The sequence below is a fragment of the Tyto alba genome, unplaced genomic scaffold (genome assembly GCF_018691265.1).
Source record: "Tyto alba isolate M040663 unplaced genomic scaffold, T.alba_DEE_v4.0 Super-Scaffold_17, whole genome shotgun sequence".
NCBI classification, from domain to species: Eukaryota; Metazoa; Chordata; class Aves; order Strigiformes; family Tytonidae; genus Tyto; species Tyto alba.
In genome coordinates, this window is record NW_024881279.1 from 2,978,071 (window position 1) to 3,118,183 (window position 140,113).

Sequence of the window (140,113 nt, forward strand, 5' to 3'; positions counted from 1 at the left end):
ACAGCCTCGTTGTCTCTGCATTTAGTTGACTGTTCTTTGTCTCTAAGTCTGATCTTCTAAAAACAGCTTCTGGAAGATTTTGAAAGACTAGGCCTTTTGCTTTGTGTGGCAGCCATGTAATAAGCCACAGCAGTTTTTTAAAACATGCCTTTATTTTAGGTTACCGTGTAGAATGTGGCTTTATGGGAATGCTTCTTGCTGTCTTCATTCCACTATCAGAGTATGTTTACTCCAAGGCTCCTTTCTCAGTAGCACCTCTTTAGTGTTGGAGTTACTTAGGCTAGTGATATGATAAATGAACTGATTTTTAAACACTGTAGTTCAGACCTCTTCTTGCCTCAGGTTTCTCACATGCTGCAGTCTTGGCACAATGATTTGCAGAGTATTTGAGCTCTCAACCAAAGCAAAAATGAAAAGAGCAAAAGGGTTTATGGGGGAGGGAGTGGTTTGGTCACTTTCTCCTTAACATTGTAAATCTCTTCTCAGCTTCAATTGTTAATCCTGGTTTTATGCAAGCACTGAATCCACCAATACAAATTACTTTCCAGATCATTTGCTGTTTATATGTTTATTATGATACAGGAAGGATTAAATGTGGAAAATTCAGCAAAGTGTTACTATTGACTATGTAAGTTCCAGGTTTTTAAAAAAAAAAAAAAGGCAGGGGGGGCAAAAGTTAGGGTTCTGGCAGTAGTGAGCACTAACCTTTTACATAGTGTATGTTTGTTTTGATATAAACAGTAATAAGCAAGCTACAGGCCTAACCAGAAAAACAGGAACAGGTGAAACAGCTGTTGTACAATCCTGTGACCTCAGGTGACACAGAGCTGTCTTCTGGGTGCACGTTGGCTTCAGTGTTCCCATACGGCATACTTTGGTTACTAATTGAAAGCCCGCTTTATGCTTGGATCACATACAATTCTACCCTTCAGACAGGTGGATTTATGTCTTAGTTCACTTGTTTCTTCAGGCACCCAGCTGTGACTGTGTCCAAAATTGTAGATTTGCTTTAAGTAGCATGTTTAAAACCGCCTGGGGTTGTTAGATGGTTGGAATAGAATTAGAAAGGACAGAAAGCCTTGGAGAGGGGTGATAGCACGTGTTACAAAATGCAGCAGTTGTATGATTCCATGCACCAAGAAGATACTAACATTTATGAACTTGTTTTGAGGAGAATGGATGCCTGTCTGCTGGAGAAATTTTGTGCTTTTACAGTGTGTAGTAGACCCAAAGATCTTAGATCCACCAATCTAGAGCATCCGGGCTGTCACATTATCCAATTAGGACATGGTGAAGTAGTGAATTTTACTTGCTCCCATCTCCATCTTCCTTTGGTAACTATCAACAGGCCACATATTGCATCACCTGAAAACATGTATCTGCTTGTTTATTCTCTCACAGATCTGGCTATTGCTATCCTCTAGGAGAAGCAGTATTAAGTGTTATATTCTGATGCTTCTGTAAGTGGGTTTCAGATTATAACCTAAATATTGGAGGTCCATGGACTGCTCCTATGGATTCTGTGAAAGGTGATTAGGAAAAGAAAGTTCAGTCAAAGTTGTCACTCTGGGTATCCTCTGACTGAAATATGTCCATACAAATGGGTCTGCACATCTAATGAAATTGTTTAAACTACTAGTCCCATTTTTTTGTTTTCTTCAACTTAAGAGTAGTTTTTCACAAACAATACGTCTGTGTTTAACCAGCCCTTACGGACTTATCTTCAATAAACAGCCATTGTGTCTGTACACACAGAGATAACAGATTACAGATATATTATAAACACTTCAGTGGTTCATAGCTAAACGCATACATCCAGATTTGTCAGTTGATGTGACTGTGGCTGATGTGATGAAGAAACATTACTATTTATCTAACAGCCTTAACATAGGCATTTCCTGAGTTGTTATATTTAATCAAACACTGATAAGAACTACTTTGATTTTTCTAATGGAAAGAAGGTTCTGCATTATTATGTCTAGCATTTTTGCATGCTGCTTGGTGGGAAGTGGGGTGAATTTAGTACCTTTACACTTTGGAGAAAGATCTATGGGAGAATTTAATTGTATTTATCTTGGAATTCATCTTGCCTGCCTTAGAGACCTTGATCTTGAGAACAGCCCCCTCAATAAGGGCTAAGCATGAAAAAAGAATAAAAATTTCAGAGGGTACAGAAATTCACTTTTCTCTGTTGATAATTCTGTCTTTATCTTGGGTTGTTTCTACCCCTTCTCTTCTGCCTTGAAAACATAAGTGTTCTATAGTGGCAGGTAATTTAGGTTCTTTTTTCCAGGAGTAATCGAAGAGCAATATCCATTGAGTAAAATTCTGGCATTTGTGAAATTATTGGTGAAACTTCCACCGGATTTTACATTGCCAAAATTTCATTCCTTATTACAGCGGTGTCCTAGGAAACCAATCTTAGATAATTTTTCCTGAGGCTTTAGTAGTACAGGACATTGATGCTTCTCCTGCAGCCTTGTTCTTCTAGTTAACCAAGTCAGTAAAGACACTTGTCATTACTATGAACAAGAGCCTTGCTAGCTTTCAAACTTAACCTTCTTCTGCAGTCCTGTTTTGGCTTATTTCATGTACATGGTGTGACTCTGCCATTGCTCAAATGGCCAAAATGTATTCGTGCAGAATTGGAAGAGGCGGGGGGGGTGGGGAGGGCATGGGAATTTGTCTTAGATTGTCAGGCCTGGAAATTTTCAGACCAAATAATTTATTTTTGGATTACAACATGGTATAAAGAGCACTGTGTAATGAATGCTGTCTCTATCAGACCTGCTCTCATCTGTGTATTTGTTTCCCTTCAGATCTAAAAGTGTGACCAGTTCCAGCAGCAGTAGCAGTGACAGTTCGGCTAGTGATTCTTCATCTGACAGTGAAGATTCTTCTACCTCTTCTGATGATGATGATAGCGACAGTGATGAGAGCTCCTCTACTTCCTCATCTTCTCCATCCTCAAGTAGTACTTCCTCTTCTTCAGAGTTTGAATCGGATTCTAGTTCCTCCAGCAGTAGCAGCAGCAGCACAGACAGTAGTTCTGATGATGAGCCACCAAAGAAAAAGAAGAAGAAATAGTGTGGTACAATGTAGAACTGTTGCTTAGTGAATGATAACATTCTTCAAAGATGTTTTGAGCCCATGGTTGCCAAACAGTTTAACTGGTCAACATTTCTACTGCTAAAACTTTCTAAATGTTTTGCATAGTCGTTCATAGGACATGAAAGGTATTAAATGGCACGTGAGACTTAATGAAAGAGTATTTTTGTGGTTTATCCTTTTATGGAAAATTTTACTTTTTTAGTTCAAAAATCTATCATCAGATTTGTTTATATGAGCTAAGGTCCAGTAACCTGGATGTTTACATGCTGGAAAGCAAAAGCTTTTTATTACAGATCATGCTGTGCATCATATGCTACTACTCTGTTTGACAACTACACTTACATTTAGAAAATCCTCTAAACTATCAGAAGCAAGTTTTACACTGCTGGCTGTAGAGCACTGTCATTGTTAAAATTGAATGCACAGTGTTGCACACAGAGAGCCTTCCATCTCACTGTTAACAAATGTATTATATGCTGCTGAGCTTTCTTTCTGATGGCTTTTCCTGATGCTTCCAGGTTGAGTCGTTACTGCAACATAAAATTTAGTGTTCATTTGTTAATGATCAGTATACTACTTGTACTGTACAGAGGCTTTAGTCTTTTCAACTTGCCTGTTTCCTTAGCTCATGTATTTGTAGTACTTTCTGAGACACAGAGTGTCTCTTCCAGCAGTGTCTGTGTAAGAAAGAGGAGCAGTGCACAGTGAAAGAATTATGACTGATGCTGCTTAGGAGTTTCATCTTTGTGCCTTTTTTTGTAAATTAAATGTATCCTAGTGAGAGAAGGGCTTGAGTGGGTGTTTTTCAGAACTCCATTAGCTTTCCGTATGGAATATGGTCAGTGAAACCAGAGAAATAGAGGTAACAAACAAAAATGGGCACTATTTTCAAGGAGATGGTAAAAAGGCTATTTTCACTGGATGCGCAGTAAGAAAAGGAATCGCCTTTAAGTAGAGGTCCCAAAGGAAAGTGTTTCCCTTTTGATATTTTTGCAAAAAACTGTGTAATGCAAGATTACCAATCTGTGTTGTTGGGCACATGGTGACTGGCGTTATAGTCTGCAGTATAATGAGTCCATTATTTTTATGTAATAGTGTGTATGTGTCTGTGAAATCTGGCATGGGAGAAGCAAGTTAGTGCAAAAAAGAAAAAAAACAAACCCAACAAAAGCAAAATCCAAACATACTGCAGAACAAATATTGCTGGTTGCAAATTGAAAGTTATTTGTTCTTTTGGTAGATTGAAGCAGTTGGCATTAGTATTTTTAATTTGTGATGCGGTTTCCTAAATTTCTTATCCTTGGAGTGCCCTTTTTTGGGGAGGGGGCATTACATGTGGAAAAATTCTTAAATATCTTGGTTTAGGTAAAATATAGTAACTAAACTATTTTTTATATTTTTATGGAAAAAGTAGTGTGTAGAATGACTTTTGAATAAACTGTGCTTATTTAAATGTTTGAAAATATGTACGTTGTGTGTTTTAGTCTGTAATCATTGCTGTGTTTTACAGAACACTCTGCAGACTGTAAATAAAATTACCAGAAAATTGTTCCAAGTCTTCTTGAGTGAATGTACCATTTAATGGGCAAAGTTAATAAATTATTAAACAGCAGTTGCTAAGTTCATGCTTACTGCAAATCCAAATGGAAGTGATACTGTGGTAGTTAAGCGTGTGTGGGGAAGTCCTTTGGACTACAGGACTCCCTGTAGCGCAGGGTTTAGGCAGTCTCACCCGTCCAGCAAGCCCTGTGTGATGAGTGGAGCAGGCGTGGTGGGCAGCCTGCTGCTAGTAGCTTCATTGTGTGGGGACCGCGGGAAGAGGGGTGCGGACGTCCCGTGCTATGGGGAATATGGGCTTGAGTTCGGCTGGGACTGAGCTGGGCATGAGGAGGAGGATGACTGTGGCGAGGAATGGGCGGTCGTTCAGAAGGGCGAGGGTGGGGATCAAGGCTCAGCTACCTTTGCCATCCTGTTAAGATTATGTTGTACGTTGGTTTCTTTAATGCTGCTGGTGTTTGTGTGCAGATGGTTTCGTCAGAAGTGTATTGCTTCCCACAAGTATATTGCTTTTCCCCATTAAGTCCTTTCTGCCAAGGAAAGAAATGTCTGTTAGACAACTACGAAGTACCAAAGCTAGTTATTAAAATCAGGGGGTTGGCCTCTTCATATATCTGTTTACGTTTGGTGTCTCCGGTCAGACAAATTGTGTCCATTCACAAAGACAAAAGGAGACGCTTGTGTATGTCAGCTCCTGTCAGCAGGAGCTAGGATAAGGTGATGTAATTACAGATGATGCTAAGGGGACCTTAATTTAATTCCTGGTCTGATCTTGGCTCATGAGTGGAGGTTCAAAGAGATGGTTTGCTGCTTTCCCTGGATATCCAATGTTGTCAAATGCTGATAAAGTCCGAGACCAACCATAAGTCCCCCTATACTCAGATTTTTAAAAAAAAAAAGTTTAATTTTAAATACAATATTTTTGTTTGTTTGCTTGCTTTTTTTTAAAATGCCTTTTCTGTTAAATTTGTCTCTACATATTCTTGTTTTACAGAGTAAAACCCACCAGCCTGTCAAGAGCCTTACCACTTCATCTTTTACTAGATCACATCCGGATTTCTTACTGGATGCTTTGCTTCAAATTTTTTTCAACAGGAAAGGTATTTCTTTAACTACTGTCTTCTAAAGCTCTAGGTTAAGTAGAAAAGATAGGTGTTGTTTTTTTTTTAAATACCCACTAAGTACACATTGTTATATTTACTAGGCAGTTATATGAGACCTGTGTAGCTCTGAACAGCCTCAATTTTAATCCTTCCAATTACAAGTAAAGCTGCCATTGCTAATTGAAGGGAAGCAATTGATGCAGTCTGGTAGAAAAAACAGCCTCAGGAAAAGGCATCACATTTCAAGGAAAAACACTGCAGGAGAGCAAAAGGAGGGAGAGACAACCTGATCTAGTTCAGGTCTTTATTAAATCAAACATCTGTCAGTCAGAAACAGGTTTTGGGGTGCGCTCAATGAAATTGCATTATATAGTCTCCTGTGGATTGATATTTTTTTTTTTTTTAGGGAGGAGTCCCTAATAAAGAGGACTTTTGTTATCAAGTGGATTTGCTTTATGAAGAAATGATTCAACATACTTTAACCCTCATGGGTTTAATTTCCTTTATGACATATTTTTATTCAAGCTCTGCCTTTAACCAGACAGTGAGATATCAACTATGTCTGAGGCAGATCTTCACAGCCTAATTTTGTTAAATTGAGGTATGTGTAAGGGAAGTGGGGGGGGAGGTAATACAAAACATAATAGCAGAATAGAAGTTTGACATTTGAGATTTGGTATATCAAAAATGTCACTGGCAGAACAAACATCATTGAAACTGATAGGAACTGGACATTTTTATTATTTGTTATTTACAGTACAGTGTTGCTTTCTTAAAGAAGCAGCCTGTGTCTTCCCTGCCCATAGAAAGGAGGGAAATTATAGGTGCATTTAATGTTAACATAGGTCAGGGTTCTACCCTAATTTGATCATATTTTGTTGTGGTGTTGGTCATATTTCAACATCACAACAAACTTCAGGTTTAAATGCTAGTCAAAATAGTTATGAACTGTTTCAGATTTAGCTGTAGATTTAAAACTATTACTGTGTCTTTTTACAGCATTTTTATATGAAGGGTCTCTGCAATCATAGTATCAGAGACTATTTTTAAAAGGTTTAGATTCTGGAGTTTGTTACAGTTATGCCAAAAAAAAGAAGGGGGGGGGGATAAGGTGGGGAACGTGTTTGCACTGTTCTGCTGCACTTTACTCACAAATTTCAAACAAATAATGAGGTATTACTTTTAAAAATAATAACCCGAAGTAGAGCTATGTTCCAGTATGCTTCAAAATAAGTTTGTGGAAGAAGTTCTTGTTGAAATCAAAAATATTTATGTAGTATAGTTTTAAGATTTTTAAAAACAGCCTCTTTGGGAGGTTATTTTTAAAGGCAATTTTGGAAATTTTGGTAACACTGCTTTTGTGATGGGGTGGTTGTGGGATCTGAGAAGCAGCATGTGCTTCTGTGAGTTGATCAGAGCTCTGAATGCTGTGCTCCGATCTGCTGGTGTAGGTCAAAAATGGGCACCTCAGTGCTCCGCCGAGATGAAAAACTGAATTATCAAGCAAAGTGGTGAGTCGGACAAGAGATTAAGGGCGGTTGAAGAACAAATCGGCCGTGTACGCCTGCCGCGAGGGGAGGGGGGCTGGTGTTCAGGCTCGAGGCTGCTTTTAAGAGCGGGGAAAGACTCCGAAATAATTGTGCAGAAAAACTGAATTCTGCTTCCACATGTCTGAGCATAGCGTGAACGGGCTGGAGCCTGTCTGGGCGAGGAACACCAGGTGGGGAATTATTGATGATGACTTTGTGCCCTGTCTTAGGTGAATGCGTTTTCCCGTATCAAATAACCCCTTAAAATGTAGTGGAAACGTCGATTAACCAAAAAAAAACCCAAGCAAACGAAAGCACAAGAGGGGGGTTTGTTCTTTCTGGAGTGCGATGTTTTATAGGTAAATCGCTGTTTTTGAGGGACTGGAGTCGGCGGCGCGCGGGGCCCAGGCCGTGATGCCCGCGGGCCGCCGCCAGGGGGCGCCGCGAGCGCGCCCACGTGACGCTGGCCGCCGGGGGGTGGGCGGGGCCTTGGCTCGGCGGGGTCACGTGTTCGCGGAGTGTGTGTGTGTGTGTATGTGCGGGGGGGCCCCCCGGCGGCGGCGGCGGGTCACGTGATCGACGGCGGGGCTGCGGCGGCGCGGGGGCTGCCGGGTAACGCGAGTGCCCGGCTGCGGGAGGAGCCGCGGCCCGGCCGGACGGGCGGAGGGCGGGACGGAGGGACGGAGCCGGGCGAGGGGCCGAGGGCTGCCCAGGCCCCCCCTCGCCGACCTCGCCTCGCCGCCAGCCCGGCCCGGTCCCGCGATGGAGCGCCGGGACCCCTGGGGAGCCGCCGTCGCCTCCCGCCTGTGAGCCGCTCCCCTTCCCCCGGGGCCGGGCCCTGCCCCTGTGCTCCCCGGGCGGTCGGTGACTCGGTCCCTCGGGCCTCTTCGTCCCCGCCCGGTGGCGGCAGCCAGGAAATGGTCCGGGCCTAGCGGAGCGGCGAACGGAGGTGAGACCCGGCCCGGGGGGTGGGAACGCGCCGGGGCCGACCGTGGGGTGAGGGAAGGGAGGGTGGTCCCACTGAGACCCGCACTCCCGCCGGCGGGGGGAAGGGCAGAGTCCCGGTACCGACCAACGGCGGACCCCGCTTTGCTCCTCCCCCTCCCCTCCCCCCCCTGCCCCCCGCTCCCGGTTGAATTCTCGGGGAGCTCTCCCGGGGCCGCCCCGCTTCCGACCGCGGCCTGGCTCTCCGTGCCGGTGTTACCTGCGCGGGCTCTGTCCGTTCCCCCCACCCCCACCGCTCCGCCCCGGGATCCGGCCGGTTGGGCTCGGGATCGCCCCGTTTCATGACGCATCTCTCCCGCTTCAAAACCGCGGGACCGCGGCGTTTCCTCGCGCCCGGAGGAGTTCCCCACCCGGCGCGGCACGGGTGGGTGCCTGGCCCGCCCTGCCCCTCTCCCTGCAGAGCCACGACCTGCGCGGCCCCCATGGAAACAGACATTTGGGGTGACGGTGGGTGCTGGTGGGGCCGATGCGTTCTCTTCTCTTCGCTGGGGGTTTTAATCCTTTTCTAGTAATTGACGTCAGGGCTTTGTTCCTTCCCCTTTGCTCTCTGCGTTTTAGGCCCTGAGCCGCTCTGGGGCTGGAGCGGGCAGGGCTGGGTGCTGCCGTGGTCGTAGGAAATGGCTTCGGGTAGGTGTTGCCTAAGGTCGGGAGAAGGGAGACTCTTGGGGTTATTGACCGGCAATCACATCCTCCCTGTGGGCGACTGGAGAGTCGTTATGTAAAGCATCAGCCCTGGTGAGGATTGTGTGAGACTTTGTAATCAAAGGAGCAGTCACTTCACATTTCTGGAACCTGGGCTGACAAGTGCTTTTTTTTGTTGTTTTTCTTTTTCCAGTGAACAAAACAAAGCAAGAAAGCATTGAGATGTATAATACAGATATTGGTGCTTTCAGTTGATGTGTCTTTCATTCACTTCTTGAAATGAGAAAGTGGTTAACTTCATTTAGAGGGAAAAACAGAGTACTTGTACCAGTATCTCGAATACAGCCTGAAAAGATGATGTTCTAATGAAAAGAGAGTTTAGCAGGTGTGGGCCCCTCTATTTCACAAGCCCGTCTCCTTGGCTTATGACGGTCTTGTTTGATCATTTACTTATGAAGATTCTGATGGTTTTAAATGTTCATGTTTCCACTGATGTCAGCCAGACCTCCCACTTGCTGCTGCGTGAGCTGAACAGGCACTTACTCAGCATCAGTAGTCTTTGAAATTAACTTGTTCTGCTCAAGTCTCTGCTTTTATTTGTCACCTTGTTGCCAGCTCCCTTCTAGCTACTGCACCTCTCCTCGTGGGTATATTTTTAGTTCCTTACATTTCTTTAAAACTTATGAATACTTCTCTTAAGTCGCTGGAACGCAGTGCTTTGCAGCCCAGGGGCGTTATTGCGAAATAGGGTCTAGTCAAGTGCTCTGGAAGGGTGGCTGTAGACCTGATTTGTCATTTCGTTATCTGTTCTAATGAGAGAAGCATTATTAATCTCACAGTGCTACTGTTGTGTCGTCTGCCTCAGCAAGGTGTGATATATACAGTCTTAGTCACGTAGGGACTGTGTACAGGTATTACACTGGAGTTACACAGTGGCCCGTGATGGTAATCGTGCAGTTCTTGTCCATCAGTAATATGAAAGAAAATTTTACCCTTTGGTGTTATTAAGATTTTGTCTTTATTAATGTATCAATGTTAATTTTTATGATTTCCTAACTGCTATACAATGTATTTGCAGCTTTATGCAAGAGTAAACTTTCTTCTGTTGAACAGTTTTAACAATCATGAAAGAAAACAGTACGTTTTAACTCTAGTGTCAAAACTGGTTTCAGGTCCCTAATGTTTCCTTTAAACATCTCTGCACTCCTCATTTTATTACTTTCCCCCTATGTCTCAAACACGGAGAGAGCAAGACTGAGCTCCCGGGGTAGATTTTTGTGCAAGAAGGCACACAGCGACCAAAAAAAATAGTTCATATTTGTGTGTTTTTCACTCTTCCCAGTTACAATGACCTGAACTTGATAAAGCATGATAAATTTCAGTGAAATATTACTTAGATTTCTAGAGTGTCCTTTTAGTAAGCTGGAATGTACAAATGCTTTGACATGGTTATGACCCAACAATTTAATGAGAAGATGCCACATATTTTTATCTGCAAACGCCATACATTTTGCGTTGTTCAGGTTTTGTAGATAAATTATTGCAACAGAAATCTGTCCTGACGTTAGATAGTTGGTAGATAATAAGTTGGCACATACGCGCTAGTTCCTTCTTCCCTTTCTAGCTCACAGCAGCTGGCAAGGATGTTGTGCTGCACTTTGTTTTCCTCCATGGTTGCTCCTGGATGTCGGATGTGACGAAGGACACATACAGCTTTTGTATTACTGAGAGCACAGTTCAGAGCATCTTTTGAAGCAGACAGGGGACTCTGTGATGGTAAAACTGCTGGCCCCAGCCGCTCTGCATTTTCAGTGCTTACGAGAGCTGCCATAACTGTTCATAGCTGCTTCTGATTCCTCCGTTCCTTTCCTTCCTCTTCTTCCTCTTGCTTTGTGAGTTTTTAAATCATTTCTACTCCTACTCTTTGCTCCAGATCAACAGAAATCTACAATGTTGAGGGTAGAAATATTAACCAGTGATACCTGTTTCTGAGGTTGAATCTTGAGAGCTGAGAGCTGAAATGAGCACCTGTGCTATAGGCAGGTTTTGCCCTTGTTGGATGCGTGGAAAGAGTACGAGCATCCTTCAAGAGGCCACTTCTACCAGCAGGAAAGTGTATGTAGAGTTGGGAGGAATTTAGTCCCACAGTGTCGTCTTTGGGGTCTGTCTCTCTGAGGATGTAAGAATAGCCTTGAGATTTTAGTGACTTTGAGGGTACTTTTCTGCTGCAGTAATTGTTCTCAGCCACATAATTTCAGATTGTTACTCACATGTGGTTTGTTCTACAGGCACATTTCCTTTCTATAGTGTTACTGTGGTCTCACAGTTGCCTTCAATAGAGGCTAAGAAATAACTAAACTTGAGTCCACCTGTCTTCCTCCTTATTCGACTTTAGTGTCGCTCTTGGAGTTTGTATCAAGTGATGTTGATTTTGTGTCTGCTAAGGGGTGAGGAAAGAATATCCCCAATTGAGAGATGAAGAGGCTGTAGGATGAAGAGAGTTGTCTGGAAATGAGTCCGGAAAATTTAACAGATTACATTTAGAGCAGGATTCGATGTGTGTAAAATATATTGCTAACTGTGCTAAAATAATCAAGGTCACAGAATTGCAAAACTAAAGATGAAAAGAACCTATCTGGCAATTATTCTTCTCTTGCAGGATTGTTCCTACTCTGCAGTTACTCATGACTAAAAAGATGCTCTCCAGCTTGTGAAATGATAGGGGTTCTGTCACTGCTTAGGAAATACAAGTGCACAGGCTCGCGCTCCTTCCTGTCATAAAGCTTTTCTTGTAAGTTTAGTCAGCCTGAATTTTTAAAGTAGTACTGTGCTCCTACTGTATGTTTTTCTCCGATGGGAATCCAGATTTATTCTCATTTTAGGTACTTGAACTAGATGTACATATTCCTGTTGAATTAAGGTTTCCCATTTCGAATAATTGTATTGGTGCTCTCTGAAATGAAAATCTGATATTGTCTATGACTTTTGTAGAGGTGCCTCGCACAGCACATAGCTGCAGCGTAGCACGGCTTGCTTCCTTGTCTGGGTCTGTGCCAGCTTCGTATGTGCCGTCCAAAATTCCATTTTCCCCGTAGCTGTGATATTGTTTGCCTCATGCACTCATGTCTAATTTGGTGTCTGCCATCTCCCCAGGCTCTCAAATCCTTAGTACTTTCCAAGTTTCTTTCTGCAACTTGTGTTTCAAACCTTTCTTTTCCCTAACGTAGCGATCTATATTTTCTCCTCAAGTGCATTAGCTTGTAGTTCTTAAAGTTTGTCATGTCTCTTGTTTTCACTTGATTCGTTAATTCTTGTTGATGAATATAAAACCTGATTTATTAACTGGCAGTAGCACTGGGTACCAACAGGAAAAAAAGGAAAAAAAATCTCCTTGTGCTTGGTACTGTACAAACATTGAATAAGAGAAGTTTTTGCCCTGAAGTCTTGAACTAATTTTCTTCTGTTAACAGCTCATTAAGAAGTTTTCCTGCACTTTTCTATTGAGCTGTGGTACCCAGTGCCAACAATACTTCACTAGACAGCTCATAGCCCCCTATTATTGATCTCTCCTTTTTACAGTTCATCTTAGTTTTTATTCATGTAATAACATTTATTGATGATTTCCTTGAATGTGTTGCTTTCCATGTTTTATAATTAAACAAATATGGAGTGTACTTTTACAAATACTGTAATCCTGTAATGCTCATGTTTTTCAGGAGAGACTGTTTTATCATTCCAAATCTCTCCCTGTGGATGGGTGTACTCTTCTGCAGCCTCACAGCAGTTTCTTGCTGTTTATTCCCAGTCCTACACTGGGGACATAAAAACTAGACGTAGGAGACAACAGGCCAGAATAATTGTGCGGTTCTCTTCAGTGTTAGCACTGTGATTATTTTCCTGCAGAGGATTGATGTTTCCTCCATTATCTCGAGTTTCCAAGAGTAGTTTTAAGATACTTGTCCTTTGGGCTGGACTCGAAACTTTCCTCAGCTTGTAAATTTAGTAGTTTATTCGTGGAGGGGCAGAAGTGAACCCTGGAAATGCGTGTGGCCCTCCTGAAGCTCTCGGGGGTGACTGCTGGGGTTGCGAAGGGTGTCGGAGAATGTGTCAAACCAGAGTAGATCCCTGAGCTTAGTGCTTTTAAAACCCTGTAACTTTTACTGTATATGGTGTTAAAATGGGGAGGCACCCAGGTTTTAGTATGCTGTAACTTTGTAATCTTCTGGAAGCAGAGGTGAGTATGAGGTATCTTGGATCAGATGTTATTTTATTTACATACGTTTTCCAATTTTAAGGAAAAAATAATAGTATGTTTAATTTTTAGAACTAAACATTGGGAAAGTAGTGTGTTTAGCCAGTGATCAGTTAAAAAGTACTCTTCAGACAGGAAAAATTATTTAAGCTTGTCCTTAGCTTAGATTCTAAGATTTCACCAAGGTAAATTGATACATATTAGATACTTTCTTCAACAGTTTTGGTTCCTGATGAAATTTCCAACTGTTGAACTGTCTCTCTTGCCTACTTTTTCGTTGAAGTGTAGCAGGTACGTGTGACTCTTTACTTCGAGAGTTGAGTCATGATCTGTGATCAGGCAGCGATGTGAGAAATGCAAGTGTGTTTCAAATACAGAAGCCAAATAAATACGAGGAGGACAGAGCAGATGTTTTGTTGCTCTTCCAGCTGTGTATAGTGTGTAGATACCGAGGTAGTAGGCACCTACCCGTAGATAGACACGTACTCATAGATAAATGGGCAACCACCCTGAAGCCATATAAGGCAATGTTAGTGTAACTGGTCCTCCAGCATCAGAAAATCTGGAAACAAGTTGTGATAGCTTTATTTACCCTAGCAGGCAGTTATATTCGATGCATTTTTGCTCTTGTGTTTTAGGGCTGTGTAGAACAGTCAGAAACATAGAATGTGCTTTCCTTATTGACACTGTGATCCTGTTGCAATTGTCTGTTTTTCAATTAATATTTAATATTTCTGTTGCAATTGTCTGGTTTTCAATTAATATTTAATATTCTGTTGGTTTAAGTTATGCTTCAAAATACTAAACTTATACTTCCACGTATGTCACAATCTATGCTAACATTACTATAAAAGCTCAATAACTGATCATAATTGTACACCTTTGTACATTCTCGTTTGTTTTTTCTTGTTTGTTTGTTTCTGTATTTAATTTAATTTCCAAAAGATGTTAAAGAGATTTCAGTGATGGAAGTGCTTAAATGGTTTTAATCAGGCTTTGATGTGCACAAATCATTAAAGCGGGTAGGATGAGGAGATAAAAGTCCAGAATTCTCTTTGTATAGTTTGGCTGTAGAGCAACTGAGGGAGTGTTTTTCCTATATGGGAGGGTAAAATCAAACCAGAAGAAGCCACATCAAAATGGGAATCTAGTTTTTGTGTGATGTTATGTATTTTGTGGGCAGAGGAGTAACTAGAGTTTCTGGAAAAAAAATGAAGAAATGTGCCAATCTCATTTTCCAGAGTTTCATTACTATTAGCATAAGCGTTTCCTTATTTAAAGATAATTAAAAAATTGCTTGGTCGAAGTCCAAATCTGAAAAATTAAGCTATTAAGATGAAAATTTCAGAAAAACTGGATATGGAGAGATGAGTTAAAGGACTTAATGGAAGAACACGTAAATTAATTTTAGCAAGTTGTACTGTGTTTTGGCTTAAACAAGGATACTAACCTAATGTGACTGAAAAAATGCTTGATTTTACAGGAGTGTCTTAATATTGTTTTATTTGTGTAACTTCAAGGGCCTTGAAGCATAATGGTTGGACAAGATAAGATAAAATGGACTGATATTTTCCCCATCTCATGTCTTTTTTTTGATGTGCTGGGTGGTCCTGTATGGAAAAGAGCTTGCTGATAGCTCTGTTGGTGTGTTTTGAGTAGGTTTTTCTATATTTGGGTGGGTGGGGGGGCTGCTGGCAGTGGAGTTTTCTGTTTTTTTGTTTGAGATGTACCATTAAACCTTCCAGTTCACATGTAGTTTGTAGGTCAGTGACTGGTGCTGGTGTGTAGGTACTTCAGGTCACGCTGGCTGTAGGTGGGAAGCATTATGGCCACTCTACCTGCTTGATGGATTGTTTTAAATTGACCAGTGAAGTTTTGGAACCACTGTATTTAATTTTATCCTTGTGATGCCGATAGGATGATATTGAAGCATTGATATGACATGGTGAAGACTACAGTGTAGATAGCCTTTAAAAGATAAAGGGTGAAAAGATTTTTCCTGGAGCAATGATTGCTTCTGCTGAAATGTCTGCACCAATTACATTTAACGAGGAAAAAACACCGGTAAGGGGTTTGTACTGTGACACATTCTTAGCCAATAATTACCAGAAATATGTTGTACTAGGAGGGAGTTTTAGCAAGTAGTCTTCAGCTTAAATTTGATAATTACTAATAACCTCCTAAAAAATGCTTTTTATTTTTTTTCTCTTAATTTTTTCTCTATTTGTTTTTTAAGGAGAATGTTGTGTTCTTTTATGGCCACATGAAGCAAGATCCATGCTGAATTGACATTTAAAGATGTTTTCATGGTGTTCTCCTCACCTACCTACATGGCTCAAATAGCTTGTGTTGATTTTTGGGGGGGGGGGGGGGGGGGGGGCGGTGGGTGTTGGGTTTTTTCCTGATGAATCCAGGTGCCGTGTGCTCTGCTGACGCGGAGCGGCGGCGCAGTGTGCGTGGGGGCACCGGTGGCTGCAGGGGCTTGGTACGCTGCGTGGCACTCCTCCTGCTCCGTCCGCGGCACGTGCAAGCACGCATTTGTTCAGAGGAATGCTAAAATACACTCAGTCATGATTTACTGACAGACTCGAAAAGTAAAGATGGTAAAAAATGGGTGAGGTTTAATCTTTGTTTCTATTTAAGAGTACAAAATTTGGCTGGTATGATGGGATGATTTCTTGCTAGTGGGAGTTTACATTGTATTTATACAATCTATTTTAATCCATTGTAGACCTTTATTTTTTTTTTAGTTATTACATGTAAGTAGGTAGTGAATCATACCTTAAAAAAATTGATCTTAGCTTGTACTTAGTAGAATTCAGTCAATTCAACCAACATCGAAGAGTTGCTGTCCGTGCCAGGTGCCTGAGAAAGGCGACAAAACCATTTAATTGGAGCTGGTTTGTCCACCGTGTCCCTGGAAGCTTTAGCAATGAGAAGCAGTTCTTGTCATATAATTTCTGTAGCACTTGAAAGCAGTTTTATCTGTTAGCAGAGACATTATCAGGTTTAAGCTTTGTAACCAACTGACACACTGACAAGCTCTGTGTGAACTGCACTGGCCTATTGCATTAAGTGTTTCGAAAGTCAACTGAATTTTGACAAGACTTTTGCAAGGTTGCTTGTGCTTTTCTTTAATTTTGAACAAGAAAAAACGTAGGTTTTGTGGGTTTTTTTGTTTGTTTGTTTGGGTTTTTTTTTTTGGTGGTTTATTTTTTTTTTTCCTAGTGGAAAGATCTGCTGAGTCTCCCTGACTTTAAATTATATATCTTGTTATGGTTCTATGTTTTACAGCTTCATGTCTGTCAAGTCTTTTAGCTTATAGCTAAAAATACGTTAGGAACAGCACTTCAGCTTGCACAACGCCTTTACTAGTTATCAAATGCAGAAGTTTAAATAGACCAAAAACTGTTTGCGTACCTTCTGCAGAAGATCCATCATAACTATTAGTGTTCCTAACGATCACAGCTCTGGTGTCACCACGGGGTCCTCGGGGGACGGCGGTGCTGGAGCTCTGTGGGGACGGCCACCGAGGCACCGCTGGGTTCCCTGTGACACGGGAGCGGCGCAAGGCGTCTCCTGTCCGGGTCCTCTTTGGTGGCTCTGTCTCTTTTTGGTGCTTAAATTTGATAGACCTGTCAACAGCATGACTTTTGTTTTAAGGCCACATCCAGAAAAGTGAGAAAAAAATCCGTAAGAACTTTGGGAGGGGAAAAAACAACCCAACTTAACATCATTAGGGGGCAAAAAAGATAATGTCATTTTATTAAGAGGGTTTGTATAGCTAAATTAAGTTCATCAACTGTTTCCTGCCATAATTGCTACTATACTAAATGTATTGTTACTGAGTGGATGCTAAAATCTTCATGTTTTTCTCAATCTGCTTACAGGGATTATGAAATACAGGTGGCATTCAATGGGTAGGATGAAAGGTTAAAACTTTCCAACTTTTTAAACTAGTGTTTGTTTGGAAGCACTGCACATCAAAGCTGCGGCTTCCTGCTGAATTTCAGCTTACCTCTCTAGACAGTTCTGGGCCCTTCCTCTCTCTCCCAGATTTTTTTTTGCTTTGTCTACAAATCTTAAACATTCCTCTTCCCTAGTGGGTTTTTCCAAAGTTTAACTAATACGTGCTCTTGTCATCCTCAGTGTTCTTAAATTTAAAAAGGAAGTTTTAAGTTATCAGAAGGTACCTCAGGTCTCAGAGCTTCCATGTCATTCACTTATTAATGTCGTTTTTAGACAGGTAGCAAATGGTGATAAATTTGGTGAACGTTTTGCATACAAGTTAGGGTTGAAAACTGGAAATCAGAGTTAAAATTCTTATTCTCTCTTTTCTGGTACTCAAAATTGTGGATTTTAAAAAGTCTCTGAATCTTTCCAGTTTTCAAAATGCAAAACAATCCTACAAATACTGTAACTGCTAACAGGGACCATTGGCTCTGTGAGAGCTCCAGCCATCACTTTTGAAAAGATATTTACACGCTGATGTGCATGAACTCCATTGGCTTTTTGATGCTTCCCCTCCACCCCCTTCGGTTGTTCTGGTAACAGTCTCGAAGCATAATTCACTTTGTTGTGCTACACAGCTGTTCTGTAGCATACTTCGAGTGTTTTCCCATGTTTCTGAAGGGATTTAAATAATCAAATTGTGAAACTCCTTAACTGGCTACTCTCCTGACCTGCTCTCCAGCATCCTTCTGCTGTTGTTTTGTCATTCATAACCACATTGCTTGTCAGCTGTTAGAGACAAAGTCCACCTATGACACTGTGATGCAGAAAACATAAGCAGCAATTTAATGAAACTTCTGTGTATTTTGGGGGGAAAGGGGTTGGTGTTGTTTGTTTGGGGTTTTTCTTGTTATTTTGTTTTAAATGGGTTCCTTATTCCTGCTTTCTAATATGGGTAAGACTGTTTTGGAGGCCATGGGGCGTTCAGACTTGCCTGTGTTTTAAAATAACCCTGTCCCCAAAAAACCTATTTTGAACCTGCACAGATTTCCTGAATTCAGTTTAACCAGCTCCATTAAATGGCTGTGGCAGCGTGATGAGGAGAGTGGTGCGGGGCAGGAGCACGACACAGGGTGGGAGATGCTTTGGGTGTCTGCCCTGGACCAGGGACGAGGAACAGCACCCATACTGTACTCTCAAAGTTTAAAGATTGCCCTTTGCTTTAAGTACCAAATAAAGCTGGACACCAATTGTATTAATAGCTCCAAAATATTTTATTACTGATGCTTCTGTTGTGAAGATGCATCAAATAAAAGCTCTCTTTAGAAAATGAGCTGTGCTTGAAAGAGCAAGGGGAAGAGGCAGAGATGCTGTTGATATTTATACAGTGTTGTCATGTGGAAGAGACCTTACTCCTGTGAGCAGTTATGAAAGACCTAAGTAGTTTATACAGTGGCAGAATTTATTATCTCAGACCCTGATACTCATTTTAGTATGTTATGCAGCAGAATGCATGAACCTTGATTATGATAGGAAGTCCAAGATAAATGTCTTGTGACAGTGCAGACAGATGATCTTTCAATGAGGCTGGAGGAAGTGGCAGTTAAACCTGGGTAATGAATGTGATAAACTTCTCAATTTTTCTTTTTTTTTTTTGTAGTTCTGTTAAGATAGAAGGATATGAACGCTGAAATGAATGGGATTTTTCCCTTTTGCCTTTTCTCTCTTTTAGTTTAGATGGCACCTCATTAAAACATTGTCTACTGTTTGAAATCTTATACAGAGCAAATTTATCAGAGGATTTCTGTGAAATGAGTCCTTTCTTAATCCTAATGTTGTAGAGTTCATAACACTCAAATGTAATGATGTCTTTTATGAAAGTAAATTAATGTGAGGAAGTCAGAACTATAATAGCCAGATTAATGTTGGATGTCTGAATAACTATTGCTTAATAAAATTTAAACACCAATTGTCTTGGCTTCAAAGTTTAAACAGAAGAACATGTAGGCACAGGAATTCAGCTATTAAGTTTCTGCCCAATTAAACTGCAGAATATTGTTGGGAAACAGTATTAGAATATGCTTCGGTTAGCCTGTGTGGACATGAAAAGATTGCATGTAAAAATTTTGTGTACCTGATGCTCCATCTTTGCACTGTGCAAATTGTAGAATCTACCAGTGATGGAGAATTGAAAGGATGAAGAGAATATCGTTTGGGTGTGAGATTGAATTGGGCTGAAATTTGGCGAGTTGAGATGTGTGTGAAAAATAAAACTATGTTCCCAGTGGAAGTTCAGTCTGCTCTGTAGTGCTTTTGGTTTTGTTATCTTCTGAACTGTCGGGTGTCAGGGCTCAAGCTTCAGATGATGTTAAAAAGAGTATCATTACCTTGGTTAAGAAAGCCTTGTATCCCTGAAAGTAGTTTGAGTGTTGCAAGATGAAGCGAATAAGAATGGAAAAACTTGGGAAAGCAATGCTGAAATTTGCTTCACTTAATAGCAGAAATTAACTTCCCTCTTCTGTCTCTGTCTTGGTTATTGATAACATATGAGTATGTTGGGGCTCCTCTGTCTTACCTCACTCAGAGTCCTGACTTGGCATTGTGATAGGTGCAGAAAATAACAATTCCAATAGATTATGGCTTTGTTGTATCACAGCCTTCAATCTTAGAGATACTGTTTTTCTTTGAGAGCCAGAGCTGCTGTTGGGTCAGTGCCCTGTGGGATCTGTGCCATCGGCGTGTGTCTTTGCTTTGTGGCAGACACAGGAACAGTTGGTGGAGGAATGAACCTTCCTCTGCTGTTTGCATCCACTGAGAGAGGAGGAGAGAGCAGGGAGTTGTACTGTCGCTTCTTAGGCTTCCCTATTTCTCTACCATTTCTGAAGAGACAGGACAGAAAGCGGAGTCTGATGTTGATGTCCTGTGAGCAGCTCTGCTCTTTACAAAGAAAAAGAGCTGGGAGTTTCGTTTCTGTGTAAGGTTAATGAGCGGGAGGGGGGAACCAGATGTTTTCCTTACTGTGTAATACTTTTGCACAAAAATATGGCATTTTAAAGAACAGGTAGTTTTGGATCTTTTAAGATCCCTTGAGTAAGTCACATCAAACCAGTCTTGCAAATTCTTGCTGGATGTAAACAATTTTAAGCTGTTTTAGTAGTATGTTTTAGAAATGGGACTTAAAGCTTGTTTTTAAATGAGCTGTATTGCAGCTGCTGTAGTTAGAAATTTCCTCCTCAACTTGGCTTCTAAAATCCAATTGCTGGGGCGTGACTTTTGCCTTAGTCAAAATGCAGTCTTTGCTTCTATGTGCTGAATCTCATGTATGATGAATAATACACCCCTTTCTCCCATTTCTGAACTTGTTTAATGAAACATTACACTTACAGAGCCTCTTTAGTTCTAAAGGCTCCCCAAGTCCTTTTTCAGTAGTTAGTGTTGAGTTACAAATGATCACTATAATTCTTTTATCCATCATTGCGGTGGGGTGGCTTCTCAAGTAGAAGATGCTGGCTGGCTGATACGTCGGTAACCTGATACAGTTTTGAGGGATGACAGGGGAATCTGGCAGATAAAACTAAAGAGCAGGATGTAATTACTTGCATCGTCACTTGACTGAGACACTGGAATTAACAACGTGCTCTTACAAAAAGTACTGTGAAATTTTTCTTGACTAACAGTGATGAGGGATTTGTGCTCATTTGTCTGAGAAGCAGCGGCAAGTCCAGGCGTTTAATGCTTTCTTGGGGATTTCTGCGGTGTTTGGGAGCTGAGGAGGAAGGAGAAGTGCCTACAGCAAACAGCTAGATCTGCCCTCCCTGGTAGTTCTCATCAAACATTAACCTGACCTAAGCTAACTTACTTTTTTTTATTTTTAATTCTTTTAAAGCTCTCCTACTCTCACAATATGTACAAAATTGTTCACGTCCTGCTCTTACAGTGCTTTATGATCTCCCTGTTGAATGTGCAGAAGGAATCCCTGACATGAGGGGTAGGATGGAAACATTTATGTTTGTATTATAGAAATGAGAAACATTTATATTAATGGTGAATCCCTGGTTTGTATTTGTATGGTATTAGCAGTACAGTTGTATTTATATCGTATTACCAGTAGCTCAGACCTTCTAATGAAATCTTGGGAAGAGGGGTAGCTCTTTTATAGAGATGGAGCTAAGTAAGAGTTCCTTCTCATCAAAATATCCAACTGAGATTACAGCTCAAGCTTTCTCACGTTCACGTATGCAGTCTTACTGTGTCAGCGTGCCTAACAGCAAGTTGATTGATACTGAGTTATAATTTAAGAATACTGCTGGTATAGCCACCCCGTCTTTGGTGGAGCAGATAGCATTTGCAGTTGGAGCCACCCCAAACTAAATACCCCTCCCTTGGCACGGAATACCTCTGTGGAATTAACCGGAGCTGATGGAAAACAGCAGCCTTGGTGTCAAAAGGTGCAAGGGAGAGAAAGAAAACAGAATACTTTGTCCTTTTGAAAACTTGTTTTTCTCCTGGTTTTTGACATGCACGAGTATTATTTGAATTATCTGTAAACTTCTGTTCTTAGTTTCATTCCTTATTTGAGTGTTATAAAACTCTATGAAGATAACTTTGATGATTGTAGTACTTCTGTATTTACAACACTCATTATCCTTTAAACTTTATCTGGAAGCGCATACTGTTTGTACTTTTTTGTGCTAAACTGTATCATTTTAGTAGGATTTTTTTTTCCTGCATTTTTTTTCCTTTGCCGTAGCATAGGGAGCTGGAAGTTCAGACTGCACATTCACTTTTATGTGATAATTATTAAATAGTTTTTGGTGACACCAGAGCACGTTTCTGTCTTGTGTGTTGGTGGGTTTATGTTAATTTTCTTGCGGGGCAGTTTTTTTTTTTTTCAATTTACCCCTTTTTTAACAGCTCTTATGTGAGTGCATTTGTATGAAAGGCTGACAGAGTAGCATTTTAGGATCTTGTACATGATTTTTAGTGACAGGATTAGTAGCAGTGCCATACTTGATGGACGAGTTGGGAGAAGCATGCCATGCCAACTCCTTAGATGCTCCTTGCTATTCATGGTACAAATAAGAAAAATATTTGAAATGTGACAGGTATCTTTGGGAGGGAGTTGGATGCAACATCAAGGCAGTTTCTAGTATTTTTAAATGCCTTCTGAAAACACAACGTTCCTTATTATGAGCAGGATTTCCAGCTTTTTTTTTTTTTCCCCCCTCCTATTCAAAAGAAAAAAAATTAAAAATTTTGTTTGAGTTGTCTGTGCTTCCAGCAGCTGGGTGTGCTCTGCGTGAAGCACTAGATACTGTGTTCTCTCTGAAGACTGTTTATCATTCACGGCCAAATGTTGTCAAACAAAATTTGTGTTTCATCACAACCAATTAACCGGCACTGGATAAATGAACTGTTTGATTTCTCTTGCTTATGAAACCAATTCAGATAGAAAAAAGCCCTTGAGTTAAATGAGGATTTCTTGAAGGAAGTCAAGGTGTTGTAAACATGCTTTGAAGATCCACCAAAGCCTGGTTGAAAAGTGGTGGGTTTGGATCACTCCTGACGGGTTGCATGTGGAGGGTTCCTCTGGGAGGCCTGCCCCTTTGATGGTTTTGCCTTACGGTGTCTGGGAAGATGGAGCGATACTGGTGCGGGTGCTGGTGAACTTGGGCAAGGACAGGCTCTTGGTTGCCTGATGCGGTTCAGGACGGGTGAAAAGTAGGCTGTTAGTCCTACACCTGTACCCAGGGATTGGCCAAGGTCCTCTTTCCTTTAACAGCACTGCCAATAAAACTTTGGCAATGTGGGTGTGTTGGCTTTTGTTTTTTGGACCATGTTTTCAGTTTGGGGGAAAAAAAAAAAAAAAAAATCCCATTCCTGGGATCTGTCCCCCTACCCCAGAGCTGAGGGGGTGGGAGGTGGGAGGCAGGAGAAGACAGCACCAGCAAAGGCGCAGTTTCGTAACGCGAGTTATAAAGTCCAAGATGATGATGATAGCTGGAGTGAACTCTAGCCAAAGCCATGCCCTTTTTGGATTAAGGATGAACAGAAATACCAAATAGGATTTAGTGAGATGTTGGAACGAGAAATGAAAATTGTGTTTCTGGTATGGATGATTCAAATGACGCTTGACTAGTTAATGTGCTCGGTACATCTAGGTCAGTAGTTAACAGTGGTTAAAGAATACGCACGAGTGAATTTTGTGTCAGAAGTGTCCATGAACTTCCTGCTGAATTTCCGTCTTTCTTTCAACTGTTTGTATTGAGCTGGAGAAGAGGCATGAGATTTGAACAGTCAGTTGTGTGGTGAATTCATGTACTGAATGGACTGTGCAGAGTACAGCGTGGCTAACTTCGCACAAATAATGACTCAAACCACATAGAAAACCTGATTCTAAAAATGGAAATAGTGTGATGTGCTTTACGCCTGTTTTTGGATGTCTTTTATTTTTTGAACTTTTCTTTCTCCAGATGTGGAAATTAAGGTGACGTTGGTCCTTGCTGCGGGGACGTTAGTTTTGTTTCCCTTAGCCTGGCTCTTCTCCTCCTAGGAGTTCACACTTTTGCTCAGGCCTTCTGGGAAGAGGGAAAGGGAAATGATGGCAGGATCCTCTTGATAGCTGCGGGTACAAGTCAGCAAGTTCTTCATCATCCACTTCCAGGCCTGGTGTGCAGGGAGGGAGGAGCAGAGATGCTGTGCCCTTGCCCAGAGGCTGGAGTTGTGTAGCAGGAGCTCAGCTGCCCCAAGCTGCTCCTGGCTCTTTCATGTCCTGGGAGAAGGTTTAAATGTGGGGAGCGGGTGTGGGATTTGGGAGGGGGAGAAGCAGTTCTGCCTTCATACAGCTCTGACTGTGTCTGCAGCGGTGGTGGGAGTGGCGGCGGGGCAGAGCTCCCTCCCACCGGTCAGCATTGAAACTGGGAGAGAACGGAGCTTCTCATGCTGGTGTGAGATGGGGCGGGTGTCTGCTCTGACTGGGGCAACAAAACCGGAGGACCAGCAAATAGTACACAACTTTGACCACGGTGGTAAATTTTAGAGAGTGGATTTTAAAGTTTTATTATAATTACAAGTGATCTGAAAACTTAGTTTGCCGTTTCCTTTATGCTGAAGGTAATTGCTAGCAATGTTGATTAAGTAGGCATGCCTTAATCTGCTTTTCAAAGTAACTCTGCTGCTTATGTTTCCTGAGCACAGGCAAATTTATCTTCTGTTATGTTTTGTGGCTGTGGAAGATAAGGATTTGACTGGGAAGTTGTCTGAAGTACAGAGTTAAGGAAGCTCCACTAACTTCATTTATGTACACATTTAGTGCCAGTGTGATTTTAGTAGCTTAGTACATCTTGTAGACACTTAAAATATCTCTGTGTAGAGACTTAGAAGATTAGATACAAACAAGTCTAGCTTGAATCACATTCAAACTATTGCCTAATAAAAAATTCAAAAGAATTAAAAAAACCCCTAATCCCAATCCCCATAGAGTCAAAATGACTACCTGTGAAGATATTTATCAGTTCGTATACTACAAAAGACCGGGAAGGAATGGTAAAAAGTGTGATTGGCTGGTGCATTTCCGATGACTAATTTTACATCGACCTGGCAGCTATAGCCAGATCAGCTCTGGTTTTCCTCCAGCTCTGATCTCAAGTGGGTCTTTGCTGTAACGTTCCTTTCATGTGACGGTGTTGGTATAAATGCTGTTTTTTTCCTCAGTCCTAAGAATTATAGTAAATGTTGATACAATATTGAAAGATGATGCTTGTCTCTGTAAAAAATAGTAAAGGTCTTTGTTAGTATTTAACCCTCCACTTGTAGAATGTAGATGTAAAATTCTTAGTTAGGATTATAATCTTCTAAATGTATAGCTGTATATGATTCACAACCTTAGTGTATTGATGCAAATGGGCTACTCAAAGATCAGGTACTCCTATTCCTTGCCTCACATTTTGCCTTTAATAGTAAAATGGCATAGATTCAGACTGTTCCAGTTGGCATTAACCGATCAATATCCGTAATTAAATCTGATATTTGTCTCTGTTTAAATCCCACATGTATAAGAAATTCAGCTGCAGTTTGAAGAATAAGCTTTTTAAGCCTCAAACTTTTAAGACAAGTTTGCCATTAATGTCAAAATGCTCCAGGTAGTTTGCTGGCCACATTCCAGCGTACAGGTTGCTCTCCCAGTAGGCAGCTTTGATATTCGCTTGCAGTTACATGAATTCAGCCGATTACAGGGTAACTGGAGAAAAAAGTGGTTTTTCACACATCATTTAAAAGTTGTTGTATTCATAGGCTTTATCAGCATCGAGTTGGATTATGCTAATGCTTTTATCTTGTTTACAATGTAGGGAAATACAACAAACCCATTGCCTTGAAAAGCATCAAAGATTAAAACTTACACTGTGGGTTTATTCTGGTTTTGCTATGCTCTTAGATTTCACTGTATTCAGAGTAGTGGGCAGAATGAAGCCAAATGAGTAAGAAATTACCTTAAGAGACTAAAATGTTACTAAGGTGAAAAGACTAACATTTTAAAAATCGAGTGATAGGTTGAAGTCTTCTTATTTAGAATGGAATAGATGTATCTATGTATTTATTTATTTATTTAATCAGGCAGCTGTCTAAAAACATGAAATAATGATTTTCCAAGCAGATGACATTTTCATTTTAGACTGCAAATTATGTGGAAGAACATCTGTTTCTTTCCTGGAAGCACCTACCGTACATTTTACAGATCAGTAAGGCACATTTATAGATCACTTGATATGAAGGATAGCACATGTTAAAAGAGTATCACCTCATTTATAATCTTATTTTTTTTACTCCTTTGAGTCCCAATGCTTTATCAAGCTCAAGGGGAATCTTTTCCAACTATTTGTGTGTGTGTGTGTGTGTGTGTGTTGTAACAATTTGACATATTTCTGTTAACTCAAGCAGCAAGACCAAACTCCAGAGGAAAAATTGAAAGAGGGGAGATTAGCAGTTTTTCAATCTGTATTTTTGCAGTAGGAGAACGCTGCATGGTCTAAGGCAAAAGGTGCAATATTGCCAGAACTTCACTGAAATTACTGCTTTGAGTAGAAATGTCTTTTGGGAGTTGAGGAGGAAGGGAGACCTGGAAACAACAAAAAGGTTGAGGTTAGAATATGTGGGAGAATGGGTGCCAATAAAAGTATTTCAGCAGCAAAAATAAAACCAAATGTACAGTAGAAGTCAGATACTGAATGGGTGGGGGGATAAGAGAGTAAAATTGCAGAACATTTGGGGGATGCAGAGGAGAAAAAGTACTTTAGAAATGAATGGGAGATGTGCAGCGTGGGCTGAAATAGCTAAATGATTCAAGCAGGTGAAAAGGTTTGAAATAGTTACGTGCCTGAAGGCCTTTGTGGATTTTCAATTTTTTTTTTTTTTTATTATTATGGCATAAACTTTCCCTATTAGAAAAAGAAGCTGTAAGCGGTGGGTTAGAGCTCTTCTAAGTGTGAGGTGTCTTAAATTGGACAAACTTTCCAGTTTTGAGGAGTTATGGTCAGCTGGGGCTTCTTAACCAAGGTCATTCTTTCAGCAAAACAGGTACAGGGGCTAAATGTGTGCACTTGCATCCCTCCTCGTTTCCTTCTGTGATGAGAAATTATTTTTTTGTTCATAGCAACATGAACCGTGAAGACCGGAATGTGCTGCGTATGAAAGAAAGGGAAAGGCGAAATCAAGAAATTCAACAGGGTGAAGAAGCCTTTCCACCTAACTCTCCTCTCTTTGCTGAACCATACAAAGTTGTGAGTTTATGCAGTTCTTACAAATGCAGTTTTTATAGCAGAAGTTGTATGCAAATCGTATTTTAAATCTATTTTTATCTGAATTCTTTTTAGTTCCACAGGTCTTATGTCAACCAATTATTTAAGCAGGGCTTGAAAATAAGGTTGGACAGTTACTAACCAGCTTTACGAAGGAGGGGCTGTTTGCAGGGAGTGAGAAAAGGGATGATAAAACCACAAATTTTTTTGGCTTTCTTTTGCTTCAGTGACTCAAAACAAACTGTCCTGCTGTCCTGGTTTTGGCTGGTATAGAGTTAATTTTCTTCCTAGTAGCTGATAGTGCTGTGTTTTGGATTTAGTATGAGAATAATGTTGATAACGCACTGATGTTTTTAGTTGTTGCTAAGTAGTGCTTATACTAAATCAAGGATTTTTCAGCTTCTCATGCCCTGCCAGCAAGAAAGCTGGAGGGGCACAAGAAGTTGGGAGGGGACACGGCCAGGACAGCTGACCCAAAGTGCCCAAAGGGATATACTATACCATGTGACGTCATGCCCAGTATATAAACTGGGGGGAGTTGGCTGGGAGGGGCAGATCACTGCTCAGGAACTGACTGGGCATCAATCGGCGAGTGGTGAGCATTGGTGCATCACTTGTTTAGTATATTCTGATTATTTTATTATTATTACTGTCATTATTATCATTGTCATTATTACTATTTTCTTCCTTTTCTGTTCTATTAAACTGTCTTTATCTCGGCCCATGAGTTTTACTTTTTTTTTTTTTTTTTCTTTTTTATTCTTTTCCCCCATCCCACTGGGTGGGGGGAGTGAGCAAGCAGCTGTGTGGTGCTTAGTTGCCGGCTGGGGTTGAATTGTGACATGTGCCAAATTGCCTTTTTTGGGTACTTTAGCCTGTTGCTAAACTTTTTAACCTCCAGTCAATGTAATCCAGACCTGGGTAAGTTCAGAAGCAGAATGTTTTATTAGGAGGGTAATTTTGAATGCTGAAATGCCACATATCATAGACTCATCAGCTTTAACTAGTATGACAATTGTTTGTATCTCATTTTTTTGTTTGTTTTGAAGGAATTGACTCTGTTTATGATCTTGTACAGCTTTAAACCTGTGCTGGGTTTCCTTCCAGGCTTGATTCGCTGAACAGAACTGGAAAAAATAACCTAATTCTGGGAGAGCTAAAAAAGTACCATTTTATATTTTAATTACGTAGCTCAAAACTCACTTTGAAAGCAAATCCGTTCCCTTATCACAGTTTCAAGATAAGTTGGTTTGCAAGAAGTGTAACATTGTAACTGAAAACTGTCCTCCTGCAGGAGGAAAGTTGAAAGATGTTTTTGGTTTTGGTTTTGTTTCTTTTTATTCTTGTCCTCCCATCTTTTTACTGTGCTTGATAATCAAATACCACATGTATGAAGTTAACTAAAGCGGGTTGGGATGACACAGTACACCTGGTTTGAAAACAAACTGGTTATATAAGAAAGAATCCTTTCCTATATGTAATCTTGTTGGCAACAAGAATTACGGCAGTATAAATACCAGTTAAAAACTACATGCAGTGGTGAGGTTAAGTTGATTTTATTTTACTGTTAATTGAAACTTTTTAGGACTAACACATTCTCTGTATTAGAGAAATAATCTTCAAGGTGAGAGTTGTTAAGGTGACAGTAGGCATCTACAATTTATAAACTTTCATCTAGCTCACCAGTGCATTTTTTGAAGCGCTGATTTGTGCTGTTTCAGCTATTCCTACTGCTGAAATCTTTTTTTTATACTCTAGAGGGTTAAATTACTGCTTTAAGAACCAAAATTGGGAATTGTAAAACAATGACAAAAAAAGACGTAATCTTAGCCCTGAAATTTAGATTAACTGCAGTAGCTGTCAGGTCAATTAACTGAAAGTGAAGTTGTGGTTTTTAAAGTGTTATTTTTTAAAATTATTTTCACAGACCAGCAAAGAAGACAAATTGTCTAGTCGTATTCAGAGCATGCTCGGTAATTATGATGAAATGAAGGATCTTATAGGAGATAGATCGCTACAAAAGCTTGTTGGAATTCCCGAACCGACCGTACCATCAACACCAGATGAAAAATCAAACCAAAGTTTCTTTGGTGATCAGAGACATAATGCTAGCTCTCATCAGAGCAGCAAATGGACTCCTGTAGGACCAGCACCTAGCACTTCCTCGCAATCTCAGAAACGGTCCTCGGGTTTACAGAGCGGACACAGTAGTCAGCGTGGCAGTGGCAATAACACTAGCAGTGGTGGCCAGAGGCATGACCGTGACTCATACAGTAGCAGCAGCAGCCGCAAAAAAAGCCAGCATGGGTCTGAACACTCCAAACCCCGTTCTTCCAGCCCTGGAAAACCATCTGCTGTCTCTTCGTTGAGCTCCAGCCATTCAAGATCTCATGGAAATGATCACCACAGCAAAGAACATCGACGTTCAAAATCTCCCCGGGATCCTGATGCCAACTGGGACTCTCCCTCCCGTGTACCCTCATTTTCAAGTGGACAACACTCTAATCAGTCTTTTCCACCGTCACTAATGTCCAAGTCCAGTTCAATGTTACAGAAACCCACTGCATACGTAAGGCCAATGGATGGACAGGAATCCATGGAACCAAAGTTATCTTCTGAACACTACAGTAGTCAGACTCACAGCAGCAGCGTGAACGAGCTGAAGCCTAGCAGCAAAGCACACCTCACCAAGCTGAAAATACCTTCACAACCACTAGATGTAAGTTGTCTCTGTTTCCTGGCTTCTTAAGTGTAAGTCCCTTTGGGCTGGGATTTTCCAGCCTCTTTAAAATCCCAATCTACGTAACCAAAATTTAGTTTTTAGTAAACACTGTGGCTTTTTTGTTACACAAAGCATCTTAAACTTTTGCAGTGAAGACCTGTGTTTTAAATGGGGAATGTTCAAAAGTAATGATTTTTTTTTTTTTCCTTCTGCTTCTTCCATGTGGATACTGTGATTTTTATTAAATAAAGGCTAAGACATTCAGAAAGGCTAACTTAACCCAGAGGGGCTAATTTTTGTTGAGCACTTCTGTGGTCAGGAGTTAGCGAAATAGTAGGAGATTCACAGATATTTTGGGAAGCTAGATACATATATTGTTGTTACTGAGAGCCATGTTGACTTAGATTAGCGATACTATCTGCATATGTCAGATTTTCTTTTGAAGTGTGTAACAGTTACTAGATGTGATTATTGTACCTTCACCTATGGAAAATAAGCTAACTCTAAAGAACACCAAATTGAACAGGGTTCAGAACTTTAGTCAGTTATGTTGGATACAAAATACTACTGGGTTAACAACTTTTAGGAGTTTGGTAATTCTTGAATCGTTGAGGCACAGACTCTGACTACAGCTCACTTAAAAGGAGAGTGCCTTTCTTAAAAATTGTCATTGCATCTCCCATTTAACTGCTTGAATTGTAGTAGCTAGAGAAAAGGCTTTGTTCCTGGGATTCCAACAAATAGCAGAATAAGATCCAGGACACAGGTAAGAAAATTAGAAAATGAATTATTTTCTTCTTTGTGAAGACTTGGCATGCTGATGCAGTGAATCGTATACTAGCTTTGCTTCCTTTCTGTTTGTAGCAGTCAGGGATGCAGAAGATTCATAGTTCCATAATTATTGCTGTTCCTAGATTCGTGCTGTAATGTATGCTTTACTCCGTAATGCAGTTTGTCATTACTGTGCATTCTCAGTCTTGCATCTGAATTCAGGTATTATTCAGTGACTTCTTCCAGGAAATGATTGAAAGCTACGATTCTCCTTCCTCTCTCTCTACCAGCTTTTACTATCACTGACTGCCTATGATCACTTTAACTGTCAAGTGAAAATTAAGAGATTATTGTTTCATTTTTATAGATCTCATGTATTTGCTTTTCATAACTGGATGTGACTCATACTATAAAAATATGGATCTATCTGATATTAAAATTAATGTTGTTGAAAAGAATTAGCAAAGGTCTGTTTGTATCTGTATAGAGTCCATATGAATCATGATAAGGATTGAAGTTTATTTTTAATTGTTTTAGCCCTGGGATCTTTTAAGGAAATTTACTTTAGGAGACATTAATCTTGAGTTTTGATTTGTAGGCATCAGCATCTGGTGATGCGAGCTGCGTGGATGAAATTCTAAAAGTAAGTTCTCTGTGCTTTTGTTCATAACTTATTTGTTGAAAATGCAAACATTACTAAGAAGGTGGAAAGTACTCTGCAGTTGATTAGTGCCTTTTAAATTGACTTGGCTGCAAGTTGTTACAGGAGGGCTCTTCAATTACTCCTCTAGTGCCGGTAAGCCAGGGAAGACTGGAAGCAGAGCTGTGTGCGAGCTGGGTGCTGGGCGTTGCCGGGTGTGCACATCATCTCCTGGATATCCTCGCTGCATTCCTGTTCTTCTAGGCCACCTCCCTGTTAACCTAGCCAGAATCACCCATTTCTTCCACCAAAATACAGTCCTTGCACTCCAATATCTCTTTAGATTATAGTAATTTTTTTGCTACCCCACGGCAGACTGTTCCCTTCTCTTCTACCTAGGTTATTTTCTCAAGTCTTTTTACCCCGATGTGATCCCCTGGTCATGTGTCTACTATCACAAAAGAATCATCAGATTCCCCTTAAGCATTTCCATGGCCTACCATCTGCTCTGACCTGCAGTACTCCATGGTCCTTGGAGATGCTCTGAGAGAATACAAGGCACTTTCTTTCCAGCTTCAGGCATTTGATTTTCCCCTTTTTCCTCAAACTTTATAGGCTTCCCTTTCCTAGGATTCTTCTTCCTACCCCTGTGTCCTACACGTGCTCTTCACAGTCTGAAATGATCAGACTGACTTCTACTGCAGTTTATGTTCAGGCCAACCAATTTTATTGATTTATGCCTTTCTGCTTGTTATTATGTCTTCAGTATCTGTTCTTGTGGGTAACAATTTAAGATTTAGGTTTATGTGCAAAATCTTTGTTACACATTTGGGAAATCAAGATTTGAATGCAGAGCTTTAGCGGAGTGTGGACAATGAACTGAAAATTGAGAGACAGGGTTACCATTTGAATCAAGACTGTAACTTGAAATCTTTGCTTTAATTTTGTTAATAGCTTTCCTTTTTTGTTCTGGTTATAGGAGATGAGCCATTCTTGGCCTCCTCCACTGACTGCTATTCATACGCCATGCAAAACTGAACCGTCAAAATTTCCTTTTCCAACAAAGGTCAGTGCTGTAGTCAAATACTGAATGCTGTTGAAAGAGTAACTCCTACTGAAGATCAGGAATTTGGAACTCCTTTTAAATTCAATTCTGTATAGTTCTGGGATTGTTTCAGTGCTTTGTATCTCTTTATCTTGCTTCACAGCATTTGTCAGCAGTAGCCTTATGAAGAATGTCATCGTTTTTCCTCTGGTTTATACACACACACAGCAGTCTGCGAAGATGTCTATAATATACCTTTCCTTTTACTTTTTATATTTTGTTTCATAAATTCAGACCTTCTTCAGAATACTTCTGAAGCTTGAAAATGCCTTTGAGCCTTTCTCCCTGTGAGGGAAACACTTTGCACTGTTTTGTGTAGAACCAAGCAAGTTTACTTCCATCTAGCAAAGTAATGAAGACTGGCTGGTAAATGCTAAGAAATTTAAATGTACTTTTCTGCATAAACTGAATTTTTCTCAAACTTCCAAAGTCCATTAATAGTTGTATCAGCTCTTACATTTTCAATTACAAAAAAAAATTAAAACCGTTTTAAAATGAGACGTTTTTCTAAAGAAATTTTCAGATCACTTGTTTCGAAAGATCCTCTTCCTAACCTCCCATGAACTTAGTAACTACTGAAGTGTTTAAGCTATCCATTCTAAAGAGAAATCAATTGCGCTCTGCTGCTGCTGACAGTGCAGGGCATGTTTCCAGGAGACCTGCTTGAGCTGACACCTCTGAGGGGAAGGAGTTGTCTTGCTCTCAGCTGCTTGCTGCCTCCCCTGAGGCTGGATCTGGCAGCCCCAGCTGCAGGGTTTTAAGGCAAACTGGCACTGCTGATTGTTTGCCTTGAAGTACAGCTCTGCAATCTGCAGTATCTTGGAAGCTGATGGGTAGGCAGGGTGCAGATAGGCAGGGTAGATAACTGTGGGTAGCAACCTTAGCAAGTACAGTTCAGCTCGCGATAGCTGACTCATTCAAGAATTCATATTTTGTTTCCTGTATCTACTGATTACCAGTAAAAGATTTAACTCTGCAATATAATTTTTCTCCAGACTCAACATACCTCTGATATGGCTTGGGGTACTCCACCCCCAGTTTGGCATACTTTCAGAGCGAGAAAATTATGCTGTTCGTCTTATAAAAGTTGCCTTCATAATAATTAAGACTGCATTTTTTCTGACCAGACTGCTCTTCTAGAGCACCACTTGCTGCTATAAATTTCCTGTTTGATCCGAACGGCTCCCTAAAACAGAACAATTCAGTGAAATATGTTAAGAAGGCTTTCTCACTGGGGTCTCTAATGTAATCTGTCTAAACCGATTGTCTTGTGTGAATGCTTTGACATCACCTTCTTTTGGCCGAAGGTTCCAGGTCCCACGCTGTGAGTGCCCATCCACAGAGCCCCTGCAGACTGGGGCGCAGTTAGCCGGTTCAAGTTCTCGTACCGGCTGGCCAGCCCGGAGCCACGGACAATCCTGTTGTCATTGCCCTCCGCGTTGCGTGTTCCTGCCTCACTGCGTCTTGCTTTCTTCTCTCCAGTGAGCTGAAAATGCAGAACATACTGTACAGTTCTTAGCTTTACTTCTGAAGGCATATCTAGAAATAAATCTTGTCTATTTTCTCAACATTAGATCAATATCAATCTTGAATATATTACTTTTAGTCAGGGTTTATTTGCTGTGTTGTATAAAACTGTGAATCTGGAAATAATTCTTACCTTTTATGGTAAAGAAGGAAATTCCACACCTTTCTTCATCAACAAAGGTATTTACCCCACTGCTTTGAATACTTATTCCTGAACCTTTGGGGAGATGTTTTCCCTTCACACGCTTTTGAGCACACTTGGTTGTGGGGTTGGTAGAACTGCTTGTTTCTGCATTTCTCTCGTATTTGACTCAGTTTGGGAAGAAAGGTGTGCAGAGATATATGTCTTTGTGATGCAGAGAGAAACAGTCTTGTTGATGTTTGAACAAAAAAGGTAGGTTGTGTTTTTTTGAACCTATCAACCTGGATTGTGTTTCTTCACCCAGTTTGCAAAAAATTCCATTTATGGCTGCTCTGAGTCTTTTGACTTGTTGCCAGCTTTTTTATTTTGTGGCTGCACATCTTGGCCATGGAACTTTGTCAAACTCTCTCTCCACATCCAAAGCCTATAATTTCCTCTGCCTTCTCCCCTCTGTCATTCTTGGCAGCAGGATCTTCGCAGAATTCCAGCGAGTTAGCGAGCCATAGGCTTGTGCAGTCTGGACCCAGAGCAGGATTCAGAAAACAAAACAAAACAGTGGTTTACTTTAATCAAACAGCACCATTCGAGGAAAGCTTGTTCTCTTTAATACTGCACTGAATTTATTTATAAGTCATATGCTGCAGTGTTTCACAGCATTCCTCTTGCATGCAGAAGTTTGGTATGTTTTGCCTGCACACATAAAATTAAGCTCTCTATGGAGGACCAGTCAGTTTTATTTGTAAGACTGTCGGGATAGGATGATTTTCCCTATGTGTAGATAGTGAGTATCTTGAAGGGACACAAACTCCTGACTGAGGCCTCTCTGTGTTACTATAAATATATCTAATAATTATCAGGAAGTCTTTGAATCAGATGATAAAACTTCATGAAAATAGGTCATGGGAAGGTTTTATGGATGCAGATCCCTTGATCTGCTGTAATACAGAAACTTTCTTCTGAGTAATAAAAATGAGATCTGACCTGAGATTTCAAACATTAAATGGAAATGGGTCCCATTCACCACAACTGGGACTGCAGCCAAGCTGGTAACCTACAAATGAGAATTCGGTACTGGGCTGCTGTTCTATCTGGCTGGCAAGTGTTTTTCTCTCCACAGTTTTTGTGTTTGAGTACAAGCTGCAGTTTTGTTTCCTGCTTAAGTGTCTCCACTATCTAACCTCAACAGTCTATTATACTTTGGTTAAAAGGGTTTCCTTCCTTTAAGTTGTTTTTAATTTCTTCTTTCCGAAGCAGACCTTTAGAAGATACTGCTGTAAATAGCTTTGGAGTTGAAAGTATACCTTTTTTTTTTTTTTTTTTTTTTTAAATCTCTGAGTTTCTTAAAGGAATACGTATTTAAAGACAAGATAGATGGCAAGAGAGTTGGAAAAAGTTGCACATTTAAACATAACACCTCATTAAAGTGCACTTAACTGAAAGACTGGGCTATGCCTTAGAAATAGGAAGTTGACCAAAGTGAGCAATTGGGCAGGTGCTTTCTGCAGAATTTGTGATACATGTATTGGTAAGAACGGGTGCCGGTTCCTCATCTCATGCTCACCCCAGCACAGTTGCTGTGTAGATGTGGTGTTTGATTACTGTGTGGGCTTTGGTTCTTTTTCGACTTACAGTTTGTCAGCTTGTATAAGCTGACAGTGAGAAAAGGCAATCGGGGAATCACATTTGCACTCCTCATACCTATGTAAAAGATTAAAATCTGTTTTTCTTTTGAAGGAAGTGTAGCTGTTGCTTTCTGTTGAAGTCACAAGGCTTCTCTCTGACTTCATCTTTGCTTTGCACTTTAAACATAGGATAATTTTATTCTTATTGTCCCTTCCTTTCTTTCATTTCGTAAAGATTAGAGGCATTTAAAACATCTTACAGGGAAAGTTCTGAATGAAGTTCCCTATCAACGAAATACTTGTTCAGTGCATTATTGCAACTGCTTTCACTTTTGAACTAAAAAGTTAAGGGAAATTAGAAATATCTAAGTGTTCTTTGCTGTGTAAAGATTTTATGTGTTTAAAAAAATTAAATTTTATGAATTGCATATATAACTGCATAATATATGACTGGGCTGTTTGTGGAGACTGGCTCACAGTTATACCAAAAAAAGTGGAATTCATTGTTCAATTGTCATTCTGGTTTGCCATTGCAAGAACATTTAAGTAAAATGTGTGTATATAACTTTATGAATTACTGAGTCAAATATTTTCAATTTTTATTCATGGGGCCAGCATTTGTCCTCATTTTAAAATGAGGTCAGGAAGGTCCTATTTTAAACTGGCACTCTAGCCTAGAAGTAGGTTTTCAGTAACTTGGTAGCCTCTGCACATTTGTTTGTTAAAACAGTATTTGAGGGTTTTAAAAAAAAAAAATCGATGATCTACTATGTCTCAGGAGTCAGAATTGGGTTTCCTGGGATGGGAATACTGAAGATCACAGAAGTGCTAAAATTTGCAAGGCTTCATCTTTCATGCCAAGATTTATAGGTAACAGATACATTAGGCAGTAAAGGAAATTACATATCATTGCTCATTGGCTTTTGTACAAGTAAATTGTCTGATTATGTGAAGATCTGGCCTTTGCTGGGGAGGAATGATGTGTTGGCCAGCTGTGCCTGGCTGCATTTGCCAGGGATTCATCTGGAGCCCCTGCGAGAAGGGGTTTTGGGGCAGAGTGTGCAAGGCTGTTCAGATTTTAAGTTTCATTGTCTGTTGGGCTCCTTCATAGCTGAAATTTTTTTTTTTTTTTTTGCTGATAGGTTGATACTATACTCATTGCTTGTCCACCACAATGTTGTATGTGGCTGAAAAAGAAAAATGCAAAGAAAATAATTTGAATGAAAATATATAAAACTAGCAGCAAAGCTTTTCCATGTATAAGGAAGATAAAGAAAAACACACTGAATGTTTCCTCTCTGTGTTAAATGTACATGAAGATAGGATTTATGGAAGTTACATAGGGATTTTGGAGTTTCAGCTATCACGTAGTACAACTGCACATGGCCTTTTTTAAAACCAATCAAGTGGGAGAGCTGAGCTGAGGAAGAGGAGCATGAAGTATTCCTTCCCTGTGCTGGCTGTGCCGCTGCGGCTGGTGAGAGGAGTTGGGGACCACATAAAGAATCAGACCTATTTTGCTGTTAGCTTTTTTTTTTCTTTTTTTAGAGGTTAGGTGCCATCGCCAAGTGGAAAAAATATCTTGCTTAAAGCATGTTTTCTAATACGTTAAAATTCCCAGTGGAAAAACCATTTGTGATCTTTTATTCCCTTAGGAGTCTCAACAGTCCAGTTTTGGCACTGGAGAACAGAGTAAGTATGTTAAACTTCCTGTAATGTGTTTAATGTTTTTGTTGTGATTTGGTATTCTTAGTATGTCATGATTTTTAGAGAAGGAGATTTTCCAGACTGATCATAGGATGGAGTCTAAGCTAAGATTTTCTGTACTTTCTCAAGTTTTAACCTATAAAACAATTGCTTGATTTTCTTTTGCATTTCTTGTTGAGATCTAGAAAGTTATGACTGAGTTACAAGGTTGTTACTGTCTTCTAGGGGGAAAAAAAAAAAGTATTTTTAATTTTTCATGTTTCTAATTCTTGAAAAAATACCTCCTTGGTTGATCTAATTGCAACTAGCTGAGTACTAAAACAAAACACCCTTTAAAAAATCCAAATCCCTGCTGGGAGACATATTAGAAACCAAAATAGTTTTTATGTTTATATTTCAGTAGAAAAAGCACATGGCAGTTTCACTGCTTGTTTTCACTTTGTCATTTTAAAATCAAGAGCAAAAACTGGTCAAGAACCCATAGTAATATGCTTAGCAATATGCTTGAATTTCTCGTCTCTGAATGAATTTTCACATTTTAGACAAAAGCAGCTTTTATTTCTCTTTAACCGTATTGTTGTTTTGAATATTACTGAAATTAATAATTTAACACAGATGACATACCGGGTAAAATTGAATTAGATTCTTGCTGTTACCTTCCAAAAGGCTTTCCAATCCCTTTTGAGGTGATTAAACAGATTAAATAGTAAAAGAAGAATGGTTTATTCTTAGATATTCACAAGCAGCTTAATGTAAACACCTGATACAGTGGGGAATTAAGGAAACAAATTAAAACTTAATTCCATAATGCTAAACCATAGACTTAGTTGTAGGAGCAACTGATCTTTAGGGGTGTATATGAAGAGGCAGGGTTAGTCAAAATACAGTATCAGTTTTTAAGTCCTGATTGAATTTTCTGGGAAACTTGTTGGCATCCTCAGTTCTTGTTTTGGTTGAAGTATGCAATTTGCCAGAATTAAAGAAAAGCGAAGGAAAACCCTCCCTGCCCCCCAACTGAAAGAGCAGGTTATATAAGTATGTATTTCTGTTGTAAGAATTTCTAAATTTGATTTCTGCATTTGGATTGCTCATCCACTAAAAAGTGAAGTTGGGATGCTGAAACAAGTCAGAGCTTGACAGGCTGATTTATATACTGTATCCTGCATGTAGAAGGCAATAGAGGAATCTTGATAGAAGCAGAATGGTTTTTCACACCATTAATAACAAATTAAGTGTGTATTGGTTTAGACAGCAATGATTTAAATAATTTTCTAGTTTTCTTGATTAAATTACTTGCTGTACTTAGTATTTTGTTTCTTCATCCACTCACTTCTGTCTGTGGGAGATTATACCTGGCATCAGCTAGTTACTACTTTCTTCTGTCTACTCAGCCATTTTTGGTTTGTCTAAGGCTGTGTACTTCTGGCAACTTGGGAGGGACTTGTTTTGCTGGCTGAATTTTCAACTGTGCTTTTCTTTGTTTCTTCTTCTAGAACGATATAATCCTTCATCAAAAACATCCAACGGTCATCAATCCAAATCGTAAGTGGATGTTCAGAAAACATTTCTCAAACAACAGTTGAATTTTGAGACTTGGAAAATGCTTTTTCTTTTACTAGGATGTGTCAGTTCTTGCACAGACTCTAGCATACTTCTCCTTGACTGGCAGAAAAAGGGGATCATTTTTAAGCAGCCGTTTTGTAGGACATTAGACCAAATATGGCATATTGGAGCAAGTAACAAATACATGTGCTGCCTTTCCGTTCCCCTCTTTTCTTGTCAGTTCTCAGGATAGGTGTGCAAGAGTTTGGGCCTTGGAATTGGCTTGTGAACCAGAAAGGTATCGGCATGTAAGAACGGGCAGGATGGGATGGGACCTATCAAACATGTGCATTGCAGAGCTGTCAGCTGGAAGCAGCTTGTAGCAGTTCCACAAATAGGCAGGATGGGGAACTTTTTTGTATTGGAGGAGACAGTAAACTCTGTTTGGGATCTAGTTAAGTTTGTTCTGCTCAGTCTCTTAACTGACTGACAAACATTTCTATTAGTTATGCACACAGACCCAACATTTTACTTTGTCAATCATGCAACTGGAAGAAAAACTAAAAAGCAAGTGGAATATTCTAGATGGCTGTAGTCCACCTTTCTCATACCTGGAAATCAGTTATATGCTGTTAAAAGATTGTTTCCAAACAAATATGTCCATGAAAATAAAGGTTTACCAGTTGATTGTATGTTTAATGAAAGTGGTTGTAGATTCTGAAAACTTGTTATTCCAAGTTAACATTTGTTGTGATGCAATCACAAAATTAAGTCTAGTTCTTCTGCTTGTCTGTACATGTTACGGTATTAGCAAGATTAAAAAGCACATGATCTGTGGGAAGGGAACAGAATAAAAAGAAAACCCCCTCAATTATTACAGACTTGCAATCAGTTTCCCCAAAGCGCGTAGTTTAAGAGGCGGCTCATATGCAGCCAGTTCAACAAGTGGTGGAAATGAAAGTTCACCATTTGGCTTTGCTTTTGTCATAGCAGTGTGAACCACTAAGAAGATGTGCTATTTTCAAAGCTGAGGAAAGGGAGAACGTCTAAGACCCAAGAGGTAGCACTGGACGTGTGGTGAACTGGGATGCATAGGAAGCAAGCTGAGATGATGTTTACTGTGACAATACAGTTTTAAATAATTAAAAAAAAAAAAAAAAAAAAAAAAGATTGTGGTCTGGTCAAAAAAACATAAAAAAGGGAGATAAATGCATCTTTTGTTAAATGATAGCAATGAAAAATATTTCAGGAACTAGATCCTAGAGGCTGGTGTTTCTTTTCAGATCATCAGTAGAACAGCTATACTATGAAACTCAGAAGTATTAGACTTTTAATTCTTTCTCTTTTTCTTTCTCCAGATGTGAATCGAACCAGACAGAGTAAGATGTTTTATTTTTGTAATGAAAGCTGTTTTTCAGTAAGCACAAGGGCCCTCTACCCTGCTATGTGTTTTCAGTGTTCATTTATTTTCAGTATTGTGAAATAGTGTGTGTACATATGACTACCATAAATAATTATGGCTTTGAATAATAATAAAATAGTTATGGCTTAGAACAGTTGCACTGTTGCCACGAGACAGGAAACAGCCACTAGTGTTAGCTTTCTTGATTCTATTTAAAACGCTCTTCTTGGCTATTGTGTATAAGAAGTCGAACATATACAAGTTAGCTCCTCCCACATTAGTAAATTATGTTGAATTTCCTTTCTAAATTTAACAGAAAGGACTAAACAGTTGAAGTGCTAGAATCCTTATTCTCTCTAAAGAATGACTTAACTCACCATTCTTCAACATTAAATGTTAGAATGGCAGCTTGTGGATTTTCACCCACGCAGCCTACCTCATAGTATAAACAGTAGCATGTTGAAATATAGAAGAATGCTTTGAAAGTAATTAAAGTACATGGAAAAACTTGTCTCACTTTCTCCCTTTTACTTAGTATGTTGAAAGATGACTTAAAACTTAGCAGTAGTGAAGACAGCGATGGAGAGCAGGTACGTTCATCAGATCAGTTTCAGAAGAACATAACAAATGTATTCATGATTCGGTACTTCAGCAGTGTTCAGTATTCCAAAAGCAAACTGAGCAGCTGAAGAGGAGATTTTTGATTAAGAAACAAAAATCAAATGGCATGTTTTTAGACAAACCTTGGGTACTCCTAAACGTAAACTTGGGGGAAACTCTCTTTTTTGTGAAAACAGTATGCTTTTATCTAGAAAATCTTGTTCTACTAATTTCAAATGCACTTTCTCTGAACATAAAATGGCAATAGTGTAATTTAAAGCATATGTAATGGTCTGCCATTTAAAGACAGAACCCTTTATGTTCTGCCACCTTGGCTAAAGAGTACATGCTATGTATGCATTAATAGCATGGGACTGTGTTTGGATTGATAAGGGATACTGTATCTGTAACTGGGAGTATAGCAGCACCTTTATTTTTGTCGAAAAGTCTGTGTTTTCCTCTGTCAATATTAACTCTGTGCAGCTTCTGTCAGAAATGGCATTTAGCATGACAAATTAAAAATACCCCTAGGGTCTGTGCTACCCAGCAGTAATTCACACGCCTCTTTTGTTTCTTTTTTTCCCCGTTTCCAGTTCTAGTACTTGATTTTCTTCATGTGGAAAACAGAGATAGTGCATTTAGTTGGTTAGCTCCTAGTACTCTGGACATCTCAGGAATAGCATTGTAAACTGTAGAATCATCTGATTCAAGAAGATGGAAACATGGTATTAGTTAGTGGCGGAAGTAGGAATTCTTAGAACTGCAGTAAGAATATGAAGGACTCTGAGATAATGGGTTTGTAGTGAAAACTTGGAGAAAACTCTGATTTATTTTCCTGTCATACAGACAGGAAAACGCAGACAAATTTAAACTGCTGCAAGTACTGAATTAAGATGCTATTTAGGCTAAATAATAATAATAAAAAAAAGGTTCTAAACTGATGCTTTGCAATTTAATTGTATAGGCAATCCTAAAGTAAATTCTAGAAGCTTCACGCTTTTTTTTTCTTAATTGCAGGACTGTGATAAGACAGTGCCAAGGAGCACACCTGGAAGGTAGGCATTCCTGGCAGATTGCGGCATAGAAAGTAGAATGGGGATATTCAGCCCAGTCAGCACTCTTGACTTGATTTCATTTCTAAAAATCAAGTTTGTCTTCTGTCTTGTGTTAAAGCAAAAGGTGATTAGAATTTAATCAATGATTAAATAGCATATATCCTGCAAATTATGCTGACCACTTTGGGAAGGGGGAATAAACAAAGGCTGTTGTTTGTTTCCAGGATGAACTGTGTTCAGTTATGTTGAATTTCTTACTAAATGTTAATTAAAATATTACATTTTATCCTTTCTAATGAAAAGACTTCTAGGATATATTTGTGCCTTGGATAGTGTTTGTTTATTTTTCCTCATTTTTGTTTTCAGCAATTCTGAACCTTCACAGCATAACAGTGAAGGAGCAGATAATTCAAGGGATGACTCGAGCAGCCATAGTGGATCTGAAAGCAGTTCAGGATCTGACTCTGAAAGCGAAAGCAGTTCCAGTGATAGTGAAGCTAATGAACCATCACAGAGTGCATCCCCTGAGGTAGGATTTGACATGTATTTGGGCTGTCTTCATTAGCTTGGCATTAATCCTGGGTTTGAAAAACAGAAAAGATTAATAAATCCTCAAACTGTTTTTTAAAAAAATAAGACTGACAAATGTGGGATCATTTTCAAGGTGCACTATTCTTTTGCTGAAGTACCTGTAATTGGATATCGTAACAATTCTCTGTATAAGCACACATCTGATGTTTGAATTTGAGGTGATTTTCTACCACCAGTTTTCTGTTGCTGAGCAGGAGTTAGATATGGTAACAGTGCCTTAAAAAACTGCAGACTTTTAGGCTGGAGAGCTGTGGCAGTAAATATTGCCCGTTGATAGCAGCTGCTCCAGATGAAGAAAAAAATGAGAGCTGTTTTTTGTGCCTGTATTCATCAACTTTTATTTCATTTGTTATCTCATATTTTTTAGTTTACCTGTTGCTTTGGCATGCAGCACAATACAGCTGCCCCGTGGAAAAGATGGAAGAAATGTGAAGTATTTTATCTAACACTGTTTTTTTATTTGTTTTTAGCCAGAGCCACCACCAACAAACAAGTGGCAACTGGATAACTGGTTGAACAAAGTTAATTCACATAAAGTGTCACCAGCTTCTTCTGTGGACAGCAATATCCCATCCTCCCAAGGCTACAAAAAAGAAGGACGAGATCAGGGGACAGGGAGCGGGTACACTGATCAAAGTGGATCCAAGGATTCGATTTCTTCTACACCGGGGAGAGATTCCAAACCCACCCAAAAGGGCTCAGAGAGCGGTCGCGGCAGGCAGAAATCACCTGCCCAGAGTGATAGCTCAACACAGAGGAGGACTGTAGGTAAAAAGCAGCCCAAGAAAACAGAAAAGACATCTGTTGAAGAACCTAGAGGAGGTCTTAAAATAGAAAGTGAAACCCCAGTAGACATGGCAACAAATATACCTTCAAACAGGCATAAGGCAGCCACAAAAGGCTCCAGAAAACCCAACATAAAGAAAGAGCCCAAATCTTCCCCTCGGCCTACCACAGAGAAGAAGAAATACAAGGCTTCGAGCAAATCTGCCCAGAAATCCAGGGAATTCATAGAAACAGATACCTCATCCTCTGATTCAGATGAAAATGAGAGCCTGCCTCCTTCATCACAAACACCCAAATACTCTGAGAGCAATAGGACTCCTGTTAAATCTTCCATGGAGGAGGATGACAGCTTTTTTCGGCAAAGAATGTTCTCTCCTATGGAAGAGAAAGAGCTTCTTTCACCACTCAGTGATCCCGATGAAAGGTACCCACTTATTGTGAAGATTGACCTGAGCCTCTTATCAAGAATACCAGGGAAGCCTTACAAGGATGCTGATGCACCCAAAGTGGAAAAGAAAAACGTGCCAGAGAAGCACGCGAGAGAATCCCAGAAGCAGCCGTCTGACAAAAGTTCTACAAAAGGCAAAAGGAAACATAAGCAGGTGATAATTTTGTAGAGAGAGATTTACCTGTTACCTCAGCCCCTTAGATTGTTGCTGGTGTCAGGCATGCAGCCCAGCAACCCAGATCACACCCCCTTGTAGTGACTGTGATTTAGGAGATGACTTTGGCGAGCTGTTTTGTGTAGAACACGTTGATCATCCTGTGCTGTTACAGTAGGGACTGCTGGGGTTTTCTTTTGGAGTGAAGAGGGGAAGGGAGAAGGTTGTGCCCTTAGGTGTGTGAGCGCTGGAGCTAGAGCTCATGGTGGTAGTGCAGCTTCTGTGCCTCCGAGCACCACGTCCTGCCCTCACATGCCTCCGCTCGATCTGGCACCAGCTCAGGCAGCTGATCCAATGGAAAATTCACCTGCCCCCCCCCCCCCCCCCCCCCCAAAAAAAAAAAAAAGGCTGTTTTCAGCTGGATCAGCTCCTTGAACTAGTGAATCATACAATTGCATATTGCCAGGACCAGGGATGGAGCAGAAATGGGCCTGGGGCACGGCAGCAACAGAAATTATAATCTCAGGGGTGCTGCTATATTGGGAGCAGAGGGATCTCTCCGTAATGATATTTAATCTTTTCCCAAAAAGCATTTAATCTTTTCAACTATAAATGAAAAGCAGGAATGCCTGAGGGAAGTAAAATGGACAGGAATCAATGAGGGAGCTGAACAGAAGTAATACTCTTGGACAGGGGAAATGGTAAGAAAGTAGTTGGTGTAATTTTAAACTGCTTTCAGAAACCTCAGAACATAGTCAATCTGCATAAAGAGTGAGCCTGTGACTGTCAGATAGAGTCAGTGATCCAATGAGTTTTTGTAAGTTTCTGGTTTCCTTGAAGTTAGGACTGTGAAGTCCTGGTTCAGGGATTTAAAATTGCTGTGCTATTCTGGATTTCTTTCTAAAAATTTCATTTTGACAGGGGTTTGGCAGTGGTTGTAAGACTTTGTTGATATGTGGAATCAAAGGATTATATCATATCATCCAGAGAGTCATTTAACTCTCCAGAGGAGATAGATAATTTCAGTTAAACCAGTTTTCCTACTGAGCAACCTAAGTAAACCTGACCACTTACTGAAATTAGTGTCGTCAAGGAGACTTGACATGTAACTGCAAACAGAGGTTTCTCCTGTACTGTTCCTAAGATTCCTATTTTCTCTAGACAAGGAAATGAAGTGAGAAAGTATGAGATTTTTTTGTAAAATGGGAATAACTCTGACCAGTATAGTGATTAATTATTTTTTGTGTTACTGTATAATTCCTAATGTTCATGGGAATGTGCTCACATGCTCTAAGGTCTCTGAATACCCTGACTTCTGTTTCCTTGTCCAGTTATGCCTTTTAGTGCACATTTGGAGTTGCAGCATTAAAGGTCTGTGCTCTTGCATCTAAACCAGAAAGCTTTGGTAAAACCAATTAAATTTAGGCTTTATCCCAGTGTATAGTCTGGTTATTAATCGTTCTGAATCCTCAGAATTACTCTGATGCTTACTGGTGCATGCCAGAGAAGATGCAAGCCTGTCTGAGGCAACCAAAGAAAAGCCCACCCTTTCCCCCCACCGCTCCAGTTTTGAGGTTTGCGCATGCTTTCTGCGCAACTGGCACCACTTGATTGCTACACATTATTTGCTCATGGATTTCCTTGATCATAAAGCTCAGGGTTGCAGCATCAGTGTAACAAAAATGAAACCTTTGGGGTCTGAATCTGGGTTATGTCACCAGATGACTTACTCTGTGAGGCCCTATTTTCCATTTTATTTACTGTATTGATAATTCCCATGCTTGCTGAAGACAGCTTAGAAACTTACCTTCAACACCCATTGACTTTAGGATTAAATTTATATAAAAATCTAGTCTTCAGTATCTCTGCAGGACTTTTACCTTTTTCTGGCATTCATTGTGGCCTAACCTCTGTTAAGTTCCACAATACACAACCTGTTTTCTGATCTCTTATTGGAGCCTTTGGCAGATTTTTATGGTATTTCATGGTGATAATATATTTGTGCTAAAATGGACAAGTTAGCTGCTACTTCTTTTATGCAGGTTGGTAATTTAGAAGACAGACTTTGTTTTTTCATTATGTTCCTATATCAGGGTCTGGCCAAATGTTTGATATGGACTAGGTGCTGTAGGGCATGTTTTTGTGGTCTGTACATATCTTACTCTGTACACTGCAAAACCCCTGCTAAATTAAGTTTCTTAATGTGAAACATTGCTACTCTCAGTGAAACTGTAAATGGGGGTGTTTGCCTGGATGTACTTTTTGTTTGCTTTTTTCAGAATGAAGATGAAAACAGAGCCAGTGAAAGCAAGAAAACGAAACTGGAAGAAAAAGCTACATCAGGACACAAGACTTCCAGCAGTAGGGAGTGAGTATCTTGTCTATGTTTTCAACATTGAAGGCTCAGGGTGATCAAGGAGAAGATGGGTGCCCATCCTACCCCCTCTTCTCCTCCCCTCTTCCACCCCCACCCCCCAGCAGAGTGTTTCCTCATTATTAATCATTGGGTAAAATTTCATTATTTCTTACCCTTTAGACAGATTTACTTCAGAATTTCTACTAGTAGTTGGTGGAAATTAATTTCCATAGCAACAAACGTTGGCCAAGGACAGTTGTTTTACTTAACAGAAGTAAGGTAACCCCTCATGTGAAGGGTTGGTGTATTATGGGATATGTGCTTCCTTGTTTAATATATGGTGTGGTTTTGTTTTGGTTTAGCAATCAGCTGTGCATCTAGCTTTTTGATCTTGCAAAATCCGTGCTTTTAAATTAACCCAATCTAGTAATTCTCCATTTAGCAAGTTTGTAAACTGCAAATAAATCACTTAACTGACGTTGTCTGGGAAGCTGATGGCATTTGGATTTGGATCCATAGATTTAGCCTTACATTTGCTTGATAGATTAGCTAAAGAAAAGCGTGACACAAAAACAAAGTAATACAGAATTAGCAAATCAGTAACATTGTTTAATACCCTTTAACTTGTATGTTATTTCTGTAATTTTCTGTGCTTTTTGTAATAGCTATTATGATTTGATTTATTTCTTGGTCAGTGTTGATCCACAGGAAAGAGGGTTTTTTTCCACTGCCTTTTAAACCTCTGCTATTTCAGATCAAGCAACTGAAAACTAGTATAATTATGTCATGGAAAATATTGCTGTATAGTGAGTAATTGCCAGCTTACAAGTATGTGAGAAGCTGCAGCACATCAGATGTTAGAAATCTTGTTTGCCCATTCTGAATTAACCGGTGTCTTACTATTTGCTAGGAAACAGATGTAGAATGAATGGATGCATTTCTAGCTTGATTATGATTTTTGCCTATTATTTCTGATATTTGCTTGATTGCCAGTGCAGTTATCTGGAGGACACTTAATTAAATGAAAGGGTATGATTTTATAAAAATAAAGTGTAGAAATAATTATTATGGGAAGCCAGAAATAGCCAAGAGTAGCCCTCAGCAGCCAAAGTAAGAGTGTACAGAAAGGCTACGCTGAGAAAGCTTTCCAGTTTCCTGGGTTCCAGAGAACATTTATCTGGACCATCTTTTTTCTGAGCTGTTGGGCTGACTAGTCTGCAACAGACAGGCTGGCGCTGACATTGGCATTAATTTCTTACGTAGTAAGTGTTTTAGGGTGTTTTTTTAAGAACTGTTGTAGGGATGTGGTTTTATGGTTAGAACTTGTCTACTGTGCTTTCAGGTCAGAACAAATGAAATGGTGAAAACGAGTTCAATCTGGCTTCATAGAGACCTACTCACCGAGATGATTATTCTCTTTCTTTTCCTCCATATGTAGTTTGCTAGGTCTAACAATAAAAATCTTGTATAAAAAAAAAAAAAAAGACCAAATAATAAAAAAAAGTTTTGTGGTGTTTTTTCATTTTGTGGGGGTGTTTTGTTTTTGTTTTGTTTTTTTTTTTTTGGTTGGTTTGTTGGTTTTAAGGAAAGATAGCCAAAAACCTGAATTTGTTCATTTTGTCCAGGTCTTCAAAGCCAAGTGCTGTTAAAGAGAAGGATTTACTGCCGTCTCCAGCTGCTCCAGTCCTTCAGAAAGATGTCAAGCAAGAACATGGGTCCCGGAAGAGGACGGTCAGTCAGTCGTCATCCCTAAAGTCCAGCAGCAACCTTAGCAAGGAGAGTAGCAGCGGCAGTAAGAGCAGCTCATCCTCAAAACAAAAGAAGACGGAGGGGAAGGGTTCTAGCGGTGCTAAAGAACCCAAGGTAAGGGGCTTATTCTGTAAATGCCTTAAGCCTCTTTCTTTGCTTTGCAGTTCGACATGCTCAGCGTGATCTAAATAATAATTTGCAGTTTGAGTTGAAATGTAATTAGATCTGGATAGGCCTTATTTCATGTCATAATGCTTAAGTAGCTTGGAAGTCTATAAATTAGAAAACAACTTGGGAGAGATTGTGGAATACTAATGCTTATTCCTACCAAATTCTTACGTTAATTAGTGAAATGTGTTTAGTCATCTTTTGATTACTGATGCTGCTTATTTAGTGTTTAATTTGTTAATAAGAAATATCACTAGAAAGCTGCTTACACAACGGTGAATGGAACAATGAGGTTACTCTTGTCTCATCGGAGCAGATGCAGATCTTGCCCTGATTTTTTAGGAGAGCGGGAGCTCAGTCCACGCTCAGCGCTAGGGTGTGAAGCTGTAGCTCTCATTTTATGACATTGTAGGACAGCAGAAAGATTATTTTAAGTCCAGCTCGGGAATGTACAGCGCTGTCTGTGGTTGGAGCGGAGAAAACATGGTTATAAAGGTGGTGCAAAAAACGCTTTTTAAGGGATTTCTGTTAGGAAGATATTTAGATGTGATGGAATTTACAGATATTATGGGAAAATTATACTCGTAGTCACTAAATTTTAATTTAATGACTTTTTTCATCAGCATGTAAATGTGTCTTACTGGACAGAAATTAGCCTGTGAGGACATCTGACATCTGAGGGTGTATTGTTGAATCCCTGTGATGAGCAGTTTTTTATTGTATAGCCAGTTGTCGAGCACAGCACGTTTCACCTTTGTCTCTGCGATTCCAAGGTGTGCTGATGGGGCTCTCTACAAGCGCTGGGCAGCAAAGCCCCGAAGCCTCCGACGGGCTGTGGAAATTCCAGTGGTTTAAGCAAGTGCTAAACCTCACTAGTTGGATTTGCAGTCTCTGAAAATCTTAGAAGCAAAGTCTAAAATTATTCAGGAAAGATAATTGATTTGGGGAGGAGTAAAGCAGCAAATAGACATTAGCAATGGCAGAAAGTAACTTAGTCATCAGGGTGGAGTTCATGGATTTCTGAACTGAGACATGCTGTATGACTTCAGATGCCATTACAGGAGATTTTAGAAGCGTGGCAGGGTTGTGGATATCGGTGGCTCTGTAAGACATTGCCAGGAACTGTAGATAGTGAATTGACCTTACATGCTTTTTATTCATCAGCGCAGAAATGTCCCTAAGCCACTTGTTAATTTGTGAGATGCTTATCGTTTTATACTTCAGATATGCTTAGTCACACATTGCTTAAAGTAGTATCTGCTCTCCCTGCATTGCACTGCATGTTTCGTTATTGTTTCTACATTACAATGGTAGATAATACATCGCTGTGCAAACCTGGTGCCTTGCAACTCCAGGATCCTTCTGGTTAGCAATAATCTGATAAATGTAGGTTATGAAATACATCTATATGGATGGCCTTTGGTCATGATAAATCAAGGGAGTGGAAAACATGTGAAGCTGGGGAGTTGTTTTCTACTGTTTAGCTACTAAGAATTGATTGACTTACGATTTGCAGAATATTTCTAGTGTCTGGTCTTTAGCCTGAATTGTCGTGTTGATCCGTGTGTAATTTAGGGGAGCAAAGACAATGTGTTATGAAGACAGGTAATTCTTTTCCATGAAGATGATGCTTATCCTTCTGAAATACGTTTTTTTTTCCCGAGGCAAAGACGTTCAGCGGAGTGTATTGTCGATAGAAATGAGAAATCGTAAAAATATTCATAATGTCTTGGTTAGAGTGGAAAAACAGGACTTAGAAACAGTGACATGGGAGATTCAGGGAGGGATTTCCTGGATCCGGGTGTGTCTAGAAAGCCTTGGCCGCGTTCTTTCCTCTAATGGAGATGATCTGGTGTATTAGAGTGCAGAGCTTGATTATAGCCTCTGCGTCTACCTCTGGGCCAGCCGTAGGTGCAAGCCTCACGGAAGTTACGTTACAGTCTGTGGTGAATGGTGACTAAAGCAGCTGCAGAACTGACCTTTTTGCATGTAATAAGTGAAGTCATGGGAGAAATTTATACAACAAATGCTTTTCTCGAAGGCAGAGAAGATTTAGCTTGTCTTTAAATGTATTAACTGGCAACAATTTTCCTTTCAGGAAAAGATTCTGAACAATTCATCAAACTGCCCTCCTGCCTCTGGCCAGTCTACAGAAAGTTCAAAGTCAAGAAGAGCAAAACTTGTTTTTGATGATAGGTAAGAACAGCAAAAGGTGCTTTTCCTTTTGCGGGACTGTGACTCTCGGAGCGGAGCCCACAGAGAAGAGTTGTCGCTCAGCTTCACAAAAGATGGGAAGTCGAGCTCGCAGTCTGGAGAGCTGCGTGTTGCTCCTGCGGCGATGCGCTTGTCTGGCTGCTCCCTGTGCCATTTACTTGGCAGACGGTGCAGTCCTTGAGGAGCAACTGTAGCTGCCCTGCACATTCCTGCCGAGCATGGAAGGACCATGTAGCGTGGAGACTTTAAATAGCTCAGGGTTGTTCTGTTTTTAAAAGCTGAGAAAAGAAAACAAATATTTTACAGTCTTGCGCAGGCTTTGAGGTTCACTTGTACCGGTTCAAATCTCAGCATGATGCTTGCTCTTAAAGCATTTCTCTTAATTTTATCTGTAAAATTAATTTAAAGAACAACAATGTTTATACCAAATGTGAAAGGAACTTCCTGGTTAAGAACTCTTCGGAAGTGGGCAAGCTAGCTGGTCAGTGTGTTTTTTCCTGGTAGTTATTCCTTAAAGAAAAGGAAAAGAAAAAGTTCTGTGAATTTGTTGATTAGAGTACACTATCAGTCATTTAGGATGAAATAGCTTATGGGGATTTTGTAATTATTCCAAGACAAAACAGGGTGAAGAAATTGAGATGAGGTCAAACTTTTTTAAAAAAATAAAATCTGAATATGTATTGAAGTATAGGAAGACATAACAGGATCACCCTCCAAGGAACAGTAATTGTGCTTTGGAACAGCAACATGTTATAACCTTATGGTTATGACTGAGACATTTTAGGATTTCTTGGGCCTAGAACCAATTAAACTAATTTTGTAGGTATATAATGTTTTTAATATTAACTGTTGCTTTGTAATGACATCAGTTTCCTGTAAGTGGACTGTTGTAAACGTTGATTTCAAGTATCTTTTAGTTCTTAGACAAGTAAGATAGAATGAATGGGAGAATTTATTTTGAACTTTAATCAACTCATAGGTAATATGCTAATATATTGAAATGTATAATTACACTTTTATAGTTACCTTCTGTTCATCTAGTTGTGAAAGTCATTTAGCATTGATTGTCTTGGGTGGCTAAGCAAAGCCAATTAACACCTGGATGCATCTTCATTTATTTTGCATTGTTACCATAATTTAAACATTTCTCACCCTCAGTAATGCCAGTCCTGGAGGCGCTGGATTAATTTGTCCTCAAATTTTGTGGGTTTTTTCCTTCCTCCGCCCCTGCTGTTGGACAGGTGTTTGGTTTGCTTGATTATCAAATGCAGTAAATTTAACCAGATCGTTGTCACGTGAAATGGGTACGGCAGAAAATCTGAGTGATGACCAATTCACCACTATCAGTCCAGTCAGGTTTGAAACCGTTGCTATTCGGTTACACTAATAGTGGACTGCACCTTCAATCTAGTTGTGCTCATGAACTAGCACGGCCCCTCTTTGGTCGTGTTCAGTGAGAAACCGAAACGACTAGCTGCTTAAACGGTGCAGTTTAAGTGACAGATGTAGAGGTACTTAGGGATTGTTGGTGATAAATACACTGTCTGCAAAGCACATGCAAATAAGAGTATATATAAAGCGCGCAACAAAGTGATAACAATACAGCCAGCATATAAAAATGGAAAAGAGACTTTCTAGAAAGATTTCAAAGTTCTTCAGTCTTACCCAAAGGCGTCCCTATGGGGAGGGAAAGAGAGGCTCAGCCCATCGACTGGTCCCAGAAGTTCATACGATGGTGTCATCCCCTCCTCCCTGGGCTATTTTTATGCTATTTTTTACCTTCAAGGTGGAGTTTGAATGACTCTAGTCATAAATACCTTTATGATGATTGGTGTAAAATTCTCTCGCCTCACATTTAAAGGTATAGATTACGAAAACTCAGGGCGCAGACTCAAAGAGGAGTGGTCGCACCGTGGAGGCGGGTAGCCTTTGGGATGGAGGTGTGCTTTGGTATTATAATGACATTGTAATGAGCAGAGTTCGCACAAAGGACAGCATTGCATCAAAATCCGACAGGACGTTGGCTCAGGGTGGCCAGTGTGCAGCTTATCAGTTCTGTGGTACCACCTCGTTCCCGTACCTGCTGCACCATCACGGGGAGACGCCGTGAGCTCCCCAGCCCGCTTCGCTCCCCGTGTTGCTTTGCAAGAAATATTGTCCCGGGAATCGCAGATGACGCGGTGGATTCTTCACATACCAGCTGCAGCTGTATCTTACCCTAGACGCCTTTTGTTTTTTATACCTTTCCTTAATGTGTGAACAACGCTGTATTTTGGTCATTTTAGTAATTATTCCACAATCGTGTACCTACCAACTTGCCTGAAATACTGGTTTGAATTACCTGAAACTAGAAAACTAAATCTAAACTATTTTTATCATACTGTTACTAATCATACTAGTTAACTATTTGAACAACTTCTTAAAGTTTTATCATAGTGTAGCTCCTGTACCTTGAGTTAGACAGAAAATACATGAAATTTGGCAACATTAAGAAACTTCAGTCATGAAAGGAAATGCAGTAAGGGTGGGGCTGTGTCCATAAATCTGTGTCCTTTATTGCAGGACTTACTCAGCTGATCATTATTTACAAGAAGCAAAGAAGTTAAAACATAATGCAGATGCATTGGTAAGTAAATCTCTAATACTTACCTGATCTTCGCACGTTATATTGGGGTTTGTTTACTGCTTTTGGCATTTTGCTGCCCTTCTGTACTGGAGCTTTTTTTGTATTTCTTCTCTTTATTTTTGTCCTTAAAAGTGTTTTCCAATCTCCTCAGTCTGACAGGTTTGAGAAGGCTGTGTACTACCTGGATGCTGTAGTGTCGTTCATTGAGTGTGGGAATGCATTGGAGAAAAATGCTCAGGAATCCAAGTCCCCGTTCCCTATGTATTCAGAAACTGTGGAATTAATCAAGTAAGCATTGCAAAGCATATACAAAAGTCAAGTGGGTGGGAAGGTGGTCTGAAAATAGGAGCTCATCTAGATTTGCTAAAGTTTTGCCACCAACTTTTGAGATCTCTTAACATTTTCCAGTAAAACCAGATCACTTACCAGTTGCTGGGGCTTAAATTGTTTCCATGAAGGTCGAGATGCTTTCTGCTAAGGCTCTTGAAGTCTCTACAACACGTAACACATGAGAAGCAAAATTATTCCAATTATTACCTAGTCAGGATGTTGTTTAAGGTCTGAGAGAGGTTCCTGAAATAAGGACAGTTGAAAGTAGAAATTCATAAGAATGTCAGTGTTTTGAGATTGATAAATGATACTGTAATCTTTTCTTTTGTTGTTTACTCAATGTCTTTGTAGATACACTATGAAACTGAAGAATTACTTGGCACCGGATGCTACGGCTGCAGATAAAAGGCTGGCAGTGCTTTGGTATGTGTATTCTGAACTTAATACAATGCACTGATTCATTTCAGATGTTTTATCTGCATGAAATGCTGTGTTACACTGAGTTCTGGGGTGTTTCTGAACCAAATATATGAGTTTTCCATTTGGCTGTACATAAAGATTAATGGTATATAACTCATTACTGTAAATTGGGGCAGAGGGGTGTCGACAACAAGGGCCAAGTCTTTGAAATATTAAGGAGAAACAGCAGAAAGGTTGGGGGTCCTGCCCGTGTACTCACCCACTGTATAAGTCAAAATGTGGACTGGCTGTAAAGAATTGTCACTGGCCTCCCTGGTTAATGAAGTGGCTGCAAGAGGTGTAGAGGAGCAGAACCAAGTGGTGTCAGGTGGAAAAGAAAGGGCAGGCCATGGCAGCAAGCATTAGACTCAGTATGTCCTGACACGAGTGAAAAATAAATGAAACTCTTGTCTAGGAAGTAACAGGGGTGTCTCCTAAGCTGAGAACTGGAAACTGAATATATCAGCAAGATCATTAAAAATTATAGTTTCAGCTTAAGGCACATAAAGCTATGTTTTTATTTCCTTGAGAATTTAAAGGAGCTTATGGACTATTTTTTTTGTAGACCTACAACTTGAGAGTTGGCAGAGAAAGCTTTAAAAACACAGCTACTAGATTTTTGAACTTCACTCGGTTGTGATAAACCTGACTTTAACTGTAAATATTTTGTTATTCTGTCTTTGGTCAGTCTTCGGTGCCAATCTCTACTATACCTAAGGCTTTTCAAACTGAAAAAGGAAAGTGCATTGAAATATTCTAAAACTCTGACTGAACATCTGAAGGTAATTGCATATGTATTTTCTTAAAATATTAAAACCTAGTTCAAATTAAAGTTCTATATCACTTAAAATTCCTGAATCCAATTTTCAGACAGCTACTTGTGAACTTGGAATATACCCTGTTTAGAACTGGACCTTGAAAGTATATTAAAGTTGAGTAGTTTAGCGTTGGGAAGAGACAGCACGACTGTCATAACCTTATTGTTCCTCTCATGGTAGATACCTGTTAATAATTTGATCTAGCTTTTGTTTTCTTCAATAAATTTAGTAGGCTTCAAGGAGAATTTGAAAACGTTTTTCTTGCTACAGACAGAACAAGCTGAAACGTCACTTTCCTATTTAAGCTTAAGGGAATTCAGAATCTAGAGGTGTATTACATGGGCTGCAGCTATTCAGCCTTCGCAAAAGCTGGCACCAGAGCCAACTTCTAATTCAAAACCAAATTGGTCTTTCTGAATTTCTGTTATTTGCAGTGGGCTGTTTGATATTGGTTTCTAATTATTCCCTCCGCCCCCAGTGAATTTATCTAAATGGCTGTGCCAACTGTTTTAAAAAAGTGCTGTCAGGGAAAGGAGATTGAGAGATGTCCTTGGAATGAATTGATTTGAATCGAGATGTTGCAGACAAGAAAAACAGTTACAGTGCTTCTGTAACGTTATGCAGTCCTTAAACTAGACTGAGCTTTCCAAAAGAACACTTTGGGGTACGTAGCTGATGTAATTGGGTTTCTCCAAAACTCCAGAGAGGCAACAGGTTTACCACCTTCCTGACTTCTCAGATTTTTTGGAGACATCTTTAATTGTTCAATGCCAGTAATAACAGATTTCTTCCTATTAACCGGTTGAAAAAAACAAAACGTTCTCATAAGAGACAATGAGATCTAATGGTTAGAACATAGCACTACTCCAATCCTATATATATTTAGTGGCCTTCTTTGTGTTGCTAAAATAATCCCTTAATTTGTGTCTTAGTCATCAGTAAAAAAGGATATTTTTACAAATTTAAATTTACTTTCATATTATTCAGAGTATTGGTTATTGCTTAAAACAAAAAAACTGCAGAGATTAATTTGGTCAAAAATAGCCAGATGAAGTATAACTCATTAAAGTATAAACATAAACCAGGTGACAAATTTCTTTTTCCCCAAACAGAATTCCTATAATAATTCTCAAGCACCATCACCTGGTATGGGAAGGTGAGTACTAAAAGCTGTTACCTGTATTTCTCAACTTCTAGCTACTTTTCTATCTAAACTGTGTGCCTGGGGTGCTCAGAGAGTAGCCTTTCGCTCTTTAAAGTGCTGGGGTGATTGTTCTAAGGGTGTAGATTTTTGATTTGGTTGTTTGTGTAAGTACTCTGACAAAAGGTTTGGAAGGCTGCTGCTTGTGACGGTGCTTTGCAGAGTTTGCCACACAACTCGTTGCAAAAAAAAAAAAACAAAGGATCAGTGTGTCACTAACACACAAGTTACTCATCTCAGTGAGTTTTGTTGTTTTATTTAATGCTTTTTCCCCTCAAAACAATAACTTTATTAATGCTGCAAGCCCTGACAGTTACAAGTACTTTCAGGGTTGTTTGTTCCATAGTATAACAACTTAATTCTTTTAAACCTAACAGTGGACCTATGGTAGATTACCCCTGTGAGTTTTAGGAGGGCGTTTCAGATTTCCATGATGTTATCTGAAACTGTAATATTATGGCACAGTAGTTACCAGGTAGTTGTAATATTTTCATTATTATCTTTAAGGTTCAATTTATTTAAACAACTCAAGATTGTACTGAGTTAAAAGATGATGTGGCTTGGTGGTTAGGTTTTGGCTGTGAAGCTAAAATGTAAGTTGGGGGATCCTCAGCAGTCATGACCAGCTCATGCATTTCATCTGTTGTAGGGCAAATCCTGACTTCTTGATGTGTAAAGTGGGGGTGCTTTAGCATCTCGCCCCCTGAGATGTGGGAAGAGAGGTCTTAGAGGGCATCTTACAGCATGATGTGCCTAAAGTGTGTGTGTGTGTGTTTATATAGATAGATAGATAGATATGCATTTTACAATTTGATATTTTTCTTTGGATAAGCAGCAAGCCTGTCGGGATGCCGTCTCCAGTCTCTCCAAAGCTGTCTCCAGGGAATTCAGGAAATTACTCTTCCGGGGCAGCCAACCCTTCAGGGAGTGGGTCTTCGGTGACGATCCCCCAGAGGATCCATCAGATGGCAGCCAGCTATGTCCAAGTTACGTCCAACTTCCTCTATGCCACTGAAATATGGGACCAAGCCGAACAGCTGTCTAAAGAGCAGAAAGGTAAGGGCTGGCATGGGTGGATTGTAACATCAGACATACCAGAGTGTGCCAAAATGCTCATAGGCTTTGAATTTTGGAGTTGCGGTGATACACGGGATGCTTAACCAGGTCCTCTGCAAAAGTAAGAAGGAAAGTTACACCTTGGATTACAGTGAAACCCTGGGCTGGTTGTCTTGGTTGTCAGGGTGGTGTTGGAGATGGAATGCTTCCTACCAGCTATGTGTTTTAAAAAGAAAGAAATCTGTGTTGCATTTCCTGTAAGATGTTCAGTGTAGGAAGAGGGACTTGTTACCCTTCTGTCCCTGAAATTCTTAAGTGAAATACATGTTTGAGGGGGAAGGCTGAGGAAGTTTTACAGTAGCTTAACCATACTCTGTTCTTATCAACCAAACTTCTGCAAAAGAGTAAAGGAAATAATTAGAAAGGACCTTTTTCCTCCACCTCATTCTTCCATCATTCAGCCATCTTCCATTACTTCTATCTCTCTTAATGTAACAGATTCATGCAGAAATGATGGGGGTGCTTGGGTATAGCATTTCCTGAATAAAAATATGTGCACAGTTTAACTTGTGTTTCCGTTGTTTCAGAGTTCTTTACTGAACTGGATAAAGTTATGGGCCCTCTGATTTTTAACTCAAGCATCATGACAGACCTAGTGCGTTACACCCGTCAGGGATTACATTGGTTGCGCCTGGATGCCAAGTGATATTTTGAACTGAAGGAATGGAAAAATCGAACACATTTTTCTCGCTGCCTCTGATTTATCTCCACAACACTGTGTCATGTCAATAAGGAAGACTGCCATAACACATTGCTTAGTTGACACTAAGAGCAAGGAATGCTTACATGTCTCCCATCCTCATTTGTGTTTTGTGTTTTAACTCCAAATCATCTGGTTAATGGACTTCTTCAGTATTCCCGTTTTAAGTTATTTAAATATTTTAAAATTTGCTACATATAAAGGTGTAGTTTTGCTGATCTGTCATGGATAGATCATTGGAATTCCAGTCATAATACATAAATAGTCAGTTTAAATCCTATTTATTTTAATTTTTTAATTTTAATTTTGAAAAGCCCAGTTTTGGGCAGTTTTTAGCTATTTCTTCCCAAATTTTACCCTTCCGAGTACTTAGCAGAAAGTAAACCTAGACACTTTATTTAAGTACTTTTGTGAGCTTTGTTACTCTGTAATGTCTTGTGGTGGTAGAGCCTGTAAAAGGAATTAGGGTTGATAGGTTCTAACGTGTAGGGACACCATACTTTTCATGCCTAATGCCTATGAGTCAACTAATAAATGACAACTACAGATTTATTATTGCAGAATTTGTACTAAATAGAAAAGTTCCAGATATTCTTCTACGTATTAAGATACTTCATTTAAATGAATTATAAAGAAATTTATATGGAAAAGTATTTAGCTGGATCTGACTTGGATTGTTTTCCAGGCAGTTTCAAAACATCGATTAACACTATAACAATCACAAAACATTACAGTAATTTGCATTTATTGTAATATTGAAGTAATGGTGTAGGAATGAACTTCAGTCTGATAGGTGCGATGCATACAGGAAAGGTTTCTGGAAAGGACAATCTTGTGCTTTTTTGCATCTCTTCATTTAAAATACGTTTCGTTTCCGTGCTTGTCATTTTCTGACACTCACAAAATCAGTGAACTTTGTGGTTAAAAAACCAACAGTAGTTAAATTCCTACCAGAACTGTCATTTGCATCCTCTCCATTGACTGAGAAACCAGGAATCTTAAGTAGAAATCGAGGTCCATGTTTTCCTTTTAGGGTCTGATAGGTAATGGACACTACAGGATGACAGTGCAACAGCCATCGTGGGGTGGGAGCACGCCTGCAATTACAGGGAAGTTGACTGTTTTGATGCAGAATGGATTTAAAACTTGTATTTACCCCGTGTTAATGAAGGTCCCATTAATGTTTGATGGAGCATAATACTCACTCGCAAGGGAGCGACTCGGTGCAACAGAAATGGTTCGTGGAGTTGCGGTTGGCTGCTCTCAAAAAGTGTAAACCAAAGTACCTTTCCATGTAAGGTGCTTGTCTGAGTAAAAGGTTTAAAATGCTACTGCTTTCAGTATTGCTTAGTGCCCCTAACATGTCTGGTGTGCCTTATGCCTTACTTTTAGATGAAGATTTTATGAACTGTTTACAAGATGTTTTACAGCAGGACCAGGTATACTGTATGCAGTGGTCTTCTGCAGTACTTTGGTAAAATTCCATTTCCTTTTTAAAAGTACTAGTGTCTGTCACACAAACTGACTTCTCATTGCGGTGGTCTCCTTTTGAAGAGTCAAACTCTGAATCCTTTGGAGTGAGATTGTGGAATGCTGCTTTGTTTTCTCTCCCATTTAACCCTTTATTCTGTACCAGATATGAATGTGCATGTTCAGGAAAATTATTGCACTAAATTTTTTGTGTAGTTGTAGTTAAGTGCCAAAATCACGGCAACCTCGAGAGAAGGAATAGAATTCTACGCTACTTAGTACTGCAGTATGTCCTATGGGCTTTAAGAGTTTAGAAGTTTTGCAAATTAGTAACCTACTAAAAGGTAGCTGCATATTCGTAGAGCTTCCTTTGCGTTCCAGCGTGTTTTGTACTTCCAGAAAAGCTTTGCTACATATGAATTGGTACATGGTTAACAGACCTGTAACGTTTTCCATGATAGCTGAATTTACTCTTCAGGTCTGTTGGAGCATCCTTTTTATTGAATCACTGTGCAAGGTCACGTTTCTGTTAGTGTTTGCTGGTCGAGACAGAACTCTGTACCCTCAAACTCCGCATCTTGGTTAATGGGACACTGTCAACTATTTTTCCTTTAATACTCTAAAGTGCCTAGCACACTTTTGACGCTATATAAAAAATACGTTCATAGGAGTTGCATTCATAGTTTATTTTTTGTGTAGTGCTGCACTAGCCAGCATGGCTGTTTTTTGGCTTGCTCCTTTGTGCACAGTTACCATTACTGTTAGCAGGAATGGTCTCATCTCTGGGAATTTTTTTTCCTTAACTAGAGTCCCACAAATACCTTTTGGTGTCACGCTAAATTGGTCTCTTAAAAATGTATCGCTTATCCCTAGATCGGTGGATCTTAAAAAATTGTCTTCAAACGACCCGAAGACTTTTTACATCGTGTCAAAATGTGGACCTGAACTGGTTGAAAGTGTCCCACCTGAACAGTGTACCTTGTAGTAGAATATCCTCTAGCGTGCTGTCCCAGGTCTTCCCTCTGTTCGGGAGATATGCAGCGGTCTTGGCAATTGAAAAGAAATGCCTTATGCATTTGGGGCTATTTCAAGCAGCTAAATTGAAACTTTTCAATTCCAAAAGCATATCTTAATTTGGGATTTACCATTGCTTCCAAGACAAAAGTGATGTACTTTGTCAGATATCATAGCTAAACAGAATGCAAGTATGTAATAGGCTTCCATCCCTCTGTCAAAGTGCAGGCGAACGGTCTAACGCTGTCCTTTGGTACCTCTGCGTGTCACTTCAGTACTAACACACGTCGCACTAGTGACTAACAATGAGGGAATCCCTAACTCCTGGCTTCCTAAATGATTCCCTGGGCGATTGTATATTAAATACATATCAACACTGTAATCTTAATTCCCTCACCAAATGCAGTCCCAGTTGGTGAATTTTAAAAAATGGCTTAATCAGACTAGGCTTGCTCAGATATCAATACTATTTGAATTTACTGTCAAACTTGCAGGTTCCTAGGTGATAAGGTGCAACCATTTATAATTATAAACAAATCTTCAGGACACCAGAGTAAAACAGCCCGAGACTTTTATTTTGATTTGAAACTATTAGCCATAAAGCAGAGCACATGGATGGCTCTTCTTGGCTTTTGATGGCAGTATGCAATTTGTATTGTATGTGTCTTTTAATATATATGTATATATATATGAACTCAGTCTGTCCAAAGTATATGTTATACTTGTTTTTAGATTATGGTGCAACTGACTATATTGATATATTATTTATTGAGTGCTGAATCGCCATCTTATTGGTGATAAATATTGCATATTATACAGGAGTGCAATGTATATTCCTTTAGATTGCTGAGGCTTGATTGCTGTGATAACAAAAAAAAAAAAAGCCCTGAAATGTATTTATGAATGGCCCCAACATACAGAGAGTCAGTACTTTATGGAAATAATGTAGCACTTGCCTGGGGCAAGTAAAATAAAGCCTTAGGCAGATAATTATGTAGTTTGCCAAAATGGCAAGCTACTGGAAAGAGAGACTACCTTTGCTGTATTTAATATTTCTCATTTACCTAACAGATATTTGCCGTCAGTGCAGTGTTTATATGAAGGCAGATACAAAAGGGCCTGAGCAAGTCAAGTTTGAATTGCCCATTGGGGAGTAAACAACTTCCAAATTCTTAGATTTCTGACAAATCCTTTGATCAAGGTTTAAATTGCTCCATCTGATGAATCGGTGTTCTGGAAAACCCCGTGTTTCCAAGCAGCAAAGTTAACGCTAGACATCTGTAAGTATAAAGAGTAGCCAGAGCTTTTGCTAGCCAACTCCGACAAATCCAGACCTCTTCCAGGAGACAAATTTCCTAAGCAGGAAGGTTACATAAACTTGAACAATCAGGGAATCGTGCTGTATATCCAGCTCCATTGCTTTTTGAGGAACCGGTCTCTGCCAGCTGAGTTTCAGTGGAGCACGCTGCTCGGAGCAATCCGAAGCGCCGTGGTGCAGCGTGGAGTTTATGTAGGCTCTCCTTCCCTAAGTGCTTCACCCATTTTCATTCCCTCTAGAAACTTAATGGGAGTGCATCCGCTCCGGGTGCAACTCTCCACGCGTGCTAGTGGAGCGGATACAGGCAAATTGGGGTGCAATGTTCCCTGTCTTCAGTTTTTATATGCAACCCTGATCGTTGATGTAGTTGGGTGCACAGGACTTCTGCAGCGTTTGTTTTTGGCTGCATTGGCATTATACATCCGAAAACTCAACTCTAAGGACCAGGCATGACTTTTGCAAGCACAGTTCCTGACATTTGTATCTGGTCCCCCTTTTAAATTGTTTTAAGAAATTTTGTATATGGAGGATAAAGTGCTTATATATTTATTAAAAATCCTTTATCTTATTTGAAATTATTATTTGGTGAAGAAGGGTTTTTCTTTTGGGGGAGGGCTTGTGGGTGGGGGAAGGTAACTTTTAACCTGTCACTTATAAATGAAGCCCTTATTAATCATACAGAAAGGTACTGTTAGTAACTAATGGGATGTCTCTGTTTTATGCTTTGTACATGACAAGTCCATGTGTTACATTTTGTTTCTATCAAAATATTTAGGCATCTGTCTTCAACCAAAACCTAAAAAAAAAAAAAAAAAAAAAAACAAACTGTGATTTTATTTGTTGCAATACATTTGAAATTTCAAAGGGTACTTTGGGGCTCAAAATTAGGATTTCTAAGTCAGTATGTGCATTTCACGTAATAAAGCTGTTAATGGTGAGCAAAGTATTATATACTAACTAGATTTTTTCCACATCTGTATAGTATATTCTATGTATTTTGTGGTATTGAGATTATAGAAAGTTTAGTGTCTGAAACATGCGTTTAATGTGTATTTTTAAACAAATTTATGGCAATTAAAATATTTGGAGAAAAGGGTATCACATTTCAATTTGTAAAGATCTTTTTAACTACTGTGTCATTAAAATGCTTTGTACAATGCAAAACTGTAACTGGAGAAACTAAGTTTAATAAATATCAAATAGATTTTCTGTATTAAACTTCAAAAACACTGTGCTTGTATCTGTTGCTTGGGCTTTTTCCTGCCTGGTATTACATTTTTAAGCAGAATTTAATTTTTTGATCATAGTGCTCTATGTATAGCAAAAGGAAGATGGCATTCAGTGTTTGGGTGCCAGGCTTGTTGATATTTGTCTAATCAGTCTTTGTTTCTTTCAGCCCTCGGAGTTAACATACAATGGGTCAAAATCGGATTTTGAACAATTTACTTGAAAATAGTAGGTGCTTCAGTGGCAAAAGTCAGTCTAGGACATTTATTTGAATAAATTTGATTAGAAGTAATTAAAAGTAAATACCTCTCCTTCCAATTATCACTGGATATATCTGGGATATTGAAAATCCTATCAGTATTATCAGTTTGTTTGTTCCCTCTTTTTAACAGGCATTTGTCTGGGTTACTGATAAGAGTTCAGCCTGAAATGAGATGGGACCAGGATCTACTTCATGCACTTGCCAGGTGGGGAGGATAAATGTCCAAAGTCCACTTTGAATTAAGCACTCGAAACACCAGGTCTGCACTTATCATACGCTTTGCTCACAAGATGCCAGGAAAACCAGGGTGGTTTGCTGAATATAAATTTTTAATTCACAACTTACAAAAAAATAAAAATGATCCATTACCAACAAAAACAAACAAACAAAAAAAAAACAACCAAACAAAGAAAACAAAAAAAAAAATAAAACAAAACCAACATGAGATGCAGAGTCCTTTTATTGAGCTTGGCCACAGAGCCATCCTGAAGCGCGTGCTGCAGCAGTACAGCCTTGGTTAGGAGGTGCTTTCAGCTCTTCAAAGTCCTTTTATCAGTTCGTATGACAGAAATGTTCAATATATTTATTGCTTGATTCACTGTTCCAGCTCTTCCACAGTCAATAAATATTCCACAAGTAGAGTGGAGCATTGCTAGCAGTAACAGTGATGGATGTTCTCCAGCATTGACGGGTCACTCCGAGGCTGTTCTGAGGAAACAGCGGTTCTTCCTGGAAAACAAACCATCGTCAGGCACGGACAGCTCGGGCTGCCAGCTGCGCAGGGCTGGGACAGACAGACAGACAGACAGCCTTGGCTACGTCCTCACCCAGCTGTACAGCACTGCTCGTATTGGGCTCGTGTAGCCGTGCCCACTGTATCCACCTCTTTATTCAGCTCGTCTTGATTTATTTTCTGTTCTTTGCTTTGCATAACCACCTCAAACCATGTGTTACTCAGGGCTACCTGGTCAGGCTGCGGTGTAGAAATCTCCCACAGTTGAAATCCCTTTGTGTCTGCGTCTTCCTGTAGCTGCTGTTACAGTTCTCCTACGTTACTCAGCAGAAGCAAATGCGTTTCAAATGCATGCAAAATAGCAGCCCAACTACCTTGTCCTGGTATACTTACGTATAGTAGAAAATGGATCTGTTCTATCATGTGTATTCTTTCCGGTATGCACACAGTAGGTGCCACAAAAAAATCACCTTTCAGGCACCAAGTTGTAATTTTAACTAACCAATTAACTACATGTAGTTGGACAATTTGCTCATGCCTAGCATTCATGAGAACTAAAGGGCTTTGTTATTTTAGTTGTCTTTTAAACTATGAGCTTTACTGATTAATTTAGGGTACAATATTGCTTTTAATTAGTATACACTTCAAACTAAACAGTATTGGCTTTAAGAAGGATTAATTTTAAAGTGTTAAAGTGAATTCCTAAAAGCTGTCTAGAATCCCACGTTCTTTTTTGAAAAGTCAGGTTATTTGGGGTTGCAATGAAAAGACTAAGGCCTGTAATCGAGGGCACTTGGACTCTGCTCTGTTTGCACTGCTTACAAAAGAAATCTAAATCTATTGCCCCATCCCTATTCCTGGTATCTTTTTTATTCACAGAATTAACTCCAAACCTCGTTGGGGTGAGAAGAGGTGGGAACTTCCCCTACGTCCTATAAGATTAGGTGCTGCTGAGCCTGACATTGATCAGGATTAGTTACCTGCACAGCATTGTGATGCATTCGCTGTTATCCCTGCACGAGGCTCCGATGGGTCTGAGTGAGACTCCTCTCCAGAAGGGGGTCATCCGCCTCGGCCTCGCCAGCCCAGGCTGCCGCCGGCGCAGGGAAGCGCAGTGGGTCTGAAAGAGTTGTGTGGCTGTCAGGAACACGCGGCAGCTGTAGGCACTTGGGCATTTCTCATGCTGAGGTCAGCAGGCTTAAGTGAGGAACTTGAAATCTTTCTCATTTTCAGATCATAGCGCGTGCTGTTAAAGTATAATTGCTTGTATCCTAACCCCAAAGAAGTAAGGTATAAAAATTAACTATGTTTTTTAATCTTGAGCAGGAAGGCAGAATTACTTGATAAGTTACATCTCAGAGTAACCCAGTACTCATGAGGCAGTTACTCTACTTCTTTATGATGTTGAATCCTCTAAAAGAGCTCTACTGTCACCTCTAACTCCTGCCAGTTATTCATACAAATTCTAACAGTTTTTATTAACTACCTGACCATTTGAATTAGCACTTTAAATAATTCTCTGTTTACCTGGCTGAGCAGCAGTGAGCAGAGCAAGACGACTGCCATCATTTTCCAACAGTGCATCTTCCCAGTATGAGCTGTCACTTCAACCGCAGGACCAGCCTTGGGCGGGGGAGGTAGGAAGAGCCCCAGATGGAACTTCCCAAGTGCCAGCTAGATTTTTATAGACTTCATTCTCTTATCGCTGCATCAGCTGTCGGTCATTACAGGAGCAAAGTTCATTTCAGAGCAAGAGGGAATTACTAAGTTAGCATCCGCTGAAGTGATCTGGTTCAAGGCCTGTCTACTTAGCTAATGATTTACTCTCCTTCCACTTGTACTTTGTCTGGTCAGCTTACCAGTTGTGCCAACTGTTCCCTTTTTTAAATCCTACCTAATGTGTTACCAGAACTCCATCGTGTATTTCCAAAGGGTGGTTAGCCCAAAGTATTATGGTAAAGATCAAAAGCCATAACCTTATTTAACTTCAATGACATTTACAGTGTGTGCAGCTTGGAGTTTGTCAGCTGGGGGTGAGTATTGTCTTATCAAGCTCATTTGGAGCAGAGTCATGCTTTTGATTCTGCTTCTCATTCTTGGTACGTGAAAGAATCACAAGGAAGTTACTTAACTTTCCTTTCTATGCACACAGTACTCAAAAAGCAGATGTAATTCTTTCCAGGTGGGCTTTGGAATGTAGGAAGTATGTTATGCATGATAAATAATAGACCTCTTCTTCCAAGGATCTGATGTCTAGTTAAAGATAATCTCTAGCTAGCTAATCCCCAAAGTAGAGGAGACTGCTGCAAGAGTCTTGGGGAGCTGAGTTGCTCCACGTGGCAAGACTATGGTTTCTTTAGATGAGCCGTCTCTGCTATACTCTGCCTCTACCTGACAGAGTAACTCACAGTTAGTCTTCTAAAACGTGCCAACAACTCCCACTGATGTGGATGGTCAGTTCGTAATTAAAGGGAATCTTAAATTTTCCATTGTTAAATGAGATTGCAACAGCCTAGAGAAAAAAATGTTTAAGAGCTGTTACATCTCCTCTAAAATCCTCTCGGCTTACAAACATTGGCACAAGCAGGAGAAGCGTATGTCTAAGATTACAGTCTGCAAATGGACCTTGCTGGTACCCCCTCTTTTTCCTCCTCCTCTGTAAGGTTCCCACATCTGTCCTGCGTACACCGTGTCTGTCAGGTACAAGATTTCTGAGACTGCAGAGTAACAGAGAGAGAATACCAACCTATTTGTGTCAACTATGTGTAGGTTTTGGAGCATAGTTTTAAGTTACTTCAAATACAAAGATACTGTATAAAATAGCAATCTGTTTTAGCTAATTTGTAAATATAAATCCAGATGTAATAGGCTACCGTTTTCTGTGATTGCTTAATATGGAGGCCCCAGTGCCAGCATGGAAGGCATGTTACTTCGATTAAGATAACGCTGTGTTGTCAGGTCCCTGTCTACTGGTGATTACCCCTTAGCCCAAACTTCACTGAGATTAAATAAAAACCTTCCCACCATGTTGTCTACAGCCACTACTGGAAAATTTGCTCCTTTCCTGCGGTGGTTCTTACACTCTTTCCTCTGCCCTGTTTGTCTTGCTTCTCTGGGAGGAAGAACCAAAACCCTTAGTTATTTTACCTTTCTGGGTCTAATGAAGGGAAGGAAGGGGGACAGTAAATCATGGCACATGATGGCTGAACTTAAAAGTTTCTTTTACGTTTGGCTGTGAACTTCTCAGTTGTTTTTCCCATGAATTCTTTTTTTTATGTGCATCTGCGTTCTAATTTCTGCTGTTTCCACTAGGCACTAGTAGAGAAGAGAGAAAGGAAAACAAGCGGCAGCAGCAGTAGTCTTGACTTCATCTGTGGAGCACGGGATGCGAAATGACAGCTCTCAATTCTGACAGCAGTGCCCTCTCTAAATTGTCCTTTCTCAGCTTTTTTGGCTAGGTGAGACTAGTATTTTATGATCCTATGTCAAAATTGCTGTGTGTCCTTCTGGGTTACTAATAGCATCAGCATATCCTTTTCAGGCAGCAATCCACTTGCCCTCTGCGAGAGACTGGGGGGAAGAGAAAAAAAAAATGAACCAATTGTTTCTGTGTATGCAAGTCCAGCACACCATTAAAATGCCAGAGCAGATACAGCTTAAAACACACAAAAAATGGCACAGAATATTGTTACTTCTAACATTTAGCAAAAGGAGAGCATAAATTAATTAGATAACTGAGAAATTTTCAAACACCTTGTTCAGATTCTGAAATACTCTCCGGCCGAAGTCCCAAATGCCTCGTTGTCCCACAGGAGCCATCCCCGCTGGTAACGGCTCCTGCACCCAGGGGTGCCCGGGGAGCACCGGGGGTTTGAGGATGCCTCAGGAGGGTTGTTCAGCTGCTGTGGGTGCTCCTGGAGGCTGAATAAGCAGGACACAAAGTTCTGAATAAAGCCCGCTTCTAGGTATCTTTGCCAGCTCTCAATTGCAGCAGCCAATTCGTGGCTCCCTTCTTGGAATAACAAAGATGCTTGGGCGGGGCTGGAGCAGCTCCCCTCCGGGGCCAAGCTGAGTGATTTGGGGGGGTTCAGCCTGGAGAAGAGAAGGCTCCGGGGAGACCTTCAAGCGGCCTCCCAGTGCTTAAAGGGGGGACAGGAAAGGTGGGGAGGGACTCTTGGTCAGGGGGTGGGAATAGGACGAGGGGTAACGGTTTTAAACTGACAGAGGGCAGATCTAGGTGAGATCTAAGGCAGAAATCCTTCCCTGTGCAGGGGGTGAGGCGCTGGCCCAGGGTGCCCAGGGAAGCTGTGGCTGCCCCCTCCCTGGAAGGGTTCAAGGCCAGGTTGGACGGGGCTGGGAGCACCCTGGGCTGGGGGAAGGGGGCCCTGCTCATCGTAGAGTCTTGAAGGTCCCTTCCAACCCAAACCAGTCTGTGATTCTGAGATGAAACCTCCCCCAGCACAGCTGGTACCCGTCACCCCTTGTGAAGAGCCTCAGTACAGAGGTCAAGGTCCCCCTTCTACCCAGAGCCATCAGCCAGCTCATGCAGTTTTGGTCAATCCCAAACCAGGTGGACTATTTTTTCCACAGATCTCAAGGCTCCAGGAAAAAGAAGTAGCCAGTGATGGGAAAATAAAGGCAGGAACAAGCTGTTATTTCAAATCATCTCCACCTGAAGGCAGCCCTTGCTGCACTAGTTACACTGAGAAACACTTCAAAGAAACGGGAGTCAAAAAGCCAGGAAATGCTCTAACATAAAAGAGTCTGAATGTACTGACCTTTTGGCTGATTATCTCCCTGTCCAGAGTGAACCAGACAGAGACATGACGCTAGTCACCTTAAACATCTCAAGACACAGATTTCACACAAAGTCATGGGGCAAAGTTAAAGTTTATTAGACCTGATTTATCTCCCTCTTAATCCCCTTCTAGTCACATGAACAAGCCGAGCAACGCCCAGTTGATGATACCGTGAGGTAACAATCTCCTTGTTAACTCGGTTACTGGTCGTTTTCATAGTCGGCGGGGTTCTTCCTCTTCAGTCTCTCAAACTCTTGCGTTCCCCACGAATAAATGAGATAAGCTGCCACAAAGGCTGAAAAGGAAGGGGCACACTCACAAGCCGCGCTGCAATGAGCTCGACACACGATGGGGGGGGGGGGGGGGGGGGGGGGGAAGCGGGGCTCCATCTCTCGAGCCATCCCCCTCGGTACTCACGGGGAGTCACCTTGAAGACCTGGGAGCTGAACCGCCGCCATATGTTGGGCAGCCCGTGGGAGAAGACGTTGGGGAAGGCGCGCTGCTCGAAGGGCGAGAGGCTGTAGGTGATGACATGGCGAACCCGCGCCAGGTTCCCGAAGTGAAGGCCCATGGTGCCGACGGGTGACCTTCCTCCTCCTCCTCCCCTTCTTCCCCGCCGCCGCCCCGGAAGCGGAAGCGCCTTCCCTCAGCCCTTCCGGGGGCGGGCGGCGCCATTTCCCTCAGTCCCTCCCTGACGGCCTGCGCCCTGTCTGCCATCCCGAGAAAAATCACACTTTATACCCAGTAATTGTAATCATTTCATCCCAGCGGAACTCCCCCCCTCCTACAGCGGGGGGCTCGGAGGCGAGTCAGCGCCTCGCTGCTTCGCCGGGGACGCCTCACGGGAGCGCTTGAAAACCCGCTCCTGAATAGCAAATACCGATCAGCAGAGGCATCCACAGCGAGAGCGCTTCGGTGTTTGAGTTACTATTAGAATATGTGTCACTACAGACTGAAAACGGTAAATCTGCCCAAGGAAACGCGGTCTCAACCGTCAGTTGCGTTCTGAAGCTGCTTGGATCCAACCCCAAAACCTCACTTCCTTAGTTTGGCTTCAGCTCTTTACCTTAAACAGCTTTTTCCAGTTGTGTCAAATAATTCTACTTTCCTCCTTGGTGGCTCGGTGAAGCTGATTTCCCGCTATTTAAAAGGGAGTAGCAGGAGCAACTGTATTGGGTGCTTTGAGTTAAACCAATCAAAGGTAGTGTTGACCATGGGCTGGGATTTTTTTTTTTTTTTTTATTTGACATTGAGATATTTGCCTTGAGCCTTTGGTATTTATTTCAAACGAACCTCCACCTGGAGCCAAAGCGAGTGCTATTTTTAGTTCAATGGTTCCTGGCTAACGCACTCCACAGTTACAGACTTCATTGGGATAGAAGTTATATATGACTGTGAGCCAGATCTTATTGCACCTTTGTGGAGAACTTCAAACTTGGAGGAATGTCACAGCAGTGTCACCTAGTTCGAAGGGAGGAAGGAGGTGAACCCAAGTCACTGAACTGTAACCCCCCCCCCCAGGCCAAGCCCTGGGGAATTGCCCATGTCAGGAGCTCAGCTCTGGGTCTGGTTAGGTGGCTTAGGATAGAAAGTTAAGGCATTTATGCATCAATGCATTAGCAAATCGTAATTTTAAAGGCTATTCTGAAGTTTTGAAAAGGCAGTGCTGCTGCACATCCTTTTAGTGTAAAAAAAAAAAAAAAAAACAAAAAAAAACAAAACCAACAACAAAAACAGAAAACAAAAACAAACCACAAAAACCCCTACCAAAACTGGGGGGTGGGAGGGGTTTGTGTGTGAGCCCTACTTAAAGCCCTCTTACCTTGGGTCCCCCCCCAAAACCAATATTTTTGACAGAATTCTTAAAACTAGAAAAGTCTAGGAGAAAATAAGTGTAGTAAAAGCTTGGTTTGAAAGCATGTCAAATTAAAGCACTGTTACCTACAATTTTATTGTGAGAGAACACAAAGCTATGGCCCCACATTTTCGGACTACTAAATCCATTTAACAGCATTTAAATAAACTAATTTAATAGGCTTGTAAAAGCTCTTTTTTTTTTTTTTTTTTTTCCAAGCTGACAGCATTGAACATTTCGTTGTCATTCAGAAGCAAGTGGCAGTGTAGTTCCATGTGTAGACTCCTGTACCCTCACCCCATGAATAGCTTGTGAATTATTCTGGTTCTAAACAGCTCACCAGTGAGCTGGTTCTAGCTTTTACTCAAGTAGTTCAGTGATTTAAGTTTTCACAAGTTACCACACAGCTGTCCTTAAATTCTTACCACCTGTTGGGAAAGCCTGAAGAGCATGACAGAAGACAAACAAAAACAACCTTGTGCCTTTTTTCCCCTATTACATTTCCAGTTCTGTAACAGAATGAAAACCCAAGAAAAGAGCTTAATGTTGAAGACTTTCCTCTCTTCCTAGACACTTGCTGGAGATACCATATAAAGAAATCTTGTGTTTGGAGGAAGACTAGCAGGCACTGAGTGTAAGTGGTATGCACAATTGGCATTTTTTTTTTTTTTAATTTTTTTTTTTTAAATCTATAACAAAACAGCTTAAAATATACATCTGGTAGTTGAAACCTCTTCCACATTTTAAATGCATAATTATTCCAATAAAAAGCTACTACTTACATTTATTTTCACATTCCAGAAAGACTGAGTGGCTACAGAAGTGCTGTGGTATAAACATCTTCTAACTAACTCCATGCCGAATCCTAACCGATTTTGTAGCGCTATTAGAATGACATGCATGCTATTCAGTCGCTTATAGCTGCAGATACTTTGAGAATGCAAAAAATACCCAAACCCGGAGTAAAATCAATTAGGGTTCACCCACTACCGACAAGTGCACTTGGTAGCTATCATATCTTCATACTCTTTGTAGACGATGGAGCCGTCGGGCTCTATGGTTAGGACGCTCAGTGGGCTGTATTCGGCAGGAACGCAGGAGGGCTTTGGAACAGAGGAGTCCAGCTTCTCGTATATTATGTTCTGTACCATTGTGTGTACCGGAGAGCCGTAGCGATGCCCGACGACCCTTGGGCAGTCGCCTTTGCAATACTGAGGGCTGTACCTGTGAGGTGCTATTATCCATTTGTCCCATTTTAGTTGGCTAAAACTTAGACGGAAGTTGTGAAGCTCACACTCGTTTTGAGGGAACAGAAATTGTTTGAAATACTCGCTCAGATTATAAGGTTGAGTTGCTGGTGCTTCCTTCAGATTCCCATCTCTTCGACGTCGAGAGACCCTTTTACCCTGTGAATTCTCTTTGCCTTTGTCACCCGTAGGATCAACAAGCGGACTGTTCCTTTGCCTGGGCCGCACTGGGTTTTTCCTTCTGTGTCTAAGTGAGTTCCACCTGTGATAAGCTTGCTCACTGGTATCATTCAGATAAAGAAGAAGAGAAGGGGAAACCAGTGCCATATTAATGGGATTTTCCAGTTTTGTGTTCTGTTGTGGATCACCCATCAGACAAGTGACATTCACAGCCATATGAATATTTCTCCTGTTAGTAGCAATTAGAGGCTGGAGAAAAGAAGTCACATCAATTTCAACCCACTTGCGTTTTCTAACTTCAAAGTGCAGGCTAAAAGCTATAGTGTGTGAAATGCTGGGACATACTTGGCTAGAAAAATCATGCTCCTTAACAGATAAATGGCACATGCATGTAATGGAAGAAGAAATGGTCATTGATGCATCAAAGGAATAGAGCAAGACAGACTTCAGTAAGTGCTCTAGAGCAGTAACACGATCCAGGTTGAAGAGTAAATCCACCGAGTGAATGTCTCCTGAGAAGTGAAACAAAATTTTGTAGAGTTAATGCATCTTAATTTTCCACCTAGACATAAATACTATCGTACAGTGATTAAGTAGAAATAATTCCGCAGCAGAAGAAACTAGTTTAGATGCCCTCCCTTATTTTTATTATATAGAATTTATACTTTGGTCAGGGACATAAGATTTAAAAGTTGAGAAAAGAGAGCAAAACCAAGAAACCCCAGGCTTTTAAGAAGTGTTAGAATTCATGTCATTGAAGAAACAGTACAGGAGGAAGTTAGCAGTTGCCTTTTCAGTGTCAATATGGGGAAAGAGTAACTAGACACTCCAAATTATACAAGCCATGAAATGAAATAGCTATGGTTTTAAGTGAATGCTTTCAGAGCTTTTTAGCATTAACTCTAGTCATTCTTCCTACAGAGTAATAGCAAGGCAGAAGTTTATTTATTAGCATTACCTAAAAAAATTATCTTTGTTTCATGTCACTTTGCTTTGCTTTTATGAAACAGAACCAAAGCTTCTAAGTTATTCTGAATGCACGTCTGTCTCATTCGCCCTTACTGTAAGATATGCTACTCTTATATTTTCTCTGATGTTAAGAATTTTTCTGGCATTCTTTGAATTTGCTCCAATTTCCATCTTACTCTGAGATTGATGACCCCGTTTCCTAGCCTGTTTTCCAGATGTGGATGTAGCATATGTTTAATACATTACTTTTTTTCCTACTCACCACTATATTTCTTCTACAATTAGAAACTGTTAATTTTTGACCACACAAATGCACTAAGTGATCTCTTCAAACTTACATAGGCCAAATAATCAGAAATCAGATGAAGGCTCTGTAGACCTTGATAAACTTGTATTTCCTATATTAATGAAGTTTTCTACAATCATGAATTCAAATACTCTCAATAATTGTAGGAAGTGGGTTCAGATTCAAGCTGCTACTTTAATTATGACTACATTTAAGATATGTAACCATGAGATTAACTGTTAACTGTGAGTATATTTCTGAATCAGTATATTATATTATGCCAGGAAATTATAAACATTGATTTTTGTTTATTTTATTTTTCCATACTTTCTAACTGAACCTCAATCTCAAAGCGCTGTTACTGTGCACAAATACAATTTTTAAGGTTATCTGTCTTTCTAAGTGAAAGAATCCAAGTTAGAAGAACTCAGATCACTTATCAGCAGTCACATAAGTAGAATTAAAGGCCAAGGGTTTCTAACTGAGGTTGCTGTGCCCAGCCCACATTTAAGAAAACCATGAAAGCATGGTAAATTACAAAGTGCCCAGCCATCCTAGTTTTTCAGTCCCGAGTCTGATTTACAAGTAGTTCTACTCTTCCCTTCAGAACATTCACACATTTGGGTCATGATTCTTCCCTAGGAAACGTAGAAAAGGAGAAAAGTTATCTGGCAGTGGGACTCTGGCAACTTGTTACAGAGCTTGTTACAGTGCTGTGTTTTTAGGGCCTTGAAAAAAAACAAAACCAAGATGGGTAGCAGAAGGAAACATGATGTCCCTTATGTCTAACCATTTTTAACACTTCCCTTACTTAGAGCCAATTGTAGTTTTCTCTGACTCATAATAAGATGAGTCATCCTGAGACATCAGTATCATCTTGAACATAGTACCATTTCTATGGCATTTCCCAAACTGTGGAGAAGTCTATGCCTAATGCCATTCAAGGAGAAGTAGGTTATGAAAAACACCTACAGTTTAAGAGAAGAGCCACCAGGATTAAAACAGCAACAGCTCTAAAGAAATAAGATATTTTTATATTATGTTGCAAGCACAGAATATGTGGAAAACCCCCATTTAACCTTTGCAGCTGAGGTCAACCCACACCTACCTTTCATTAGGTCCCTGTGGTGGTGCTTGCATTCTGAACACGGAGTGAAAAGTCGAACAGTGTTATAGAGGTGGCTTTTGTTAGCCTTTGGGATTCCCTCCTTCGTGGCAGACATCTTATACAGCCTCTTCATGTACCGCAGGGCTCTGGAGTCTGGCTGTAGCCTGGGGACCTCGCTTTCCCAGTCCTGGCGTCCCCCGTCAGACAGCACCTTGAGAAGGGGAGGCAGGAGGGCATACCCACGTCTCACCCCTTTTGGCGGCCGCAGCAATGAATTTAGCTCGCTGGTAGTGTCCTCGGGAGCTACCAGGAATCCAGAGGTCTCAGAGACCACCCGACCCCTGGAGTGGGGAGAACACTGGGTGCTAGAAGAAAGCCAGTGAAGACAGTAATAGAAACAAACATAAATTCTCCAAGTACTCTCCATGCTCTTTAGGGTTGCAGCCAAAAAAAAAAAAAATGCCTCCCCTAAAATACTCAAGGAAAAAAAGAATACCTGAGCCTGATCCCTTATATATGGTACAGCTGTGGAATGGGAGGGAGATTCCTTTCTCATTAGAAACCAAAGAGAAAGATCTGCAGCTGGCTACGGAAACCACATACCTATTTGCATTTAGGCTAGAGCCTTTGCCTATGAAAGCATATTATAAACAAAATCCTTAATTCTGAGAGTTAACCTTTTCCGCATGGTAAATACAAAGCAAGAGTGAGTGTCAGCCTCCAGAGGGAGCAGGGGAGACAAGGTAGCATTGGCTAGTCTAACTAAATCCATGTTTATTTGCAGAAATATATGAAGAGCTAAATATTATTGCTCGTAGCGATAATACACTAATAAAAAAACTGTTTTCCATTTTCTGTTAATGTATTTCTCGCATTTCACTTCTCTGTAGACAGTATTATCCACTTGAGAGAGAGGTTACTGTGACTACAGTGCTGTCAGATTTGTTTTCATTCCAGCACACAGCACATGTTTACCTCCAGTCTGAGGTAAGGCATCCAAAAGCAGAGTGCTTTTTCAGGCAGTATCAGCCATCTGTGGAGTGTGCTCCAAAAGGAGTAATATTGATTGCATCAGGAATATTCAGAAACTCTTGTACCTGAACATAATTAAAGGGATGGGGTTTAGTTTAGTTAGGAAAATACAGGGGAAAAAATCTGTTTTCATGACAGTTGTTTTTAATTAGAGCTTTGTTATCAATAATCTAGTGAAATGTCGCCCATAATCTGACTTTCACATTTTAAGGCTTCTGAGTAAGGACTGCTTGTTCCGAGGGTGTTTAATTAACTTACAGAAATGTCAGTTTGTCAATCTTTGGTTTGGAGTGGAAGGTTAATTCAGATAACAGTCTATAATATAAAACAATATAACATTTCCTGCTAGATTTCTTAAAGCCGATTTGATTATGATAAGAGGGGAATACTGTAACTTCTGAGGTCAGCTATGTGTAAACTGTTTTGAATAAGGTGATTTGTACTCTAATTTTAAAAATACACCCTTCAGTCAGGCATTCTTGCATCAGTCGATCTCATCTGCTCCCCCTCTTGGGGGTTTGAATTAGTCCCACTTTACATTAGTTTCAAACAAATGTAACTACAGTTTCTGCTGTTCCATGACAATTTAAGCTGCCCTCTAACCCTACCCTTTTCCACAAACCGCATGTGCATGCCTGCTTTCTCCTTTGCACTGATTTTTGATGTTCAGATCTTGTGGTGGATCCAGCTGAAATGGTAGGAAAATAATCCAATGAAAAGTGATTACTTGCTTTACTTTACTGAAACCACTGGACAAGCTGAGAACTATTAAGCCTATCTTGAATAATTTGGGGCTCAACAGGACATGAGTGGTACTTCTGGATGCTAAAGGCATAACATCCTTATCTGTTATTCTGTATGGTGAGTGCCAAAATAATCTTACATATTTTTATATATACACTGCATTGAAGAGTGTATTCTTAAACATGTAGCTTTTGAAAATTTTGCTTAAGTAGACTGGAAAGTTCATGAAACAGGTGAAAGGACATGGAGATTTTTAACTGTAGATTTAAGCCTAGCCCTGACCAGATATATTCCACTCTTTTGCATAGTCTAATGGCCTGATCATAAAACTCATCCACATTTATTAGCTGTCTTGATGGAAATCTAAGCAGAGAAGTCAAAGTCGAGATATATCCAACTTGAACCAATATGTGACTGAAGAGGCACCTTTGCTGACTAATGTCAGGGAGAAACCTAATGTGAGCTGCCTCGTGCGCTGTTGGCCAAGGCTGGGAGCCGCTGCAGTGATGGCTGGAGGGCCATCAGCACGCCTGCTTCTCAGCTCGTGCTCAGGCGTAATGCTCATCAGCATCCTGCGATGCTTGGGGGTAGAAGAAGGTTAGATCTTCTTTATTTTCCTTCATCCTGGTGTCTGGGTTAGATGCTGTTGGGGCTCTCAAAGGATCTTATAGCTGAGTTTTCACATTTTTAGTAACTGGTTGGTCTAGACCTGTGGAAATGTTTAATGGGTCGGTTGATTTGATTTGACTATGGCACGTTGACTACTTGACCCTTTAGAAAACGTGATCATTTTCAGTGCATAAATAGGAGCAGAAGTGCTGTAAGAGTGGCTGGAGGAGTTCAGTTATTCTTAACATTACTGAAGCCTTAGAGTCTTCCCATTAATGTATTTATAACTTCAGGCAGTTCTTGAGCAGCTTCTAACAAACTAGACTTCCTTTGCTCTGCAGCAGCCTGTAATAAAGAGGAGAAAACTAGAGTTTATGTTGCTGTTGATATTTTCCTCTGAAACCTGGTTGCCCTGAACAGGTTAGTGATCCAGCCCAGCCACAACAATCCCTACGTGCAGGACTGAACCCTAGCAACTGGCAGGGGTGTCAGGATCTGGGGGAGGGAATGAAAGAGGAAAGACAGCCCCGTAAGCCACACTCACTGCCAAAGCCGGTTTATCATCCAAACTGTGACTTTTTACTGGACTTCAAGTTGCTCCGTGCTTGGACACATTGGCTGAAGAGTTATAAATTTCAGCTATATCTGATTGAAGATTCTGGCATACCTACACTTGTAGGTAGTTGCAAATACATGTGCACAAGCATTTAAGATATTAAAGACCCGTTTAGTAAAACACAGTGCCCAAGGAGATTGGTTTCATCATATCTCTTTAAAATCCAGACCATTATTAGATTGTTTGATCATCTCATGTTTTATATATCATAAATACTTATTATCTCTATTATTGAGCATTAGATTGTTGCAGCAGAAACTATATTTTCCTTTTTTTTTTTTTTTTCCCCTGAGAAACACTGAGTATCTAGTCTGTACTACCAGAAACTAATAATAATTTTTAAATTCCTATAAAACGAGGCTGAAGAATGTGTAGCTTTGCCCTGTAGCCAGATAATGGCATTTGTTTATTTCCACAAGGGAGCAAAAGCATTAATCACAGGTATAGCTGTTATGCCCTGATAAACAAAGTGTTTTCATTTTGGCTCACTGAGCTGATTCAGTGACTTTGAAATACAAGAAGTATCAGGTGCTCTCTGCAGGGTCCATTAATAATGTTGCAGAAACTTAGCCAACTGCCCATGCAAAGTAACAGCTGAGTTACGGGTCTGCTATGCAGATGTGAGCTGTAGCGATTTCTAACAATTTGAAAAGAAGAAATGTTGCCTGTTACTTCTAATGGCTTCTTCCTGCCATAAATGAAAAAGATCAAACAAACTATTTTAAAGAACCACATATGTCATTGTTTGACAAGACAGAATCAGAGCTAAAACACTATGTACCACTGATTTTATGACTACAGTGTGAAACAGGTATTTTTAATCACTGATGATAGCGGCCTGTGCTCAAGTCAGCCCATTTTTATCTCCTTGATGATAACATCAGCAATCCCTCAAACTGACGATAGCAGAAGATTGGGCTCTGTTTGCCCCTCTGTTCCTAACTGCCTTCTTGTACCTGATGGTTTCAGCTGTCTCCATAGTCTATGTAGTCATACTTGCCATTTGAGATGTTTTTCACAGACGATAAGATTTTTCCCATTTATCATATTTGTAATTGTCCCACGGAAGACTTATTTTCCTATCTGAAAGGTCAGCCTTCTTGAAGAGCTTGGAAAAGAACTGAAACATCCTAGACACAGACATAAGCCGGGGCACTGATGGATAGTTTATGAATTCCATTTTTCTTGCAGACTACTTCTCCTACTACCTATGCAGCTTTGCATGTATTATTTGTTTTCCTTATGTTTTAATCTACCATCACTTTATTATAATCATTATTTATAGGACCTAGAAATTACCCTAATGGACCATGAGTCCATTTTCCTGCATGCTGCATAAATATGGACTAAACAGTCCAGAGAGTTTGTAATCTAAATATAGGACAAGAGAAGGGACAGCATACAAACAGTTATCTTGTATTTGTCGGCAGACAAGTAGAAGAGCAGAGTTTCAGGGACTTAAAGAAGATTACAAGAGAGTATTGCTGCTGTTTGCATCAGGGGCAGCATGAAGATCTTGTCTGAAAATGTAATGGGTGAACAATGGAAGCTGGACCCCTGAGAGGGAGTCGACAGACTGCACTGGTATGTCCCTTACCTTGTAGGTGTGCTCTGGGGCTGAATATACTAAACATTATGAACCATTCAAACACTAGGATCGTGATAGTTTTGTAAGGACCTGGATATACACAGCTAGGCACACATCTCAAATATTGATTGGCATCAGCAGGATATTGCTGTAATAGGTAGGCAAGTAAGAAACCAGCAGCAGAGTTGATGTACTTTAGAGAGATGGGTTTTTCCACAGTGATCTGGTTTTAGAACCTAAAATAATACAAAACTTCCAAGTTCCTCAGGCAAGGGAAAAACCTGCATGAGGACGATATGCCTAAGGGGGCCTTTTTCTTTGTTTACATGCTCACCGAGGTCCCCAAAGCATCAGGATGATGTGATTGACTCCAGCGAGGAAGGTGAGAAGGGGAAGGAGGTGAGCTTTGTGGTGTACGTGGCAGCAAGGAGCACTCAGAAGAGAAATACCCCTCTTCCAGGGGTGTTTCCCCCTTTCTCTATACCTGAAGACAACCGGGCTCTGAACTGCACCTGTGTAGTGGTGTCGGCTGCTGCAAAGGCGGGGGCTGGCTGGCACGTGGGGTGGGGCAAGATGGGTCACCCAGCCCTTTGCTTTCATGATTGCCATCTGTGGCCTCTCTCTGCCTTGACTAAAGAAGACTGCTTGCCACTGGATCCTTATGGAGCTAAGGGGTATATGCTGTGGATTTATCCAGTGCCATAATACTATGTTTTATTCTCCTGCCAAGGGCATAGTGGTGAGTCAACCAAAAAGACAAAGCTCTTTGCTTCTGCCTCTGACTGCTTCACTAAGGTATCCATGTCTAAAATACTGGATTCCCACTTTACAGAAATATATTGTAATGGTGTCTAAACTTAATGTATATCATAGCTACACTTCCATTGTTCACAGTAGGTATCTATTAATTGTTGCTAAAAGACCTAGCTATAGATGATCCGATAGTCAATCTGGTTCTTCAATACAGAGTTTCTAGGTGTATGAAAATTATAGATTCATGGAAGTATCATTTTACTAAACATTTTAATATCTCATGCATTCTATATTGGATTAGGATATCCTGACAAAAAGTGGAACTCATCTCCGGTTTATTGTACTATTTATATGTAGATAAAAATAAGTAACTCTCTGAAGTGCTATAAAAGATTAGCTGACAGATGAAACAGCTTGGTCTGAGTATGGAGTTTGCTGTACAAAGATACAGCGATAAAAATAAACGTAATGGCTTCTTAGAGGCTGCAGAGGAGGGTAATGCCAAGCTGGGATCGTGGCACATTTCAGAGCTCCTGCTGCCATTCCTTTGGGCACGGTGCCTTTCTGTTATCTTACATGGCATTGCTGTGAACTGACCACGTAATAACGCTGAGGAGAAGTGACCTTGTGGACGCTTTGTACAACTAGAATTAATAAATGTTCTTGACAGGGTAATCGGTTAGTTGGTTCATTTAGTACATGAGTTCAGTGGCTTAATAGGCAGCAGTGTGAGAAAAGTTTTACTTCATCCTGTTGTGAAAACAAATGATTAGCAAAGAGCCACCTGACGGCCTCACTCGGCCTCTGAAAATGAGCCCAGTTTTCCCTGTGCTGCTAGGCTGCTGGTGGCCCTTTGGGTACTGGTGTGGTATCTTTGCCAAACCTCTTCAGTTTTACTGACATGAAGGTACATGCTTCTGGAGTGCCTTCTTACAGCTCTTTTGTATCAAGGGGTTAGTTTACAACTCATTCACACATTAATTTTCATCATTCGTGCGATGATTGGGGAAGAATGTAGATATTCAGTGCTAAAGTATGGCACTCACAATTTTACCTGCTAAGCAAATATCACACAGAAGACTAGTAGGTTTGTCCTTGTTGTAATCAGATATTCTTTAAAAAAATAATGAGAGCTCGTTCTCCAAAAAGAAACAACAGCTGCAGAAAAGAGCTGCTGTAGGTAGCAGAGCAAGGTGTCTGGAGGGGTCCTGTGACAGAGGGACACCTCCATTTACAGTATTTCTAGGCTGTAGGGCATCTGTTAGGTACATAGCAGAAATATAAAAGTTACGGTTTTGGTATGCACTGTCTTCAAAGGGTGAAATCAGTGACATTGATTTATTTTGCACAGGTCTTTGAAAACCCATTATAGGGAAAGTTTTGTGCACGCTTACAAATATGACTGCCCACGTGGAACCTGGATGAGATAGCTTTTTAACAGAGTTCATTTTTTATGGAAATAAAACTTCTGAAGTGAATGAACAGAACTGTCATTTGTTTACATGTGCTATTTCTGTTACAGGGAGGTGCTATATACGTATCCATAAAATGTGGCTTTCAGGTCACATTTCAGAATCCATTTAATCCCATCTGAGAGCTACTGCTATCAGGGGTTGGGGTTTACCTTTTGCCCCTTACCTTCAGGGGTTGGTGGAATAGTTTTCACCTGGTCTGTGAGTGGAATGACCCATTCCCCAGCTGCACACACACTATAAATTTGTGGGGCAGCCTAACACATGCTCTTTGGTAAAGAAAGTTGGAGGTAGTGACTTGCTGTTTTGAGAGCATCTTATTGCTAGCTTAATTAGCGTCTGATGTGAAGTTATATGAGACTATACTCTGGTACATTTTGGGTGTTGTGGGCATCTGGAAAGATTCAGTGAAAAAACGCAAGCAGAAGTTAGTTGGGCTTTTTGATTGCCTTTTTGTCCCCCTTTCTCTTCATAAGCATGCAGACAGGATTGCAGGAGTTAGCTCCCTTCCCTTTTTTCACAAGGGAGGAAGAAAATATTTGGAATGAACTATTTTAAAAAGTGAGAAACTGGGGTCTTGTATTGGATATTCTTCCTCTTGCCTTGGTGTGTTGGTGTGGGAAGCTGAGTTTGTTGAGCTTGTTATTATCTCTTTCAGCTTTCTTGGTGTATTTTCCTGCCTGGCAAGCTCTGGCTGGAGAGCAAAGCAAGCCCTGAAGAATAAAAATTGTGAAAAATGGAGAGCCTGCTGCTGTTACCTCAAACTGCACCTCAGACAGCATAGAGGGCAGGTAAATTGCTGTATGCCAGATGTGACTTCCCCCCCTCACACCCACCTCTTCCCCCACCCCCCGCCGACAAAATGTTTTTATTTCTCTTAAGTAAAATAACAGTTCTGGCCGTTCTTGCAACATCTCTGCTGTAAGATAGGAGTCAGGAAACTGTGTTTTTCATTCTGTTGGGGGCTTGTTTGTTTGACACTACTATCAGATATGGTTAAAAGGTGAGTTCTTATGCGACCCTTAGCGAGACAACCGCTGAACTATAATTTAGTTTCTTAAAATTGCAGGAAATTAAATTGCAGAATTTTGTTCTCTCCCAGTCTTTATGTTGTGACGCTTTGGCCGTGGCTACGCTCCTGGCGTGCCTTTGCGTTTAGGTTTACGGTCGGACTGGATGATCTTCAGGGTCTTTCCCAAGGCGGAGGGTTGAGTGGTGGGGGGCCGGGCTGGACCTCAGCCCGCCCGCCCCTCCCGGCTCTGCCCCTCGGGGCTCGGCATCCCGCCCCCAGCGCCCTGCCTCCCCCGGGCAGGGCCCTGCCCGCTGGGTTTAGGGCAGTTTTGTCCATGACCGGGCTCGGGAGGGATCCCCGCCCGTCGCGGCCGGCTCCAGGTAAGCCCGAGGAGGGGGGGGGCTCGGTCCCCGCTGCCGCGGGGGGGGGGGGGGACGAGCCGGCTGCCAGCGGTGCCCCAGCTCGGCTCGAACTGCTGCCGCCGACCGGCTCCGGGGGGCGGGGGGGGAGCCGGGCAGCCATCGGAAGTTCCCCGAGCCCCTCGGCTCTTCGGAAACCTTCCAGAGCGGCTTTTGCAGGAGCCCGGTGACGGGAATTACCCCGGGAAGCTCGGCTTGCCGGCGCGGTGCAGCCCCGGCTGCTGCGGGAAACGGGGCGGGGGGGGGGGGAGTGAGGGGGGTTTTGGGGGGAAGAATGAGGGGTTTTGGTGATGTTCCTTCGGTGTGTTACTCCTCACGCTGTGCGTGGTGTTGAAGGCGCGCTGCCAGGTAATGTACTGCTGTCTGCTAGGAAGAGAAGACTTTAAAAAACTTAGTTTATCTAACCTGATGGTGTTTCAGTGGTAAAAGGCATTCTTTCATAGTTTAGAATTTGTGGAATTACAGTACAAAACCAGTTTTGATGTGTAACAATGTGGCTTATTTATGCTGCCTTCAGCAGGGGGGCTTTTAATCTTTCTGTTAATTTAAAGACCTGAGCTACATAATTATTTCCTGCAAAAATCACAGGGGCAGTAATTGCTTGGACCCTTCTTTTCCTGTTGTGCAGAGACCTGCTAATAGGATTTTTCTCTCAGAAAAAAGGTCTCCTTAGCAGCATTTAATGTCAAGAATGAAGCAGTGTCAGGTAGAAACCGAATATATTTTGATGCATAAGTGTTTTCTAAAGAATTCCAAGCTTAGCTTTAGTGTGTGGTGCTTTGCAAAATATTCATGAAGTGACGTATTAAAAAGTAGAAACATGTCCAAATGGTATGTGCTTCAGTGTGAAAATGAATGAGAAAATATTAAAGTTAAAACTTGAAGAATGATTCGAGGGTGCATTTAGAAAATAGAAATCCAGGTTGAATAAATAGGGGAGGTGACAGAAAGAAAAGTATTTTCAAGTGTGTGTGGGAGGGAATCACATAAGATTTTCCAGCCATTTACAAATGGTAAGAGAATATGCAAATGTATTTATTTATGAATTTGCCTGAGGGGGTTTTTGCATGCTCTGATACTCTCTCTTGTTTGGCTTTACGTGGTGCTGAGGTACAAGTCCAAAGACGTGAGGGGCTGGGGTCGTGCTATCGGGGCGGTTCAGGCCTGCCGGGGTCCCGCTGGCCGCACACGTGGGGTGAACTACGGGAACGGGGAGCTGCGGCCAGGGAGAGAAACTTGGGGAGGTGGTGGGAAAGGGGCTGGGGCTGCTGAGCTCCCTGCCCAAGAATCTGTGTGCCGGGGGGGGGGCCTGTCCTGGCCCAGCATGGCCACCAACCTCAGCTGTCTGGCTACCAGGGCTCGGTGCTTCCAGCTGTAGCATGCTCAGTTCCTCGTTGACTTGGTCAGAGTTTTTCATCTGAGAATTTGCATTTTGTTGGCTTGCTGTGCCCAGAATTTGGGGGAAATGTGGGCAAAATGAATCCTGTATTTCTCAGAAGAAACTTAGGGGAAAAAAATTGTATCTTGCCTATTTTCAGTACTTCTGACCTGTCACTGAACAATTTCGTTTCCCACGCTTCAGAGAAGGGAACTAAGTTTTCTTTTGCATTAATTTGCATCAAGGATGTGCTTTCTGTTGTTCCCTCTGAATCTTGCCAAGTCTGGCCAATTAATAAGTCTCTGAAAAATGCACATGCTTTGATATTTTTTTTTTTTTTTTTTAAAAAAAAAAAAAGAAACCTTAATGTCTGAAGTTTCTGTCCTCGACATACTGGAATCTCAAAGAACTTCCAGTTGTGGCCAGGCTGACTCTGTGCCAGTCCCAAAGCGTAAATGAAGATGCTGCCTTTGACCTGTGGCTTCAGATGATAAACCAGATTCTCAGCATCGTGGCTGGTTCCAGTTGGCCTCAGCCAGTTTGGAGCTCAGAGCTGGCCCTGGCCGAGCCCACTGTGGTGATTTGATAGGAGACTTGCTGGCTTGAAATGGTGAAAATAGATTTGTAAAATAATTAAAGGGTGGGATTGACACAGAAATGGAATAGGAGTTCTGTGAGTGTTCTTTTAACATAATTTTATATGTATAGGATTTTAATGTAGAGTGAACAAAAAGCAAAGGGGAGAGGGGGGGAAAAATAACTAGTCACAGTTAGTTCCTCTTTGTTTATAATGTTTTCCTAATCCTAGTTATTAAAATTAAGTTTTAATTTATTTAGAACTTATTTGCAAAGGAAAAACTGTGTTAGGAATATCCCTGATGTAAAATTTGAATATGTCTCAAACTTTATTCTTTGAAAAATTCCCTCTTAGTTTATATTATCGGAGGTTTTGTCTTTTTGGTACTGTGATATCAGCTCACTGTTTCTGCAGGTATCTTGCAGAACGTTCTGGAGAGCCAGATTTCCACAGCTTGTGCTGGAAGTGTTGGGCAAATGCAAGGCAATACTGATTTCAGTGCTACAAAAAAACCCCACCACTCACTCCAACCCCGGACGTGGCAGTAGCAGTGTGCTCCCTGGTTAAGGGGCTCTCTGTTCCCTGCCCACCACCCTGCTGCCTTTCAGCAGAGTTTTTTTGCTCTTTTTTTTTGGTGTACCATCTGCACACTCAAACAAGAGAGGGCAAATGTAAACTTTCTTTAAACAAGGGATGTATTTATCTCAAGGGTATGCAAGAGATGAATTGCTTTGGATATTTCCTGCCCATTTGTTTGGGTCTGATTTAGGTCTGATTCAAAATGGTAAAATCAATGTAAAGGTGCCATTTACTTTACTGGGCCTTGCAAAAAAAACCTTTTTAAAGGATAGCAACAGAACTTAATGTTATGTCAAATTATGTACGTCTTTGAGTGAATAAATGTACTTAAATATTTCATAAGTAATCTGACAAATGCATTTTCTGGTGACCTAGATGATCTTTCACTATCAAGAGGGTGATGATTTTATGCCTCAAAGTGGTTTTACTTTTTGGCATTGAATAATGCTAGGTGCTAATGAACACCTGACAGTGTGATCTGGAAGTGAAATCAGTTACCCCAATAGTGAGGATGACACTCCTGCTGATTCAGTGGGTTTCCTATTCCTCTAGTTGTACAATACACATCGAGCTGTAATGGGAACCAGACGTTTAGAAAATTATGCTCAGATACAGTCCTGTGCCTCATCACAAGTGACACAGAATTTACATTTTTTTTCTCTGTGTGCATGCATGGGTGTAGACTATATGTCTGAGTGAGATTTATAATTTTTTCATATGCAGATTAACAGAGTGCCTGTACTTGCTCTCATAGATATGCATCGTTCTGTGAATATAAGCCTGGCCTGCCCTCCTGTCAGACCGGTGGTTTGTGCGGGGCGGTACGGGGTGCAGGGTGAAACATGTTCTGCTTGTGCCTTGTGCCTGTTGAAGTGACCGACACTCTGGCTGGCTCAGCCTGGGGATTTACCGTGAGCCTTCTGCTACCCCCAAAGGCTTCTCCCATCTGACGCTGGAAGCACTCACAGAATAATGAGGAGTGACAGAAGGTGGTCCAAGAATGAATACTTTCAAACTACTGTGTGGGAATACGTAAAGTGTTTGAGCTTGGAAAATCTTCATACAATGAAGTGTAGAAAATATGCAGATAATCAAATGAACTGATCATAAGCAACTGTAACAGACTGTTTAAAAACATGGACTTGCCAACAGTAGACAAGGTGAAATCAAAGTTAAGCCTACCAGATGCTTTCTCTCGCCTTCCTCTCAGTTTTTTCCAGCTCTCATCCCCTTTTGACAGGCATTTTATTTGCCTTTTTTCCTGTCTTCTGTGATGTGACCAGCTTCCACCAGCCCTCGGAGATAAACAGTGGCAGTCCTGAGGCTGCTTTAACCAGGCCTTTAAGTATCCTGGAGTGAAGTCTATCAGACTCAGGCAATCTGAGGAGCTGTAATTTATTCTGCTGTCTAAACTGTACTTTCCCTGTTCCAGGGTGAGTTCTTGCACTGTGGTGGTAGTTTTCATTAATGACCAGCTTGTTTTTGGCTTTTTGAGCAAAGACTTTAGCCTACTTGGCAAGAATGCTCTTCCTTCTCACTGAGTCAAGAATATTTAATATTCCGTTGTTTTTATTAGTGTTTTCTGGGGTTTTGAGTTTTGTTTTGTGTTTTGGGGTTTTTTTTTGGGTTTGGTTTTTTTTTTTTTGTATGTTTTTTTTTTTTTTCTCGTATCTTGGGTTTGGGGGTTTTGTCCATCTCTTTGCCTGAACACCCCCTGTTCTGCTGGATCTTACGGAGTCTGCCTGCCTCGGCACAAACTCTTCCTTGTCACACTCTTACTTCCAAACCCTAATCTCTTTGTGAAAACAGGTCCTGACTCCCCTAGTTTCCCATCTGATCTTTATCTTCCTCTTCATCCTCTTCCAAAACAGATTTTTTCGGTTTTTTTTTTTGGTGCCCCCTGATTAATTGCCTTTACTGGCTCTTATTTCAAGCTTCCTTGCTAGGACAACCTTTTCCATCATTTTCCCTCTGGCCCACCAGTCCAGCCTCAACATATTTTTACTCTACTCTATTCCACTTGATTCTAACTCATCTCTGAATTTGACGATTCCTTTGCTCCATGTGACTGTGATCTGACCAGCACAGAAATGAGAGCACAGCTGTGGATGATGCTGGGCTCCTAGAATTCCAAGAATAGCCTTGTAAACTGTGGATTGACTGCCTGGAAACTTTATTACATCAAGCCACTACTGAATTTATGCAAAGTGATTGTTCAGGGATTTAAATTCAGTGCCAAATTTAGTTTACTGGGATTTCACAGATAAATCAAAACCAAGTACTTGGTGCAATAGCTGTTCCTTGCCAGATTGTTAGTTTGAACTTTGAAAGGCAAGAACTACTGTTTCATAAAGGATTGTCAGAATATTTTTTTTAACCTTGAAGACAATGTATTATCCTGAGACTTGTTCTTAAGCAGCTGGAATGTTTCATCTGATAATTTAAAACAAGAACACTCAAACCCAATGAGCATATGTCCAGCTGGAATATTCCAGTCAAATTGATAAACATTTGTCATAAGTACCTAGAGCAGGAAATGTGAAGCATTGCTGATAATTGTACGGACCTTTCTAGAATAACCAAACCTGTCTATTTTTCATCCCAACTGTGGCATCTCTCTTTTGGGAGTTTATTCTTGGTGCAGCATTCCATGCGTGTGGAGCTATATAAAATTATTTCTTGGATCACAGACTTTTCTGCACCTGTCTTTGTTACTATACAGGCTTCTAGCTTCAAGAACAGGGAAAGAGTATGATCAGAACTTGAAAATGATATCTTTTTGCTATTCATCTGTCCAGGAGTAAATATACATTGAGCTGTCCACTGAGCCAGTATCTAATACAATTTCAATCCTGGTTTGAAGCAAATGTTTATTGTTAATTATTTTTTATGATAAATATAAATCAGCAAGGGGTTTTTGTTCTCCTGAAAAAGATTTTTAATATAAAATTACAAACAAGTATTTATTTTAAAATTGTCAACAAACTTTCCATGAGTTGTAAAACAAATGGTTTAGATAGTAAACATACTCTTTGAGCTGAGTTTTGTGATAATCTTAGAGCCTGTAAAATGTAAAGGCTTGACCCAAGAGTTTGTTGTACTTCTGTGGCTAATCACTGTAAAGCTAATTTCTGGGTTTTTACTGTTCTGTCTTTTAAATGGTCACATCGTGTTGCATATTTGTTGCTGACATTGAATTTTCTGCTATCTAAAATATCACAAGCCATTTTTACAGGACAATTTGTAGAAGACTCAAGAACGATTTGACTTCATCCCATGTATTGCAGAAATCCAAGCATTAGCAATGTAATGCTGCTTGTATTCTACTGATGCTATCAAAATCGTCCTGAGAAATGACCAGTGTCTCAGTTCTCCTAATCTTTACCCAATCAAACTTTTCTAAGGGAACAATATTCCCAGTGCCATGAGCGGTCGGCTTTAGGACATTCATACAAGTCCTAGCATGTGGTGCTCAGCCTGCTTCGGCACGCTCAGAGCAGCAGTGATGTGATGCCCCAGGATCTCGGAGAGCTGAAATTCTCTTCTCCCTCAACTGCTGACTGTGAATCTCGAGCAGTAACAGCTTGGCTCCTGTCAGGAACGTTTGTTCTGTCGAAGCTAAAAGGAGGTCATCTGTGCCGATTCCCCACGACACGTGGCCGTACACGCATATTCCACATTGCTAAGGGATTTATATATTCGAGAGTCCATCCAGCTTAAGATCAGATGAGCTCATACAATTTGTATTTTTGTCTAATCCAGGCACAGTGTGGTTTTTCTGCCTATGGCAAGTGTGCGGTTTGCACCTGTCCCTGCCTCCCTCCTTTTATTCCTTTACCCATCCCTGCTGCTGAAGACCATTTGTAGAAGAAGCTCTAAAACCATTTAATTGTAAGGTTATAGGGGTATGAGTGCTGCCCTCACGGTGTCCGCTACTTTGGCTACCTCCTAGACCTCAGTAGGAGTTAACTGCTCAGTAAAGTGTCCTGCTTTCGGATGTGTTTTTACACCCTGTTCAGTTACACCGCTGACCATGTCCATGGTTTGGTTGTTCTTTGATGGTTTTGCATGTTCTGAACACCTTGAAATAAAATGTTTCATTTTGAATGGAAAATTAATGTTTTATTTGGCATGAAACAAAAGCTTGTATTTTTTTTTTTTTTTTTGTAGACAAGATGAAAAAGTCATTTTGATATGAACTGAAGTGATTCTTACTTAACCACTGAAAATATCTATGATGGGACAGTGCCCAAAAGCTGTTCCTGGCAGATCTCAGCTGGCAAGGGTCACATCTCTGGTGCTTCTACCAGAGTGAAATTTTGAGTTTCCAATCCCAATCTTATGAGAATTCCCTGCAAACCCTTGACTGAAGTTGTTTAACTGGAGAATATGACTTTCTCTGTAAGCAACATCTGTTCCTCAGGACATTCAGCTACTGTTTCTGCCATGTGGCACTTTCCAGTGAGGGCTGAGGAGCCCCACGGATCAGACAGATGCAGAACCATAACCAAGCTTAGAATTACAAGGGTGAGAGCGACTCTGGGATGTTGGTCCTTCCCTGCCCTTCCTTTTGCACCAGCTGCTCTCATTTTCTTCGCAGCGGGTCTTGTGCGCTAAAGTAGAGGAGATGCTTAAATCCGTAGGAAGGCCCATGGTGAGTGGCACGGTTTTTAGAATTGCTTCTGTGGTACTTCAGAAGGGTCAGTAGAACCTCTTCTAACATATGAACGGAATATGAGCTTGTGCGCCTACTCTTGGGTCTCTTGGGCTGAAGGATCTGAGCCCGTAACCTGAACTGACCTCTGAAAATGCACTCAGCTTGCCTGTTGCATGATTATTTAACACAGGAAATCAGGTCTAGGCAATACAGCAGGGAATTGGACAGTAGACTTGTTCTTCTTCCACTTTTGCCATTAACTTACTGCATGTATGTGGCTAAATCACTGTGCGGCCCCAAATCTGTCCATTCAACAGCTTCTGTCAGCTCTACATCTGAGAAGGGTTGAGTTCAAAGCACCTTTATATATATCAGGTAACTTTGCCTAAATTATATAAAACAGATGGGTAAAACAAGAAAGATTTACTCATGTTAAATAAAAAGGAAATCCTTTCCAGGTTAGTGGCTTTTGTTAGTGAATTGTTAGTCATAAGATGAGACTAATAGAATTTCATGTTGCTTACCTAGGAAAATTGTTTCTTTTAACATATAAAATCAGATTTTAAAAGCTGGGATCAGTTGTAGCATCTTGTTATATCCGCTTATTTCCAGAACAGACCCCTTCTGTGCTTCCTGTTTTCTGTTAATAGCTTCTTACAACTTTAACACATGAAAAACATCTTGAAATTTGTTCCTGAGTTTTCTCCATAGTGAAAACTCCCACAAAAGCTGTTGTGAAATTTCTGTTGTTCACATCTTGCACAATAAGGTACTTACTGGCAGAAAAATTATATAGGGGAAAAAAAAATATGCTCCCTAAAATATTAATCTTAAATGTAAAATGGCTTTGTATATTATTTTGTCATCCCAATGCCTTCTGAAGTTCAGGGAGACTCCAGAATTTAAGTGAATTACTGGCATTTCCAGACTGCTGGTCAAGTGAATGTTTACCAAATGTGAAGCTATGTGATTAATGAGCTGGCTTGCATGGAGACCTCTGAAACTTTTTAGTGTTAGATTATTAGAATAACATTGCTTTTACTTGTGAAAATATGTGTGCTCAAGTTGTGTTGTGAAACAGACTGTTTGTTTGTTTTTTTTTTTTTTTTTTTTCCAAAAGCTACATTCAAGAGACTTTAGTTCAGACCCTGCTGGTTTTATACACTTATAAGCTTCACTGCAGTAAACAAAAGCCCGTGAGAAAGAAATACCTGTTATCAGTCATTATTCCAAACTGAACGGTACTTAATGGCCAGACCTTCACGTTCTTTATCTCTGTTGACCCTGCGTAATTTTTGCCTTAAAAAAACCCACATGCTGCTGGACCAACGCTGGCAGAGTCTGCAGCTTCCTTTGCTGTATGTTGGTTTATTTGGGAGAATGGCAGAGCTGCCCCACTCTGTATCTGGAACTTAATCGCGTAATGCTCCTTTTCTTTATGACATCTAATGGTGACATTATTTATTTAGCCTCCCTGTAACAAAGCCACCATTGTACTCGAGTGTTGTGAGAGAAAGCAGAGAGCCTGCCGCTGCCTTTGCCGTGTAACTGGATCGACATACCACCAGAAGCCCTCGTTATTTATTTATTTTTCTAAGTGCAGAAAGAGAGGAGCACATACCTGATGACAAAAGAAGGCAGCAGCTGGCATTTCTGCTCTTCAGCCAGACCTTTGTCCCAGGGGAACCATAATGTCCCTCTCTTCTTTTCACACTTTACAACGCTTAAAAGATAAACAAATAGATCACTATTTCCTTGGGAGTTTTTTATTAGCATCCTGCAGTATTCTTTAATACTTAGATAGGTACAAGTGTGACTCTTGAACAAATTTTTTCAATGTAGTGACAAGTCTCATTTAAATTCTAGTTTTATAGGTATCTGTGAAAAAGAAAGCGTACAACTTCTGACAAGTGACACATTACTGAAACAGGATGCCCTATTTCTTCTTTAGATTGCCCTTTCATTCAGACACTATAAAGAAAGAGTTTTGCCATTGGTTTGAGTGGAATCAATATCAGATTCAAAGTGGATTTCTGGTAAGCCTCTGTTTGCTGCCTGCGTGCTGGGTACACATCTGTATCTCGGGTACCGCACCACCAAGGGCCCACCCTCTGCCATTAGCTCGGGCGGTCACAGATTGGAGGGACAAGCCCTAATGCTTTTTGTTTCACACCCGAACTCCATTTGATATCAAAGGAATCTCGGCACAGAGCTAACGCTGTGAGCATGAAGTGACTTGGGATGAATTTCTGTGTTACAGCATGAGCTGCTGGGGTGGCTGGGGGATGCTGAAGCACGGCCGTCCTGCCGGCAGCGCGTCCTCTCCTCTCCCCTGGCACTGGCTCACCATTCACCCGGTTCCTCTGTGAACTCTGTTAGCTCAATAAACCACCAGAAAACAAAATAAATCCCCTGAACAGCTTCTGCCAGGCTAGCAAATGGAATCAACTCAGCAGAGTCCAACCAGTTGTGGAGCTGCGGCAAGACTGGTGTCCGGGATGGCAAGGGAAGGACTGGGAAGAGAAGGAGTGAAGGCGATTCCCTTTCAGCAGCAACATTGACTCAGCTGCATTTCCATTTCAATGGTTTGAGCAGATGCTTCTCTGAGGCCCAGGGATCCTGGTAACCTCTGAGCCACACAAAATGATGTTCAGCTGGTTTAAGAAACTATATTAAACGGTACAATTAAAACCACTTATCAGTTACTAAGACACTAAAATGTCCCAGTGTTGTGTGATACAGTGCATGGTATTCTCTAAAGATTTTTCTGTGGGTTCAGAGAGCTGGTGGCGTAGCACTTAAATGTGCTTACAATGTGGTTTCAGTTGGGAAGCTTGTTCAGCTAAATATTGTTTTATTTTTCTAATGAGGCTTTCAAATATGATTTGATTGTTCTCACCTAAAGATCTACCATTATATATTTTACCAGGGACAAATCCTATAACCTTAGCCAAAACTCCCAGTGAAGATTCACATGACTAAAAGTGTGGCTGTGTTGTTTGGCAGCAATACCAATTTAAGGTAATTCTTGGCAGCTGTGCTTTCCCCAGCACGCAGCTGCTCGCCTCAGCTCCACACTGCAGCAGAAAACCCTCCTCCCTGCAACTGCTGATATTGCTGTGAATTGGGAAAGCAGCCTTAAAAGGAGCATGAGCAAAGGAAACTTTTGTAGGTTGCTTTGGCTGTGGAACATTTTGTATCAAATCAGGGACAGAAGGAACAAGGGGACCTGTCTGATCCATGGAACATCGGTATGACTGGAACAATAGTAGTGACTTTGTGTTACCTTTCTTCCATAAACTATTACCAAATGATTAACTAAATAATTAAAAACGCTAAAAAAAAATGTTGATTGTGTTTGCTGTAATGTCATGCAGAAGGAATAACTCATGTAGGAATTAATGGATTCTAGTGAAAAAATAATGAATATGTGCCTATAATAACACTGTCTCGGTCGTCTGCCCTGCTAGCTAGTTTGGTTATGAGGTAGGGCAGCCACATCTGTGAAATCTGGGATTGATGAGATCTCTCAGGGATATTATTTTGTCTATTAGGCTGCTGTTACTTGGATGGCTTTGGTGAGTAAAGCCCAGGATTTTTATTTTTATTTTATATCTGTGCCACTGTTGACCTCGTTTTTGAAGCCAGTAACTCTAGGCAGCCATCTGTATCCCAGCTGATGCCAAGTAATGAAAATACCATTGAAGGTAATAGCCCAGTGGGCAATTGGAGGTTTTTATGGGTAGCATTTGCTGTTTGTGTTGCTTCCCCCTTCGGATTTCACTTTCCAACACCTAATAAAAAAGGCTGGGAAGGCAGATGCGCAGGGAGCAGCCCTGGGGGCGAGGGGGGCTCCCGTCAGCCCAGCCCACGGCTCTTTACCTGCGTGAGATGGCTGGCGTAGCAGCCAGCAGCCGTGGGCTTTACTTCATCCTGCTGCCTTAAGGGGCTCACCTTGGCAACCCCTGGCCAATGTGGTGTATTTGGGGCTGTCACAGCCACGAGAAATTATTCTAATGGTATGTTTGTCTGATATCCCCACAGTCTGTAAATGTCCTTGTGCTGTTGGTGCTGTGCAGCTAGTACAAGGAGAGCAGTGGCAGAATGGAAGGTGCCGGTGAACGGTGAGCAGACATCTCCCTTGGTTGTTGTTGATCGCTGAATTCTGCATTTTATCTCGAGCTATAGGTCCTTGCCTTCAGGAGCTGTGCTCGAGTGCAGAACACATCCTAGCAATGTGTAGATAAAGCAGAAGATCTGTAAAGTAGCATCAAGAGGCAAGTTTTGGCCCATAGTCCTAATTACTGCTTTTCTACTTTCAGTGAATTTTGGGCAGTGACTGGGGCAGTGTTCAGAAATAAAAGGCATACTGATGGCAACTACTGACATCTTTATCATGAGTATTATGAGATTTTATGCATCTCTGAAAACATGAGCTGTAAAAATTCAAGGATCCCCTGAAAATCTTAGCTCTCAATTAAGAAATCAACCATGAATATCAATATTTCTGGTTGTGAAGCAGAGTTTGAAAACATAATGTAAACGCACTCTAAACATCTAGGAACCCAGGGGCAGATAAAATGAACCTCGGCTCCGTTGTTTTTACAAATTCCTTTGTTTGTTTTTACTCTTGGCCCTGATTATTATTGTAACCATGGAAGTTTATAGATAACAAACCTAAGCGTGCTTTTTCATGACTCATAGACGTCCCGAGAATATCTTGGTTACTTCCTAGTGGTGATGAATGAATGACTGGTGTGCTTGTGTGAGTGAGGGTTCTGCCTTGTTCATATCATACTCTCTGATTCTAATGTCTTGTAGCATTTTAAATTGCCAAGAGCAGCGGTAAATTCTCTTTTGGGGTTTCTCCATCGCATCTCATTTAATTGTTATTAGTCATTAAACATATTATCGCATTTAAGTCGGGGCAGGGCTGTGGGTAACCCCCACCCCTCCGGAGCATGTCCTCCTTGCTGTGCTGTTCTGTGATTGAATCTGAGGGGGGAGCGAAGGGCAATCATTCAACCCAAATCTACAGCACTTCATGCAGAGGCGGTGGGGAGGTTTAATTGTTAATACTTGTAAAACATGGATTTACTGTGGCAGTTGGGGCCCTAAAGGCGCGCTCCCTGGTAGCGCTGCCCGGAATTCAGTGTGCCAGCGGTTTCAGCAGGCGAGCGTGGCGGCATCGTCCTCCCTGGCCGTAACGCGGCAGAATCCAGCCTCAGAACAAGTTGCCATTGTGAGATACAAATCAGCAGAGCTGCGAACCATATATACCATGTAATGACTTTACAAGACAACTGCTTTATGATTTAGGAGGAGCACTTGGAGGAATGCGATTTATATTTTGAAATAATTTTATAATCGGTGTATGCTATTATTGTATGCATAGTACTGTGTATTATTGCAAGTTACTAGGAAAACATCTGCTGGTTTAGAGCTCCAGGTTACATGATACTGTGCTGACGGGGCTGTTTTCCTGAGGCTTTGCACTCTTTTGCAAAGTTTCAAGTGATTTGCTCCGAGCTTTGCTGACACTCTCCACCCTGCAGAAGCTTTCAGCACTCTCAGGTTAGGAGGGAAGTTGCATTTGTTTCTGAGACTTGCACAGTTTTTAAGGGATTTATCCTGACAACAATGTGGCCAAAAGTGTTGTTTACCCCCAGTTTATATATATGAGACACTTCATTTAAGGGCCCTTGAACTTCTATGTCTGTACAATTCTTGTCCAGAGAGGTCAGGAGACAGAAGTCGAGTGCTGTGCCATGTCTGGAAAAGCCTGGACACAATCTCAGTTTTGATGTGTTCAAATGTTTTAAAATAATCTCAGCGTAATATAAGGGCCAAATTTACAAAGATCTGTGGCAAATCCCAGAGCTAAATCAAACTCTCCCAAGTTAATAGCCTCGCTGCTGAATTCAGCTATCCGCACTGTGCCCGGGAGAGGCAGGAGTTGGTGCATTCACCCTCGGAGCTGTAGGGTGCAAGAATAATGATTCTGGCTTTCCGTATTTTCTCATGTGGTATGTTTGCACCGCTATGATTCCTGTAGGACTAAGGTCAGATTTGGCTGCAGCGCTTTAACAAATCGGTCATCTCTGACATATCTGCGCAAAACTTTCTGTTACAAAAGAAATGCACAAAACCTCCCGCGCAGAGAAGACACCAGTGTTGCCAGCTCTGTCCCCAGACAAGAGCTTTGCTTGTGACCTGGCAGGAGGAGCTGCTCAGGTTTGTCCTTCTTCCTCCAAGCTGGCATCATGCAGTGCAAGATTTTTTATTTTTTATTTTTTTTTCCCCTCATTCCTCAGACCATTGGAAATGGTCCCCTCGCCTCCTGTTGCAGAACACTTGACTCCATCAGATACCAAAGCACTGCTTTGTGAAAACAGTATTTAATGCAATGACTAAACACTGAGTTAGTTACTGAGTAACTTCCCGGGAGCCCTTCTCCATACTCTGGGAGTTACTGATCACATCATGCGCTGGTGAGAAAAAAATTAGGTTTAGGGGTGGCCTATTTGTGTACAGGATTTTGAAGAGGAGCCTGGATGGTTGCTCACAGAAAAACCTCCAGCATGGGGCTTCTGTGTTCTCCTTGTGCACAGGAGATGGGGAGTTGAGATTTTCCCAACAGAATGATCCCCGTCCCCTCCTGCCTCTGCTGCTCAGTAAATCCAGGGCTGGATTCTGAATTCTTGGCGGTGGCTTCGGCTGGACAGCATGGGGAAGCCAGGGAAAAAACAAAGGCTGAATCTGCGTCCCACTGGGGAGTAGTCTGCTCCTTGTCACCTAGTGAAAACTGAACATAGCCACAAGCAAGCAGATTATTTTTGTGGGAAATGTGGAAGGAATCCTCAGTTTTCTCTTGAGAGCTGATAAATAAGAACAAATCGGAGAGCTGTTGCCTGCATGGCTTTATCCAGTTGGCAGCTTAGTTTGAAGGGGAAAAAAAAAAAATAGTGACATAAAATCGGCTTATTTTTTAAGCCCAGCTAGAAACTAGTGGGAATTCACCTCACCAGATAAGGATGTTATAAAATGCTAGTATCAGACTCCATCACATTTATTTGGAGACAGGAAGGAATTTATTGCAGAGGCTTGAGTTGATTCAGAGTCGCACAAAATAGATGAAAGCCTCAATCTGTGTGTCTTCTGTGCTGTTTTATGAACAAAACAATTAAAAAAAAAAAAAACAAAAAACAAAAAAAACAAACCCCCAACCAAAAAAAGATTAGAAAACCTTCAGCATATAAAACATAGCTTCAGTGTTTGCTTGAACTGTATTAACTTTGTACAACCCTTTTTCCCTTCCCGTCTGAAAGTAGTAAATGAATTTTTAAGAAAATAAAATCCAAGTACTTTGTTGGATTAAATTGAACTACTTTCAGTTGGATTTAATTAGCTTTTGTGTAGTAGTGCTGCTCAGCTGCCCCAGAGCAAGGGCTCTTGTCCGGTGCGCTGCGGCCCCGGGCTGGGGACAGCAAAGGACGAGGTGCGGCGGGGTGAAGGATGCTCTTCGGCGGAGGCCGTCCTGGCGGGACGCACGGGAGGGGAATTTGTTGGGGCCTGGGGGGCAAGGGCCTCGCCTGCTCTCTCCACTGTGGCCTCGGCAGCATCTTCATGGAATTTTTAGTTGTGCCCACACAGGATTCGCGGCCGCTGCCCAACAGCTCGGGCAGAAAAAGCACCATCGTTAATAATTGACTGGTGAGATAATGAACTAGCCGAGCCCGCTGTTTGCTTTCCTTCCTTTTCCACTGCCACTGTAATGCTGTGCACGACAGAATGTAATAAACCAAAGGGCAGTTTCCACTGGTGAGGCAGAGGGGTTGTATATGAAAGTCACTTGTGCATCTTTAATGCCCGTGCTGCGCGTGGAGCCACCCGCTGCCTCCGACATCCCGGTCACGGGGCGGGCCGGGTGAGAGCCGGGGAAATTGCCTCTGGTGTCGTACGAGTTCCATTGAAAACACTTCAGATTCTGATGTTCACGATTTCTTTTCCACTGTCTTTCAGATCCTTTGCAGACAGAGCTGGAATGTGGATCTAAAGCATTAGATTTTGTTTTCTAAAGAGAAAATTGGAGGTAGGAAATCGGAGGCAGCTGTACTTACTGTGAATGCGTATTCAGATCTTAGAGGTAACGAACCTAAACATAATTTGTCTGTGTATATATGTTTTAGGTGGCTGTATCTGGTATATATTATCTCGCTGTAATTCAACAGTTGCTGTGATGCCTATCTGTATATTTGCTTTATGCAAGTGAAGAATGAAAGTAACATTTTGGTTACTTGGTGTTGCTTGTGTTTTGTTTGATGTTGATCTGGCAGGAACAGTGATTCTGTGCTCATCCACGGTCTAAGTAACTGCTCCTTAATTTCTGGATAAAGGCGTGTGCTTGGGGAGGGGGGGAGGCTCAGTGAAGTCCTGAGTGCAGACCTGTGAGGGTCCTCGGACCACGCATGGTTTAATGCCGAGTTTGTACGATGTTACATGGCTCGAGTGCTTCCAGAGCCACCCAGCCATGCCCGGGGGTGCTGTGGGCAGCACTTTACGGGCACTTTGCAAGGTCTCTGCAAAACTGGAGGCGCAGAGTTGTGTGCTCATCCCCCAGCTCTGCAGAGCCGCTGGTCACACAAGGGGAGGATGATTAGAGATGTCTTGCAAGTGCACACCCGGACACAGGCGTGAGCTAGTGGAGGTGGCAGGAGAAGTGTAACGTTGGAAAACGAAGTGTCGGTGTGTTGTGTTTTCTATTGATCCTTTCTCCCCACCAAGGACTAACTCGGCTCTCAGGTTTCTTCCAGAGCATCTGTTGCCAAAGTCTGTCTGCTCCCATCCAGACGCACCCTTCTGTAACAGTCAGCAGGAAAACAGATGAAGGAGCAGGATATATCTTGCAAAATATTAAAACCACATTTTGAAATGTTTAACCAGGCAGCCTTAGGCGCATGTCATTACACAAGGCTGCCTGAACTTCAGGGCTTACCTTCTGTGTCTCTGCGTGTGAAAGATGACGTTTTTTTTGTAGGGAAATGCATGAATGTAACCAAATAATTGAACAAAGGCAGAACTGAATTCATACCAAAAAATTTATATTTAAAATGCTAAAATTATTAGTTTGTAAGAGACCAGTTGCACACCTGTGGTGGACGTGGACAGTCTGGTGTGTCACCTCCGGCGTGACTGTCAGCTGAACACAAACACAGGAGCTCTGCTCTATCCTTGAGGGTGCAGATTATGCATTTGTTTGCAGAATGAAGAAAATGGAGGTCCATGTTAAATGGAGGAGGCAAGAGGTCTGGCAGTTAGATGTTTTTACACGGAAAATAATTACCTTGGTACAAATGCACCGTAGGCAGTGTTTAAGTGGTGAGGCTGATGATGAAATGCAGGTTATGGATGACCGATTCGGGAACTTGAAGGGGAAGTTTCTGTAGAACAGATTAAATGTAGAAAGCCATATCTGAAAAAACTCACACCTTTCTTTTTGGTTAGGGCCTAATTGGGGTGGAGCGTTACAGACAGGGCATCACTCAGTCTCTGGCTTATACGCTAACCAGGCGATCCTCCAAATGAAACTTCCACTTCTCTCTCTGAACTGCTTGCCTGTCGTCAGAAGCGGAATAACTGCCCTGGTGTCAGCTGCTTTGTTCAAGTCTCTCTCATTATTGCTCTAGGCACTGCCTCTTCCCAGAATGAAATAAATTTGTGCTTTCCCCAGTCTTTTTCCCCTGACATCTGTCAGTTTTGCAGCATGTCTAAATACTGTTTGCAGTCCAGGTGTTTAATTTCTGCCCGTGATTCTGAGCAACATGCACCCCACCATTAAACCTCTATGAGTGTAAGTAATGGATATTTCCAGATTATTTTTAAGTACTGATACAGTTTCTCATTGTTATGGAAACCAGTGATAATGTTTAATGAAATTAAGAATAAATGCTTATGAATTCTGCCCAAATGAAAGATATGGGAAAATACTCAAATGCAATACTTGCCAAAGGAATGGGCCAGTCTAATATATTGTCTTGTGTGTATTTGGTGTTTTTCTCTTATTCCAGTGGAATGTTCTGTAGTAACTGGATATTACATTACTGTCTCCCTCAGCACAAAGGCAGGCACAATTATGTTTTAACATCTGGATGAATTATACTGAAAACAGACATCCCCTGGAAAGGAATAATTTCTGTTTCTTATGTCAAACTAAGAAATTAGAGCTAATGGCTTTTAAAGTACCAAATTAATTAATATTAATTCATAATCTTTCATTGTGTGTATTGTTTGCTAATTCCATTTCGGACTGGCAGTGCGCTATCAAAAAATGGAAAAATTGCATGCCTTATTGAGGGTAGTAAGTTATTAAAAAATTACTTTGTAGTTAGAAGTGTTTAGGAGGCAAGAGTGCTTGGTTCTCTTCCCATTGTGGGATTCTCAAACGATTTTACGGTAAAGCAAATTGTCCTAGTGGTAGTGACAATATATGATTAAAGTTTGTAAGATAAACTCTGAGGTATGAGAAGATTGTTTTGTTAGATGAAGCTCCATTGCCACATCTCTACTTTCTTTCTCTGTTCTTCTCCCATGCTCAGTCTCCTCCTCCCGTGTGTTCAATGTTTGGGAGTTTTCCAATTAGCACCAGCTGATTACTGTGCTCTTCTGTTCCCTGGGTGAGCCAGCGTGGCTGTGCTATCCCTCTGCTCTGAGAAGATCTGGTCGGATTCTCTGTCCAAGGTGTTACATGTGGGTAATCCTTGGCTGGGAATGACTTGGGGAATATAGTGAAGGCAGCGCAAGTGTTTCTGTATCGTTCACGAAGATCATAGCACACAGTTTAAAGCTCACCAAGTTCAGCAGAAACCTTCTAATTAAACTTAAGGAGCAGGGAATGAATTGTTTAATCCATCTTTATTACATCTAAATCTAAATGTGTACACACACATATATGTATATACATAAATAATATATAATCTGACTTGATTAAGTGGGAGCTGGGCACTGCCCCTTGCCCAGCCCCGTGCCTCGGATCAATCCGGTCTGAAGCTGGAACCGCAGCAGCAATGTTTGTTCTCATGGCAGTTTTGTCAGTGGAAAACATAATTACAGCACAGAGAAATTGGAGTCTACGGTCTCTTTCTGTCTGGGCCTCTTGAGCTGTAATGACAGAGCCATTCATTAAGCTTCTGAGAATAGTTTTATATTATAACAGAAGAAAACACATATAACTGCCAGAAACCCACTATTCTTCAAAAGATAACATGACTTTATGGCATTTCCCAGCCAGCCAACTCTCACCCATAAGTTTGAGTGAGAGTTAACCCTCCTAGAACAGTAATAAAAGCCCAGGAAAGGCAAATTCTGATCCACATAATACTGTGAATACATTTTGTTTGGGATGTGTGGCAGTTGCTGGAGCTGCCTGTTATAAGCACTTGGATTTTTCTAATTACAGTCTGATAATAATGGACGTATTTTTAAAACTTGGTCTTGCACAGAGTGCTAACCAACTTCTAGTTATACTGGAGTCAAACCACATGCGTATGGAAGGAGATGCTGAACTGGATTTCACCTATTTAGAGGCCAGTTTCGTTTCTTGTGGGCTTGACTTGATGCCTAAGCTGTGGGAAGCTCAGTGCAGTCCACAGTAGATTGGGGGGACAATGAGAATATTTGTTTTCTCTGATGTTTCTTGGACAACCTTGCTGGCAAGCAGTCAACAAGATAGAAACAAGAAAACATCTTCTGATTCTCAGACCCGCTGATCTAGGAGCACATGCTCATGTTGCAGCTTACCCTGTTCCTGGAAATCAAATCTCTTTTTCCTTGTTATGTGTTAAAATGTGATGGCTGATCCATTGGGGAGAAAGTAGTCCTTTGAGTGTGACCTGATCAGTTTGAGATTTCTTGCCTCTCTTTGTACTGAGTCAGGCAGGGGAGGGAAAAGTAGTTTTCTGCCCTTAAAGAGCAGCCTGCTTCCTAAACCTGTTGCATAAAGGTTGGGAGGAGCTGATTAGTGAAAAGGCTTTTTACTTAGTTTAAATTTCCTTCTCTCTATATATACTAATATACTATATACTAATAGATATATACTAATATACATATATAATATATACTAATTCTAAAAGAACATGTCTGAAAATTAACACTATCGTTAGGGTTTTTTTCTTTCTGAATTTCCGATTTCTTTACAGTCTGTAATTCCTGTATGCTCTTGAATATTTTTTTTAGTCTATTCTCGTAACCTGTAAAAGCAGTATGGCTGATAAATTTATGACATCAACTGAATGTGATTAGATTTAGAAAAAAAAAGGAAAGAAGAAAAATTGTGATGTAAGAATGGATGAAAGAGAAACAATTGGAAAGAAATGCATATGTTTGGGATGGAGCTGTGATTTCTGGCAAAAGCATTTTTTTGTGAAGTGCTTCAGAAGTAAAAACAAAAGTGTTTGGTGTTTAGTAGATTAGGGAGTCGTGATGATGGAAGCCAAGAGAAATTTTTGAGGCTGAATAAGTAAAGTCAGGGAACTCAAGAACAATGGAGAAGTATGTGGCGGGTGACTGCTCTAATTAAAAGGTCAGACTCTGTTGGGTGCTCAGAAAAGGTCTCTTACAGGGCTGTGAAGAATTGCCAAACCTGATCTTCCTCATTAAAGCCTTGGCCAGAGATTGGACCATGGTTCTCGGGTCTAAAAGCATTTTATTTAGGCCACAGCTTTTCGCCAGCCAAGTATGCATGTTACTGACATACCAAACGTTCATGTCCAGCAGCGAGATGTCATCACTGCATGGGAAATGACTCCAGGGAAGGTGTAGGGTGGACCCGTTCTGGCATCGTGGCTCAAGGAAAGCTCTCACACTAGTCAGCAGGAATCTCTTCTAGAGAGCTAGGCAGAGCTGAGCAAGGATGTTTAGGAAGACTTCTCTCCCCCTCACCCTCCAGCCCCCCCAAAAGGGATATTGAGATGTGTTATTATTTTAATCTTCCTCTAAATTACTTAAGACACTTCCATAGCTCCAGAGATCCTGAAGTCTGTGTCTGTGGTTATCACTAGAAATGTTTATATTCCTCAAATTATGGTGAAATTTATTTCTGTGCACATGAGGCATAAACCTCATATAAATCCCATTTAGGCTCTGTTTTCAGAATGTCTGACACTTTGACTTTCACTGGCTCCCAGTAGCAGGGCGAGTTTCCCCCTGGACCTGTGTAAGCTGAACTCGAAAGTTTGTCCTTGGGTTTTCATGTATGACATCCTTGGCTGCTGTTATCTACCTGCATAATAATTCTGGAAATGGCACAAAATGAGAAATCTGTTTGAGAGTCTTCAGAACTCTCTGCAAGAAAAACACAGATTAGCAGAACGTGTTTTTTCCAGTCATCTAAAGTGGGTGTCATCTGCTGTGTTCTCCTATGCTGTCTTCCTGTTTGGAACCTAAAGCTGAAAGTCCTAGGGGATAAAGTTCTTGATTATGGAATGGGGGGGAAGGGAGAGTGAATATATCTATTAAAAAAAAAAAAAAAAAAAGCCAACAAAAACACAGCCAGCAACCCCCACCAACAACAGCTAAGAGACAGTGACTTTGAGAGATCAGGCAGCCACACTTTCCTGGATGTAGCATCCTGCCATTTCTCTCACCCTTTCAACAGTCATGTGAAAGTGATGGAATTTGAAGACTTCAGACCTTTGTCTGGAATTTCTGAATATTTCACAGTCTGGTCAAAGAAGTGGCTCTTATTTCCAGACATCTCACGTCTCAGAGATACAGTGACTGAGAATGCATGTGTCATCTGTGTCATGAGTGCGCACAGGTTTCTCCCCAGGAAGTCCTGGATGGAGATCGGGGAACCCGTGCTAGATCAGCAACCAATGACTGACCAAAGGTGTCGGTGGTGCCAGACTCTCTGCTCACCTTCCCCAGGATTTTAGACTCTCCAGAGTTCCCCAGGACAGCCAGTACAATTGCCTGCTAAAGCAAGAGTCTCACAGGTGATATTTTGGTAGCAGTAAGATCTCATGGTCTGTGAAACAGATGGGTCAGGTGCTGCAGACTGCAACTGATTGGAATCTGAAGAATTTCAGCTAATATTTACATCAGGTGTTTACCCTTTGATAAGAAACAGGTCATTCACAAACCTGTACATGACATAATACTGGTAGGTTGGTCATGGTGTTTGCTTTGCATTTCACACACTTATTGTTCTCGTTGCTTGGAGAACAGTTGCACATTGTAGTTTGATATGAACTAACAGCAGTGGTTTTCCTCTTTATTTCCATGGAACCATTTGTTTAAAAAGGGCAGTTTTAGAGAAACAGATACATGAAGTTTTAGACATGTCAACATGTTAGCAGGGTGTTGCCTTCATCTCCAGAGTGTTTTGGAGGAGAATCCTGTTCAGTTTTCTAAAGTTACAGTTCCTCACCCATAAATACCAATAGTCCAGTCTCAAAAGAAGGTTTTGATTGAGTTTATTAAGGAAAATGCTCATTCTTGCTTTTCAGATGGAAAGATGGTGTTGGTAAACTCTAAGGGAAATACACAGATACACAAATGTGCTCGGGGCTGTTTTTCCTAGGTTGTTGAGGATAAATCAGAGACTTGATAAAGCAAATACCTGTGTTTCAGATGGGTGACACTTATGTTTGGGCAAGCACTGCCTGTAGCTGCAGTTGAGTTATGAATTAATTAGCAGCACCTAATACGATCTAAATGAGGTCAGACATGAACAAACTGCAAGTAGAAAAAAGCTTGCCCTTAAAAGACAGGTAACTTGTTAACTGACTGCAGTTGCTGATTTTTCTTTGTACAGAGTTAATTTGCCAGAGGTATGAGGCTTTGACCTACCAAGTTCGTTGCAAGGAATTCAAGATTGTGCAATACAAACCAACTTTCCCTAGAATTAAGAGGTTGAGGTGGCAACTGGTATTTTAACAGTGATCTGTGAGGGGCTGGAGACTTCAGCTGGACTTGAACCTGCACTGAATTCTTGGGGACTGTATTTGCTAATGTTTGGGTGAAGAAGTTTTAATGCAAGCATTGGCACCTGAGCTGAGGAATGTATAGCATGGGCTATAACAACGTGAATTTCCTGGCACTGCCTTGACACTATTTTTTTTTTCCTATTATTATTATGGTGGAAACTTGAAACAAATCTCATTTTGAGACTTAAGACATCATTATCTCAGCCCAGAGACAGCCCAGCCTCATGTACACAGCATCCTGTCTCACCTGGGTTTTGTTCTTCCTCAACCATCAGCTGGCTGGGAAGCATTAGACAAGTCCCATTTCCTGCAGAGACCCTGTTTCTCTTCCATGCTTTTGTTCATCTTCTCTCTCTCATATTTCAGATCTATAAAGCAAAGAGTGTGTGCTTTATATTTGCAAACTGCTTTGCATAGAGGGCTGTGATCTGTGTAGGGTTTCCTAGGTAGTATTGGAGTAAATATAATAAATCAGTGGATGCAAGTCAAGTTAGCCTTTTTTTTTAAAAAAAAAAAAACAAAAACAAAACAAACCAAACAAACAAAAAAAAAACCACCAACCAACAAAACTTCGGATCTTAATAGGTTGTTAGTGGCTTTATTTCTTCGTTGGGCATGGGGTGATACACTGTTAATACACTTCCCTTCATCTTCTGGTGTTCATGGTTCTGATACGCTTTTAATTTAACATTCTTCTTTTTGCTTTCAAAGGTTTTCAACGGAAATCTTGCAAGCGTGTCCGGAATGTGCACATTGTATTACAGCCTTGCCAGAGCATTTCTAAGACCCAGAGACAGTGTAGTCCATGAGGGTGCTCTACCCCCTACCAGCTGAGGAGAGCAATAATGTTATTGTTAATGTCAGTTGAGTTTTAAGTACATTCATATTTTTCTCTTACATGTGAAAGAGAAGGCAGTTTTGACATAGTTCTTTAAACACATTGAGCTCAACGATTCTGCTTCCAGGGTTTAGGAAACATCTTCTCCAAAAGAAAGATGGCAGGTCTTCCCTAAAATGTGTTTCAGTATCATATTATTTATATGTTAACAGAGACTTCTGGAGAACAGTATATTACTTCACTTCTTATCATTTTTCAGTCGCTTCAAGGAGGTGAAATTGTAAACTTGGTCTTAAGCAAAACAGATGCGCAAAATGCGAGCCATGGCAAGAAGGGACCAGAGGGCACCCGATGGCGGGGAGAAGCTCCACTGGCTTATGGGGCACTTCTCCACGGAGCAGGAGAGGCTGCAGGTAGCTTCAGAGAGGCGGTGGAGGGAAAGTCCTGTGAGCTGCCGTGTCCTCCTGTGCCTGGCACAGACACGGCCTCGGTGCTGGCTGCTGCTGTTTCCAAGTCAGATGTTCTTACCTTTGCCTTCTCAGATACTGCTGTTATATTTGCTATTGTTTCTGGTATCATCATAAAAGCTTGAGACAAAAATTCTTCACTGTGTGGCCAATCTCACTGTAAGTCACGAACAGGTAGCCTGAATGAGATGGAACGGCCTCAAGTTGTGCCAGGGGAGGTTTAGATTGGATATTAGGGAAAATGTCTTTACTGAAAGGGTTGTCAAGAACTGGAACAGGCTGTCTAGAGAAGTGGTGGAGTCACCATCTCTGGAGGGATTTAAAAGCTGTGTAGATGTGGCGTCTAGGGACATGGTTTAGTGGTGGACTTGGCAGTGCTGGGTTGACAGTTGGACTTGATGATCTTAAAGCTCTTTTCCAACCTAAATGATTCTGTAATTCTATGAAATAATGGAGGAAAAGGCATCTTGGGAAACACTGGTGTAGGAAACCAAGAGAGTACTTTCACTGATACACATAAACCAAAGCACAACTGTTATTTAAATTCTACACATAGCTGTGAAAAGTTAGAGCCAAATTCTCGTCGTAAATCAGGGTGGCTCCATTAACTTCAGTGGAACAGTGCCAGCGCATCCCAGACAAAGACTTGGCTCCGTCTATTAATAGCAACAGTCAAGTAATAGAGCTGCTTGGAGAGGTTCCACTGGAACAAAATTTTGATTAAAAAACCAGAGATAAGAATGACAGAGGAATCTGCCTTCTGGTTCTCTTGTGGAATGTGGCTCCCATGGGCTTTGACCCTCTGCACCTCCAGAGACCGCTGAGCTCGCGCAGCTCAGCGAGACCCAGCAGTCGCTGTGGTGGTCCCACTTTTCAGGTGCAGTCAGTTCGTTTAGATAATGTAACAGCAGTGTGACAGCAACTGTGGTACACTGATTCTGCATTTAGTGTCAGGGCGGGCAATCATTCTCTCAGCTGCTTTTCTTTCTCTGTAGCTTCAGAAAATACAAAGTTTTCCTTTCACCAGATACCTAAGGTTTTTATTTCTTTAAATTCTTCAATACACCTTGTTGAAAGGATGGGAAATGTTGTCATCAGCCACTGATGCTTCGTGTTTCTTATGTGACCCTGTTATTCAGGGATAGACAATTAAATTTCACAGCTGCATTTCAAATCATCTCTAAAGAGAGAGAGAACTCCTCCAGGTGTCTGTGAGTTGGTCTCTTACTGAAATTTCAAAAAAAGCTCAGCAGAAATTCCCACTGTGCAGTGTTAATGCTGTTTTCATTTCCCAGAAACTAGTTAATTTATTTACTGTGCCCCACCAGTCCAAGTTCCCTTTATAGATTAACTTGTGTATTTTGGCTCCTATCCATCTCTTGCTTTGGCTCCAAATGAATGATACCAAGACTGTCTTTGAAACAAGGCAGGAATGTGAAGTTTTTTGATTAAACAGCAACATCACCCCTGAAACCTCTCTTTCTGCCAGCTTTGAGGCCCCAGTGCAGAAGTACGGTATTAGGAATGGCAGAGTAAGGTCTGGTAAATTCAACCTTTTTGAAGAAAACAGACAGGTAATATTCTGGTAGGATTTGGAAACTGTTTGCATCTCCTCAGAAGGTGTGTCACCGGAGCAGCTTGTCACCAGAGGTTTTCAAGCCTGTTTATTTGCTTTCGTTTAATAACTAATCAGTCTTTAGAACTGGTGTAAATGAGAATTACAAAACAAGGTCACTGGCTAGCACCTCTCCGGCTTGCCAGGTTCAGCCTTTCATTAGGGGCTTGGAGGGCCTGTGAGCATGCCGGGGGTTTGAAGCTGGCAGGGCAGTTGAGGGGGTCACATGCTGTTCGTGTGACCATCTCCTGTGTGTCTTCTGTTGGCCGATGAAGCGGGCTGCTTGTAGAGATCTCACTTGCCAAATTGAAGCTGCATGCATCATGTATAACAATCAGAGTAAATGTGCTGCTGGTAATTACAGGCTGTTTTCTGGACTCTGCAAAAATTATGTATTTGTTGTACATGAACTCTAAGCTGGTGCTCTTTCTAGTACATTTGGTGTGTTTTCAGTGGAGTTCTTAGCATCAGCCATAATTGGCTGCCTTTTAAAATCTATGATTTGTTACTGACAGCAGAATCTCTCATCAAGACACTCGGTTGACCTCTTATCAAGCTACTTTCTATATGCCTCTGGGAAAGGTTCTCTGAGATGTGTATTTTTGAGCACAGATAGAAATAGCATGGCATCTCACTTAAACAACAAACCATTTTCATCATGTTTATGAAATAAGCAATAACAGAATCATACTTTATGTGAGAAACAATGGAAGCCCTTAAGGAGTAGGGAGAAGGCTGATAAGATTGATTTATAATAACAATGTCTTCCTATTTGATAATTCTACTGCTTGTTTGGTACATTTATCCATGGGGCACTGACATGTCCAACTGTCCATGTGTTCATATTTCTGTTTGAGATTTTCTGAAAGGAGACATGGAGGCACTGGTGGGGTTTGGGGCACACTGTGTGATGGCATTGCAGTCGTGTAGTTGCAAACCCCCCATGCTGTTCAGATCCACCCAAATGAGAGGGAGGTACCAATCCATGGTTATGAGCATTTTTGGAAGCATGGCTCTAAGTCACTCTGAAACTTGGCCAGCCAGGTCCATGTTGTATTTAAGCACCTCCAGGATTAGACAGCATCTGAGCTGGGATTTTCAACCCCTCAGATTTATTTCTAAGCGGATTCAGAAACTAGTTTTGATTTCTGACCCTTGATGCTTTGCAGTCATAATGAGAGGGCATCTTCTAGCTGTGTGTATAGTCTTTTAGATCTAATGAAGATCTGGAGCACTCTTGTTATTAAAGACTTAGTTGCTTGGTTTGTGATAGAGGAAATTATCATTCCAAGATCCTGATAATTACTGAAGCCAGGAATGTACTTCTAGCTACTCCAAATAATATTTTAAGGTTCTCACCTTGAGTATGTGTGTAATGCTCCTGTCTGATCTCCCCAGCTGTGATCAGAGTCCTCCCACTGAGTCTTTTTCACATGTTTCTCTTTTTTTTAGGATCCTCTAGATATTATTGGAATGCGACTACAGAGAAAAATGTGCTTTTCTGACAACTTGGTTGTGGACATTTAATCAGACTTTGATTTCTGGAAATGCTGCAACATGGCTTCATCTGGGAATGAGATAGAAAGATGGCCTCACAGGCAAGGTGGCAGAATTGGAGAGCTGGTAGAGCCCGTGACCTCTCCCGAAAATGGTAATTGTCTTTCACCAGCAAAGTCGATCGGCAGCGTAGACCATCTCTTGCACCTTCCTGGAAGAGTAGACTCTGCTTACAGCTCTTTCTCAGGGGGATCAAATGTTCCAGAGTATCCCACCCCATCGTGCTATGGTGAAAACTGCTGTCTTCCTCCAGAGCAGGTACCGTACATGGACACAGAATATGTAAGAGGCATTTATAATGTCAGTGCAGCAAACTCTGACCTCAGGTGCCTGCATCTGTACAAGGCACCAGACCTGAGCATCCATAATAACCCTCACAGCACCAGTCTAGCTGAACGCTGTGGAAGCACTCCTACCCGTGGGACTTTAAATCAGGGACCGCTGCCTCCGGCGGCACCTCCACCTTCTCCTCCCACGCGACTCGATAGCTATAAAGTCACTAGGCACCTTGAAAACTCAAGAGGGAGACGCAACTCTGGAAGTCGTGGTGAGTGCAGCGGGCAGCCAGCTCCCTGCGAGCGGGACAATCAGCTAGCAGATAGGGTTGTACCGTGGAGTCAACATGGGAGTGAAGTTACAGAGCAAGATAGAGTGGCTGCTAGGGGAAAGACTCTGGAAAACAAGGGCCTTTCTTCTGATTCTACAAATGAGGTATCTGTATCAAAAATTCAGGGGTTAAAACCAGAGGAAAATGGAGAGTGGAGCCGATCCCAACAATCTTTAAAGAGAAGCAATCCACACATTTCCAGCAGACCTTCTTCATTGATTTTTCAAGAATATTTAAAGACTGCCTCTGTGGCTAATGTCCCTAGAATACTTTCTGCTTATAATTCAGTCCATGCTTATAAAAGTTCTGAAGAGATGAACTCCAGGTCCTACCACCCAGTGCATACCAACCCCAACGCTGTTAATGATACACAAGAAGACAAACAGGATCCCTGCAGTGTACGCAAGCCTGCTTTCGGAGGAGCAGAGCTGCCAAGCGCGGTGCCAGAACCCAGCCAAAGGAGAGGATCCTTGCCCTGCGCTCAGTGCCCGCTCCGTGCTGAGTCGCGTTCAGACACGGATCGAGATGCGTTTGAGGACAGTTGTGACTTGAACTATATGGAGAATGCTCTTCTAATTAAAGATGCTTCCAGGAAACTGAACAGTTGTACAGATGAAAATCAGCGCTATGACTCTGAAGGAAAAATTGGGAGTGATGTTAGAGAAGCACTCCTGAATCAGCAAGACAAACCTCAGAGATCATCACTGTCCTGCAGCTACGGTACTGTAGAAACAGAGCACCTGCACTGTGAGGAGTCGGATCAGGGAAATAAGCAATGCTATAATAACACTAGCCAAATGTCTTTTTTCAGACCAAAAGAAGATTCCACATCTCAGTTTTTACATGAAGTCAGGAAAGAAAACCAGACTAATAACAGCAGTCCTGACCTTAGCACGCATCTAGAACAAGAGGAACCGCCTGTTTGTTATCAGAAATATCAACCTGAATTGCAAAAACAGCTCTTAAGACAGCTTCAGGATGATCTTGCTGGTGAACAAATAACCAGGCAGACAACTCCCATGCTTTACTATCTTTCTGGGGGGAAAACCACCAACGTCCTGTACCACAACAAGCTCACTCAATGTCATGAGGACTTGAGGAGCTCACCAAAGGAATTTCCAGTAAGCAGCTACTCTGCCTCAGCGCGGTGTGTAGAGATACAAAGGGAAAGCAAACAGCTTCAAAATACCAACCACCACCATCAGTGCAGTGCTGGTGATCTCCTGCTTGAGACCGAAGATCTTGTTCTCAGGAGTCCTGCTTCCTCCATGGATGAGAATTTCAAGAACGACTATAGAGAGAAGCTTAAAGTGGCTCAGAAAAAGGTTTTGAGAGAAACCTCCTTTAAAAGAAAAGACTTACAGATGAGTTTGCCTGTTAGACTGAGACAGAAACCCTCTACGAGGCCATCAATCGAACACCTTAGGTCTTTCTCCTTATCCAGTGCAAGTGAGGATGCCAAACCTCTTCTTTGTTCCCCTTCCCATCTAGAATCCTTGGAAAGTTTCCACAGAGATGAAGAAATTAAGAGGCCACAAACAGGTCGAATAGGGGGAAGGAAAAGGGTGACGAAGGAGCAAAAGAAGCTGTGTTATTCTGAACCTGAGAAACTCGATCAGCTAGCAGATAAAGACATATCATGGAGTGAAGTCAGGGGTGAAATCACTGAGCAAGACATAGTGGTGGCTAGGAGAAAGACTTTTGAAAACAGAGGGAGGGCACTTTCCAGTTCAGGTATCTCCAGGGCGGAGCTGAAACAAATCCAGCATACTGCACTTATTGAATACATGGAACGAAAGATTAATCAAAGACCAGGTAGTTCACAACACCTCCCGCTGCATAAGCTGCCCCTGCAGAAGAGGCTGTCGCATCCCAAATGGCCTCCTGGCAAGATTTCCGATCCAAGCGGGAGCAGGAAGGTGCAAAACAGTGAGGTTCTCTGCCCAGTTTTCTCTAAAGACAAATCCCCAGATGTTTTTCCTCCTTTGGCTTTTGTTTCCCCGCTGAGCGTGGGCAGCAGGTGTGATCCCAGCGCTGCTGCTGCTCGCACGGCGACCTCGAGGCACGGCCCGGCTCCCGGCGGCGCGGACGGGAGCTGCCCTGGGAAGTGCGCGTCAGCTGAGAGCCTCCCGCGGGCCGGCGATCCTGCGGCTCAGCGAGTTCGCGAGAGATCGAAATCAACGCCTCCATCCACACAGGTGAGAGAGAGAGAAAGACAGTGATTATGGTTTGAGTCCAATTTATGGCTGTTTTGGAGAACTGTGGGACTGTTCACAGGAAAAACTGCTGAGCGTCATGAATGAGGAATTAAGACTTTATTTTTTTTAGCACGTACTAGAGAGATGATAGGAGGAGGGGAAAAGCCACATTTCCTTCATCTATAAGAAGTGCTGTGTAGCTGTTTGACAGCAAAATGCATGCTCTGCTTTACAGTGCAGGTGAAATAATTTGAGGGGATTCTGAGAGAAGCGCTCCCAATTTTAACATGTTATGGGTTTATGGTCAATGATAACAATTCATTATTCTCAGAAGCATTTTGTGAGAAGGTACTGCAGACAAACAAGGTGTTCCTTAATGCCAACAGTTGTAAGAGAATTGCGTAAGAATGGAAACTGCACAACAGCTGACTGAAATGCGTGCTTGGTTTGGGCAGAGTCACTTGTTAGCATTCAGCAAGGGCGCGGGTAAAGGCGGGGAGGAAGACGAGTGTCTGCTTCAAGGGACACGCTGTGCAAGTGCCGTAGGCTCTGCTCGAGGGCTGGACAACGCCGGGCATGTGGGGTCCCTTCCAGAGCTGCAGAGGGGGGTACGTGGGCTCTGGCCCTCGGAAATCACGTTTGCAGAGATGGGCTGCACGCTGCATGATGCTGTTTGGGTCTCAGCAGTCCCTGTTGTTAAGTACAGCAACTTCATTACAGCACTATCCCAGAAAAGGTTATTACAGAAAGATTTTTATAAATGACCAACCATTTTGGTTCCTGAATTTGAAGGACAGTAGTTGTCAATGATGTTGTCAAGAAGAATAAAGACGATAAAAGGGTCAGAAAACAAATAATCTAATCTACTACTAAAATTACCCAACTGAAGAGGCTGACAACAATTCAGAAAGTAGTCATCATTTTGGAAGTTGGAGAGTCAGTGAGAGTGGAGTATATATTTTGTTGCTAGCTGTTCTTTGGTTTTCTGGGGAAGAGAGATGGATGCTACCTAGAAAGAGCACAGTAATAATTTAATTAATAAAAGGAAATAGACACACACAGAAATAAAAATGTCACGTATCTACTCAGATCTACTCTTGGCTTCTGTGTCTGGGGATAACAAACACAGGAGTAAAATGAAACAGCTGCCTAGTCTGAAAATGCTGGTTGTCCCAGTGTGCCGTTTTCATTTCCAGGGCCCTTCCGGACGTGCCGGTGGTGCAGTGGCACCGTCGTGGCGTTGCGAGAGCTGTCTCGGCACCCCCAGGTAAGGCTGCACCCCCCGAGACGGGCAGCTCCACCGGCAGCCGTGGCTGGCTGCTGCTCTCCTCGGCCTGCGATCCCTCGTTGTCCATACGGGAGCGTTGATCCGCTAAGCTCTTGGTTTCGTTTTGGGACAGTCTTGAAAATCATTTCTATTGTGTGGAGCAGAAGCGGAGGATGCAGAGTGTACCTGGGCTGCTGTCCCTGTGGCAGCCGCTCTCCTTCACATCCCTGGGATCACAGCTCCCTCCTCTGAGCTCCACCGAAAACAGCATCTGCAACAGCTCCGATATGCCCAGTCTGGAAAAAATACGTGTGCTCACCGAGTGGTGTAACAGGGGCTTTCGGTGTGGTTTTTGTTAAGGAAAAAAATATTGTGCTGCTTACACATAGTTACCTAGAAAGTTTGTATGTTATCTCTCAATATTTGTTTCGCTTGTTTGAGGAGCATCAAGGGGGAGAAGAGCTGAACTTTCTCTCAAGGCAGCGATGCTGACTCCTGCATAGCAGTAGAATTTCCACTGTTTCAGTCATCCAGAGCCCAAAGGTTTCTGGAGGCTTCATTATCTTAGAAAAACAATTGTATTTTTAATAAGATCTTGAAGTTTTTCTCAAATTTCCTAGTTTAGCTAAGAGGCTTAGCAGGTCAGCATGAATGTAACTGGAAGGCCCCGACACAACAGTAACATCAGAAATATATTTGGTCATAGCTCTATAATATGTACTAAGTAATGAAAAGATGAGAAATCCAGAACTGGTTTCATTAGTAATTAATTTAGATTATAATCTTTGGAAAATAGCTGTAAGTACAGATTTCATTGTTACAGCTGTATCTTGTTTTTTTCCTCTTTGTTTTCCTCTACAAGAAAGTGCTGCTGAGCTGTGGTAGAAAAATCCAGATTATACTGGGCATGGTTGGAGTATTAATTACTCAAATACAGGTTCCAACCGGGACCAGCAGGAAGAGCAAGCTATGATTGTTACCCACACTGATAGTGTCCAGGGGTTGGTGAAATTAAAGCTTGAGGACATTCTTATGCATATTTTGCATCCATTTAATTGCACAATGCAATTTTGAAGTAGTTTCCACTGATATTATCCATTTTCCATGGTAACTGCTGCAGATGGTTTGTTTAGCACACAAGCTGGTCCGACCCCCTGCCATTGCAACGAGGCCTGAGAAATTAGTAAGAATGTCTGCAGGGATTTTCTTAGGTGTCTCTGTCTCTTCGTAATGTGTCACTCCATAAACACTTGTCAATCCATGATCACAATATTGCATCATCGTCACATTAATTTAGGTATCACAGTACAGCATCACTTTGCAATGTGGTGGTGTTTTGCAGGGGGTATTTTTAGCACCTTTTTCAATGGAAAGGCTTTTCCAGCATTGAGGGCATCACTAAATCACCAGAACCAGGTAGCTCAAGTCAAGGTCAAATGAGGGTTTTATTTTCAATTGCAGTAAAAATGTGCACATAATAGATATCTCTAAGTGTCACTGTTAGTCATTATCCAGTACAAACTATGATTAAATTTTCCTTTGCCAAGCTGACTTCATTTTTTTTTTTTTTGATGAAAAGCTAAAATGACTGTGTTTAAAGCTGCAAAGTAGGGCTGGAAGAAGGGAAACTGTGGCAGAAGCTGGAAGTTCAGAACTAGTGAGACTTTCGTTGCTGAGCCACAGCCAGCCATGTTTGGCCACATGAAAAGCTCCGTGTCTCGCCAGCGCCTGCTCGAGCCGCATAACCACAGCTCAGCTGCAAACCATCCACACGCTCCAGAGCCCCACATCTGCCTCAGGAGACCTGCCCAGACGAGCAGTGGCTGGCGATAGCGTGGGGCTCGTGGGCTTGAATACAGTAGTCCAAGCATTCAAAAGCTTTCCTGGCACAACAATCTGCTGGGATTTTCTTCAATCTAGAAACTGCTCGGCGCGCGTCCCTTCGCTGGGGTACTGCAGCCTCCACTGTTGGGCGTTACGGCTCTTCATTGCTCTCCATGGCTCTGGCCTCCTTCAGGAAAGGAAAACGCCTGCCTTGGGATCCGAGATACAGCTTAGGAAAGGCTGACACCATCCACAGAGCCAGGGTTAATTAGCACCTTTAGGGGAGGGAAGGGCTGGTTCTCTCCCAGCTGCGTTGTTTTTATGTGTGACCCTAGAGAAAGAGCTAAACAAGGGTGGACAAAACCTGCAGTGAACTCTCTACGCCTGTTTTGAGGGAGAATGTTATTGCTTCGTGCCTACAATTTTGAAGCTCATATGCCAGGTTAACATAGTTAAATGGGGGCTTATAAATCTTCTTTCTGTCTAATCCCTCTAGCTTTTCTCTCTACTGTGCCCTCATCATCCCATTAGGTTATAAAAAAATTTGCTAGAGGAAAAAATAGGTTTGTTTATTCAGTCATGCAATAATATTTATATGTATGCATGTACTGACTATTTTCACAAGCAGTTAGGTGGATGTATATGTGAACATCAGTGATTGCAGTAGACGATTTACGCCAATTCCAGTCATCTTGGGTTCAACAGTGCCCCTATATTCTTGCAAATTCTGGTCCAAAATGTATTTTTAAATTATATATATCTACTTATTCTGTCATCATGAATATAATTATTTATGCCCTGCAGCCAGTAGCTTTTTCTATCAAAATTTCTTCTGCAGTATTGCATCAGAAAACTCAAAGCACTGAGCCAGAAATGCATTGGCCAACACAAAAGTACAAGTTCGATCTCAAAACAATTAATTGAAAGGATTTAATAAAACTTTTACTTGAGTCTAATGGTCATTTCAAAACCGCAGCTTCGGGTGAACAGTGTTTCCTCTGGGTTTGTATTCAGTTTGCCTGAAGAGAAGGACGCACTAGATGCCTTCTCTAAGACAGACTGAGAGGTGACGCACAGGAGACAGTGACGGTGTAAACCCCTTGTCACTCCTGGGCTGAAACATTCTCGCTATAAAAATAAGGTGTAAGGAACAAGACAGTAAGGATTTGCTCCCTTGCGATATGGTCACTGTGTTACAAGAGGGCTGGCGAGGGAAACACAAAGTGTGGATCGTCCTCTGTTACTGCTGGGGGTTCCCAGATGGGGCCCGAGAAAGGTCTCGGCCAGCCCTGGTCCCCTCCCGTGTCTCGTCCCGGTGGCAGCGTGCTCCCCAGGGCTGCTGGGACGGCCGCCAGCTTTTCACCCATTTGTCAGACGGCATCAGTGTGATATTTTAGGGCACTTTTTACCAGGGGTTTATTTCAGAAAACATGCATGTCGGTCATAGTTAGAAGATGGGAAATTTAATGGGGATTCACACACTGTGGACTGGTGCAGTTAGACATTTACATACTCCCTTTTTTCCCCAAGCAAAATTAATGGGTATCGTGGAAGATGAATTCTAAAAACTTTAATAAAAAGAGGAAGCTGGAAAGATAGTGACAATTACCAGTAGCTGCTTAAACAGTCTCCAGAAATGCCTATTGAGAAAGTGTCTTAAATAAAAGTAGAAATGTAGAGAAATGTAGAGAAAGTGTCTTAAATAAAAGGCAGTGTCTTCTTTCTTACAGTTCCCGTGATCCTGAGAAAGACGGATGCAAGAATCACGAGTATAAAGACAATGATACAAGCGGAGGTGCATGTTGTTGGGATATTAAGGAGCTGACTCCTGAAACCGCTATTCCTGTCCCAAGAGGTAGAAGCAAGGAGGTTGCTCAGGTGGAGGAGGTGTGCAGAACTAAATCTCTGAATGGCGATGCTTTAATAAAGCGTCCAGAGCAGCAGCCTGCAGCTTCTCCACAGCAAGTAACGTACTGCCACACAGCGTTAGCTCAGCCTCACCAAGGAGACAAAAATACAGCCAAAGGTTTAGTTGCAAAGGAAACATCAGTGCACAATAGCCAAGAGGATATTCTCCCCGAGAGAGAGAGAAATCTGCCCAAAAGGAGACTGCAGTCTCCTGAAGACCAGAGATATGAAGAACTTGCTATGGAGATCATTGCCAAAGACAATTCTCTGGTTGATATTCTCATGCCTCATCCTGTTAGAAAAACTGCTTTAGACCTGATGGAGGGTCTGTTTCCTGTTAACATTTCCATGCTGGATAAATCACACAGGAAAAAGGGAAACGTTCAGCATGTGAATGAGAGCGAGTAAGTAGATAAAACCGATTATCTAGTATTTTCAGTATTTATTTAGTGTATTAATATCATGTATATACTAATAGTAAGATGACTTGAGCATATTATTTTATTTTTGTTTCATTAGCAAAATTTTTTAGCTTTCTGATTTACATATCAAGAAATACCTGAGCCTATGGGTATATGACAGAAAAAATGCAGTTTGATGGTACCTTGTTAAAAGGGACTGTGACAAACCTAGGCTGCAAGTCTTTTGCTCTATATCTTTTAAAAAGTTAGAAAAATTGCTGCGTGAGAAGAGAGGAGAATGATTCTGAACTCAAGATGGATAAAAACCATAAACACAGTGTTTGAGAACAAACCTATAAGTGTTTGCCACGAGTCTTTCTTTTCTGTTTCAATAGCAGAAAAAGTAGTCGAGACACAACAGAACGTCCTGAATCTGAACACGATGCCAAGCAAAGGAGCAGAGATCCCACCTCCAAGAGAAACCAAGTCCTGAATAGGAACAGAGACAGCACAAGTGACCTAGATGACCTCACATCTAAGAAAGTATGTAGATGACCATCAGAGGAACTGCTCTTTCTTCACCATGACAAAGAAGTTATTATTAATGTCATGTATATTACCGTGGATATTTTTATTCGTGACTTTTATCCCAATAATAATGTTTCACAGATAATTTTGAATCCATTTTTGTCAGTAGGTGAAGTCCTGGAAAACTGGCATATTGATCATAAACAGTGGCATTTAAATCCTGCCTGGTTTGACTCAGATCTCTCCTCCCACATACTTTTCTTCAGCAGGTCGCCGGGCGTGGGTTGTACCCAGAACAAGCACGCAGGGCTGGTTATACCTTTCCTTGCAAGGCCAGCTCCTGTGCAACAGCTGACTCACAATTTAACACTCAAATCTGGTCTCAAAATCTGAAAAATTCATTACAACTGGTAGCCTAAGTGAGAAGTACATTTTACTCTGGAGAACTGGCAGCAGTTTCTGCACACAACGGTGCCCTGTTAATCTCCGTAAGTGCAGGGACTAGAGGTAGCTTGGGTGTAGCTGGGCTAGGACAGAAATATGGCACTTTGGAAGGGCGATATGTAGCTTTGAAGAATTAGATGTTTTTTTTTCCCCTGTAGAAACCTGATCATGCTCCATCTCAGGTAATGGCAATCTGCCTTCTTGAAACTCCTTCTGCTGTGCACGTGGTGGTATTTTTCATTACCCACTGCCTAGCTGCTGCTCCTGTCCACAGTGGCGTTGGCTTGATAGGGTTCTTCTCCCATTCCGGTCTCAGGGCTCTTTTCCATATCAACATTTCCATATGAAACAGCATCCTCTGCTTGCCTTGCCACCCAGGCACTGTGGTTTGCTTGAATCACCTGTGGAGCTGACTTTTTTCTGTGCATATTATAAATGAAATCCCAGTCAGTTCTTGTAAAGCTTGATAATAGAGCTGTGACTTCACATTCATGTCTTAGAGCATAACTGTGTGTAATCATGTTGTAATCTTTGTTGCAGTTCACTTCTGACTGATGGGAAGCTCTCTGAGCTAGGGATTATATCACCAGTTAAAGTGATTACCAGTAATTTGATTTTCAGAGTTTGAGAATTAAGTACAGCTTAGAAAATCTTTCCTTTTCTTTTTCTTTTCCAGAGCTTAAAATTATTTTAGTCTAAAATGTGGCAAAGACGATGTGAGGAAAATCCATTCTCTAGAAATGATATGGATTCTCTTTGGTAATAACAGCAACCTATGATTTTTTTTTTTTTTCCCCTTTGAAGCTGGAACTCATCTCCAGCCTCCGAGCAAAGCTGCAGACCCTGTGGGAGGAAAGGGAGCTCGTCCTCTCTGAAGCCAGGGAGTGCGCCGAGCGGGGCGAGGAGCTGGAGGCAACGGTGCGGGACGTCTGCAAACCCAACGAGTTTGAGCGCTACATGATGTTCATCGGTGACCTGGAGAAGGTTGTGAGCCTGTTGCTCTGCTTGTCCAGCCGCCTTGCCCGAGTCCAAAATGCCATGAGGAGGGTCGATGGCAATACAGATGCTGAGGAGAAGGTGAGTGACCAGCGAACAGGGTGTTTAATTTTTTTTTTTTTTTTTTTCTTTTTTTCCCGGCTGGGGCTGTGCTCACCTCATTTGGCTAACAGCCCTAAACAAAAGCAGTAAATTCTACACGACTCCCAGGCAGCCGTTGCGCAGGCAGAGCTCAGTGCCACGTGACAGGCTGTGTCTCTGCAGACCTAAGGTGCAGACCGCAGCTTCGGTGCTGGGGAACAGGGGTGCAGAGGGAGCTCTGCAGCTGGGTGCTGGGCTGGTGGCAGCAGCAAAGCCCTGAGAGGGTCCGAGCCAGAGGGGTGGCCTTCAGACCCCTGGGCTGCTCCCTGGGGAGTAGCTCCAACCCTTTGCTTCAGAAAGCTTTTTGTTGTTTTGTTTTTTTTTTCCACTGGTAATTTCAGTGCAGTAGTCACTGCCTTTGAAATCGTATTTCACTTATTGGGCTTGTCTTAACTATAGTGAGCAGGAAGAAGATGTGGTCATAACTCGAGATAAAATTCCCTGTAGTTTTACTCAGCTAGCCAGTTTTGCTGGAAAATTAAGAATTGTCTCGTATCACCAGGAAATCTTTTCAAGTCTGAAAAGTCTCTTTTTGTTAGAGGAGACAAGCCAAATTTATCCCAGAAATTATGCTTTCCTGCTGTCCTTTCTGCTTTTAGACATGCTTTTATCAATACAATACCTGCTGTTATCTCTCATCTGGAAATTAGAAAAGCACAGCGTTAGAAAAGCTGGGATTTCCTGGAGCTGTGCTGCTGCTGGTATGTAGCTCGCGAGGTTTATCATAGTTCACGTGCAGAAGGGCCCCGAGAGAGCCCCGCCATGCAGTGCGAGGTGGAGACTCAGGATCTACCCCCTCCAAAATGTCAGTCCTGTTAACATGAGTCATTCTGAGCAGTATTTCACGCCGACTTTGGCTTTGTGGTTGGCGGGGAGGCTGCCGGTTCTTTAGTGTTACGTTTACACTCTTCATAGTAAATACATGAAAAGAATTTATTCAAGAATTTGAATGACATGCTCAGTAAAGACTTGGTTACATGCCAGCATTTTTACAGCCATCCCCCAGTTGCTGCAATTTCCCGATGTTAGCAAAACCAGCAGTCTTGATCTTTGACTCCATTTTTGGGGTGTTGATGGTGACCGTCCTTCTGTGGTATATTTATGGACACTGTCCTGAAACTGGACATTTTCCAGCAGTGCTATCCCTGTGAAAATCATTACAGCTGAAAGAGAATTAGCTAAAATGTGAAAGGTATTAAAATCCTGTAGAACAGGCAAAGCTTGATTCTCGTGGGTTTGCTAAAAAGAAACCTTTGATGAACAGTTACTGTCTGCATCTGAGTGACTTTATCGCATGTACCTTTTAATAGAAGTCACACTGTTTTTTTAATATGACATTAGCACACTGGCCACATGCAACTCGCAAAATACAAAGATATGTGCCTTAAAGAGCTTCTAATTGAATGAAGATGGATACAGGATACTTTAAAATTACCAGAATGTTAAGTATATTGATTTTTTTCCTGAGGGCAGCATGGAAGAAGTGAACCTTAATGGGCTTTACTGGGTGTCTTTACCTTACAAGCCACAAGAATGAGTAATTCAATCGAGAAAAAATTCATGTGGAACACAAAGCCCACAAGAGGAAGTAATTAAACTAAATCGACTGTGGCTTCCAAATGAAGATCTAGCGTCTGCCAGGAATGATGAGTTTTCATAGTGTGCTGCTTTGTTTTTTCATTCTATTAGCAATCGCTGAACGAACGGCACAAGCTCTTGTCTAGACAGCGGGAAGATGCAAAAGACCTGAAAGAGAATCTAGATCGTAGGGAAAGAGTGGTCTCTGGAATCCTTGCCAAATACCTGACTGATCAGCAGCTCCAGGACTACCGACGCTTTGTTCAAGTCAAGACCTCCTTGCTGATTGAACAGAAGGACCTCGAAGAGCAGATTAAATTTTTCGAAGAACAGTTAGAAAATCTTGAGAAAAGCATCCCCCTCTAATTCCCACCAACAGACCGTCCCTGTTCACACACTGTCATTTGTGACGTTTCCCCGGACATCCAGAGGCGCTCGGTTCGGTGAATTCTCACAGCCCTGTTAGTGCCACAGTATCGACAAGTGCTGAGACGCTCTGGGGAGGCTTGAGGCACACGCTGGATGTGCCTTCCCCCGGGACGGGCCAGCTGACAGCACCGCACAGCATGTACCAGACTGCACTTGGGAAATGACTGATAGGATGTGTTGCTCCTATTAACTTGGCGTGTATTCCCCCTTTTTGTTGTCTGTCCATCTGTTTCCAGATTGACATAATCTCAATAAAAGAACGATGCAAATATTTTCCTCTTGTGGGTGGGCTGAGTGTTTGAAATGAAAAATGATGTGGGTGTTTAGGTTTGAATTGGAGATTGCACAAAGCCATAAGAAATGTTATGGACCATTTCAGTGAAACTCCTCATTTCTACTGCTTATATGTATGACGCAGGAAAAAAACACTATAATGGAAGAAAATAATTATTTCTTTTCTCAGCAGTTGCCATCCATGATTCTTTCCTGGCTCTGCGCAGTCCTGCTAGGCTGTTCAGTAGTAGGTCTTTGGAGGTCAGAAAAAAAAGTGGTCCTCACTGACATCAAAAAGAACCGATCAGTGATGAAGCCGGTTTAAATGAATTTATCATTTGGGGAATGATAAACTCTGAACTTAGTCCTGCACAGACATTTGCAAAGTTCTCACTATGCTTTCAAAGTGTTTATTTTTCAAGCAGCACCCTCAGGGGGTTGTTTTTAGGTGGTTTGCAGTTGTCAGCGGGCACAAGGAGTGCTGAACATGGAGGGAGAGCCCTGCTGCAGGGCGAGGTAGGTGGGACGAGTGGAGGAAATCATTCTGTTTCAGTGAGGCTTCATATACATCCCTTGGCAAAAATCTTTTAAACTAATGTTGCGTGTTGAGTCAAACCAGTATTTAAAATTTGAGTGTTTGCTTTTAAGTATTCAGTGAGAGGAATATTTCATCTGAGCGACATGCCTAGACCATGAATAAGGCAGCTACTACTTGAACTCAGGTCTCTTCCAGAGGCAAAATAGATGTTCATTGCTCCGTGATGTTAGGCTTTACTCAGAAATGTTTTATGAGTGGTGTGTGTCCTGACTACAATATCACCCCCACTGAGAGGAACAGTCCTGTTCCTGAGGCATATTCTCCTTTGGAATTGCGTGAGCTTTCAATAAACACAGCCACCCCGGATGAGGAGTTGACATGCATTTAAATTGATGGTTTGGGCTCGTTTTACCTCAGATCACATTCTTCATCAGAAAATAGTAAACTCAGAAACATGAGTTTACCCACTGGGCAACATGAACAAACTGATCAAGAAACGACAACGTATATAAGGAGACCACTGTATGCCTTCTGCGTGAGCGGTGTTTGTTAAGGACAATTCCCAACACTCCAGGCAGCTGAAAGAGGACACTGGAGAGGGCACAGTGTGCTGCACTTGCCTGGGAGCAAATTGGGTTTATGCGACAGTGCAATAAAGCACAACTAGCTTGCCAGACTCTGAGGTTGTCAGCTGCTCTGTATTTGTCTTCAGAATAAACGAGTGTATCATCAGGTACTGTCCAGACTCCAACAAAGCAGCATTGTTCTGTTCTGAGTTTGCATATTTATGCAGAAGTACTCATAGCTATAGCCCCACTTGCCTTTCAAGAGAAACTACATAGTACTCTGAGGAAGGCTGTGAAGACTTGGTGTCAGAAGTCAGCTCTGTGATGTGTACCAAGTATCAGTAAATATATTTGCAACAAAGTGTGTGAGTGGATGGTGTATAGCAAAGAGTAGTTTTGTGAATATTAACATTTTGTTCCAGTGATCTGAACAAAATAGATTGTGCTTAATGCTGAAAACACTCACTGGGCACCAGTAACTCCAGGAGTGCAGTGACCACAGTGCTGTGTGTACTGTGGTTACGGCCTTAATAGGTGGGGAGAAATGGCCAGACACTGTAAATCCTGTGAGTGGATCTGCTCAGTGTTCTCAAAAGGCCACAAATAAAGGCTTTTCATATGTAAATCTGAAGGCTGCCTTTTGAAAATGGTCTTTAAAATAACAAAAGCAATGCTAACAGAATCAATGGAGACTTTAAAAAATATGAGCAACATTAAATGAGCTGTTCTCTTATTTGAGTAGCCTGACTTGAAGGTGCACTTTTTTATTATTATTATTATTATTTCTATCTCAGGAAAATTCATCAGGTTGGAAATAAATGTTTGATAATTGAAGCTAATGCTTGCCTTTATGCGAAAGAATGAGTCTGCACTGTTTAGTTTCTCTTACCTTTTTGATCTTTTGTGTCACGGGGAGGATGATTGCCGCTCCTACCACACTGGCATTCACAGGTATGCTTCAAAGAGCAACAATCAGAAATAACTTTTACTCTGTTTTCAGAAAAGTCCCATATCTGTGCTCCTTGTTGCTTTGTTAGAACTGTGAATTTCGGGCAGAGTGGAACATGGATACAGCGATGACATCCAAACCTCTTTGCTGGCAAGCAGAAACCCCCTTTCCAATGCACCCACAGGTCTGGGTCATCAGGTGGGTCTCGATTTTGCTACTGATCGTTTGTTATTGATTTATTACCAGGGGACAAGCCCAGGGTGTAATGGTGTAAATCACACTGGACCTAAGTCATGTGCAGCATTCCTGTCATGCTGACATAGTAAGATGTGGGCTTTTAAAATCACAATCTGATGTGCAAGTAATGATTTAATCTGGTCCCAGATGGATGGGCGAGGAGCAGCCCTGGGTGCCTGAGACTGGTGAAAGACTCTTGGTTGCTCAAAATTGCAGCCATTACCTGCAGGAGAAAGAGATGCTCTGCTCTTAGAGATGGGCTTGTCTCCCCTTTTAGCAGCGTGGAGCGGGACTGAGGTGGTGGGTGCTGGCCAAGAATTCGCTCTAGAGAGGCCAATGCGATTTATTTCTTCCCTGCTGGGAGAGAGGACTGCATCAGGCAGGCGGTGTCCACATCCTCCAGGTGATCTTCTTGTCTTCCCATCAGTTTACATTATTCACTTAGAAATCTTTCTCCCAAGCACAGCTTGCAAACAGCTCATTTGTGGGGCTTGCAGGACTGTCCCAGTGAGCGAGAGCCCAAGTCATCCTGCAGCTTAGCCAGTCATGTGCACATACGGTAAGCATCCCCCTCCACTCTGGTCAGCTGTAGTCTTTAGAAGTACTGACAAGTCAAGAAAGGGTTTAAGTACCTGCTTTTGAATCCTGTTTGGGGAAAAAAAAAAAGGGATTGCTTTTTTCTGAAGGTTTAGTATTTAAAGCACTAATTACATCCCTGTGCCAATAACCATTGCTTATGTGGCGGCTTTTTCCCAACTTCAAGTCATGCAGTTTAGCTGGTATTCCCTTAGCTTTATTCTGGGGAATAACATGAGAAGACTTCATATTCCAGCCTAAGCTGCCTGGAGAGCTCTATAAACAGATTTCCTACAGCTCTCCCTTCTCCAGCCGTGGTGCCTCCTTCCACAGGTTCCTGCAGCAACAGTCAGAACAAAGCCCCGGGTACCTGCACACATCTGCCATCACTGCAGCTGCTCTTGAGTTCACGCAGCTCCCCCCGTTACTTCTGCCTTCCTTTCCTTCCTCTTGACAGCCAAGATGCCCAGAAACACAAAGCACCTTATTTTTTTACAACACTGTGATCCCACGCTGCTCCAGAGAGTTTTTTTCTGGCCCTATAGAGGCAGAAGACAAATTTAACACCTGAGCTGCAAATAGAAGTAACTGGTGGTCTTCTTAGGGAAGCAAGTCTTGCAAATGTAAGGATTACAGAAATGAAACCCTGGGAAGTGCTTGTATGTTATTGCTATTAATACTACTGCTGGCAAGCCTTCCATGTGTGACTTCTCCAGCAATGATGCCGAGCTGCCTCTGCCCAGCACGTGTTAGACCAGGGAAGCCTGAGTGCTCCACTCTTCCCAACCGCTGCCCAGAGCCCTGGCAAGCTGTTGGCTTCCAGGGGCTTCAGGGCCTTGGCACGTCACCAGTGCTGAGACCTGCTGAGCTGCTCCTCACGAAAACCAAGTCAGGTGTGTGTGTGTTAGGGGAATGTGAGGAATGAAGGAGCTCCCTGCTACCTGACCCTCTGGGGAGAGCAGGCAGGAAATCCCCGCTGCTGCCCAGCCGCAGGCAGCGAAACGCTTGGGCGTCTCCTGTTGCAGCCTGCAAGCCTTGTGCTTTCCTACCATCCCAGTTGGAAGGCAACGTGACCCCACTGCCATGAGAGGACTGCTGCCAGAGACCTGCTGCGGGCTGTCTGCAGCAATTAGTTACAGCTGCAGCCAGGAGAGTGCAAAAGGATAATGCCAAGAAGGAAGGAGGTGGAACGGGCAAAACGTGAGAGCCGAGATGTGCCCCGGTGTGGGGGGGGGCAAGGCTGCTGGGATTCCAGGAACGATCTCCAACTCATTTGGCCATTCACGTACAAGCAGTGTGGGAGAAGAAACTGCAGTAGCTTATGTTCTGCTAAGTAAAAGCAGGTGGACCTGGTTTCAGGATAAAAAGCTACCTTTTATTTCCTGGAGCCAGAGGGATGAGCAATGTCATAGGTGCGGGGTAGAGCGAGTGGCCGGTGGAAGCAGGCAGTGCATCATGCCCGTCTGACAGTGTCTTGGCAGCAGTTGCAGGGATTTCAGACATAGCAGCTCATATAGAATTTAACACCCACTGCAATGTGTGGGAGTCACTGCTGGATCAGTAGCTGCTGTTTCAGCCTCTCAAGCACTAAATTGAAGGATTTTAATTATTTTTTTAGAAAAACCTCCTGGCCTCGTTTTCTTCACTGGGGCATTACGCTGTGGGACTTTTGCGTGTGGGGCTAATTAAGGAATGGAGGGGTTCAGGGGTTAATGTAAATGTACTCTGCAAAAGATCTATTTGGTGCTTGAGAGCTGCGTTTAATAAGTAGAAGTATGTTCTCTCTGCTTTGGGAATTCATGGCAACCATCTGAATAAAATTTTAAAAATAAACTCAGAGCAGCATTGCAAATCTTCTACGCCTGAAGGGAACCCACGTATACATTAAAGAATAATCAGGCTGTAGGAATCATGCAACCTCTGGGTTTCACAAAATGCACTCAAGAAGCAGCACATGAATTTCACTGCTAAATGAAGAGGCATTAAAGCTTATCATACAGACTCTAAAATGTCATATGAGCCTTGAAGCTGAGTCATCTTGTAGATAAATCTACAGACAGAAAATAAGAGCTGAACTGATAGTCTTGATTTTGAGAATAAGAGACAATTTTGAAAATGTGCATAAACAGCTTGAGGCCTTTCTAACAGCCTTCAGCCCATGATGTAAGAACAAGAACATCCTGAACCACCTTGAGGAGGAACCACTGGTGAGACAGTCCCCGCTGGGATGCCCGCCCCGTCACAGCTCCTGGTGGGATGGCCGGTGGCTCCCGCTCCCCTTTCTGGGCTCCAGCTGCTCCCTCCTGAGCACGAGGTTGGCATCACCCAATGTCACAGCGGGAAGCATGACCTGGGGGTGGGAGAAAAAGGGGTCTGAGCAATTCCCACTGAGGGGCAAAAGGCTGTAAGAGAGCACAGAGGTGGACGGACAGACGGCTGCTTGGAGAGGAGCGAGCTGTTCCAGCCCGGAGCGGAGCTGTTGTGCTTTGCTGCAAAGGGGGAAACTACCTCAGGAGAGTGGTGGAAGAAAATACAACACAAAAACCACAGTGAGGAAGTCTGTTGGTACCACTGCAGCGTGCCGTTGGGGCCATACTGGTGAATCTTACTGGTGTGGCTGTGCTGCAGTGGGTGAGGACAACCGCAGCGCCTGGGGAGCGAGGGCCCAGCACCCCGATACCGTGACCTCCCTTCAGGGGCTTGTGTGTTTGGGCGTTTTTATTTGGTGGAAATGGAGGTTAGTGGGTCAGCAGTGAGCCCGCAGTGCCTGCTGTGCTTCCCAGCCAGGGTCTCTTAGTTCATCTGGAGAGTCTCAAGGTGATGGGGATGGAGGCAGAGGAAGGAAACAGGATGAAAGGAATTCCTCCCGGGAGATGGTGGTTTGGCTTTGGCTCTCGGATGAAGGAGAATGCTCTACCTGAGGCCAACACAGAGCAGAAGTCTTACCCAGCAAGGGAAAGCTGAACACTGCCAGCATCTGTTTTTGTTGTGCACATCCACGTTTTTTTCTTCACGGGGAAAACGACGTACTAAAGTTGTGCTAATATTGACAGTGTGAATCTATTTTGCCTGGGCTCAGAGGCAATTATTGTTTTAATTTAAGATCAGAGCTTTTGTTTCATCACAGTAATAATTAAAAACAAAACAAACCAAAACTGAATGTACTGAGCTGGAAGGATTTTCTGGCAGTTTACTCTGAAAGGACCAGGAGGTGACCAGCCACCATCGTTCAACCATCAGCAGCTGGTGCTGTTTTGGTTCAGGGCTGCACCAGCGGTCGCTGCTGCCCAGCTGATACAGCAATCATCCTGCTGCGGCTCTGCCACCTGGTTATGGGCTCCTCCAGCTTTAACGACCAGCAAGGAACATGAGACGGGAGGTAGGAAGGGGGAAGCATCACTTTGCCCATAGCTCTTCCTGTCTGGGGATAAAAAATAATCCCTGGGCGTTACATGTGCTTTTCCTGGCTTTAGACAAGCATTAAGACACGGCTTGGGGCCAGTGACAGAAGCTGAGCCCCAGTACCAGGGCTAGATGTGCTTCATGATTTTGTCTTATGAATTAGTGTAATAAACCCTGGAACTGGAATAGAAAATTAATGTTCCTCATCATGACGCAGAGCTTTTGATCTGTGTCAACCTGCTCTGTCCCTCTTCTCCCCCTGCAATGAACACCACGCTGTTCATGCCCACGCTACAGGCCGGCCAAGCCCCTGTGAACAACCTCTTACTTTGGGAGGTCCCACGGTAGTACAAATCACTTGGAAAGAGCAAAAACTGCCTTGTTGCCATTTTCCTCAGATTAATATGCAAATCAGCAGGCAAATGCATCCAAGGAATGTAGGTCATGGTGGTGGAAATGTGCAGAGCAGGAGGAGAAGGGACGAGCAAGAGGGAGTTAGGGGATGTTTCAAAAGGCCGCCTGCACCTTCTGCTGGTGGTTGCAACTTGGGTCTGCTGGAGTTATTCAGCGACTCTTCTGCTGGACCTTGAGTTTGTGATGAAGTGGAAATCTCGTAAGGACTCCTTTGCAGTGCAGGAGTGGCAGCCGGGAGGGCAAAGTCTGTCCCTTTGTATAGAGTCGCAGCTTGAAGCTTGTTTGCAAACCTCTTCAGCGCAGGGTTTTGAGCTGATACTCCTCAGAACAAAATGTGCCGAGGAATGGACAAACCGAGTTATCTTTGGAAAGGCGGACTGAGCCAGGGGCAGACAAACATTAGCTTTGCCGATCTCTGATGCTGCTAAAACTAAAATCTGAGCCAGTTTTGTGTAGGCGCTCCACTGAACGCGCAGCATTTGCAGGTTGTGGATGATGCTGCTCGCACTGCCTACAGGTCTAAAAAAATTATGTTGATTTCAGTTTGGAGTATCAGTACTAACTGTGTGCTTTAAAGACGTGACCAGAGTGATTATCTCCATTTTATAGCAGGAAAAATGAAATGTGGCAAGTAGGCAGGCTAGTAACCAGGGCAAAATACAACCCTGAGCTCCTGAATCCCGGTCCTGTGCCTCATCTGTGCCTTCCCCCAGCACGGGGCAGGAGCGGAGCCCAGGGGGCTAGGGATTTTTGGGTTTATCTTCTCCTGCAGTCAGCTTTGATGGAGCAGAAGGCAGGCCCCGGCTCTGGGCTGGGCCAGAGGTCCAAAGGGCTGCTGGCCCAGCCCATGGCACACGCTGCTGCACAGCCTCTGCCCACAGCAGCCCTGCCCTCGGCTCTGGCACTTGTGAAAGCATCCTGGCTAAACTTCCCAGCTGTCACCCAGTCACGTGAAAATCCTCCTGCTTTTAACCGGATTGGGCTGAAATTAAGGGAAAGAGTGAAATTAAGGAGAATCTGTCAAGCTGAGGGATTCATAAAACAGTCCCAGCCTTAGTCTCTGCCAGGAAAACACTCCCAGGATTGTCCTGCAGTGTCGGTTCCAGAGCGTAAACAGCAACACAGGGAACCAAGACCCAGAAAGGCCGACAGACTGGTTTTACAAAAATATATATTGCATTTAGTTTGAAGTAAGATTACAGCAGTGCATTCTCAATACCTCTCAGTATTTGTTTGCACCTGAAGTCATACACATCACAGCCTGCCTAAATACTATCTTTTCCTTAATCTGCTCAACAAGGAGGAGGAACGAGCTGAGTCACCGCATAAACTTGTTGGCAGAGCCTGGCCCACCGCACCCACCGCACCCGACCTGGTGAGCTCCCCACCTTCATGTCGCAACCCTCCTGCCAAGCCTCCAGCTCCCCGGGGAATGCTGTAAGGACAAAGGCTCTGGGGTTGTTGCTGGGCATTTTTCTATCACACCAGCTCATCGCTGTGATGCCTCCAAGGAAGGAGTAGTGCAGAATTTCCTTGATGACACATGTTGCAACGAAGTCTTATCTCAGCTGTGACTTCTTGCTTTTCCCTTCCTACAACAATACAGCAATGAAACCTTCTCCCTATTTTCCTTATGGTGAAGTTACAACCATGCTTTACAAGCTGGTCGGTTGTTTGGTTTTTTTTTGTTTTAAACAGAAAACACTCCATCCTCAAACCTTGCCTCCAATTCACGTAGGTTTTACTCAGAATTAGCACTAAAAATTCAGCTATGTTATTCGAACAGGTATCAAGCATATACCCATAACTAATGAACAAACTTTGCCGTAAGGCCAAGTCAAACCAGGGAGCGTTTCCAATTCACGTGGAAACAAAACACATTTACCAGGCAGCCCCAGTCCTGCCAGTGCCTCGGACACAACACGAACGCACACCCGTGCTTCTGTGGTTTCAGTAAATACAGGAAAAGTGTTTAGTGTCAGTAAGCTTGGGAAGACTTTTTAAAACAGAGCAACAAACTTTTTTTTTTTTTTTTTCCTGGAACTCTGCAAGCTGACATAGTGCAGCACAAAGCCAGGTTTTGAATGGCCACGCTGGTCAATGGTCACACCGGCAGCTATGGAGCAAACAGGATTTTATTGTTTTTTTAAGCCCTACTCCAGATATGTAAATCATGAGGTGCTTGATCATTAATGTTTGCTTAACAACTTAAACAGTTCAATACAGAAGCAGACCAGTGCAGAATAATCCAGTCTCTTCCAAGGGCAGGTGGATCAGACCCCTCTGCAATCGCTGCTTACACTCCCAACGAATGTCACCAACTCCAGGGAATTCAGGGAGAACGTTTCACAGTAAAACAGGGCAGTGCCTCCATCTTCCGCACAGTCCTACAGCATTCCGTGCCCAGCATTTGGGAGAAGCCAATTACAGCCAATTAGAAGTACTAGGCTTAATTCAAGGCTGAACAAAACATTCTCAAAGTCACTGACTTGGAAAGAAAGGCAAAGCATGCAAACAAAGGTTTCAGTAGAGAAACCGAAACACCTGGCGGGGCTGAAAAGCAGAGCAAGCGCAGTATCGCCATCACCTTCGTCACCTCTGACTTGCACAGGGTTTTAGTTACATTTTTAGAGAAAATATGATGGTTTAGCAGACTGGCCCCAGACAGTTTCTGTTCTTAGCTCTGCCTCTTCACATTAACCAAATAGTAATTAAAAAAATAGTAATCTCACTGCAAAGGTATTACTTAACCTGCAGTTAGCATGCTTTTTGGAGCTGTGCGTAGTTCTATATATAGAACAATTATGTTTATAATAGAGAAGAAGAAGAGTTAGTTTTAGACCCATGATTCATGCTGTTGGGATAAACATTGCGTTAAGAGGTCATGCAAACATTCTATCATGAAACACCTAACATAACATAAAGCCCAATTTTGTAAATATTGTAAATAGGTCAAAATCAAAGGCCAAGTTTTAAATAAAAAGAATCAGACATACAAGCCTAACTTTGCTTCCAGTTGGCTACTTGGAAACTCTGCGGGATCCGATTCCCAGTTTTCAATTTGGTTTTTCACTATCAAATATCAACAAGTTTTTTATTCAGATTAAGTGATTGAACTGTAGTCAAGTTTAAATGTTCACAGTATCATCAAGACATGTGGTTAGTACCACCTGATCAAAAAGTCTTTCAGGAAGAGAAAAAAAAATTTTAAATGCTAACCTAGCTTTCAAACTGAGGTAGACAGGTCATGGTGACTTGAGTGCTGAGGGGTTTTTATTTTTTTGAAAATTGTTCATCTAATAAAATGCATTAGGCAACAATTGAGAGTGTTATGTTAGTATTTCTGATAGTAAGAAACTTTGTTATGAAAAAGTACACATTTTTTTTTTAAATAGAAATATTCCTCTTCTGTTACCAAAATAATCAGGAACATCATAGAAAACTATGCATCTTTCCTCTAGTATAAGTCTGCTATATAACAAGCCATGTTAAAGTAGCCAGCTACCAGCTTGCTGTTCACAGTGTAGAATATGCAATTCTTTACCTTACTTTTGCTCACCAGCCGAAGAACCTGATCAAGAAGGCTGTACCTTATTCATTGTAACCTGTTTACACACAGAGGTTGTTTCAGTTTTTCAAGCATTAAGTAGAAAGTCTGTGGTCTCCATCGATACATCATCAGGACAGTACATACAGCATGTATAGCACTTGCCGGGCAGCTCCCTTTCCCCAGGCATCTGTGAGCTGGGTTCCATCCAGTGGCCTCTGGAGACAAGACCCTATCGCTGATTTAGTCAAACATCCAAAAAGGCAGACACGGGGAGAAGAAATCCAAGCTGCTTCCATGAGAGAAAATCGAGACCCCAGTCACATTATTAAAATGATTTTGATCCCAAGAAGGCAGAGGCTAGTGGCCAAAGAACAGCTCAGAAACAGGTCTGCGCTTCACGACGACTTCCTCTTCCTCCTCCTCCATTACCTCGGAGAGGGAGGAGTATGAAGGGAAGCCCCCTCTGGTCTTTGGCTTCCTCCTTGGGCCTGTAGTGGCAGCCAGGAGCTTGTTTAAGGATGAGGGCTTCCTCAAACCTTTGGTGAGATCACAGAAAGCCATGTCATCAGATATGACCCCCAGGAAAGTGCTAGTGGAGCTCAAGATTGAAGCCGCCAGCTTTGTGGTCTTCTTGATGGGCACGGAGGGCTCCACGTTGTGGGAAAGGCTGGGGTCCCCCAGCAAGCGCCTGACCGTTGAGGAGGCCCCTTCCTTTAAATACTGGTGCGGCTTCTTCCCGCTGTAGTCCCTCAGGTCGGTCTTGGCGTGGTAGCTGTAGACCAGCATGGTGATGATCTTCTCCTGGCCGTGTATGGCGGCCAAGTGGAGCGCCGTGTAGCCGCCGTGCGACCTGGCATCCACGTTGACACGGGCCCCCCCTTTCTCGGCCGCCCGGATGATGTTGGTCACCATGTCGCAGTTGCCGCTCTTGGCGGCCCAGTGCAGGGCAGTGAAGCCCGAGATGAAGTCCCGCCGGGCCGCCAAGCTGGCGTCGCCCAGCAGCAGCCCGTGGAGCTGCTGGGTCCACTGCCCATCGGCCGCCATCACCAGCCACTGGTGCTCGGCCTCCTCCAGAGGCACCGCTGCCATCTCCTCGCCGGCCCGATGGTTTTTGAGCCCCCGCCGCAAGCCGGGCGAGCGGGACCCGGCCTCCTCCTCCGGCAGTGTTGGGGGTGATAAGGGGGACCCCGGCTCCTCGGGCGGCCCTGGGGCGGTGGGGGGTGGCACGCAGCGCACCGGCAGCATGCAGGGCTTGGGGAGCGGCTCCCGCCGGGACCACCCGACACCAGCGGGCAGGGGGACCCCACCACCGCCGCCCTGGAAGAGATCCCGCAGCTCGGAGACAGCCCGCGGCCATGGCTGCTCCTCGGGGGGGACCGGCGAGAGCCGCCCGGCTGGGACGGGCAGGGGGACGCCGCCGGCGCCATCGCCCCCCGGCGCCAGCGCGGCCCCCGGCGGCGGGGCGGGAGGACGCAGCTCCCGCCTCAGGACGACGAACTTGGCGCCGTCGCGCTCCTTCACCACCGCCACGGCGTTCACCGCCGCCTCGAACCTCTCCCGCCGCCCCGCCGCCGCCGCCGCCCCGCCGGCCTCCACCAGCGGCCGGAAGGCGCTCACCAGCTCGGCGTTGCGCACCCGCCCGCCGCGCTCCCGCAGGAAGCCCAGCACGGCCGCCGGGCTGATGTCGAGCTCCGCCATCCCGCCGCTACCACAGGTGATGGTGGAGCCGCCGGCACCCCCGCGGCGGAGCGGAGCGGAGCGGTGCGGAGCGAACCGAGCCCGCCCCGCCCTCTTCCCCTCAGGGGCTGAACCGCGGTTTGCAGGCGGGGAGGCACCTGCGGCGGCCCCCGCTGAGGTGATCGGGCCGCCCCGCTCCGCCCCGCCGCCTCCCTCCGAGGGAGAGGAGCGGCACCGAGCGCCTGTCTCCTCCCGCGGGGCGGGACTGAGGGGGGAACCGCCCGGCCCCGGAGCCGCTGAGGGGGAGGCGGGAAGAGCGGCGGCCTGAGGCGGCGGTTTGCCGCGCTCCCGGCTCCCTCAGGGAGCTGAGGCGACGCGTGTCGGTATCGGCTCCTCGTGAGGCTCCTCAGGCAGAGGCAAACGCTTCACTGATTCCCGGCTCTTCCAAGTTCCGAAAGCGGCTTGGGTTTGGTTGGTGTCAGTAGCGCGTAAGTGGCGCAGCTTTAGGTGGAAGCCGCTCTGCAAAGTCGGGTCTCCGCTCGCCGAGAAGCCTCCGGTGTTGTGCGGGTGCTGTGAGGCTTGTGGGTTAGAGTCTCATGCCTCAAAATAAGTCAGAAGTGGATGTGGCAGTCTTTTGAAAGATGTTCAACTCCATGTGCTAATGTCTATATTATACCTGTTCTCTAGGTCCTTTACCTATATTGCATCTACAATGTACACAGGTGTGTATGTGTATCTATATAAATGATGAAATCTTTACAACGTACCTGCATCTATTCACGTACAGTGGAGAAGAGAGAGCTCTTTTTACAAAGAGAGGAGCTGCCTCTGCTGTCATATCAATTACCTCTGCTTAAGCATTGAACATTATTATTGTTCTCTATTCTACACGGGGGAAAAAAAAAAAAATCCCTGACAAATGCCTTTCCCCAGGCGAAGGAGTAGGACTGAAGACCTCCTGGAGGGATGACGTTCAGCCCGCAAACTTGTTTTCTCCTCCACTGAGTGTTACAATTGAGATCACTAAATCAGTTCCTGAATGACTGAACAGTTTGCCTAGGAAAAAAGCAAGAGAGGCTGAACACAGAATGAACAGTCAGTGTGGTATGAAGACAGATAAAAGCAACTGTCTGTACAAGGATGGATAAGAAAATAGAAAATACATTCGGTTTTGTTTTCACTGGTTTAGAACCTGAATAAAATGGAGTATCAGCCTGTGCCAAAGTGTCCATTTTGAAGGCAATTTGAGGTATGTCAGTCCCCATGCAGTGCATCTCTCTCCCTCCTCATTGATGCTGACCTCCCTTCTGCCGCTCCACACCTTTTACTGCTGGTGGAAAAGCCTCTCCTCGCAGATTGCTCAGAGTCTTCCTTTGGCAGTCTTTCCCCTTCTCCCTCCATCTTTGTGCAAATCTCTGAAAAGCTATTTTATCTCTTGCTAACAAGATGGCACCGAGCCAGTTCCTCAAAATCATTTTGCTGCTCTAATGTTCTTTCACATAATGGTGTGTAATCTTCGTGCTGCTTGCAGCAGTTCAGTATTTCTACATGAATCGCACACCTCTTATTACTGCCCTTTTACATGGCATACACAGCAACCTTGCCCTCTGCTGAGGCAGTCACTTCTGTCTGGTGTTCTACGGGGTTAGCAACGCTTTCTAGCTTGTGGCATCACCACAGTTCTGCCTGGCCTACTGTAGAGAGCTAATAATGAGCGTACATCCAAACATTAATTGCTATGCTTTGCTTTCACTGTTGATTTCTTTTCCTTACTAGAATCTACTGCCGGCATAAAATCTCAGCACTCCGTGATCTTTGCATTTCAAACTTTCAGGTACACCCTGGGATTATAGTTCACAGCTGCAAATGAGTGAGAGGAGGAGGGAAAATAATTGAGAAGAATAGGCTCTTTTGAAAAACATGTTCTTATGTTACAGATGTTAAAGGAGACGTTGTTCCTATTGCTTGAATGGGTTCAGGTGCACAGCAGGGCACATCCTCGGGCTCACCGCTACGCCGAGGGCGTTTCTGTGGGTGCTGCACTCCATCCCTGCCTGCACAGGCATAAGCCCCACTCCTTCAAGGCCCTCGACGGTGCCATCAGATCCCACCTGTGTTATCCCCAGCCCAGCACCTCCCCTGCAGAGGGGTCTCCGAGCACCAGGCCCCCAGGAAGACTCACTGCTCAGCACCCAAGGGGACAACCCTGGGGTCTCCGAGTTTGTGTTGCGTCAGGGTCCCAAAGGACGAGTGTTGCTGAGACTGTTCCCCATCGCAGGTCCTGGTGTTCCTTGTGGCCACAGAGCAGGAGGGGACATCCCCAGGAGGTCATAGAAGAGAGAGGACATCTGCAAGCGCACCCCGGGCCATGCCAAGTGTGAACTGGTTGCTCTCGTTTAACTGCCCTGACGCAAGGAGCTCTTTCCCCAGGTAATTTTCCGGTGATGCATCCAACCGCTTGTCCCACGTGCACTCGCTTCATCCTTTGTGGACAACCCATGCCGTGTGGTTGTGCTCCTTTTCAGTCTGTCAGCATGTGTTAGGTTAGTCCTGTACTTTCTGTAATTAAGAAGGAAACGACACTTCTGGTTAATCCTCCGTACCATCTCCAGACGGCAGCATGGGGCGCATCCTGTTTGCCAACCTTTCCCTTTATCGGTCGATGCCTTTTGGTTGCCTACCTTTCAGGCTGAGTGCCGAGCACCCAGGGACCAGATCCCAGTGAGCTTCTCTTAGTTGACTGAGCACTGGTCAGTCTGTGCTATTCTGATCTGACTGTGCAGCAGAAATTAAGCTGTCTGAATGGATTTTATTAATGCAGATAATAAAAGCCTGGAGCATTATGGGTGTTATGCTCATCAGTCATCCAAAATTTCCAGCCTTAAAAATCATGAGAAGTTTTGATTCTTTTTCTGTGTCACCCAAAACCTACAAAGCAAGTATGTTTTGTGGGGCTATTTACAGAATACTGTGGGCTGCGTCGTAGGAGATTTCAAGCCAACCATCTTGATATTTTTAATTTACTGACTGGGACAAAAACAAAGAAAACACAGAAACCTGTGATTAAATTAATTTACTACTACTTTTTTTAAACACAGATATTGCAGTTTGCTAGTTCTATGTCATAAACTGTAGACAGCTGGCCTCTATTTATAACTGTAAGACTGAGGAGAATTACCTTTCCCATGAAGAAATTTCACAAACTTTCAAACTGTCAACATTACAGTGGAATAAACTGGATAGAGAGGCTGGGGCCTTTTCCCATCCCCTCAGGGGAGGAAGGTAGAGGTTATATGACTGTAGTTATTCACACTGCACAAAACCAGGAAATAAAGAGGGAGATCAAGCAAAGCATCTAGTCAGAGCAAAGAAGTTTCTACTGACACTTCAGAACTGAAGGAGATGGCATCCCAGGTCCTGCTCCTTCCCGCATGATATTCTCAGAGCCACAGGGAAGCGGAGATGCCAGGTTGGAAGCAATGAGGGAAGAAAAAGGGAATATGGGGAATAGTCTCAGTCAGACAGGATGCTGCTGCTGTGCAGAAAGGTGAAGCTTAGGTGCTATGGACTACAGATGGGATTTGTACCTCAAGCAAAACTTACTTTCCTCTGAAATGAAATCAGGGTTCCGGGAATAAATAGGATGACAAAGCCCATGATTATCCACTTTCCTTGTTGATATTTTCATGTGAAACAAAGAGCATGCATTGTGAAGGAAAATAGCTCTTCCTTTGTTCCATGGAGAAATGCAGTAACCTTCTATAGATAAACAACTGAGCAAAAGTGTGGGGGGGGGGAGGGGGGGGGGGAAGAGGGAAGAGAGATTATTTGCAGATAAAAGGCATTTTCTCATAAATGAGCAAGGTTCAGCTGTAACTCAAGGACCTCAGTAACTGGTTTGGACAGTGTTTCTCAACATCAACCATTCAAATGCAGTTTTCCATGCATCTTAGAATTTGTATTTATTAAATATGCTTGTTCTGCACAGATGATGCAAGGGCCCATCCCAAACATCCTCTGGTTTTCAGATGGCACCTGTGAACTTGATGGGATTCTAGCAGGAGAATGCAAACCTGGCAAGAGGTACAGTGTGCTAATACTGCCTTTAGCATTAGGAGGCAGGGAAATTTGGGGTCTGTTTCCAGCCATCTCACTTACATTCACTGGGATCACTCTGTGCATAGGGAAAATGGACCTACAGGTCCTATTGACTTTCAGCTTACAAGGGTAGCACTTCTGAAGAAACGCCTTGTAAGTCACATATATTGTCAGTATAACCAATTAAAGTTTAATAAATTAAAGTTTAATAATTTAATAACTTGGTGGTAGTGCTGCTAAAAGAGTAGCTGTGAAACCATTTGATTTCTGATAATCCCCAGGAGGACACATTGTGAGAAATGAATAGTTAGCAGTAAGCTGCTTCCTCCAGCATGGGTGGAAAACCATGAAGGAGTTCTGTTTATCTGCACTACCTGGATTTGAAGATCAAGGATTTTACTCATCCCTGAAAGATGCAGCCATCTTCAGGAGACCTTGATCTCTCCTGTATTCATGTGGCAGGTAGGATGATCACTGGCTCCCTGCGGCTGTGTGTGAGGTAACAGGGCCTCTGTTCACATTTATTTCTCTCCACTTTCATTGCCTGTACCCTGGGTCACAACGTCAAGAAGTAAAGCAACTCCTGCTGATCTCCCCACCATCAGAACTGTGCTGCAGCAATGCCACCATCCACGCAGTGAGGGGCATTTTCCTTCCTCTCTCCTGGACAAAGGTTGCAGGGACACATTTGTGTCTCTCTAGTCCTTTGTATCCTCTGCTCCAGCTCTTTACCTGCAGAAAATGCACTGTTCATTCTAAATTCACTGTGGATTTAGTAAGTACAGATATTCCAGAGTTTAAAATCTTTGCAGGATCATCCAGCACTGTAATATACATTTAATTCCTGAGCCATTAGGGCTAATTTGCATAACAACTGATGCCTTAGCTGTTAAAGGAGCCACCAAATCCTCTTCTCTTGAAGCAGTTTTTATGCATCTAAGGCTTTTGAAATTAACAGGGTTTCTCTGGAATTGACATTAGAAATAGTGTGCTTTTTAAAATAACAGTGTTTAAAAATAACTGCGAGCTTTCACACAGTGCTCTGCTGTCACAGAGATGTCCCATGCTGGTGGCAGTGCTGGTGGACAAAGGGAGAGGACTCCAGTTGCAGAAGGTCTCAGCAGCACAGCTCAGTTGGGGAGCCAGGAGGCAGCAGTGCTGTCCCTTGATCTATTGCAGTGTCTCAGAATTTCCTTTATGCTGTGAATCTGCATCTGACCTGCAGCACACAGAAACCAGCAGCTGTTTGGAAATTAGCTTTTTTGAGCCTTGTGTTGTTACATTCTGCAATTTATTGACAGGGAAAAGAGCTCTTAATGAAATCTAAGTCAATCACTTCTCCCAAAATATCTGGCATAATGGCGTTTAAGTGTGTGCTAAGCAACACTTTTAGATTGTCTTAAATCCAGACTCCCAAGCTTGCCTGTAAAGTAAAAAAAAAAAAAAATTAACCTTTTTATCTGTTTATTTTTGTTTCTTTGTGACATATAAAGAAGGCTTGGAAAGTTAACTCTGCTTCTTTATAAACTGTTCTACCTGCATCTGTACACCAGAAATACCAGATTTTAGCTTCACCATTTTTGCTGAAGGACCTAGGGAGAACTGGAGAACCTTGGGGAATCAGCCAAAGAAACAAGGCGGCAAAGTGAGTGTCTGGTCTGCACAAACATCTGACTCGCAAGGGATAAATGAATAAAAGGTTCAGCAAGCTTATAGCACTGCTGTGGGTGGAGAGAGACTCGGTTCTCCATGCCAAAGACCAGCAGGCCAGCTTTGGCATCCCTGGCAGCTCCAGCACAAGGCAGCATTAACAAAGAGCTGCGGCTGTGCCAGGAAAAAGGTTGGAGGTTTTTTGTCATTTTCGGTCACCCAAGAAAATAAATTAACAGATGGTGTTCAGTGATGGCCTTTGAGAGAAGTACAACATTTCTGCAACCTGTCTTTAGCCAGGACTAATACATGGGTTAGCAGAATTCATTTGGTCATAGGCAGTCTGCTGAGGAAGGACAGAAGAATAGTTCTTCTGACCTGCACTAGATTTATCATATTTCAAAAGGCAGATCGCTTGCATAACACCTTTTCAGAAAATGCCTTGAAATTGCTCAAAGGGAGAATACAACTTTCTTCCTAATCTCTGATTCCTCTAAGCACTTGCATTTGATAACCATTGCCCTCTCCCTTCAATTACCTACATCTGATTTTCATAGCCCGCTTTATTTCTCCAGCATAAGCACAGTCCCCTTCTGGGATGAACGGTGCTTCCCAGCGCTCCTTCAGCGCAGTGCAGGTGGATCCCAAGGAGTCTTGGGAAGAATCAAAGATGTGGAGATGTAAAATACAATCTTGCACACCTGCTGCAAACAGGGCAACTCAGAGCCCACCAGCACAGCATGCTCTCATTTCTTTATATTGCTGTGGGAGCAAGAGACCTTTAGGATCACAAATAGCGCGTGAGGGAGAAGGCAGAAGTTAATATGGAGTGCAGCTCATCAAGTATTGTAATGAACCGTAACTTCTGTTTTAATTTGGTTGCTGAGGTTTGGTTGTCTTTGAATACTTCAGTCCTGCTTTACGGCACTCCAGGGACTGTGCTTTTGTGGGCGATGAATGGAAGGAACTGAGATATCGGGTATCTTTGCTCTTCCACATCTT

The 140,113-nt window shown here is 42.2% G+C and overlaps 7 protein-coding genes across 11 annotated transcripts in view; 3 read left to right on the top strand and 4 right to left on the bottom strand.

Moving 5' to 3' along the window:
- ZCCHC10 (zinc finger CCHC-type containing 10) overlaps positions 1–4,669 on the top strand; it is a 12,570-nt gene extending 7,901 nt beyond the window's left edge. For both annotated transcript variants that reach the window (XM_042790350.1, XM_042790351.1), the window contains one exon: positions 2,820–4,669. In XM_042790350.1, the coding sequence (XP_042646284.1) occupies positions 2,820–3,087 (268 nt within the window). In that variant the 3' untranslated portion in view covers positions 3,088–4,669. The remainder of the gene's footprint in view (positions 1–2,819) is intronic.
- A 3,246-nt stretch (positions 4,670–7,915) lies between these two features.
- Positions 7,916–63,161, top strand: AFF4 (AF4/FMR2 family member 4). Of its 3 annotated transcripts, none has more exons than XM_042789977.1 (22): positions 7,916–8,249; positions 26,800–26,926; positions 28,872–29,663; positions 31,036–31,080; positions 32,057–32,143; positions 37,129–37,165; positions 38,674–38,722; positions 40,081–40,101; positions 40,660–40,714; positions 41,742–41,779; positions 42,146–42,308; positions 42,841–43,758; positions 46,038–46,126; positions 47,740–47,977; positions 50,130–50,227; positions 52,808–52,871; positions 53,023–53,159; positions 53,553–53,624; positions 54,349–54,442; positions 55,591–55,634; positions 56,515–56,735; positions 57,323–62,524. In XM_042789977.1, the coding sequence occupies exons 2-22, from the start codon at positions 26,804–26,806 to the stop codon at positions 57,439–57,441; spliced, it is 3,504 nt and encodes a 1,167-aa protein (XP_042645911.1). In that variant the 5' UTR covers positions 7,916–8,249; positions 26,800–26,803; the 3' UTR covers positions 57,442–62,524. The 3 variants fall into 3 exon arrangements, with proteins under 3 accessions (XP_042645911.1, XP_042645912.1, XP_042645910.1); XM_042789978.1 differs by lacking the exons at positions 7,916–8,249; positions 57,323–62,524 and adding exons at positions 13,422–13,490; positions 62,917–63,161; XM_042789976.1 differs by lacking the exon at positions 7,916–8,249 and adding an exon at positions 13,425–13,490.
- A 22-nt stretch (positions 63,162–63,183) lies between these two features.
- On the bottom strand, positions 63,184–65,493 carry LEAP2 (liver enriched antimicrobial peptide 2). The gene is made up of 3 exons (XM_009963492.3): positions 65,047–65,493; positions 64,500–64,639; positions 63,184–63,515 (listed from the first exon to the last, which is right to left on the bottom strand). The coding sequence occupies exons 1-3, from the start codon at positions 65,101–65,103 to the stop codon at positions 63,479–63,481; spliced, it is 234 nt and encodes a 77-aa protein (XP_009961794.1). The 5' UTR covers positions 65,104–65,493; the 3' UTR covers positions 63,184–63,478.
- Positions 65,494–68,390: 2,897 nt separating this feature from the next.
- On the bottom strand, positions 68,391–68,952 carry LOC116964936 (cytochrome b-c1 complex subunit 8). Its single transcript, XM_033006208.2, has 2 exons — positions 68,736–68,952; positions 68,391–68,613 (listed from the first exon to the last, which is right to left on the bottom strand). Exons 1-2 carry the CDS (start codon positions 68,887–68,889, stop codon positions 68,519–68,521), a joined length of 249 nt encoding a protein of 82 aa, XP_032862099.1. The 5' UTR covers positions 68,890–68,952; the 3' UTR covers positions 68,391–68,518.
- A 2,207-nt stretch (positions 68,953–71,159) lies between these two features.
- GDF9 (growth differentiation factor 9) lies at positions 71,160–74,390 on the bottom strand. The gene is made up of 2 exons (XM_009974586.3): positions 73,964–74,390; positions 71,160–72,112 (listed from the first exon to the last, which is right to left on the bottom strand). Exons 1-2 carry the CDS (start codon positions 74,388–74,390, stop codon positions 71,160–71,162), a joined length of 1,380 nt encoding a protein of 459 aa, XP_009972888.3.
- Positions 74,391–82,062: 7,672 nt separating this feature from the next.
- On the top strand, positions 82,063–121,452 carry SHROOM1 (shroom family member 1). 2 transcript variants are annotated; one of them, XM_042790444.1, is made up of 8 exons: positions 82,080–82,169; positions 97,422–97,545; positions 108,756–111,665; positions 112,862–112,932; positions 116,487–117,068; positions 117,461–117,608; positions 118,842–119,114; positions 120,864–121,452. In XM_042790444.1, the coding sequence occupies exons 3-8, from the start codon at positions 108,861–108,863 to the stop codon at positions 121,116–121,118; spliced, it is 4,134 nt and encodes a 1,377-aa protein (XP_042646378.1). In that variant the 5' UTR covers positions 82,080–82,169; positions 97,422–97,545; positions 108,756–108,860; the 3' UTR covers positions 121,119–121,452. The 2 variants fall into 2 exon arrangements, with proteins under 2 accessions (XP_042646379.1, XP_042646378.1); XM_042790445.1 differs by lacking the exon at positions 97,422–97,545 and having other exon boundaries at positions 82,063–82,169.
- Positions 121,453–129,855: 8,403 nt separating this feature from the next.
- On the bottom strand, positions 129,856–133,542 carry SOWAHA (sosondowah ankyrin repeat domain family member A). The gene has a single exon (XM_033005934.2). The coding sequence runs from the start codon at positions 133,382–133,384 to the stop codon at positions 132,044–132,046; it is 1,341 nt and encodes a 446-aa protein (XP_032861825.2). The 5' UTR covers positions 133,385–133,542; the 3' UTR covers positions 129,856–132,043.
- Positions 133,543–140,113: the final 6,571 nt, after the last annotated feature.

Excerpts from the sequence above, each read along its gene's own strand:
- AFF4 (XM_042789976.1), top strand. The coding sequence starts at position 13,432 with ATGAAATTTCCAACTGTTGAACTGTCTCTCTTGCCTACTTTTTCGTTG. Across the intron at positions 38,723-40,080 it reads AACGGTCATCAATCCAAATC|ATGTGAATCGAACCAGACAG; the intron begins GTAAGTGGATGT and ends TTCTTTCTCCAG. Across the intron at positions 53,160-53,552 it reads GAAACTGTGGAATTAATCAA|ATACACTATGAAACTGAAGA; the intron begins GTAAGCATTGCA and ends ATGTCTTTGTAG.
- LEAP2 (XM_009963492.3), bottom strand. The coding sequence starts at position 65,103 with ATGCACTGTTGGAAAATGATGGCAGTCGTCTTGCTCTGCTCACTGCTG. Across the intron at positions 64,640-65,046 it reads GCTCACTGCTGCTCAGCCAG|ACCCACTGCGCTTCCCTGCG; the intron begins GTAAACAGAGAA and ends CAACTCTTTCAG. Across the intron at positions 63,516-64,499 it reads TGCATCACAATGCTGTGCAG|GAAGAACCGCTGTTTCCTCA; the intron begins GTAACTAATCCT and ends TTTGTTTTCCAG.
- LOC116964936 (XM_033006208.2), bottom strand. The coding sequence starts at position 68,889 with ATGGGCCTTCACTTCGGGAACCTGGCGCGGGTTCGCCATGTCATCACC. Across the intron at positions 68,614-68,735 it reads GGTCTTCAAGGTGACTCCCC|CCTTTGTGGCAGCTTATCTC; the intron begins GTGAGTACCGAG and ends CTTCCTTTTCAG.
- GDF9 (XM_009974586.3), bottom strand. The coding sequence starts at position 74,390 with ATGGAGAGTACTTGGAGAATTTATGTTTGTTTCTATTACTGTCTTCAC. Across the intron at positions 72,113-73,963 it reads CCACAGGGACCTAATGAAAG|GAGACATTCACTCGGTGGAT; the intron begins GTAGGTGTGGGT and ends TTCACTTCTCAG.
- SHROOM1 (XM_042790445.1), top strand. The coding sequence starts at position 108,861 with ATGGCTTCATCTGGGAATGAGATAGAAAGATGGCCTCACAGGCAAGGT. Across the intron at positions 117,609-118,841 it reads ATGACCTCACATCTAAGAAA|CTGGAACTCATCTCCAGCCT; the intron begins GTATGTAGATGA and ends TCCCCTTTGAAG. Across the intron at positions 119,115-120,863 it reads ATACAGATGCTGAGGAGAAG|CAATCGCTGAACGAACGGCA; the intron begins GTGAGTGACCAG and ends TCATTCTATTAG.
- SOWAHA (XM_033005934.2), bottom strand. The coding sequence starts at position 133,384 with ATGGCGGAGCTCGACATCAGCCCGGCGGCCGTGCTGGGCTTCCTGCGG.